Consider the following 144,179-nt stretch of genomic DNA (forward strand, 5'->3'; position numbering starts at 1 on the left):
TCAATACGCCTTTCGGCCTATACCACTACTGCCCAGAATGCTGAAGATAATAAAGCGCAACCGGGCCCAAGTCATTCTTGTGGCTCCGGATTGGGCACACAGTGTTTAGTATCCCGAGCTGTCACACACGGCCATCAATCCTCCGATCAGACTGCCTCCTCGGGAGGATCTTCTGTCGCAGCAACAGGGACCGGTCCTCCACCCGAACCTGTACAGCCTCCACCTCCTTGCGTAGAGATTGAGCGGCGACAGTTGACGGCCTGCGAATTTCCTCCCGAAGTCTGTAACATAATCTTGGCAGCCAGGCGTCCCTCCACCAAAACGGTACATGCCTGCAGATGGAACATATTTGTGGCATGGTGGATCAGCAAAGGCTGTCGATCCCCTCTCTGCTCCTCTTTCTGAGGTTCTTTTGTTCCTCCTTTCCTTTGCCCAGAAGAGCTCTGCTCTGGGCACTCTTAAGACTATCTATTGGCCATCTCAGATTTTTTTTTGCCTTACTTATCAGCCCTCTCTTTTCAAGTCCCCTATTGTAAATAGATTGTTTAAGGGCATTACTCACGTCCTTCCTCCTATTCCTATAGTAATGACCCAGTGGGACTAAAATCTGGTTTTGACTTACCTCATGTGTGCTCCTTTTGAGCCACTACATAATTGTCCTCTCAGACTCTTGACCTTAAAAACTGCTTTTCTGGTTGCTATCACCTCTGCTCGCAGGGCGAGTGAGCTTCAGGCGCTATCTTCTAAACCTCCTTTCCTTGCTGTTCACCTGGCAAAGTTGTCCTTCGAACCCAACCTTCTTTTCTCCCCAAAGTAGTTACCTCTTTCCACATTGGATAAACCATTACTTTGCCCACCTCCCCCCGCATCCTTCAAAGGAGGAAGAGAGACTCCACCGTCTGGATCCAAAACATGTGCTATCTTTCTATCTGGAATCACGTAACTGTTCTGGGTGGATGACCAGCTCTTTGTTGGCTATGTGGGCACCAATAAAGGACAGGCCGTGCAAAACAGACCCTGTCTTGGTGGGTCGTTCTGTGCACCAAAATGTGTTATTCCTTGGCAAAGAAGGAACCTCCAGTAGGGCTACGCGCCCATTCTACCAGGGCAACGGCAGTCACTACTGCATTGGGACGTGGAGTCCCCCTTGGTGACATCTATCAGGTAGCCACTTGGGCATCCCTGCATACATTTAAGCAACTTTACTGCCAGGACATCCAAGTCCGGAGAGTCTGTTTCTTCGGCCATTCAGTTCTCCAGGACTGTCTGGTGTGAACTTGGTTCGCAGACCCACCTCTAGGGTTGGTATTGTTGGGGTATCTATTCTAAGGTAAGGAATCTACATCTAGTAGTCTCTGTCAGATGAACAGGTTACTTAACTTCAGTAATGAAATATCTGTACAAGACCTATATTAGTTAAGATTCCTTACCACCCCACCCATCCTCCCCGTTCTGCGAACTGACTTCTAGGGTAAGGGACTCCCTTTCAGGGCCCTAGTTTTGTGCTCCAGTGGTCAGTGTCATGCATGGCTCTGCGCTTCTGGTGTGCAATGTTGTGTAAAGAACTGACATCAGCGTACGAGGGCGGCGTCTAAGTATATACTGTGACGTCATTCCAGTAATCATGAAGACGAATGTGGAGTCGACCGACACCACCTACCGATGCACAGGGGTATCGCCGAAAAAAATTCTCTGGATCCAGTCTGACGCCTGGGGTAATTCCAAGGTAAGGAATCTATAACTAATATATGTCTATTACAGATATATTTTTACCGAAGGTAAGTAACTTGTTCTTTCAGTTGGTTTTAAGTGTGTGTATGTTGTTTTTGGGGTGACTAACATGCGTTCATGATGTATTCTTTTTATACCTGCTGTGTGGTAGTTGGAATAAGTAGTGGTTGGGATAGGAGGGGGGCTGCTGTACATATTGCAAGTATGTTAAATACATTGAAAGGCAAATGTGTATATAGATTCTCACAGTTCAATGATGAAACTATACTTCAGTGCCAGTGCTTTGGCAGAACTGAGACAAGAGGAACCTTTTATGTGAGCCTGACCTCCACATGCATGTCTCACCTCTGACGAGCTTTGGTCAGATTTGGCTACTAACATTTGTTTCTACAAATAACTCTGAGCTGCTTCTCTTGGTGGTCTTTTGTAAGACCTTCCAACAACAGCGGAATCCGTCCCAGGCCAACCTGCTGTCCTGTCTTCTTGCAGGCGCCTCGCTGTCTTACTATCTTGAAGACAATGTCCTGTATATGGGATGGCTTAATCTTTATAAATGTCTCATTTTAAAAGCAAGTTCTATAACAATAATTTCTCCTTTCCTATAGATTTCTGTGGTAAGGCCTCTATTATCCTATGAACAATGCTCAGGCATTCTTAGCTGTCTTCGGAATCTCTTGGGACATACAGTACATCAATGCGTGCAGCCAATGAGGCAAGTGTGTCCAGCCTCCCCGTAACTCACTGTTACCCATCTATAGTTCTGTATGTTCTTGTTATCATTCTTGGGTAACTCTGCTTAGCTGACTCCCCTTTAAACCCAGGTTTAAACCAATGCTCTGCTTATTCAGCTAAATCCTCTGTTGCTTTTATCGTCTTTGCACAACTGTCCACTGGTATGCAATAACGATATGTATGTAGTAGCCCTCCAAGGGTTGGCTGTGTTTGTTGACAGCCCTCACTACTTCAAATCTTCCCCATTCTGTGTCTTCTGGATGTACGCCTGGTATTGTTGTCCATCATAAAGCCACCCTCTCCGTTGAGCCATAGGCAGTGCTAGCAGCGAGTCTTGTCCTTCCTCAGATCATTGCACCAACACTGTGACTTTCCCTTGTTTGCAGTAAATGCCAGTGAGACGGGTTGGATATCGGCATCGCTGTGGCTGTCGGACTGCATGGTGGACACCTGAGGTCTACGAAGAATGCACCAAAGTGGCAATGACTTTTCCAGGTTACTGTGAGGTTGGTGAGGTTGGAGGCTACAGACCGAAAAATGTACAGTCGATAAAGACTGCAGCAAGGCTGAGATGGCTGCATGGGTTCCCGTCACTGCGAAAATAAGATGAATATTATGGGCCTTTCCTATGTTCGACCCATGCCCGCCCAGCCTTCTAGTTGTATTTTCATGGGGCACATGACATCTATGGGCAGCTCATCTTTGTCGTTTGTAAATGTCTAGGTCTGTCAGGTGGTAATGTTCTGTGGCTGGATGCAGCCATGTAACTGAATAGATGAGTCTGACTGGCACCCCACCAACCCACCCATTTCTTTTTTGTATTCAAAAGTTTTTATTGGTAGTTTCTAAGAAAGAGTAACAAAAACAGAAAATATACAGACGTAGTCTGGAATCATATTGTTCGATGGTGGTTACAGAATAAAGAAAAGAGGAATTAACTGCATGGCGATGATACTGATCCAGAAAACAAATCAGAAACATAAGACAAACATAAAAAAGAGAAATGGATAACTTCAATCGCATACATTGCTTAAGGAGTACCAGCACAAGTACATTGGCAGTGATCTGCAGGGATTTACAATCGTTGACGATAATGGGCTCGCAACTGTTTCACGTAATGAGCGTGTAAGGGCATGATGACCGGGTTAGAGGGATGGAGATTCAAGGAGGTTTATGAGGGCTAAAGTAATTATCCAGAGTGACCCACATTTGTCTGCGAGGGGGGCGCCACAGGGTGTTTTGAAGTGAAATGTCAGCTCCTCTTAGATTGGTGACCCAATTTAACCAACATTTAAAAGAGGCTTTGCATGTATCTTTCCAGTTATTAAGAACTATCTTTATAGCGGCAGTAAGGAGTAAGTCAAGTAGGGCCCTGTCATTGTCTGTGAGCGAACTGGTTCTTATGAAGCCGAATACCAGAAAGGATAGATCTCTGGTGGGGGAGAAATGGAAAACCGTGGATAGAAAGGCGAAGAATTTATCCCAAAAGGGCCTAACACATGCGCATTGGAGTAAGAGGTGTTCAAGGTCTCCGTCCTTTTCATTACAGTTCGAGCACGTAGCATTTTCCCTAATGTTATGAGAGAAAAGACGCGCTGGGGTCCAGAAAGCATTATGGAGGAGCCAGAATCTCATCTGGGAGAGTGTAGCGCTTATCTTGTGTCTTGCAGTCGATTCCCAGGCTTTGGACCAGTCTATTCTCAGAAATTGGTGATGAGGAGTGCGATTCCCAGAATTGTCGGAGATGTTTGTTAAGGTTAGAGCGTTGCGGGTGCAGGAGTTTGTAAAGTCGGGAGACCTGGTAACCCAACTGATTAAGATTAGCTAGATATTTCGGGAGAGAGGAAGTTTTTGAGGATTGTTTTGCTTTGGAGATCGCTGCCTTAATGCTCAAGAAGTTGTAGAATTCTATCGAGTCAAGGTAAAATTTAGATTGGAGATCTTTAAAGGAGATAGGGTAGGATTCACCAAGCATTTGGTGTGAGAAGAAGATGCCTTTTTTAATCCATATCTCATTAAAAAGTGGTTTCCCTTTGTAAAGTAATACGTGGTTACACCATAGTGATTCCCAATTAGAGCGTCTTATACTACTCTTTAGGAGCTTATCAATTTTTAGCAAGGCGATTTTTGTATTTTGGAAGATGGATTTTGAGCAAGCGGCCATATTGGGGTTAGCGGTTAAGATGGTCGCCGGAGCAAGTTTTTAAAGAGGGCCCTCTCCACTGCTAACCACACCGGGGTGTAACCATCAGGAGAAGCTAGCCAGTATGAACCTTGTTTGGCAAGGAACGTTGTCTGGTATAATTTGAAATCAGCTAAATTGACCCCTCCTAGAGAGTTATCGAAGCGGAGTTTTTTTATATTGATCCTTGTCTTTTTCCCTTTCCATTGGAACTTGGAGAGTAACTTGTCTAATTTGTGATGAAATTCCTGGGACCGGGTAAGGGGAAGCATAGCAATGAGGTAATTTACTAGTACTAGGGGTGAAATCATCATTTTGATGATCTCGACCCTACCCCAACAAGTTATGAAGCGGGGGGACCAGCCATCTAATTGTGATTTAATTTTATCTAGTGTGGTGGACTCGTTTCGTTGAAGGGTTTCAAGGAGGCTGCAGCCCAATTCAATACCCAGGTACTTCATGAAACCTGTCTGCCATAAAATACCGGAGCTGCCAAGCATGTCTCTGGTGACAAGGATGTTTAGGGGCTTGACCTCAGATTTGTCACGATTCAGTTTATACCCAGAGTGGGTAGAATATTTTTCTATGGTTGTCATGAGGGCCGCGATGGAGGTCTCTGGGATTTCTGTAGCCACCAGGATGTCATCCGCATATGCAGCCAATTTCACCCGCATGTCCCCGAAGCTCACTCCTGAAATGTCCTTGTTACGCTTTATATCTGTTATGAGTGGTTCGAGGGCCAGGAGAAACAGTGCAGGCGATAGGGGGCATCCCTGCCTGGTGCCTTGTTCTAAGCGAAATGGGTCCGACAGGGTTCCATTGATGGCGATCCTGGCGGATGGAGAAGAGTAAAGGGCCATTACCATGTCAATGTAAGACTTCCCCAGGTTGTTTTAGGAAGGACCAGGACACCCTGTCAAATGCTTTTTCTGCATCCAGGGTGAGGGCCACGGAGGGGATGGGAGTTGTCTTAGCTTTCTGCAGGATATGGCATAGTAGTCTTGTATTATCGTTGGACATGCGGTATTTGAGAAAGCCTACTTGAGAACTACTGATCAGTTTAGGAAGGATGGCATTGAGTCTGTTGGCTAATACCTTCGCATAAATTTTGCAGTACAAGTTTATGAGCAAAATAGTGGGATCGTTTTTTGTTAGCAAGGGGTCTTTGCCCTCCTTCGGGATAACAATTATAGTGGCTTCACTCATCAACTTGGAGACACTGCCTGCGGTAGCAATTGAATTAAATAATTTTAATAGTATGCGGCTAAGAGACTTATCAAAGGCTTTGTAAAAGCTCGCCGAAAAGCCGTCAGGGCCAGGGGCTTTGTTGTTTTTGAGGGATTTAATAGAAATAGACATTTCTTTGTCTGTGAAGGGGACCCTAGGGAAGTGCTGTCTTCTTCAGAGAGTTTGGGGACGTTTAGAGTGTCCAGGTATTTGGTGCATGTCTCCGGCTCCCAAATCATCTTATTTTTATAAAGGTCTTCATAAAAGGCCTGAAAGGAGGCTAGGATTCTGTCTTGTTTGGTGTGGATATTATTGGCAGAGTCTCTGATCGAGGATATGGTGAGTAATTTCTGTCTATGTTTGAGATATGACGCAAGTAGTTTCCCTGCTCTGTTCCCCTCACACAGTTTAAGAGCTTTAAACTTGTTGATCCTTACTCAGGCGCATCTGCTCACAATTGTATTATACTCGTATTTCTTTTTTCCCAGTTGGTCCAGGGAGCTTTTGTCGTTCAGAGTAGTTGAGTGTGCGAGTTCCAGAGACTTGATTTCCTTTTCAAGTGTGCCAAGTTCCATATTTAATTTTGTATTGGTTCTCGCTCTGATACCTATTAAGACACCCCTAATTGTGGCTTTTAGGGCGTCCCAGACAACGGAGGTGTCCGTATCTGGGGAGTCATTTAATGAGATATACTCTCTGATAGCGTTCTCAATTTGGTGTTTGTCGGCAGGGTTTTACAGTATTTCCTCATTAAACCATCAGCGCTTTGGTGGAAGTTTTGAGTGTGAGCCCGCAAGTTTAGTACTAATACAAGAATGGTCAGAGACTAATTTGGGAGCTATGTCCGTTTCTTCTATAAGGTGTGTGTATGGTCCAGATAGTAGAATATAGTCGATTCTGGAGTAAGAATTGTGTTGAGTTGACTAGAAAGTATAGACCCTCCCATCCGGGTGTTGGGGGCGCCAGGAGTCTTTTAGGTTAAATTTGGAGCATAAGCGTAAGTGTGACTCGTGAGAGTGGGACAATTGGTATAATCATTTGGATTGGTGATCTATTAGGGGGTCTATGGGAGGTTGAAGTCGCCGCCTACAATCAAGAGTTCATCTTGTGGTATCTTCTCTATAGAGGATGAGACCGATTCCCAAAAGTCTGGGTCGTCGGAGGTAGGACCGTAAATATTTACCACGTGAATGGGGTCTTCGTCTCTCATCATGTGGGTGATTAGTAACCTACAGTCTGCATCGTGAGTGTGTGAGGTGGCGGCAATGTTTGATTTTTTTTTTTAGACTAGGGTGATCACTCCTCTTTTCTTGTGGACGGCTGAGGAGCAAAAAATGTGTGAGGCCCAATTGAGTCTTATAAAACTTATGTCCTCCTCTGAGAGTTTAGTCTCTTGGAGTAGGATGATGTACCCTTTTTGATTTTGCTAAGTACTCAAAGACCTTACGTCTTTTCACTGGATGGTTGAGTCCCTTGACGTTCAGAGAGACTATGTTGAGACTATGTTGAGATTATCCAGGGATTTGGTCTGAGCCATCTAGAGGGTGTTGATTACTAGGGTAGTGGATGACAATCTAATATCTGCCATTTGGAGGTCGGGGTTTAGAAAGTCCCCCTCTGTAAAGTAATTTGAGCAATGGATGAAACTAGCTACGTGTGAGTTTCCCCCCCTACATGGACAGATATAAGATCTGAGTAGGAGCCTGCATTCCGTGTATGACTTGTGTGATACTCCAAAAGTGGTGCTGTCATTAAGATATAAGGAACAATAAACAAATAAAAAGGAAACAACCAGTATTGCATTTACCCCAACCCCCAAACTCCACTACCCCTCCCCCTCCCACACCCTTACATCCCCCAACCCTCCCCTCCCTCCCTGCCCTCCCCCCAGGAAGAATCGAACACAGGAGTTGAGACGGCAGTACCGTCTAAAGGCAGCACAATGGAAATATATGAAACATTGGTTTTCAGGGGAATTGTGGGTTGAACCCACACAACATTTTATGTGTGGTAGCTATCAAGGAACATGGTAAATACAAAATTAGAAGTAACTTGAGGTAACAAACCCCCTAAAGCGAGTTTGGATAGATTAAACATGGCTAGCGGTGAATATGTGGTGAAGTACAAACTGTCAAAATATAGAGCGCAAAGCGGTGCTCTGACATCAAACCTAGGAAAGCCTAAATGTTTCAAGTAAATTGCCCTTTTGGTGGCATGTATTGGCGTGAAGACTATTTGGCAAACTGCATAATTCTGCTAACAGGAGTTAGTCTAGGAAGCCAATTGGTTAACAAAAGGATAATGAATGCATCAAGCACAGTACCAGTGGTGTACATTAACCCGCAGATTAGGTAATTTCTCAAGTAAAGCAGTACAAGAAAATTGCCCTGGCGGAGGCATGTATTGGTGTAAAGTCTATTTGGCAAACTGTAACGTTCTGTTAACAGGAATTAGATCAAGGAGCCATTTGGCTAACAAGACGACAATGATTGCAACAAGCACAATACCAGTGGTGTGCATTGTCCAGGCAGCTCCGTGGATCGACGAGTCCTGGATGTCCGTTTTCCTTTTGTTGGATGAGCTACTGGACAGGTCCATGCTCTGTGATGGGAGAGCCTTCTAGATGGTGTGCAAGATCATGAGGGCTTGAGAAGAGATGTGGTCTGCCATTTTCGACGATTTTGGAATGTCTTTCGCCTTCAGTTTATCCCTCAGAAGAAGGAATCCCTTCTTCGTGTTGACGGTTTCCCTCGAATAGTCTTGGGTGAATATTATGCGTTGACCTTCCCAGTTGACCTGGTGCTTTTTTCTGGAGAACTGCAAAATGGTGTCAGTATGTTGGTAATGGAGTGGTTTGCAGATCAAGGGTCGAGGACCTTTCTTGCCATGGACATTGAAAGTTGGTATTCTGTGTACTCTGTCTAGTTTCAGGCCATGTTGAAAAGTGATCCCTGTGATCATCGGTATCCAAGCTTTGAGGAAGGCCACACAAGAACCTGTATCCTTCTCTGCGTTCTCTGGAACACCAAATAAACGTATATTTCCTCTCCTATTGTGGTCCTCCAATTCAGCGTTTTGTCGTTTACGGTCATTCATGGTGCTTTGGAGTTGCTTTATTATTTTGGATGACCGGGAGGTCTTGTCCTCCACATCACTTATGCGTTGTTCTGCTTCGTTGATGCTTTTATTCATGGTGCTCATATCCGCCCGGATTGTTGTAAGTTCTAGTTGCATGGTGTCTGTGTTGCTTTTAGTAGATTTAGCTAGGTCATGGACTTCTGCTAGCTTTTTTAAGATCATGTCCATAGTACTGGTCAAGTCTGACCTGGCTTTGATCGGAGATTCTGAGGGGGAGGGTTCTGGATGCACCTTTTTGTTGTTGGTTCTGCTTTCTCTGTCCTCCATTGTCCGGTACGGAGGGGCTGATTACGGGGAAGAACTGATGAGACTGGCGCTATTGGCGAAATGGTTCGCTGGTGACCACTAGACCGTTCTATCGCACCGATTGTGACCACTGGTGTCCACTCTCCTCTGAGACCATTGGAGTCCACACTCCTTTGATGACCACTAGTGACCCCTCTCCGCTGGTGATCACTGGTGTGCACTCTCACGCTCTCGTCTGCCCTCTCTCCATCCCCCTGCTATCCCCCTGCTAACAGCTGCTGCGTCGTTCCTGATTCGCTTCAAAACAGCAGGATTAGAGTAACAGGGCTTAGTATCAGCATTAAATCACAGCTGGGCGGCATCAGACTAGAACAGCATGGTGGCTTTAAGTCGCTGGGAAATCGATATTCTCCCCTTGAGGCGCTACAATGTCGAGGGCTAATGGGGGTAACCCACGTTAAGGCCGGGGTGAGAGCGTCTCATTTAAAAGATAAAGCTAAGGAGGTGAGTGGGTTGGGTACATGCAGACAATCAGCGAGACCTCCTGCAAGACATTAAGGGCGTTTGAGGGAATAATGGCGTTCCTTTAATGGAAGTTGAGGCGTATGGTATATGATGCTGACTGTGGGTCTCATGGGACTCTTGAAGTCGTGGGCTGCATAGCTATTGTCAAGGTTGCGGATATACCCCCGGGTCGGTCCGCACCACCTCCACTTGTGCGCTAGTCATACACCAGGTGCCAAAATTGGAGCAGCGGGTTTCGCAGCCACTACTTTGGAAGGCAGTCAGGCTGTAGGTAGAGGGGTGTATTGTGGGTCTGCAGCCGCCGTCATTGCTGCCATTTTGCGATAGGAGCAGTGGTAGTCAGAGATCTACTGGTCTTTGCACGCTAGCTTAGCATGAAGGCAGATGGGGGGGTTCTAGATAGCAGGGTTAAGTGCAGTGCTTCAACTCAGTATACTGCTTGTATGACCCACATGAGTGCTGGCCTCTATGCAAGCTGTATTACTTTTGAGGCTATTGAAGGTTCGCGCTGTTAGTGAACGTCCGCCATTTTGAGGTCAGGCACCGAGGGGGTGGGGGAGCAGAAACGTGTCTCTCGCTACGGTTGTTGCAGCTGTTGAAACGCTCTCAAATCACCCACCTTCTACCTCGCTGGGGAGGAGCAGTGGAGCGCCGTAGTTCTGATCTCCTCAGGGCCAGCGGAGCCGGGATTAGGTGTCGGGCTAGAGAAGCTTCTCCCGGTGTTGCGCCTCCATCTTAATGTCTTTGGCCCGGGTCCGCGAATCGCTGAATACGGAGCTGCGAATAGTTACCTCTGTGCAAATACTCGGGAATTAGTGGCACTAAAGCGTGGTGCATGTCACAGAGAAAAAGCCTGGTCTTCTCCACTGGATGTGCGGCGATTAGACCCCTAAAAATAAGCCTCGATCGCTCCTCTGACTGCTGAGCGAGGCGATCAGGCAGCCATTGCCGCTGCCGTCCAAGCCACCCCCCCAACCCACCCATTTCGTACAAAGGAAAGAGTAAAGGAGAATATCATGTTTTCTGCTTGTTCCCATGACCTGCCTGCAGGACCAACCCCTTCCAAACCATGAAACAAAATGTGATTCCATAGACCCTGAAGCAATCTCAGGTCTGTTCACCCACAAATTCTAATGTCACTAGTTAGCCCCCGTCTTGTGTCACCAGTGAGCCCCCGTTTTGTGTCACCAGTGAGCCCCCGTCTTGTGTCTCCAGTGAGCCCCCGTCTTGTCTCTCCAGTGAGCTCCCATTTTGTATCTCCAGTGAGGCCCTGCCTCATGCTACCAGTGAGACCCCGCCTCGTGTTACCAGTGAGCCCCCATCTTGTGTATTGAACCTATATCTAAGTAATGGGTGCATGCGCCACCTTACACAGGCTGCTGTAGCAGACCTGTGTTGTCAGTTTGAGTGGTCTCTCAGGGGTGGCACAATACATGCTGCAGCCCCTGGGATACCTCTGGGGTACCTATACCCTGGGTACATAGTATACCATATACTAGGAACTTATAAGGGTACCCCAGAATCCAATCTGGAGTGAACCTAAAGTACTTGCAATCAATTTAGAGGAGAAAGCAGCTAGGCTGGGGTCCTGGATAGCAGGATCCCAGCCAGTCTGAGTCAAAAACAGTGGCACATCAGCAAAAAGTGGTGGTAACTATAAGAAGCAGATCCTACTCTCCTACAGCTCCCGTCTAGTGTCACCAATAAACCCCATCATGTCACCAGTGAGCCCCTGCCTCGTGCCATCAGTGAGTCCTGTCTTGTGTCACCAGTGAGCCCCTGTCTTGTGTCACCTGTGAACCCCTGTATTGCTTCTCCAGTAAGGCCCTGCCTCATGCTACCAGTGAGACCCCGCCTTGTGTCTCCAGTGAGCCCCCATCTTGTGCCACCAGTGAGCCCCTGTCTTGCGTCTCCAGTGAGGCCCTGCCTCATGCTACCAGTGAGACCCCGCCTTGTGTCACCAGTGAGCCTCCATCTTGTGCCACCAGTGAGCTCCTGTCTTGTCACCAGTGAGCCCCTGCCTCATGCCACTAGTTAGCCTCTGTCTTGTGTCTCCAGCGAGCCCCTGTCTTGTGTCTCCAGTGAGCCCCTGTCTTGTGTCTCCAGCGAGCCCCTGTCTTGTGTCTCCAGCGAGCCCCTGTCTTGTGTCTCCAGCGAGCCCCTGTCTTGTGTCTCCAGCGAGCCCCTGTCTTGTGTCTCCAGCGAGCCCCTGTCTTGTGTCTCCAGCGAGCCCCTGTCTTGTGTCTCCAGCGAGCCCCTGTCTTGTGTCTCCAGCGGGCCCCTGTCTTGTGTCTCCAGCGGGCCCCTGTCTTGTGTCTCCAGCGGGCCCCTGTCTTATCTCCAGTGGGCCCCTGTCTTGTGTCACCAATTAAGCCCTGTTTTGTGTCTCCAGTGAACCCCTATCTTGTGTCGCCAGTGAGCCCACCAGTGAGACCCTGTATTGTCACCAGTAAGCCCCTGCCTCGTGGCACCAGTGAGCCCTAGTCTTGTGTCACCAGTGTGCCCCATCTTGTGTCTCCAGTGTGCCTGTCTGCCTTTTGTGCAAGCACCATGAGACTCCTAGGATGTGATTTGTGCACTATACAAATGTCCCTGACTTGACTTGACTTGTTCCATGCGTTTTTTGTGCCCTTCTGCCCTCTGTGCCACTCGTTTTTTGCACGTTTCTGTGCCCCTTTTGCCTTCTGTACCACTCTTTTTCCCCTCGATTTTGTGACCCTTTTTCCTTCTGTTACCTTTGTTGTCCCTCACCGCCCTCGCCGCTGTGTCCCCTGCGTCCCCGCCCCCCTGATGGTCCACTGCCCATACGCTGCCCCTGCCTCCCGCCTCCCAGCTGCTCCTCCCTCCCACCTCCCCATATATGCCGGCCGCTAAGGCAAGCCCGTCTGTGCCCGTCTGTGACCGTCCGTGCCTGGACCTCGCCCAGAGCCAGAACTCCTGGCCTCTGCACCCACCACGACGACCGCCGCCACTACGACGCCAGCACTCTGCACGCTCTCAACTCTGGACGGAGCCACACCTGCTTGGAGGCCGCCCCGAAATGCACACAAGGCCCCTTCACCTGCCGGAAGAAAGACCCCAACCACCTCCGATGCATACTACTGAACACCCGCTCCGGACGCAAGCATGCCGTCGAGCTCTGGGACCTGCTCGACACAACATCCTCGGATGTCACCCAGACGGCTAAAAGATCACCCGCAGAGACCTCACCAATGGAGTCGGAGGAGGAATCGCCATCGTCCACAAGAACAGCATCAGGGTCTCGACTAGCACCGATGACGCACTCAGCACCACCGAACACATGCATTTCCAGATCCACACAGATCCTAACTCCACCCTCAGAGGCACCCTCATCTACCGACCCTCCGGACCCTGCCCCCAGTTCAGCGACTCCATTGCAGATTTGATCAGCACGTACGCCCTGGCCTCCACCGACTACATCCTCCTCAGAGGCCTGAACTTTCACCTTGAGAACGACGACAAAAACTCCACAACCCCGATCGATAACCTCGACAACCTCGGACTGAAGCAACTCGTCACAACGCCCAACCACTCCGCCCGCCACACGCTCGACCCCGTCTTCTCCTCAAGCCGCACGTCTCCATCAGCCACACCACCGAACTCCTCTGGACCGACCACCGCTGCATCCACTTCACCTTCCAGAAGCCCACCACACACCACCGCACCCAACAGATCCCCCGCCGCTGCTGGAGCAAAATCACCGAAGACCAACTACACTCAAACCTCGCTCTCAGCCCACCCACCAAACCCTCCAACACCGATGACGCTGCCCACAGCCTCAGACGCTGGATCGAGGACTGCGCCAAAACCCTCGCCCGCTGCAGAAACCCCCCCAAAGAGACACCAGCAAGAGGGCCAGCTGGTTCACCCCAGAACTCCTAGCCTCCAAGCAAGCCTGCCGGAAACTAGAGAAGAAATGGCACAGTGAACAAACTCCGGACAGCCACACAGCACACAAGGACGCCATCCGCAATCACCACCACCTCATCAGGGCGACCAAGAGGACCTCCTTCAAAGACTGCCTCGACAACAACGCACACAATAGCAAGGAGCTCTTCAACATCGTGAAGGAAATCTCCAACCCCAGCTCCAACACCAACGACATCCCGCCGTCACAAGCCCTGTGTGACTTTGTTGCCACCTTCTTCCACCGTAAGATAGCAGACATCCACAACAGCTTAAACACCCAGACAGCCCCAACAGACAGCAACACAACAGACCCTCCGCACACCATTGACCATGACCCCCTGCTAGCCTCGGCCAGCGTGAACATCGATGACACCATCAAGACCATGTGCACAATCCACTCCGGCTCTCCGTCAGACCCATTCCCGCACCACGTCTTCAACAGAGCAAGCAGCTCCAACGCACCCCACCTGCGCAACGTCATCAATCTCTCCCTCGAGACCGCAACCTTCCCAGAGAATCTGGAAACACGCCTAGATCAACGCCCTACTCAAATCTAAGGCAGACCCAAGAGACCTCAAGAACTTCCGGCCCATTTCTCTGCTCCCCTTCATGGCCAAGGTCATCGAGAAAACCGTCAACAGACAGCTAACCCGATACCTTGAAGAAAACAGAATCCTGGACCCCTCCCAGTCAGGGTTCCGCAGCAACCACAGCACCGAGACTGCCCTCCTCGCCACCACCGATGACGTCAGGACCCTGCTGGACAATGGCGAGACCGCAGCACTCATCCTCCTAGACCTCTCTGCCTCATTCGACACCGTCTGCCACCACACACTACGCGCACTCCTCCACGCTGCAAGGATCCGAGACAAGGCTCTGAATTGGACCACCTCCTTCCTCTCCGGCAGAACCCAGAGTGTCCGCCTCCCCCCCATTCCGTTCCAAAGCCTCTGAGATCATCTGGGCGTACCTCAGGGATCCTCCCTCAGCCCGATGCTGTTCAACATGTACATGGCCCTGCTCGCACATGTTGCCCGACAGCACGACCTCAACATAATCTCCTATGCCAAAGACACTCAGCTGATCCTCTTCCTCACCAAGGACCCCATCACCGCCAAAGCCAACCTCCACGAACGAATGAAGGCCGTCGCCGACTGGATAAAGACCAGCCGTCTGAAGCTGAACTCGGACAAGATGGATGTCCTCATCCTTGGCTCCAACCCTTCAGCCTGGGATGACTCCTGGTGGCCGACAGCACTGGGGATAGCCCCGACACCAACTGACCATGCACGCAACCTGGGAATCCTCATCGACTCAACGCTCTCAATGACCAAGCAAGTCAACGCTGTCTCCTCCTCGGTTTCAACACCCTCTGCATGCTCTACAGGATCTACAGATGGATCCCGACAGATACAAGAAAGACAGTCACCCAGGCCCTCGTCAGCAGCAGACTCGACTACGGAAAACGCCCTCTACGCGGGAGCCCTGACCAAGCTCATCAAATGACTACAACGCATCCAAAACGTCTCGGCACGGCTGATCCTCGACGTACCAGGCCACGGCCACATCACTCCCCACCTGAGAAACCTGCACTGGCTCCCCGTCAACAAGAGGATATCCTTCAAGCTCCTCACCCACGTACACAAAGCACTCCACAAGACCAGCCCAGCCTACCTCAACAGACGTCTCTTCTTCTACATCCTCAACCGCCAGCTCCGCTCTGCCGACCTCTCACTCGCCACTGTCCCGCGCATCCAAAGAACCGCCGGAGGGAGAACCTTCTCCCACCTCGCCGCCAAGACATTGAACACCCTCCCACTGAGCCTACGACAGACCCAAGACCTGCTGACCTTCAGGAGGATACTCAAGACCTGGCTGTTCGATCAGTAGCCTCTCCTCCCCCCAGCACCTTGAGACCCTCTCGGGTATGTAGTGCGCTTTACAAATGATTGGTTGGAGCCTCAGGGGTGGAAATACTCGCAAGAAGGCTGGAGAATGCTGGCCATGATGGGGGCAGGGGAAATCTTGGTTCTCTCACTAATAATACCTTTAGTCAGTGAGTTATTTCCTGCCAAGGAGCCACTGTATAAGGGGCTGGACAAAACTAATGACTGTGCTCCTCTTGCGCCCAAGAGCTCCTGCCACCAGGCTGGACTTCTAGTCCCCGAGACATTTTAAGTCATCGGCAAAGTGGGAATTACTGGGGCCCCCACCTTACAAAGGGACCCAGAACAGTGAACTTTCTCTCTAGCTCACTTCTGTGTATTTCTCGATTCAAACCCTTAATATAAAATTAATTATTGTCCACCATCATGGAATATGAATTAACAAAACAAATTGTTCCGAACAGATGTCCCAAAGTTCTTACCCGAGGTCCCCAAAGCCTTAAGATGACACTGTCCAGGTCTAACGTCCCAATGTCTTGTACAGAGGCGGCTAGAAGACTGTTTTACTTTTTAGGGAAATGTTCAATTTTGTCCAGGTCATTCAGGCAGGACTGGATTCGTAGGTTTAGTGATATCTGAGCAGACCTTAAACAGCATCAACCCCCAGTCCCCCTGAGTGATTGCAATTTCGGTCCATTTTGCTGCATCAGTGAGATCTCCACATCATGAACTCTCTCGTAGGGGTTGGGATAGTTCTCACTAGCGTAACTTCTCAATCATCCCGAAATTGCATGAAATGATGCACAATAGTGTGAGGTGTAATCCAGCATTTAGCATTATTTTCTTGATGCAAAATTCACCCTTGCATTTAAAATGGACCGGAAGCTGCATTTTGCGTTGAGCAAACAGCACTCAATGCTACAGGAGATGGCCCAGCAGCACCCAGAGGCCGCTAGCCAGGACATGGCCAGCATTAGCCAGTGACCACTAGCCAGGACATGTCCAGCAGCACCCAGAGGCCACTAGCCAGGACAAGGCCAGCAGCAGCCTCAGGCTGCTGGCGAGGACATGGGCAACGGGGGAGGGAGTACAGAAGGGGGGTCAACCCGGTAGTCGTAGGGACCTGGGTAATCATGTGCTATACAGAAAGTGGTCCCTGACCAATTGTGAGTTGATTAAAAATAGTAGGAAAAATATTCATTAACAGTTCACTTGGTAGAACACTATTGTTTATTCAAATAGTGCTGATACGTTAAACACTGTATTTTTTCTTTTTTGGACCAACAATTATAATCTGATCACGCTTTTAGGACGAGGCTTAACAATACCCGCCGAGTAAGGGATATCCTTCCTACCACTGTTTAAGTGATGTACAATTGAATTGTCACTTCACCTATCCGCACCACTCCTGAGCACTACACTCCCCCTCCCCCTTCCCTGTATAGTGGGCACTGTTAAAATGTATATTATATGTTTGCATTTATAACTAAAAAAGAAAAAATACAGTGTTTAACGTATCAGCACTATTTGAATAATAATAATAATAAATAATAATAGGGAAGCTTATAAAGTGCCTGGTTACGCGCACCGGCGTGTCCCCGCGCTATGGAATGATGGCTGCAGCAGGATCCAAAAAAGGGGTGACGCACCAACTACTGAACATATAAGTAGGTTTTCAGTTTAGTTGTCAGAAAAGAACAAACGTCCAGAGTCGGTGGACAGTGAGGATGGTGTCTTATTCTGGTGTTGGACAAATGGGCATCACCATTAAGAGTTATGATAATTATCAATACACAAGGGGCGTAATTCCCATGGAAAAGGCAAAAAAGTATTTCAATACTTGATAACAGAGCAAAAGGTACACACTTGTATATTTGTTTAAACCTTTTTAGAGGGATTATTTTAGTTAGTAGAGTAGATGCGGGAAAGTGATAGATTCTTAAAAAGCTGATTCAATTATCTTGGACCAACTACTATGCATCGGATTGCAATACTAAGACAAGTATTAAACAGGTTTTTTCATTAAAAGCATATCACCACATGTGTTTGGTAACAATATACAAATTTTATTACACTTTACAAAATATTAAAATACACTTTAAAAACATTTAGCAATAAACATGATCATCACAATATCTTGCATAAAAAGTCACAGAATCAAAAGGTCGACGCGGTGTTTCGGCTTTTTCTAGTACACCTTCATCAGGACTGATTCTTGTAGATCCAAATGGATTTATTATCCACGTGGATGGAACTGGTTGGTTCCACGGGAAGTCCTTTTTTGAAAATTTGGACCACTGGTGGGTTTGACTTTGCTAGTGGTTATTTGCAAAGGTGCTCTGTCTCATAATCGTGGGTTAATTCAATTTCCACTGTTTAGAGAGCAGCTTATTCTAGAATGAAGTAGGAGACTTGATATCCTCCTTTTATGCCTTAATAGGGCTCTGTTCCTGCCGTGTATTTAGCTGCCAGGAGGAGCCACCGTTTTATATGATTGATCGTCTGGGACTCTTCTCCCGTGGGAGCCGGAGTAATGGTTGCAACAAAACCTCAAAACCTTTTTTCAATTAATTGAGCATGTTTGCCACACACGAAGGATGTTTCGTGATTCTCCTCTTCAATTTGATGATATCAATATAGTTATAGTCGGCCTCCACAGAACACCGTGCGGTGAGAACAGAGACGGGCTGTCAGGAAGGAAGGAGCAGGGAGGCCGACTATAACTATATTGATATCATCAAATTGAAGAGGAGAATCACGAAACATCCTTCGTGTGTGGCAAACATGCTCAACTAATTGAAAAAAGGTTTTGAGGTTTTGTTGCAACCATTACTCCGGCTCCCACGGGAGAAGAGTCCCAGACGATCAATCATATAAAACGTCAAACCCACCAGTGGTCCAAATTTTCAAAAAAGGACTTCCCGTGGAACCAACCAGTTCCATCCACGTGGATAATAAATCCATTTGGATCTACAAGAATCAGTCCTGATGAAGGTGTACTAGAAAAAGCCGAAACGCCGCGTCGACCTTTTGATTCTGTGACTTTTTATGCAAGAAATTGTGATGATCATGTTTATTGCTAAATGTTTTTAAAGTGTATTTTAATATTTTGTAAAGTGTAATAAAATTTGTATATTGTTACCAAACACATGTGGTGATATGCTTTTAATGAGAAAACCTGTTTAATACTTGTCTTAGTATTGCAATCCGATGCATAGTAGTTGGTCCAAGATAATTGAATCAACTTTTTAAGAATCTATCACTTTCCCGCATCTACTCTACTAACTAAAATAATCCCTCTAAAAAGGTTTAAACAAATATACAAGTGTGTACCTTTTGCTCTATTATCAAGTGTTGAAAAACTTTTTTGCCTTTTCCATGGGAATTACGCCCCTTGTGTATTGATAATTATCATAACTCTTAATGGTGATGCCCATTTGTCCAACACCAGAATAAGACACCATCCTCACTGTCCACCGACTCTGGACGTTTGTTCTTTTCTGAGAATTAACTTTCCCCGCCGTCCCTCATGAATTAAGAGTGGGGTCCTCCTATTTGTTTACAGGTTTTCAGTTTAGACCGGAACCTGGTCTCAGAGGGCTCAAGATGCAGTTCAAGCGGTAATTTATTCCAGTTAAGCGCTGCCAGATACCTAAACGATCTTCCCCCCATGCGCACTTTTGCTACCTTGGGAATTTTCTCCAGTCCCGAGCCCGCAGATCATAAGGCACAGGACGGTTCATCGCTCTCTATCAGGCTCTGCAGCGGCTGTCATTCAAAATGCGGTGGCAGGTACAGAGTGCCTTGTACTCCACTCTGCTCCTCACCGGAGCCAGTGAAGAGTATGAAGTGCCATTTTTGAAGGAGCTCTCTTGGGTAGCCTCAGGATCAGGCGTGCCGCGGCATTCTGCAATACCTGAAGGCGACCGATGCTCTTCCCTGGTGCCCCCAGATACAGCAGATTCCCATAGTCTAATCTCGCGGTCACCAATGAATGCACCAGTGCCTTGCGCGCTTCAGTTGGTAGAAGCTCCAGCACTTTCCTCAGATTTTTCAAGACACGAAGCAAACACCGACCAAACGATTGATTTGGGATCCAAAGGTGAGGCCTGCATCGAACCATACTCCCAGGTTCCTGGCTTCTTGGCAAGGCGTCGGTGTCGGCCCTGTCGCAAGGTTTCCGTTCTCACAGAACTGTGCTCAGAGACATAGAACCTGGGTGAGTCAGGGTGACCCAAAACTCACCTATGTTTCAGAAATCCCCTTACCAGGCTAGCTACAGTATCTCATCGGCAGTAAATACTTCCCGATGTCTTAGACAATCCAGAACATGAACTTAGAATACCTCAGGTATCGTGGAACACATGAACACTCTTTCGTTATATTATCATTCCAAACCGAAACTGGGAGGCAATGAGAACACGTGCAAGTTTGAAATGTTTATTTTTTCAATGCAACATTCTCAAACGCAGTATCTTGTATAATATCAACATACATATAATAAAAATAAGAGTCATTAGCATAGTCACTAATCCATAGTAAGCAAACTGTGATAACATATTATGATGCAAAATCTATAGAATTCTGTATCACCTATATTTCGCGCACCCTAATTAGCATATTATATTATATCTAAGAAGGTCTCATCTGGGCTTTAGCTGGGCGAACCCATACCTCAAATTCTCAGTAGTAGGAGATCACATCAACAGCTACCAGCTCTCAGCATGTCCAGCATCAAGTGTATTTTCCAATTCCCTGTAACTGTATCTTGAACTCACGTAAAGCCCAAAGTTGGCACAAACATTATTTGTGTTATGACTAACGTAGTGCGAGGATCAGGCCTACAATAACCTTGTGTTAGAGTGTGCAGCTCTCAGTGTGCAGACAGTTGTACCAAGTGTTCCAGGCACGACTGATACCAGTACAATAATATATTATTCTGAAGTAAATCACATCTTTCGTCTAGGTTAAAAGCTGTAATAACAATTAGGTGTCGTGTGCAAACCGAAGCAGAAAGAAAAGATGGCGTTTAAACTTTTAACAATCACATGCTAACTTAACACAACCTATGGAAACGTAATAACCATATGACACCCCCCCAATGGTCCGAGGACGGTCAAGAGACAAATATATAAGCCAATACTCTATGAGAGGCAAGACTTGAAAGCAGAGTTCAATGATAATGAGCCAAGCTAAATGAATGTAATGTATGTAAAATTTAAAAAATACAAAAACTTATGTATGAATGCCTATAGTGGCCACACAAAATATAAAAAGTCGAACTTGAGGCCTAAATATAATAAAAAGGCCTTGAACATATGAAAAAATCGAATGTTCGTATTGAAATTGGCACCATTCAGAATTACTAAAAAGTCACGTGCCATATAGATGGAAGTATTCAGAGTCATTCCTCATTGAATGAATAGGCAAAATATGTAGCAACAGCTTCCAACATGAAATCACTGTCATCATCCGAAAACAGTTCAGCCATCCAATTAAGCAATAGGAAAGAACATACGTGCTCCTCCAGTACTGAATCCTCTAGCATCATCAGAGGACAACTCAGTGGGTTCTCGAGAACGCTTTGTGCCAGAAAGTCATGCGCTGCTGCGAATACGTCCCACTGACCCATTAGTCCATGCATCGCTGCCACAGCCATAACCCTTTCGCCAGAACAGACCAACTCATGAGCCACTAAGGGGGACATCAGCTGATCAAAGTCGACGTCAGGAGAAGTCGGTAAACAGAGACACAAATCAATGGCCCAGTCGAAATCACAGCTCAGGCAATGAAACACAGGCTGGACACAGGTGAAATAGGAAAATCTGAAAGATAATCCAAAAGCCGTGCTTAAAGTCGCAAGCGGCAGGGATCCATAATAATCAAGCATCCGGTTGCGAAACTGCATCAGTAGGTGCTGTGCGTTTCCTTGCGCAGGATGGGCATCCATGTTTTATGAAATAAAATATCACCAGAACGCCTGCAGCCAAAGCCAGCAAAACAGGAAATCCGCCAAACAGACTAGCGAATATAGAATGAAAGAACGCAGGGATAATACCAAATACTTTTTCAAATGTAGTCACCAGACCACTGCTAACCATTTTAAAAAAACTGAGCGAGGTTGGATGTGGAGGAGGCATTAAAGATTTGATGAACCAGCTCGCAAAAATGAAACGGCAAATCAGTACTTAAAAGAGCTTGTACTTCTGTGCGTGTGTTTGCTATGTGAAGGACATAAGTTTCACGGGCAGAGCTCAGGGCCACCTGTTTTTGAGACAAAAGGGCTCTTATATGGCCTAAACCATTGAATTCAGCTCTCAAGGTTGGTATTCTCGGCCAAATTAAAACTTCTGAATTCCCATGCGTGGGTGGATACAACACATTCTTGCAACAAACGACCCTTTCAGACACTGTAACCACATATCCGATTCCAGCCTCTAACCCACAACAAAACTCGTTATTTAAAAGTAAATAACTACCGTTGGACAACAACGTGAACGTGGGAACTATTGCAGGAACTGGGGTCCCTTTCAAAACACAGGCCAAATTCGGTTTGTCCTGATTACAAGAACCATGCAACTGGATGTGTCTGCAAATAAGTGAGCGGTCAGGGGACTGTGTACATTCTTCACCATTCAGATTCACTTCATTCCCATCCTTAAGGCATCTGTAAGTCTATGGTAAAGACCATGTCTCATGGAGGAAAGCGCTGCCTAATGGTTCATATCGCCCAATGGCAATATATTTCATACAATTTGTAAATTTATACAAAGCAAAAGGTAACGTTATAACACCATGAATAAGCCATGTTGCTGCAGTTACTTCAGCCACCGAAAATGGCAGGGATTCTAATTTTTCAATATGTAACATAGAAAATGTAGCATCTCTCATTGACAACATGCGCTGTTTTTCAGTCAAATTAAACGGGGCAAATAATGATGATATGTTCAAAAAAGTCCATGGCACTCGACCAGACTTAAGAGTCTGTAGTGTCCACGCAAACTGCATCACAGAACGCAATTGATTTTGACCATGATACAACACGGATACTTCATCATGTACTATGTCGACAACAGAAGACACAATATTATTTAAAGTATAAATTCGGGAAGAAAGCGTGTTAATGCTGTTATCAACCACTGCAAGCACTTTTTCCAAATTAGCTTGATCAATAGCCCTTAGGCGTTTAGCAGCCTCAACCTGGTTAACTTTCCAAATTTCATTGTAAATTGCATACAGGAATCGTTTAGATCTACCTTTAGCAGGGCCTTTTATAAAATCGTTTAAATCCACATTATCATGTAATTGAGACAAATGTAGTTTAACTGCAGCTAAAGTAGAATGCTGTAACCAATTTTGACATAGCTTCCCCACAGAATAAGTCTTGACAGAATAGTCACCTTCAAAACGTGGATCGGGCCTGAGGTCTGTGAACCCTTCAGCCAAACCCATAAAATGGCGCTGGCAAGAATCAGCACTTTTTTGCCATACCAGCCAACCCTTGGAATTCAAACTGGAAATATCAAAGGATGAATTGTGTAAAAGAGTTTGCAACCCTTGAATGGAGGAATCAGTGAAATTACCCCAACCCGTATATTCATTTAAATCTGGGATGGTTGGTGTATTTAATTTTTTAGAAGTAGCCAATCCAAAGCATGTTGTCTGGAAAATGGTTGAATTTAAAAACAACATGTGATTCGGGATGAGACATGCACGGTGCAAAGCCTCAGTGCCTTGTACCTGCCACTCTTTGGTACCCCAAACCGATTTAAGGTCAATTGTTCCCTTCCAGAACTCGTAGCCATCTACAGCCAACCTGTCTAAAAAGGACTTCGAATACAGCAATTTTGTATCGGTAAGTCTAACTTTGGAAATGGGCTTTTGTGTCATTTTAAAATAAAACGACTCGGGATTAGATTGATTAAAGTCTGTAAAATAGGTATATTTTGTCAGAAATGTATTTGAACTGCCACTGAATGGAGCAGGGCAATGTTCCCATTGTGTATAATTTACAACAACCCTCCTGGAATTTGTCTTATGTAAAAAATGATTACCATAGTGTTGAAAACAAAACAAATCCCCATAATTAATAGAATCTGTATACAGATCCTCAGCATCGAAGGCAGCATAATACGGCCTGAATATCCCAATCATCAGAACGTACATTTTGTTTAATCACATCTCCCATGTTTACTCAAAGCACATTTGGAACATTAATCACTTCAGTAGGCCCATGTATCTAAAACCTAACCGCATCCCACACAATCCCATCAAGGACAGGCCATGCTGTAATGTTAACTGCCTTTAAGTTTCGTTTCTGTCTGTGCGCAGAATGTGAAGAGGAGAGAGGGTTCAATGTTCCATTAAGGTACCGAATTCCTGTTCTTTCTTTAACATAGTGACCATCAATCAGGCGGAAAAAATAAAACACAAAACCAATTGACATAAAAAGATAGAATGAAAATAGGATCAACCAAATATATGTCCAAGGCGGAATTAAAAAATGTTTTTTGAACAACGTGGCATATCTTGCAATGTTTGTGGGTTTCTTTGATGTTTCCGAAACAGAGTCAAAAGAGAATCTGGACTGGCCTGCCAAACGGGTCTGTAAATCAGGCATCGATAAATCAGCAGGATAAGTGTAATTTAGCTCATCAACGTTAGTATCAGGAATAGTATTTAATAAAGGACTGGATATGGCAGGCATCTCGAGGGACACCTCCTGTTCTGCACCAGATGTAATAGCCAGCACAGTGTGCCTCACCATGGAAGGACAGGATACAGCCGGTGTCATGCTATGAAGAATCGGCCACCCTGTGTGTCTTGACATTGTCAATAGAAATAAATCTGTTTTCCTTACGACCTGGAAGTGGTGGTAAAATGACTGTTCTTGTGCCCTTCACTCCAAGGACTCGAACTGGTGCTCGATATGAGGGACCAAACTCTTTCTTGTTATCGATCTTCTCTCGAACCAGTTCTCCAACTTGGGGTAGCCAGCCAACTACCGGGATCTGCAACGCATCATCCGATGTGGATGGCAAATGTTCCTTTGCAAGACTGTCTCTGGTCTTTTGTAGACTCTGTAAAACATTGCAATGTTCATCTACGTCAAAGGCCCCGGCCTGGGCCTCGTAGTCCGGCCCATCAAGGTCAGGTACATACATCTTGATACCAAAGAGCATTTCGTATGGGGTCCGCCCACCCAGAGACCTTCTAGGGAGATTATTAAGCGCACGCTGCACGCCTATGAGGTGGGCTAGCCAGTTTCTACCAGTACCTATAACTCGGGCTGTCAAAGATTGCTTTAAGTCGCGGTTCATTCGTTCTACTACACTATTACCCTCGGGTCTGTAGGGACTTGAAAATTTGACTTGGACTCCCAACGAAACCATAGCAGCCTTGTATGCCTTAGAGGCGAAAGCCGGACCCTGGTCCGAATGGAAAGTACCACAGGCAAAAATTCCCACAAAGACACGCAAATCCTTAATGACAGTCCGTGAATCAGCGCTTCGATGCGGCCATACCCATACAAAGCGTGTGCATGAATCAACTGCTACTAAGATGTATTTAAACGCAGTATCAGAAGAAAAAGGACCGCAGTGATCCAAATAAACGCAACCAAGCGGTTTATTAGAGATGTACAACTGTGTCTGAGGCGGACGCGCAGCAGTAGAAGGCTTAATCTGCTGGCAAATGTTACATTGAAGAACATATTCACGCGTCTGTTTGTACAGACCCCGCCACCAGAATCTCTGTTGTAGCTGAGTTACAGTGGCCGAGACGCCCGCATGCGCAAACGCCACAGCTTCATGTGCCTCTGTAATCAAAGCAGCTCTGCGATCCGAGTTGGGAACTAAACGCTCGCCAACGTCAGGGATTTTCACATAAGGAACCTTATCGGGACTTAAGTGGTATGTGTATTTAGAAGGGAATCCCGCAGGATATTTACTTCCCTTCTCCGTTGCAGCTACAGCTGCCAAGATGTCATCATCGATATTGCTTTTGGACCTCGTGACTGCTGCAACTAAGTATTTTGATACCGCTGACTTCGCTGCTTCATCAGCAAGCGAGTTGCCAACAGCGTGGACCCCCACGCGCTGATGACCGAGAGTATGAATCACAAACACGAGTGGCAGCTTCTCTTTAAGTTCCGCCACTCGGACCCAGATAGTTTTATGTTTTATTGTGCTACCTTTGGAGTCACGAAAATCATTCTGAATCCAAAATAACAAGTTTTCATTGTAAGACTGGACACAGTAGTAAGAATCGCTTACGATTAAAGTCGTCACACTAGGATCTGCGTACTCCAATGCAAGCATCAGAGCACGAAGCTCTGCCAATTGTGCGGTGCAGTCTCCAAGCGTCTGCGTGTGCACGACACTGGACTTGAACTCATCGTTCACCATGGCACCGACCACAATGGCGCAAGCGGAAACGTAGGCATGTTTAGAGCCATGCGCAACCTGCGCCGAACCATCAGTGTAAATGATGCAATGGAAATCCTCCAACGGCCGCATTGCTAATGGAGCAGGATGAACAAACTCATACTGTAAATACTCCTGGGACCTTAAGGTGGCGTCAAAAATAAACGTGACATCCTGGGACGTCAAGGACGCAGCCCATTGAATCCACCGAGGGTGCAAAGCTTTGGAATTAGGTACACTGGCTTTCGTAACCGCCTCTAAGGCAGGGCACGGGGTAACAACCAACATGCGCTTTCCTTGTGCCAGGGCACGTTCCTTAAGAATTGCCATCTGCACAGCCGTTAAAACTTTCTCCACAGTGGAAAAACGCAATTCAGCCGAAGTGTACAAGTGTGACTTGTAAGCAATAGGTACTGTATCTCCTTCATTAAAAGTCAGGTACGTGAAACCCACCGCCCCAGGGATAATTCTTATCACCAGGTTGTTCTGGTTATCACGAGTCTGTAAGTATTCAGAAGCGAGCAAATCAGCCTGCAAAGACTGCAGAATGGCCGAATGCTCAGGCAGCCAGCATGATTTGGAAAAAGATGGTTGTATCAAAGCATACAAAGGCTTGATACGCTGGGCATATTCCGGAATGTAAGTTCTCCCGAAATTCAGAAAACCCAGAAGAGATTGTAATTTTTTCAGTGTTGTCGGAGAGCACAACTGTGCACATTTCTCCAGGAAATGGGGTGCTAAACCCTTCCCTTCATGGTTAAGCTCGTAACCTAGAAACAACACTGTGTACTCTGCAATGTGCGACTTTGCAAAGTTAAACTTGTAACCTACGTCAGCAAAGTTACAAATTATGCTATTTACTCGACACAGATGCTCCCAAAGATCGTCGTCTGTGAGATAAATGTCATCCACATACGAACAAGCAACTGGGTCGAAGCTCTCCAAAAGAGAGACTATGCGCGCGGAAAAAACTCCTGGACTGTTCTTGTAGCCCATTGGGAGTCGTTTAAACATTTTTTGCACTCCGGCGCACGTAAAACTGGTCCATTGGGAACTTAGACCATCTAATCTATGTGCATAAAAACCATTGGAAATGTCAAGCGTGGTTTTGAACCGTTTACGCTCAAGACTATTCACTAACGCAGAGCCGTGCGTATTTTGCACTGCACAGTTACGGCAATGCGAGTTCAAATGCCTATAATCCAAAACCAAACGATATGATCCGTCCGGTTTGTTCACAGTAAAAAGGGGATTATTCATCGGTGACACACACGTTTCAATTACACCTTGATATTCCAATTGTTCAAGGATGGCCGCGACTGAAGCTTTCGCTTCACGCCGTATGGGATATTGTGGTTGAGGCTGTGGCTGTGACCGTAACGGAATCTCATGGCTCGGTGACAATTTATCCCAGCCACATTGATTGCGGTACACAGCCGGCGCAAGCGCCAGAGCCCACTCCTCTGCAAAATGCAGCGCCTCCACCCTCGGCACCGTGTGCGCGAAGCTGGGTAGGATTACCTCCTCCCCTCGCGGAGCTGCGAGAACAAAAGGTGGGGGCCAGTCAGCCTCCGAAAGCAAAATGTCATACGTAGACGAGAGATTTTCCCAAAATACCCCTTTTACAGTTCGCTGCATGTCACCTTCAATTAACAGGACAATTTCAAAAAGTCTTTCAGGGGGAGCAACATGCGTATCTGCAGTTTCAATCACAACAAAAGTTTCAGTCGCTGTCACCTTCAACAGTGGACGGAGGGCCTCTCTCACTATGGTAATCTCTGCTGCGCTGTCCAGCAAGGTCAGAGCCCACGTCAGATTCCGAAGCCGCGTTCTCACTATCTGGGGCATAACGATGCACGGTCAGGGCAGCGACTTTCTTCGTGGTAAACTGAGGTCTCTTGGGCGTAGTGCCTTCCTGCTGATCTCCACTGGAACGCGGGCGGGGCTGACCACGTCCTTGCTGGCCACCCCGGCCCTTGCCGCCCCCTCCACCACCGGTTGACGGAGCCGATGAGTCCTGAAAGGAACGAGGAGAGCGTTGTTCAGAAGCCTGAAACCTCTCAGGCGACTTAATCATCGCGCGGTCGCGCAAATCATAAACACGATCCGACTGCGCAGGCAATGGAGACGCAGGAGTAGAAACCTATGTTTGTTGTTGTTGTTGCTTACCCTGATTCTGTTTTTTAGGCCAATTCTGTTTCTTGGACTTTTGTTGACCACCAGTTTCCGATGTCTGACTCTGGGGCTGTTTCTTCTCCTTATCAGGAAAAGTCTTAACCCCTTTGGAATTGCGGCCCACCATTGCGTAAGCATGCACAATAATCTTTGCTAACTGTCGGGGTCGATCGGGCTCGGGAACCAACGCTAACGCGTTAGCAACTTGAAAGTTCACTGCATCTCCCTTGACATTCGCAAGGATCACACCGCAAACCACTTCAAAGGAGCCACACAGGCGCATGCCCAATTCAACAGCCGCCTCCGGTCCATGTTCATCCTGAACACGTTTAAGGACCCCACCTAGGTTGGTCACAGACGGGGAGCCATAGCACCTCGAATAGACCGCTGCAAAAGTTTTTCCCCAGGTTTCACAGTCAGCAAGGTCAGGAGCCAGATCCTTCGGTAAACTCAGTGTAAGAATCCGGTGCTTATCACCCGGACTCGTATTAGGAAACACAGCCTCCAGCTGGCCGAATTTCTCAGCAAGCCCGAACGGAAAATCGTCCTTTTCTAAGGGCTTTTTACCCATCACGGAATTAACCATGACCGGGTTGATTTTCAGACCAGCATGTTCTGCTCGAAGCTGTGCGCCTCTAGGGGCCGCTTCCTGAACATTACGTCCAATGTAATGAACAAGCGCTCTAATCACTCCCACCGCGACTTCATGAAGCAGCCGCAGTTCACCCACGTTACATGCGTTACGTCTAGGGTGAGGAGTAAATCCACCCAAAGCAGGCCAACTAGTGCCTGCAATGGACAAAGGACCTAACCTCGGAGCGGTCATAGCGTGCGGTAGGGCGCCACCAAACCAAACTCCATGCTGCCAAGCGTCAATAGGAACCTCCAGTGCTCTGTACGGAGCGTACGCCGCCGGTACAACCGAAGCAGTGTATGTGTGGAACACACCCGAATTAGCGTCCACCGCCGGAAATGTCACCCACGAATAAAACAGTTCGTACGGGTAAGCATGTTCCGCGCTCACCACCAGAACCACAGCCAAGCCATCCAAAGGAACATCATACATCCGCAAATGGTCACGCACCGCAATGCGACTATGCTGCGGGATGTCCACAGGCTGAGCCATGTTAGCACAGGAATGAGAAAAAACAAACTATACTTTGTAGCACAACTGGGTAGTAATTCAAGGAAACCGTTTTAGATAGATTCAAGCTTGAAAATTACCTATTTCAAAAATAGGTAGGTTTTTCCGACACTGCCGTTTTCCGGAAACGGGAATGTAGGCGTTAAGGTTTGAATGATATACTACTCGAGGGGTGTCATGTTATAGGGCCGCCCCACGTGGGGCGCCATGTCGCAAGGTTTCCGTTCTCTCACAGAACTGTGCTCAGAGACCTAGAACCTGGGTGAGTCAGGGTGACCCAAAACTCACCTATGTTTCAGAAATCCCCTTACCAGGCTAGCTACAGTATCTCATCAGCAGTAAATACTTCCCGATGTCTTAGACAATCCAGAACATGAACTTAGAATACCTCAGGTATCGTGGAACACATGAACACTCTTTCGTTATATTATCATTCCAAACCGAAACTGGGAGGCAATGAGAACACGTGCAAGTTTGAAATGTTTATTTTTTCAAAGCAACATTCTCAAACGCAGTATCTTGTATAATATCAACATACATATTATAAAAATCAGAGTCAGTAGCATAGTCACTAATCCATAGTAAGCAAACTGTGATAACATATTATGATGCAAAATCTATAGAATTCTGTATCACCTATATTTCGCGCACCCTAATTAGCATATTATATTATATCTAAGAAGGTCTCATCTGGGCTTTAGCTGGGCGAACCCATAACTTAAATTTTCAGTAGTAGGAGATCACATCAACAGCTACCAGCTCTCAGCATGTCCAGCATCAAGTGTATTTTCTAATTCCCTGTAACTGTATCTTGAACTCACGTAAAGCCCAAAGTTGGCACAAACATTATTTGTGTTATGACTAACGTAGTGCGAGGATCAGGCCTACAATAACCTTGTGTTAGAGTGTGCAGCTCTCAGTGTGCAGACAGTTGTACCAAGTGTTCCAGGCGCGACTGATACCAGTACAATAATATATTATTCTGAAGTAAATCACATCTTTCGTCTAGGTTAAAAGCTGTAATAACAATTAGGTGTCGTGTGCAAACCGAAGCAGAAAGAAAAGATGGTGTTTAAACTTTTAACAAGCACATGCTAACTTAACACAACCTATGGAAACGTAATAACCATATGACAGCCCTAGGCAGGGTGACCACCACGCCGACGACCACGCCGACTGTCCTCCCCCCACTATGAGCACCTCCGTCTTGCCGCCGTTAAGTTTCAGACAATTAGTGGACATCCAGACAGCAAGATCTTGCATGCATGTTCTGAAATTGTCCGCGGCAAGACAGGGCGCGCACGATAGGGAGATGACCAGCTGCGTGTCATCGGCGTAGGACACTATTCGTAAGCCGTGGCTCTCAACAATAGTTGCAACAGGGGCAACATATAGGTTGAATAAAGTTGGGCTCAGGGACGAGCCCTGGGGCACGCCCTGGCCCAGAGTGACCACTCCGGAATAACAGTCCCCTTGCCTGACTTGAAATCCACGATCTGCCAAGAAGGATTGGATCCATCTCAGCGCTGCACCTGATATTCCCCCTTTATTCAGACACTGTAGCAAGGTGGAATGTGCTATAGTGTCGAAGGCAGCGCTGAGATCCAACAGGATCAGTGCCATGGTTTGTCCCTCATCAACACCCTGCCTCAAGGTCTCAGTTGCCATGAGTAGGGCCGACTCGGTTGAGTGGCGGGGCCTAAAACAAAACTGAGTGGCATGGAGTAAATTCGCCTCCTCCACATATTGCATCAGCTGGATATTCACAACCTTCTCAGCCACTTTGGACATATAGGGCAACAGAGATATTGGACGAAGATTCTCTAGTGTCTCAAAACTGATGTTTTATTTTTTTCGGAGGAGGAGCACGACTGCTTGTTTCCAGCCACTAGGCAGCATACTGGTCCTAAAGGAGACATCCCAAATATGCCTTATATAGGGTTCCAGAGCCCCTAGACTATCCCCAAGCCGCCTGGGTGACACGGGGTCGTGAGGAGAAACCGACTTCACCGATCTACATATCCCAATTAGCTCTTCAGGAGAGGGGGTGAGGAAGCGGGTTTAGGCGCACTGGTCCTCTGCTCCCCCCGGTGCTTCGGCGGTCTCTGCCCCCGTGGCGGGTTGACCCGGGAAAGATGAGTAAATCTTTGCAACCTTATCCGAGAAATAATCTGCTATACGGTTGCATGTTTCAACTGAGCAAATCTCCAGTCCTGCCGATGATTTTATGGTCGCGAGGGACTTATAGATGCAGAAAAGCTCTGTAGCAGAGTTCTCTGCCTCCAACATCCTCTCTGCGTCGAAGGCCGTTTTCGCCTTCTTAATCATCCTATGATATATTCGCCTTTTTGCCAGATAAGTCTCCCTAGCCTGACTGTCGAAGGATGCCCTCCACTGCCTTTCCGCCCGTTTGCATTCTGCTTTTGTCAGCCGCAATTCTTCATCAAACCAGGGCGCCTTTCTCTTAGTGCGGCTACCAGCCGTGGTCTGATAGAGCGGAGCAGTGCGGTCTAACGCCTCTGTGAGGCGTTTATTGAAATTGCTATTAGCAGTCTCCACATGGAGTACCGTTTTTTTATGGACCCGGCGGTGCCAGGGAACACACCTGAAAACTCGGAGTCCTTCCTGTTTCGGACTACAGAAACACAGAGTCTTCTAGGTGAAGTCAAAGATCGAATTTATTGGCTGCAGCCAGTAACAGGTATCCTAGAAGTAGAACACGGTGTGTATTCTCTGGAGACTGCTCAAAGTTACAAAGCCAGTCTTCTTCTTTTATATGAAATAAAGAGCTTCAGGCAAACATTCCTTATTTTACAGTTGACCATACACATATTTTCACTACAAAGAAAAAGCAGAGTCATGATGACAAGTACATACTTCAGTTTGTCCAACCCATAATTGATTACCCGGCAAGGCCCAGTATTTTCATCAGATATCGACGGACCCCCAATAAAATCTGGCACCTCCTCCTCGTAAAGCCGGTCATAAAGCAAAAGACAGAGACAGGTGTGTGTAAGATTAGGCATGGTTTGTGTGCGATGAAAGGTTTATGATATGGTGTGCCTTCGATACTAATCTCGCTCGGCCACTGGGGAAGGACCTGGCCGAACAGGTTTGGCTTCGGGCAGTGGAGTCAGCTTGCCCAGGTCACAGAGAAGTTGGCAAAGGTGTACGTGTCCTTCGGACTCGTATTTGGCTCAGTCATTTGGCTATGTGAGGGCAATCACAAAATGGATGCCGTCCACAAAATGGAACCCGAGGGTTCATGACGGTATTGCCGATTTCAAGGTGATCCCAACACTCGATCGTGACGAAAATGCTTGTGGACAATATTCGAACCATTACCGGTCTGCTGATACCAAAATCGTCATGATACGACGATGTTTATAACACGGGTCCAGAATTTTCTGTACCACAGACCCTCCTTTTGCCCTTACATAGGCAATTTACCTATACTCACGCTAATCTGAGTCCAGGTCTATATTCATAAAGTCATTGAGATGTTGCTGTAGCATCATCCTATTACTTAGTTTGTTTCTTGATACAGGTTTCCTTACACACAACGCAGCACAGAGGCCACATATTGCAGGAGCACACTGTATACACAGACAGAACAGGAAAAGAATGGCTAAGATCATTCCAATGACTATCAGAATCTTCCATCCCCAGGCGGATATCAGGTCCCAGAACCACCCCACCAGTGACCAATCTCCTTTATCCGCGTGAATAGAATCAGAAATCTTGTGCAGTTTGGAAATGGCCTGGTATACTGCCGGAGCGTTATCTGGGATAAAAATGCAGCAATTTGATTGGATCACTTTACATACCCCACCTCGGTCTGCAAGTATGACGTCTAGTGCGACCCTGTTTTGAAGAGTCATAAGGCGATCCGACTGGAGCTCGGCAGTCAAATTGCTAAGGGCACCGGCTGTTTCGATGATAGTGGATTCAACCACCCTTGTCAATTGCCTTATGTTCCTGCTGTTCACCATGGGGCCCCAAAACGGCAGAAAACCCCTTACGAAATCTCCAAATTCTTGTCCGGCAGTGTCATCTTTACTCATGACACCTCGAACTATCCTTGTCTTATGGTAATCTGCTGCGGCCGTATAGGTGTCGGCAACAGGAACGAAACAAAACATGTGCCCGAGAAATCAGGGGGCAACCATGTATAAGCTCTATCGTGGCAGATGAAATAGGTGCCCTTAGTTGCCAGGAACGAAGGGGAAGTCTGAGATGCAAAAACATATGTCTCAGTGCAGACACTTCTCCCTAACTGAGCTCTCGGATTTTTACCATTACCTTGCAGGCACAGGTGACCTCGATGGGGCACGATCCAAATCGGGGAGGATCTTTTTGCTCGCTGGGCCTTACTCAGACTAACTCCATATCCTGTTATGTTCCATCTATCATAAGCCTGCAACTCATCTTTGGGAATTGTTCTATATGAATCAAAGTCTCTGCTCATATTTGTTATTCCCACCACCAATGCTTTGTTGCTCGAGTTACTTTTCGTGGAACGTGGGAGATATGGTTCGATGGCGTATATAAACATTATTTGAAATGCCCACAAAGAGCCATTGTAGCTAAATGGTAAGACCAAGTACGGGATACCCTTATCTGTCGTATGTGGCATAAGACCACACACCCAACAATTGGTTGTGTTGACTACTAGCTGGTGTTGGTGCAGGAGCTGAACGAAGGAATTATTGACAAACTCCAACCTTCTAGCAGACTCATGTTCAGGCAGAGGGTGGAAAGAATGCGAGGAGGCGGTAGAAGGAGGTGTAGGTTGCACAGTAGGCACAAACGTTACTTGAAAAGAGAATGTCACATACCCAATTAAGAACATCATTAAGCTCAATAGCAAAAACAAGCATAATATTAAAAAGCGTTTCGTTGTAATTGATTTACATAGTTTCTGTCTGAAAGTCATTGTCCGTGCAGGTCTCTCCAACTCAAGGAAATCCATCCTCTCTGATTGCTGCCCGCGGTGGTAGGTTGATTCTGCTAAAGAATGCTTCCGTCAGTCCAGGGCAACTCCCTTAGACCAACCAGAACCGTTGACCTTATGTCTCAGGCTGCACTCAGAAGACTTTAAGCAACCGCAGCCTTAGCAGCTGAACCTGGATGGCGCTTCAAAAAGAAAAAAATGAGTAGATCCTCAGTGAAGACTAGTTTACCTGCAAAAAAATCACAAAAAACTCTATTTATTTTTATTTGTCCGTGACTCTTGGTCTCAAATTATAACAGTTTCTTTCAGGAAGTTCTTGATTATTGAATAATAGCTCAGGTTCTGTAGTGTTCAAGCGAATTGACGGTGGCACAGCTTCTTGCAACACATTATCACTCTCCAGTTCAGAAGTAGTCCCTTTTACACGTGCGTCGCTGAAGGGTAGAAAGCGTGGCACAATCTCCGTTTTAGAGTCAGGAATCCCCTCCTGGACCCACCGGTCGTATGGCAAGGGCAACGGAACTCGTTTGCAATGATTCCCGTGTACCCAATTCTTTTTGCCGTGGATGCGTACGGCGGAGCGGGTAGCCAGCAACACTTGGAAGGGTCCGGTCCAGCAGAGCTGCTCGTTCTTGGTTCGCTGAAAGTTGCGCACCAGGACCCAGGTGCCAGGTTCAATTGCGTGGCCTGGATCGTCAGAAGCTGGTGGTAAGGAGCTGTGGACCTGTTGTTGTAAGACACGCAATTTAGCCGTCAATTCGTACAGGTAATCAAGCAGTACAGGGTGTTCTACCTCGCTAAACTTGGTGGGCCTTGGCACTCCCCAAATGTTGGCCGGACGGCCGAACACTATCTCATGTGGACTAATTCCCATTCGCGAGTGCACAGTCATTCTTGTTGAGAGGAGTGCCAAGGGCAGAGCGTCAGGCCATTTAAGACCAGAGCTTGCTTGAATCTTGGCCAATTTTAGTTTTAATGTGCCATTATAGCACTCTACTAATCCAGCTGATTGGGGGTGATTTGCAGCGTGGAACTTCTGCTGAATGCCTAGCCCTTCACACACTTTCTTCATCACTCGACCCACAAATTCACTCCCATTATCACTCCATACTATTCTTGTCATTCCGAATCTGGGGAAAAATTCTTTGACGAGGGCTTTAGCTGTGGACAAGGCAGTATTGTCCTTTAAGGGGTATGCCTCTACCCACCTTGAAAAGGCACAAACAACAACGAGTACGTATTTCAAATTGTTGCACCTTTCCATGTGGATGAAATCTAGCTGCAAAACCTCGAACGGATACGTTGGACCCGCAAAATGACCAGCTGGAGTTGGGGTTCCCCTACCAGGATTGTATTTCAGACACACCATACAATTCTTGACCACATTATCTGCACACTTGTGATTTCCAGCATTTTGCCATACCGGAGCCAACAACTTACAGATCCCTTTCACACTGATATGGGCCATACCATGGGCCATTGTCACCACTGCAAGCACATATGCATCGGGTAACAACCATCGCTGATGTTCTGACAATTCGATCCAACAACCATTCGTGTCCAATCTACCCTTGCTTTCTCTCCATTCATTCAACTCTTTTTCTGTAGCTTCAGCTTGAATGAATTTCACACTTTCAATCGTATCTTCACACATTCCTCTATCCGGAACCCATCTTGCCGGACCCGCAACATACATTCGACTCATCACATTCCTTGCAGTTTCTTTCACGACTTCATCCGCAAACGCATTTCCACGGCCAACATCATCTGTAATCTTTTTGTGTGCACTGCATTTCACAATCGCAACTTGTAATGGCAAGGTCAGTGACTCAAGGAGCTCATTCACCAACTGTCCATGCTGGATCTTAGTACCATGCAAAGTCAGGAACCCACGTTCACGCCACAAACGTCCAAAACTATGAGCCACACCAAACGCATACTGACTGTCAGTGTACACATTCACTCGTTTTCCTTTCGCCAACACACATGCTCTCGTGAGTGCAATCAACTCTGCAGCTTGCGCTGAGTTATGTGGGATTCGTGCAGCTTCGACAATCGTGTGCAAAGTCGTGACAGCATATGCTGCAGTCGTATCACCATTCGGCAACTTGAAACACGAACCATCGACCCACAAAGTACCATCACATTCAGTAAGAGGAGTGTCGCTCAAGTCTACTCTCCCTTTTGTTTCTTCTTCTGTCCTAAAGAAACAGTCATTATGTTTTTCAGCTTTCTCTGTCTCAACTGAAATCGGCAACAACGTGGCTGGGTTTAATGCGTTGCATCTTTTGATATGGACATGACTCGCTAACAAGGTGAGCTCATAACCTGACAATCGAGCACTAGTTAAGTGCTGTGTCCTGGTTCTATTTAACAAAGTGTCCACCGCATGTGGAACCATTACGATCAACATATTATTCATCACTAACCCAGCAGACTGTCAAATTGAAACAGCTGCTGCGGCTGTGGCTCTCAGACAACTCGGCAACGCCCTAGCTACCGGATCTAAAGTTTACGAGAAATACGCGCATGGACGTTGCTTGTCCCCAAAAGACTGCGTCAACACTGATAATGCACATCCTTCTTTCTCGTGGACGTACAATGTAAAGGGCTTACTGTAGTTGGGGGTACCCAACACAGGAGCCGAACACAATGCATTGCGCAATTCGGAAAAACTTTTCTGACACTCTTCAGACCACGGAATGGGATTTGGTGTATCTTTACAAGTTAATGCCACCAAAGGTTTGGCCAACAAAGAAAAATTCGGTATCCATTGTCTGCAATATGATGTAATGCCCAAGAAAGCACACACTTCTCTCTGTGTCCTTGGCACACTCAATTTTGCAATTGCCTGAATTCTTTCTGGGGTCAGTTTCCTTCCCTCCTTCGATAAGAGGTGACCTAAGTAGGTCACTTCTTTTCGACAATATTGCAGCTTGGAAAGAGACACCTTGTGATGCAAGTCAGACAAGTGCCGCAACAACGACAACGTGGCTTCCTTACAAATCTTCTCAGTATCTGCAGCGACTAGCAAATCGTCGACGTACTGAATAATGGTAGCTTCGTCACGTAAAACAAGTGCATCAAGCTGTGTTTTTAAAGCCTGACTATATATTGATGGACTTTCACAGTAGCCTTGAGGAGCGCGTTTGAAGCGGAAACTTCGTCCTCCTAAACTGAAGCCAAAAATATCCCTGCTCTCCTTTGCAATCGGGATGCTGAAGAAAGCATTCTTCAAATCGATCACCGAGAACCAAGTCGCTGAAGCTGGAATCATTGTTATTAGGGCAGTAATATCAGGGACGACTGGAAACTGTGGTACAACGATCTTATTCACCTCTCTAAGATCAATCACAAACCTATAAACAGGTGGCTGGGAAGGATCAGTACGCTTCAAAACAGGCAGGACAGGACTATTGCAAACGTTGCCTCTAGTCTCTTCAATCACGTCTTTTCTGATCAGATCATAAATGATCGCTAGCAACGCCTTTTCACCTTCGCTCAAGATCTTGTATTGGGGAATGCGCGGCATTCTAACATTGGCTTTCAATGTCACAACATATGGCTGTATCTCCAAAAGACCTACATCATTAGGACTAGTAGCCCAAAGAATGTCCGGAAGAGAAGACAATTCCGTCGGGAAGTTATCCTTCAACAAATACATTGTAGAAACAACTTTCTTACCCAGTGTAAGTTGTATTCCCGAGGGAGAACAGTACAGAGTCGCATACAATCTTTTCAACAGATCCAATCCCAACAAGTTCTCACTGCAACCTGTTGTAAGAATAAGGGGTGCTTCCAACTCACAAGGTCCAACAGAAAGAGACATAGGACTAGAAATTGGGTTCCTAACCGGGGCGCCACAAAAACCTACTGAAACATTCATTTCGCCAGACAAAGATGCGCCAGGGAGTTTTGAGTGCATAATAGAACTCTTTGTAGCACCAGTATCCAACAGAAAAGGCTCTGACACACCTGATGTAATCACCTCGACATAAGGTTCATTCTGATCTACTGGAACTGAAACAACTCCCTCTCTTTGTCCATGGCTGTCCTAGCAATCATTACCTTCCATATTCTCATGTTCTGCATAGTAGTCGTCAGCATAGTACTGAGTCGTCCTACCAGACGCGTTATTCTGCTGATCAAAACTATTCATTGAATTCTGTGGCGGAAAAGATCGTGCGTTCTGCGGGAACGCACCGCGTCCCCTACCTCTAGGCATTTGTGGAGCACCACGGCCTCTCGCACCAAACCCATTTGTGCACTGTAATAAAACCGGACAACTACTCTTAAAATGACCCTCTTCTTTGCAGTACGCACACTGATTAGGACCATAAGGTAAACGCTGTTGAGAAGACTCGTTTCTTTGCGAGTTCCTCGAATACTGCTGAGGTTGTTGATAATCATGCTGACTATTAGTACGGGGTGGATAAGCTTGCTGTAGAAGAACTTTAGTCTTTAATTCCTTAGTCTTTTTATCTATTTTCTCTAACTCGTCTTTGCGTCTGTTTTCATAGTACTGGGCTGTAGCTAAAATCTGTGCTGACGTTGAAACAGCCCAAGCACTCTCAGAATCCTTCAATTTAGCACACAATTCCGGAAGTAAGTTATGCACAAATTTGTCGACGAACAATCTCTGGCCACCTTCAATAGCCATATCCTGACCATTATGATCTACAAAAGTCTCCTCAAACCGCGTGAAACAGTCGGACACCATTTCATCTTTCTTCTGCTTACACGCAGACAACTTGTCCCAATTAACACGTAATTCGGGCATTAAAGTCTTCATATACGCAATAATCTTACCAGGAAGCTCGGTAATCAAATCATCGGGCTTGGCGCCGCCTATTTGTCCATTATCAGCGTTTCTAAGATTAACCCATGTATCACCCAATTCAAGTCAAGTCAAGTCAAGTCATAACATTTATATAGCGCACTACATACCCAGAGGGTTTCAAGGCGCTTAGGAAGGGGAGGAGGATTATTTGTCAAATATCCACGTTTTAAGCTGCTTTCTGAACGCTAGGTGATTCTGGGTGAGGCGAAGGTAAGCTGGGAGTGAGTTCCATGTTTTGGCAGCCAGGTATGAGAAGGATCTGCCTCCCATGGAGGTCTTGTTGATGCGAGGTACAGTGGCGAAGGCTTGGCTGGAAGAGCGAAGTTGGCGGGAGGGGGTATAAAAGGACAGTCGAGAGTTGAGGCACTCTGGTCCGATGTCGTAGAGTGATTTGTGTGCGTGGGTAAGCAGTCGGAAAGTAATCCTCTTATTGACGGGTAGCCAGTGGAGGTCTTTAAGGTGACCGGAGATGTGTTCGTTGCGTGGGATGTCTAATATGAGCCTGGCTGAGGCGTTTTGGATTCGTTGTAGTTTCTTCTGGAGTTTTGCGGTAGTACCTGCGTAGAGGGTGTTTCCGTAGTCCAGTCGGCTCGTGACCAGAGCGTGGGTGACTGTTTTCCTTGTTTCGGAGGGGATCCAGCGAAATGTTTTTCTGAGCATGCGGAGAATGTTAAAGCAGGAAGAGGATACGGCGCTGACTTGTCTGTTCATTGAGAGTGAAGAATCCAGGATGACGCCTAGGTTCCGTGCGTGGTCTGTCGGGATGGGTGCTTTTCCGAGGGCTTCCGGCCACCAAGAGTCGTCCCATGCAGAGGGGCATTTACCTAAGATGAGGACTTCTGTTTTGTCTGAGTTCAGTTTCAGACGGCTTTGTTTCATCCATTCGGCGACTTCTTTCATTCCCTCGTGTAGGTTAGTTTTGGCGGTGCTGGGGTCCTTGGTGAGAGATAGGATCAGTTGAGTGTCATCCGCGTAAGAGATGATGTTGAGGTTGTGTTGGCGGGCGATGGCCGCGAGGGGGCTCATGTATACGTTGAAGAGGGTGGGACTGAGTGAGGATCCTTGTGGTACGCCGCAGATGATTTCAGAGGCCTCGGACTTGAATGGTGGGAGGCGGACTCTCTGGGTTCTTCCGGTGAGGAACGAGGTGATCCATTCCAGTGCCTTTCCTTGGATTCCGGTGTTTCTGAGGCGTTGTAAAGGGTGCTGTGGCAGACTGTGTCGAAGGCTGCAGAGAGGTCGAGGAGGATGAGGGCGACTGTGTCTCCATTGTCCAGTAAAGTTCGAATGTCGTCTGTTGCTGCGATGAGGGCGGTCTCAGTGCTGTGTTTTGCTCGGAAGCCAGATTGTGAGGGGTCGAGTGATTTGTTGGCTTCGAGGAAGGTGGCGAGCTGGTTGTTGACGGCTTTCTCGATGACTTTGGCCGGGAATGGAAGAAGCGAGATGGGGCGGTAGTTTTTGAGTTCGGTGGGGTCTGCTGTTGGTTTTTTCAGAAGGGCGGTAAGTTCAGCGTGTTTCCAGTCTTCTGGGAAGGTAGCGGAGTTGAAGGAGCAGTTGATGACGTCTCGGAGGTGCGGAGCTATGACGGAGTCTGCTTTGTTGAAGATGTGGTGAGGGCATGGGTCTGTGGGGGATCCAGAGTGGATGGAATTCATCAGGCGGATGGTGTCCTCAGTGGAGATTGGGTTCCAGGCGTTAAGGGTGTTAACGGGGGGAAGATGGTCAGCTGATGGTAGGGTGGGTTGGCTTCCGGGTTGGTTGTCAAAGCTGTTGTGGATGTCAGCAATCTTGTTGTGGAAAAAAGAGGCTAGGGAGTCGCAGAGGGTTTGAGGGGGGTGATGTCGTTGGAGTTGGCCGAGGGGTTGGAAAATTCCTTGACGATGTTGAAAAGTTCCTTGCTGTTGTGGGCGTTGTTGTCAAGTCGATCCTTGAATGCTGTTTTCTTGGCTTTTCGGATCAGTTGGTGGTGAGTACGGATGGCGCTTTTGAAGGCGTCCTTGTTGCTGATGGATGGGTCTTTTTTCCAGGCCTTTTCAAGGGAGCGGCACAGTTTCTTGGACTTCTTGAGGTCGTCGTTGAACCATGAGGCCTTCTTGATGCCAAGTTTGTGTTGACGTTTTTTCAGTGGTGCTAAGATGTCGGCGGTGTTGGATAACCAAAGGGTGAGGTTGGAGGCGGCTTCGTTGGCGTTAGAAGAGAGGGCTGGGGAGGTTTGAAGGAGCGATGTGGAGATCTGTTCTGTGGTGATTTTGTTCCAGTTTCTTTGTAGAGTTGGTTGGAGGTGGGTGGTGGGTTTCGGCTTGTTGTAGGTGAAGTGAACGCAGCTGTGGTCAGTCCAGAGGAGATCCGTAGTGTGGCTGAAGGAGACATGGTTGCTGGAGGTGAAGATGGGGTCGAGAGTGTGACCTGCGATGTGGGTGGGGGAAGTGACCAGTTGTTTAAGGCCGAGGTTGGCGAGGTTGTCTAAGAGGGTGGCGGTGTTGCGGTCGTTGGTCTTTTCAAGGTGGAAGTTGAGGTCTCCCAGAAGGATGTAGTCTTTGGAGGGGAGCGCGTGTGGGGTGATGAAGTCCGTGATGTCTTCACTGAATTTTGCGCGTGGTCCTGGTGGTCTGTAGAGGAGGGTGCCTCTGAGTGTGGTCTTGGGGTCGATGTGGATCTGGAAGTGAAGGTGTTCGGAGTTGGCTGATCTGCATGACGAATCTTACTCCAAATAGGTTGTGGAACAACATTGCCAAACAACATGTCGATATCCGCCAAATTCATAATACATGACCCCACAGTCTGAGTCAACTCTTTATAGTACCCTGCTGGATTTTTGCGTGGATCAGGCAAAGACTGTTTAATGGCTAAAACTTCGGCACGCTTCCAGGGGACATGTACCCAGACACGCAGAAAATGTGCTGGCACAGGTAAAATTCCCGCGTTAACATCAGCCTGAACCGCTTCCTTCCACACCGGAGGGACCTCGCGCATCGGATACTGTCGCGCCTTTTTCCTACTTGGAGCATCACGCTCAGACAGTGATCGAGAAGTTGTCCCTTTACCAGTGGCGTAACGAAAGATGAGGGGGCCCCCCTGCAAACTACATGGAGGGGGCCCCCCTCCCATCCTCCATGCCTGTCTAGAGCTCTCAGGCCAGCGACCCGCCATACTGCAGGGGATGCGGGCGATTGTTACACCACTGTCACCTATGCAGCCGTTAATAGTAACACTGGATGGTGGAGGAGTTAAAGGTTGAGCTTAGTCTGCCCGCTGGCTGTCATAGGTGGTGGTCCATTCATTACAGGGTCCCTGCCATCAGTAGGCCGGGGAAGTTTGCCCAATTTTAGGTGGGTTTCCTGATGCAGACTCCTGTCATGATATACAACATCGGGCCAACTCATCGTTTAGTTTTGACAAAAGTGCATTCACTGCTCCTTCCCGTTTCCGTTTTAAAACATTGGACAAAGCGACAATGCAGTATTTCAAAAGCAGATGTAACTACAAAGAGCACATTTTGATAATACATTTCTATTAGTAGACAATAGCAATCTTAAGAGGCATTGCATAGCTTCATACACACTTTGACCCCAATTCCATCACAGACTCTCTCTCTCTGTCATTCAGTTTCTCTTAGTCAGCCACTCTGTCAGTCAGTCTCTCTCTCTCTCTCGCTCTCTGTCTCTCTCTGTCAGTCAGTCCCTCTCTGTCAGTCAGTCTATCACTCTCTGTCATTCAGTCTCTCTCAGTCAGTCTCTCTCAGTCAGTCAGTCTCTCGCTCTCTCTGTCTGTCAGCCAGTCTCTCTCTGTCAGTCTCTCTCTGCCAGTCTCTCTCAGTCAGTCTCTCTCAGTCAGTCTCTCTCAATCAGTCTCTCTTAGTCAGTCTCTCTCTCTGTCAGTCAGTCTCTCTCTGTCAGTCTCAGTCTCTCTCTCTGTCAGTCAGTCTGTCTCTCTCTCTCAGTCAGTCTCTCTCAATCAGTCTCTCTCAGTCTGTCAGTTTCTCTCTCTTAGTCAGTCTCTCTCTCTGTCAGTCAGTCTCTCTCTCTGTCAGTCAGTCTCTCTCTGTTAGTCAGTCTCTCTTTCTCTGTCAGTCTCTCAGTCTCTTTCTCTCTCTGTCAGTCTTTGTCAGTCAGTCTCCCTCTCTTTCAGTCAATCTCTCTCTGTCAGCCAGTCTCTCTCTCTCCCAGTCAGTCTCTCTCTCTCCCAGTCAGTCAGTCTCTCTGTCAGTCATTCTCTCTTTACCCCAGTCAGTCAGTCTCTCTCTCGCTCTGTCAGTCAGTCTCTGTCAGTCAGACTCTCTCTCTCAGTCAGTCTCTCTCTCAGTCAGTCTCTCTCTCAGTCAGTCTCTCTCTCAGTCAGTCTCTCTCTCAGTCAGTCTCTCTCCAAGTCAGTCTCTCTCTGTCAGTCTCTCTGTCAGTCAGTCTCTCTCACAGTCAATCAGTCTATCTCTCTGTCAGTCAGTCTCTGCCTCTCTCTCTCAGTCTCTCTTTCTCAGTCAGTTTCTCTCTACCTTAGTCAGTCTCTGTCAGTCAGTCAGTCTCACTCTCAATCAGTCTCTCTCTCTCTGCCAGTCAGTCACCCTCTCTCTCTCTCAGTCAGTTTCTCAGTCAGTCAGTCAGTCTCTACTCTCTCTCCATTCTCTCTCAACTCTGTCCACTCTATTGCTACTGTCTCTCTCTCCACGGTCTCTCCTCTGCCTCTCTCTCCACTTTCTCTCTCCACTCTCTCACTATCTCTCTCTCCACTGTCTCCCTCCACTGTCTCCCTCCACTGTCTCCTTCCACTGTCTCCCTCTACTCCCTCTCTCTCCACCCTCTCCCCCTTCTCTCTCTCTACTTTCTCTCCACTCTCTCTCCACTCTCTCCACTTTCTCTCTCCACTCACTCTCTCCACTCACTCTCTCCACTCACTCTCTCCACTCACTCTCTCCACTCACTCTCTCTCCACTCACTCTCTCCACTCAATCTCTCTCCACTCAGTCTCTCTCCACCCACTCTCTCTCTGCTGTCTCCCTCCACTGTCTCTCCCTCCACTGTCTCTCTCCACTGTCTCTCTCTCCACTGTCTCTCTCTCTCCACTGTCTCTCTCTACTCTCCACTCTCTCTCCACACTCTCTCTCTCTCTCTCCACTCTCTCTCTCTCTCTCTCCACTCTCTCTCTCTCCACTCTCTCTCTCTCCATACTCTCTCTCTCTCCACACTCTCTCTCTCTCTCTCCACACTCTCTCTCTCGACTCTCTCTCTCTCTCTCCACTCTCCACTCTATCTCTCTCCTCTCTCTCTCTCTCTCCACTCGCTCTCTCCACTCGCTCTCTCCACTCGCTCTCTCCACTCGCTCTCTCCACTCGCTCCCTCCACTCGCTCCCTCCACTCGCTCTCTCCACTCGCTCTCTCCACTCGCTCTCTCCACTCGCTCTCTCCACTCGCTCCCTCCACTCGCTCCCTCCACTCGCTCTCTCCACTCGCTCTCTCCACTGTCTCTCTCCACTGTCTCTCTCTCCACTCTCTCTCTCTCCACTCTATCTCTCTCTCCACTCTCTCTCTCTCCACTCTATCTTTCTCTCCACTCTCTCTCTCTCCACTCTCTCTCTCCACTCTCTCTCTCCACTCTCTCTCTCTCTCCACTCTCTCTCTCTCCACTCTCTCTCTCCACTCTCTCTTTCTCCACTCTCTCCAGTGTCTCTCCACTCTCTCTGCACTCTCTTTCTCTCCACTGTCTATCTCCACTCTCTCTCCACTGTCTACTCTCTCTCCACTGTCTCTCTCCACTCTCTCTCACTCTCTCTAGCCACTCTCTCTCTCCACTGTTTCTCTCCACTCTCTCTCTCTCCACTCTCTCCCACTCTCCCTCACAAAGTAGTGTGCGTTCCATGGGTGTCCGCAGAAATGTTTCCAGGGGGGGCACATTTTTAACTTCATCACCATCCCCCTTGCACCCTTCTCTCCTCTGCCTTGCACCCTTCTTGCCCTCCCTCTTGCACCTTTCCCCCCTCCCCCTTGTATCCTTCTCCACCTCCCCTTGTACCCTAGTCCACCTCCACCTTGAACCCTTTTCTACCTTGCACCATTCTCCCTCTGCCTTGCACCCTTCTCCCCTCTGCCTTGCACCCTTCTCCCCCTCCACCTTGCACCCTTCTCCCCCTCCGCCTTGCACCCTTCTCTACCTTGCATCCTTTTCCTCTCTGCCTTGCACCCTTCTCCCCCTCCGCCTTGCACCCTTCTCCTCTCTGCCTTGCACCCTTCTCCTCTCTGCCTTGCACCCTTCTCCCCTCTGTCTTGCACCCTTCTCCCCTTTGCCTTGCACCCTTCTCCCCTTTGCCTTGCACCCTTCTCCCCTTTGCCTTGAACCCTTCTCCCCTTTGCCTTGCACCCTTCTCCCCTCTGCCTTGCACCCTTCTCCCCTCTGCCTTGCACCCTTCTCCCCCTCCGCCTTGCACCCTTCTCCTCTCTTCCTTGCACCCTTCTCCTCTCTTCCTTTCACCCTTCTCCCCTCTGCCATGCACCCTTCTCCCCCTCTACCTTGCACCCTTCTCTACCTTGGTCCCTTCTCCTCTCTTCCTTGCACCCTTCTCCTCTCTGCCTTGCACCCTTCTCCCCTCTGCCTTGCACCCTTCTCCCCTCTGCCTTGCACCATTCTCCCCTCCGCCTTGCACCCTTCTCCCCTCCGCCTTGCACCCTTCTCCCCTCCGCCTTGCACCCTTCTCCTCTCCGCCTTGCACCCTTCTCCCCTCCGCCTTGCACCCTCCTTCCCTTTGCCTTGCACCCGTCTCCCCTCTGACTTGCACCCGTCTCCCCCTCCGCCTTGCACCATTCTCTACCTTGCACCCTTCTCCTCTCTTCCTTGCACCCTTCTCCCCTCTGCCTTGCACCCTTCTCCCCTCTTCCTTTCACCCTTCTCCCCTCTGCCATGCACCCTTCTCCCCCTCTACCTTGCACCCTTCTCTACCTTGCACCCTTCTCCTCTCTTCCTTGCACCCTTCTCCTCTCTGCCTTGCACCCTTCTCCCCTCTGCCTTGCACCCTTCTCCCCTCTGCCTTGCACCATTCTCCCCTCTGCCTTGCACCATTCTCCTCTCTGCCTTGCACCCTTCTCCCCTCCGCCTTGCACCCTTCTCCCCTTTGCCTTGCACCCTTCTCCCCTTTGCCTTGCACCCGTCTCCCCTCTGCCTTGCACCCGTCTCCCCCTCCGCCTTGCACCCTTCTCTACCTTGCACCCTTCTCCTCTCTTCCTTGCACCCTTCTCCCCTCTGCCTTGCACCCTTCTCCCCTCCGCCATGCACTCTTCTCCCCCTCCGCCTTGCACCCTTCTCTACCTTGCACCCTTCTCCTCTCTTCCTTGCACCCTTCTCCTCTCTGCCTTGCACCCTTCTCCCCTCTGCCTTGCACCCTTCTCCCCTCTGCCTTGCACCCTTCTCCCCCTCCACCTTGTACCCTTCTCCCCCTCCGCCTTGCACCCTTCTCTACCTTGCACCCTTCTCCTCTGTTCCTTGCACCCTTCTCCTCTCTGCCTTGCACCCTTCGCCCCTCTGCCTTGCACCCTTCTCCCCTCTGCCTTGCACCCTTCTCCCCTCTGCCTTGCACCCTTCTCCCCTCCGCCTTGCACCCTTCTCCCCTCCGCCTTGCACCCTTCTCCCCTCGCCTTGCACCCTTCTCTTCTCTGCCTTGCACCCTTCTCCCCTGCACCCTTCTCCCCCTCCGCCTTGCACCCTTCTCTACCTTGCACCCTTCTCCTCTCTTCCTTGCACCCTTCTCCTCTCTGCCTTGCACCCTTCTCCCCTCTGCCTTGCACCCTTCTCCCCTCTGCCTTGCACCCTTCTCCCCCTCCACCTTGCACCCTTCTCCCCCTCCGCCTTGCACCCTTCTCTACCTTGCACCCTTCTCCTCTGTTCCTTACACCCTTCTCCTCTCTGCCTTGCACCCTTCTCCCCTCTGCCTTGCACCCTTCTCCCCTCTGCCTTGCACCCTTCTCCCCTGCACCCTTCTCCCCCTCCGCATTGCACCCTTCTCTACCTTGCACCCTTCTCCTCTCTTCCTTGCACCCTTCTCCTCTCTGCCTTGCACCCTTCTCCCCTCTGCCTTGCACCCTTCTCCCCTCTGCCTTGCACCCTTCTCCCCCTCCACCTTGCACCCTTCTCCCCCTCCGCCTTGCACCCTTCTCTACCTTGCACCCTTCTCCTCTGTTCCTTGCACCCTTCTCCTCTCTGCCTTGCACCCTTCTCCCCTCTGCCTTGCACCCTTCTCCCCTCTGCCTTGCACCCTTCTCCCCTCTGCCTTGCACCCTTCTCCCCTCCGCCTTGCACCCTTCTCCCCTCCGCCTTGCACCCTTCTCCCCTCCGCCTTGCACCCTTCTCCCCTCCGCCTTGCACCCTTCTCTTCTCTGCCTTGCACCCTTCTCCCCTCTACCCTGCACCCTTCTCCCCCTCCGCCTTGCACCCTTCTCTACGTTGCACCCTTCTCCTCTCTTCCTTGCACCCTTCTCTTCTCTGCCTTGCACCCTTCTCTTCCTTGCACCCTTCTCCCCTCTGCCTTGCACCCTTCTCCCCTCTGCCTTACACCCTTCTCCCCTCCGCCTTGCACCCTTCTCTACCTTGCATCCTTCTCCCCCTCTGCCTTGCACCCTTTTCCCCCTCTGCCTTGCACCCTTCTCGGCCCCCCTCCTCCCCTCCTGCGGATGCCCATGGTGTGTTCTAACAAGAGGGCTTACCTGAGGGCACCATTTTGCTGCCTCGTCCCTTCTCATGTGAGCTTTGCCCTGGAGAATGCTCTCTCTGGGGGCCCCCACTCCCACCCTTGTCAGGGTCCCGAACACTGCTCTGTGCTGTCTCCTGCTCTTGCTCTCTGAGGCGCCCACCCTATCCTTGTCCCTGTCTCTTCTCTTCTCTTGTGGGGTGGGCTTTGCTTATGGAGAGGAGAGCGTTGGGGCTGGGCTCTGAGCTGCCTCAGAGGGGAAGTGGAGAGTGCTGTCTCTGGGGCCCCCACCCCATCCTTGTCCCTGTCTCTTCTCTTCTCTTGTGGGATGGGGCCCCCAGCCCATCCTTGTCCCTGTCTCTTCTCGGGTGGGGCCTGTCCCTGTCTCTTCTCTTGTGGGATGGGGCCCCCACCCCATCCTTGTCCCTGTCTCTTCTCTTCTCTTGTGGGATGGGCCCCCCAGCCCATCCTTGTCCCTGTCTTTTCTCGGGTGGGGCCTGTCCCTGTCTCTTCTCTTGTGGGATGGGGCCCCCACCCCATCCTTGTCCCTGTCTCTTCTCTTCTCTTGTGGGGTGGGGCCCCCGCCCAATCCTTGTCCCTGTCTCTTCTCGGTGGGGGCCTGTCCCTGTCTCTTCTCTTGTGGGATGGGGCCCCCACCCCATCCTTGTCCCTGTCTCTTCTCTTCTCTTGTGGGGTGGGGCCCCCACCCAATCCTTGTCCCTGTCTCTTCTCGGTGGGGGCCTGTCCCTGTCTCTTCTCTTGTGGGATGGGACACCCACCCCATCTTGTCCCTGTCTCTTCTCTTCTCTTGTGGGGTGGGCCGGGCCCCCACCCAATCCTTGTCCTTGTCTCTTCTCTTCTCTTGTGGGGTGGGGCCCCCACCCCCTCCGTGTCCCTGTCTCTTCTCTTGTGGGGTGGGCTTTGCTTATTGAGAGGAGAGAGTGGGGGGCCGGGCTCTGTGCTGCCTCAGAGGAGCAGTGGACTGCTGTCTCTGGGGCCGTCTTTGTCCCGGGCCTGAAGAGAAACTGACTGAAGAGAAACAATGTTGATACTTTGTTTCTCTTTAGTCAGAGGGAGGGGGTGAGGGGAACGGAGCAGGCTGCACCTGCTTCAGACACAGAGGGAGAGAGGCTTGCTTCAGCGCAGGCCTCTCTCACAGCCCTCAGAAGAGCTGAGGGGGCCGGGCCCCCTGGGGGCCCCCTTCATTAACTGTAGAGAGTGAGGCCCCCCCGCACTGCGGGGGCTGCAGGGGCGTTTGTTACGCCCCTGCCCTTTACTTCGATACGACAACAAGGTCTCAATCGCTCTTTCAACGTCAGGACCTACGATAATGCCCTCTGCGAACTCAAACCGTACACGCCACAATTCATGCATGTCGTGTCCCGGATCATTCCCCTCCAAATCTTCACGAAGAAATACACACATTTGATCAAAAACATATCTCTGCTTCGATGCTTCCCATTGATGGAAAACTTCCATGATAGACCGTACATCATATTTCACAGTATCGACAACCCATTTACGCGCTAACCTATTCAGTAATTCTCTCTCTCGATAGTCGGGCAGTTGACTCTGCAACTGTCTTCGTTCCATATTAGGGGTCGTATTAGGCGACCCGAAGAAAGGTGAGAAAATGTTAGTGACAGTGTTGGCCATTCTCTGTCGAACGGACGGAGAAGCTGACGGAAGGACAGGAGGAGAGATAGGGTGATGTAAAGCAGAGGCGGGGCAGTAGCAGAAGGAGTATTAGGATAAACAGTCGGAGCAGTAGGCGAAGTCGTAGGAAACACGGATGGAGTAGGTAGCAAAAGCGGCGGCCCTTGAGGGGGCTGCGCCGGAGGAGTCGGAACCAGCTGAAGAGTAGCTGGTGGTTGTGGTAGAGCCTGTGGTCCAACAATCGGGGGTTGCCCAACCAAAGGTTGCGGAGGTGCTGTAGCACTCTGCGCATAAGGAGGTGGTGAACTCAGTAAATGAGTCATTAAAGGATCTTTATCATGTTTTTCCTTTGATTCTTGTCCTTTGCGTGGCAAAACTGGGTAGCACTTATCTACCGCTAACTTCCTACTTCTAAGTATTTGTTCACTCTCTTGCTCTTCCTCATTATCCCTAAATGCAACAGCAGCTTGTACCATTGACATACCTCTTTTATTTTTCTTTGCTAATTTTATTTCTTTCTGTTTGGCTTCTTTGCGCCATAGGCGAAAAGAGTCAAACATTGCCGGCCGGGCTTTCTTCTTAAAGAGTTTTACCTCGAGATTATCTAAAATCTCTGTGTCAAAACTACCGTACTGAGGCCATTTTAGAACACCCTTGTTTCTGGTGTATCAGATCCATACTTCGTTATATGCGATTGGGCCTATGCCGTGTTTCGCATACAATTCATAAGTCGGAGTTCCAATTGGAGGAACCGGACACGAGTCCTCCAATCGGGAATCCTTACTACAACCAAGACAAAACAACTTTTCAAGTCTGCTAAGACCAGGCATCTTCGCTCTCTAGTCTAGCTTCAAACTTCGAAGGATTATCGAATACGATAGTCTCGTGAATACACGAGTCCTTCGGTTTTGGCGCTTGCAAGTTCCAAACAAAGTGTATCCTCGAAGGGACACCAAACAAAACTAAGGACTGGAAGACGCTCCACTTATACTTAACTGAGGTATCGATGATCGATGACGTCACCAGAAGACTCGTCTAACGTTTCGTTCTACCAAACATCAAGGGTCCAAAACAGGGCGATAGTCAGGGCAGCAGTCCATCGTAGCCGTCGGGACGCGGGGAACCTCGCAGCAAAGACTTTCGAAACCACGTCGACATACAGGGGTCGCTGAAGTGGCTGGCCGTCCTCCAGAATTTTCACACGAAGCTCCTCACGAACCTCTGGCTTGGACCGGTACTGCTGAAATCGCCCCAAAGTGGGCGCCAACTGGAGTACCGGGTTTTTATGGACCCGGCGGTGCCAGAGAACACACCTGAAAACTCTGAGTCCTTCCTGTTTCAGACTACAGAAACACAGAGTCTTCTAGGTGAAGTCAAAGATCGAATTTATTGGCTGCAGCCAGTAACAGCTATCCTAGAAGTTCAACACAGTGTATATTCTCAGGAGACTGCTCAAAGTTGCAAAGCCAGTCTTCTTCTTTTATACGAAATGAAGAGCTTCAGGCAAACATTCCTTATTTTACAAATGACCATACACATATTTTCACTACAAAGAAAAAGCAGAGTCATGATGACAAGTACATACTTCAGTTTGTCCAACCCATAATTGATTACCCGGCAAAGCCCAGTATTTTCATCAGATATCGACGGACCCCCAATAAAATCGGGCACCTCCTCCTGGTAAAGCCGGTCATAAAGCAAAAGACAGAGACAGGTGTGTGTAAGATTAGGCATGGTTTGTGCACGATGAAAGGTTTATGATATGTTGTGCCTTCGATACTAATCTCGCTCGGCCACTGGGGAAGGACCTGGCCGAACAGTTTTGGCTTCGGGCAGTGGAGTCAGCTTGCCCAGGTCACAGAGAAGTCGGCAAAGGTGTACGTGTCCTTCGGACTCGTATTTAGCTCAGTCATTTGGCTATGTGAGGGCAATCACAAAATGGATGCCGTCCACAAAATGGAACCCGAGGGTTCATGACGGAAATGCCGATTTCAGGGCAATCCCAACACTCGATCGTGACGAAAATGCTTGTGGACAATATTCGAACCATTACCGGTCTGCTGATACCAAAATCGTCATGATACGACGATGTTTATAACACGGGTCCAGAATGTTCAGTACCACACACATCCTCCCCACCTGGCTGACCTCCCGCTAACAGTGCCTCGTTGAACCTTTCCCGGGAGAATTTAGCCCATTTCCTGCTCTGATGGTTCATGGGTGCCTGGTTAGGCCCTGTAGTGTCTGAGATGTATATCGCAAACGGCACAAGGAAATGGTCCATTGAGGGAATCGGTACTACCGGAAATACCTCAACCTCACCCCAGTTCGCAAATATAGGGTCCAATAAATGGCCCTGTTGATGGGTGGGGGTCAATACTTTCAATTCCAGCTGCAAGGCCTGGATATCCCTGCGGAACTCCTCAACCCCTTTGTCTGCCGGGCAGTTCAAATGAATGTTGAGGTCCCCCAGCACCATGAACTTATCCCTACGCAAAGCGGCCTCAGTGACGCCCTCCAACAGGCTCTCCGTAAACTTGGTATAGGGCCCAGGTGGTCTGTAAATAAGGTAACCCTTAACCCTGGTGCCCCCATCGATTTTTATGGTTAAAGTGCCTGCCTCGCAGCCCTGGACCGACACTGGCTCCATTTGACATCCCAGGTTCTGTTTAAAAATAATTGCAATCCCCCCTCCTCTCTCAACAGGCCTATCTTGCTTCACCATTGAATAGTTTTCGGGCATTGCCTCAATATTGTCCGAATCAGAGTATGTGTCCAACCATGTTTCTGTGAGGAACAGCAGGTCAAATTGCTTGTCCGTGAACAGATCAAATACATCAAGCCTGTGCTTACGCAATGACCTCATGTTCAGCAGACCACATGACAGATTGGCTCGCTTGCAATTGCCCTCTGAACCAGTTGTAAATCGAAACTGACAGCATCTACACCCTACTTGTTCTCCCACATCTATACTATGTAGGCATGAGTTGGGGATATCTGTGCGGAGGCTGAGAAGTCGATCTCTGTTCCAATAAGTTCTGCCTCCTGGGCCAGGGGTTATCGCCCTAGCCCGCACCCGGCCACGGACGGGCGCAGACGGGCTTGACTTAGGCGCAACTTCGTCGCGCCCGCTGCGCTCGTCCGCTGCGCTGCCGGGAGGGCATCCGCCTTAAGTAGGCCGCAGCCTGTCTGCCTCCCAAACACTGGACCGCTACCCGGCCCCCTCGCGCACCTGAAGTGGCTGTCTCTCACCTCCACGCCCTCCGCACAACAGTGCTAGCCACCTCGTCGGACCGGGCGTGAAGGAAGGGAGACGAGATCAGCCCCCCGTGTGCGTCTACTAAAGATAAGTCTGGGAAGTGCAGGAGAATTCAGGAGCCGCGCTCTAGGTTCACAAGACGAGATGCCTAAGTCTCTGTCTCGTCGTCGGCCCACAAGCTCTGTTAAAAAATTGCACAGTGCAGCTGATTAAAATCAACAGTGAACAGTGCAGAAATAAAAAATTATTCAGCGCGCTGGCGCCACACACAGCAGCAATGGGCCCTGCCACTGCCCTCTCACCACAACGCGGGCGGGACTCCAGAGCCTTAAGTAGCCCGCAGCCTGTCTGCCTCCCAAACACTGGACCGCTACCCGGCCCCTTCGCGCACCGGAAGTGGCTGTCTCTCACCTCCACGCCCTCCGCACAACGGTGCTAGCCACCTCGTCGGACCGGGGCGTGAAGGAAGGGAGACGAGATCAGCCCCCCCTTGTGCGTCCACTAAAGATAAGTCTGGGAAGTGCGGGAGAATTCAGGAGCCGCGCTCTAAGTTCACAAGACGAGATGCCTAAGTCGCTGTCTCGTCGTCGGCCCACAAGCTCCGTTAAAAAATTGCACAGTGCAGCAGATTAAAATCAACAGTGAACAGTGCAGAAATTAAAAATTATTCAGCGCGCTGGCGCCACACACAGCAGCAATGGGCCCTGCCACTGCCCTCTCACCAATAGTGTTCTATCAAGAGAACTGTTAATGAATATTTTTCCTACTATTTTTAATCAACTCACAATTGGTCAGGGACCACTTTCTGTACAGGACACGGGCAACAGCAACCAGAGGCCGCTAGCCAGGATACGGCCAGCAACAGCCAGAGGCCGCTCAGAGGCCGCTAGCCAGGACACGGCCAGCAGTAGCCAGAGGCTGCTAGCCAGGACACGGCCAGCAGTAGCCAGAATCTGCTAGCCAGGACACGGCCAGCAGTAGCCAGAGGCCGCTAGCCAGGACATGGCCAGCAGTTGCCAGAGGCTGCGTGTAGCCAGAGGCCACTAGCCAGGACACAGACAGCAGTAGCCAGAGGCCACTAGCCAGTACATGGCCAGCAGTAGCCAGAGGCCCTTAGCCAGGACACGGCCTGCAGTAGCCAAAGGCTGCTAGCCAGGACATGGCCAGCAGTAGCCAGAGGCTGCTAGCCAGGACACGGCCAGTAGTAGCCAGAGGCCGCTAGCCAGGACATGGCCAGCAGTAGGCAGAGGCCGCTACCCAGGACACTGCACGGCCAGCAGTAGCCAGAGGCTGCTGGCCAGGACACGGCCAGCAGCAGCCAGAGGCCACTAGTCAGGATACGGCCAGCAGCAGCCAGAGGCTGCTAGCCAGAACATGGCCAGAAGCAGCCAGAGGCCTCTAGCCAGGACATGGCCAGCAGCAGCCAGAGGCCGCTCAGAGGCTTCTAGCCAGGACACGGCCAGCAGTAGCCAGAGGCTTCTAGCCAGGACACGGCCAGCAGTAGCCAGAAGCTGCTAGCCAGGACACGGCCAGCAGTAGCCAGAGGCCGCTAACCAGGAAATGTCCAGCAGTAGCCAGAGGCCGCGTGTAGCCAGAGGCCGCTAGCCAGGACACAGCCAGCAGTAGCCAGAGGCCGCTAGCCAGTACATGGCCAGCAGTAGCCAGAGGCCCCTAGCCAGGACACGGCCTGCAGTAGCCAAAGGCTGCTAGCCAGGACACGGCCTGCAGTAGCCAAAGGCTGCTAGCCAGGACATGGCCAGTAGTAGCCAGAGGCTGCTAGCCAGGACACGGCCAGCAGTAGCCAGAGGCCGCTAGCCAGGACATGCTCAGCAGTAGCCAGAGGCCGCTAGCCAGGACACAGCCAGCAGTAGGCAGAGGCCGCTAGCCAGGACACGGCCAGGAGTAGCCAGAGGCCGCTAGCCAGGACACGGCCAGCAGTAGCCAGAGGCCTCAAGCCAGGACACGGCCAGTAGCAGCCAGAGGCCGCTAGGCAGAACACTGCACGGCCAGCAGCAGCCAGAGGCCGCTAGCCAGGACACAGCCAGCAGTAGCCAGAGGCTGCTAGCCAGGACACAGCCAGCAGTAGCCAGAGGCTGCTAGCCAGGACACAGCCAGCATTAGCCAGAGGCCACTAGCCAGGACACGGCCAGCAGCAGCCAGAGGCTGCTAGCCAGGACGTGGCCAGCAGTAGCCAGATGCCGCTAGCCGGGACACGGACAGCAGTAGGCTGAGGCCGCTAGCCAGGACACGGGCAGCAGTAGGCAGAGGCCGCTAGCCAGGACACGGCCAGCAGTAGCCAGAGGCCGCTAGCCAGGACACAGCCAGCAGCAGCCAGAGGCCGCTAGCCAGGACACTGCATAGCCAGCAGCAGCCAGAGGCCGCTAGCCAGGACACAGCAAGCAGTAGCCAGAGGCTGCTAGCCAGGACACAGCCAGCAGTAGCCAGAGGCCTCTAGCCAGGACATGGCCAGCATTAGCCAGAGGCCACTAGCCAGGACACGGCCAGCAGCAGCCAGAGGCTGCTAGCCAGGACACTGCCAGCAGTAGCCAGATGCCGCTAGCCAGGACACGGCCAGCAGCAGCCAGAGGCCGCTGGCCAGGACATGGCCAGCAGCAGCCAGAGGCCGCTGGCCAGGACATGGCCAGCAGCAGCCAGAGGCTGCTGGCCAGGACATAGCCAGCAGCAGCCAGAGGCCACTAGCCAGGACACGACCAGCAGCAGCCAGAGGCCACTAGCTAGGACACGGCCAGCATTAGCCAGAGGCCACTAGCTAGGACACGGCCAGCATTAGCCAGAGGCCACTAGCCAGGACACGGCCAGCAGCAGCCAGAGGCTGCTAGCCAGGACACGGCCAGCAGCAGCCAGAGCACAGCCAAAACCAACAGTTGATGGACAGAATGCAGAACAATGTCATACATTCACCCCAGTACAGAGATCTGGGCCTAAATCCATCGTTTTTTTGCACTCCACACCACCCCAGTTCAGACATGACCATATGCATATCAGCCTTGACCCTGTGCCTCATGGGAACAGTCCAGCCTGAACTGCCAAGCTATGTCTTTCCTGGACCGGAATCAAATATCCTAGGACCGGTTTCTGGCTATCAGCCGTCTTCAGCCAGGATAGCTTGACTCCAGTGGTGTGGAGAGCACGGGACTCACGTCTGAGACATGGCCAGCAGCAGCCAGAGGCCGCTGGCCAGGACACAGCCAGCAGTAGCCAGAGGCCGCTATCCAGGACACGGCCAACAATAGCCAGAGGCCACTCGCCAGGACACGGCCAGCAACAGCCAGAGGCCACTCGCCAGGACACGGCCAGCAGCAGCCAGAGGCCGCTAGCCAGGATACGGCCAGCAGTAGCCAGAGGCCGCTAGCCATGACAAGGCCAGCAGTAGCCAGAGGCTGCTAGCCCCCATACTACGTTGTTCCTCTGCTCCTATGATTGGAAATTTGGAATGACTCGGATTACTCCGGCTGCATTACCAGTTCTCCCAGGCCTGCCCTCCTGCTGTTGAGCCTTGGAGAGCGGATAGAAGCGAGTGCAGAGTTCTCTGAATCGAGGCCCTTCCTAAGCCCACCTTGGCTCTCCCTGCAGGAAGTGAGCCCTGACTCACCTGGACCACACACTGAGGGTAACTCATGCTACATTAAGCGAGCACCTTTAAGTGAGTACATCGAGTCAGGCGTGCGCTCCACATGCACATGCATCGTCCTTTCTAAAGTTGAGCCCTCTGCTCTCAGGGAGAGGGCTGTTAGTTGGAAGCCCTGCTTGCTTTCCACTCTGTTTCACGTTTGTTTCCTGCCTGCTCCATCTTCACAAGCTGTGCTGCTATTGCTTCCTGCTGTGACACTCTATTGTTTCCTGCTGTGCTGCTATTGCTTCCTGCTGTGACACTCTATTGTTTCCTGCTGTGCTGCTTTTGTTTCCTGCTGTGACACTCTAATGTTTCCTGCTGTGAGGCTCTATTGTTTCCTGCTGTGCTGCTATTGTTTCCTGCTGTGATGCCCTATTGGTTCCTGCTGTGACACTCTATTGTTTCCTGCTGTGACACTCTATTGTTTGCTGTGACACTCTATTGTTTCCTGCTGTGACGCTCTAATGTTTTCTGCTGTGATGCTATTGTTTTCTGCTGTGACGCTCTATTGTTTTCTGCTGTGATGCTCTATTGTTCTCTGCTGTGCTGCTATTATTTCCTGCTGTGCTGCTCTATTGTTTGCTGATGTGATGTTCTATTGTTTTCTGCTGTGATGCTACGTTGTTTCCTGCTGTGTTGCTATTGTTTCCTGCTGTGATGCTCTATTGTTTTCTGCTGTGATGCTCTATTGTTTTCCGCTGTGATGCTCTATTGTTTCCTGCTGTGATGCTCTATTGTTTGCTGATGTGATGCTCTATTGTTTCCTGCTGTGATGCTCTATTGTTTCCTGCTGTGATGCTCTATTGTTTGCTGATGTGATGTTCTATTGTTTTCTGCTGTGATGCTACGTTGTTTCCTGCTGTGTTGCTATTGTTTCCTGCTGTGCTGCACTATTCTTTCCTGCTGTGCTGCTATTGTTTCCTGCTGTGATGCTCACTGACGCCTGAATGAGGATTGCATTTAGTCTCCTTTGCGTAGAGTCTCCTAGCAGGGTTCGTTATTCCCTTTGCATGAGTGCACTGACCTTCTGTCTCACTTGCAGGAAAGCTGGGAGGTTTTCCAAACACCGGGACGGATGAGGACAGTCGGCTGGGATGCGGGAAGCTGGACCGGGATGACTTGGCATGGCAAGAACTCTCCCAGGTAGGTTTAAGCTCCTAGGACAAGACTGAGCCCTGGTGGAATGTGTTATTAGAACATGGTGTGATGATGTCCGCCATAGTTAAACATTGATCCAACATGGATAGCCGAGGTTTGTCCAGTAACACGCCATTCTTCTGATAGGTTTTCTATATGACGTTCTTTGTGCGTCAGTGAGATTTACACAAGACTTCCCTAGTCTTACGAACATATCTGAAATACTCCTGGGATTCGAGCCTCTCTTATTGTCCTACCAAAGCAAGCTGGACTGAGATACTTTTCCTCATAGAAGTAATCCAGAGTGAGAGAGTACTCCTCCTAGAAGTAATCCAGACAGATGGGGTACTCCTGCCTAGAAGTAAGCTGTACTGAGAGAGTACTCCTCCTAAATGTAAGCCGGGCTGAGAGAGTACTCCTCCTAAAAGTAATCCAACCTAAGAGAGTACTTCTCCTAGAAGTAATACAGACCAAGAGAGTATTCCACCTAGAAGTAATCCGCACTGAGAGTACACCTCCTAAAAGTAAGCCGGGCTGAGAGTGCTCCTCCTGGAAGTAAGACGAACTGAGAGAGTACTCCTCCTAAAAGTAAGCTGGATTGAGAGAGTACTCCTCCTGGAAGTAAGCTGGACTGAGAGAGTACTCCTCCTAGAAGTAAGACAGCCTGAGAGAGTACTCCTTCTAGAAGTAATCCAGACTAAGAGAGTACTCCTCCGAAGTAATCCAGACTAAGAGAGTACTCCTCCTAGAAGTAATCCGGACTAAGAGAGTACTCCTCCAAGAAGTAATCCGGACTAAAAGAGTACTCCTCCTAGAAGTAAACCAGACTGAGAGAGTACTCCTCCTACAAGTAAGCCGGACTAGGAGAGAGTACTCCTCCTAGAAGTAAGCCAGACTGAGAGAGTACTCCTCCTAGAAGTAAGCCGGACTAAGGGAGTACTCTTCCTAGAAGTAATCCAGACTAAGAGAGTGCTCCTTCTTGCAGTAATCCGGACTGAGAGAGTTCTCCTCCTGGAAGTAAGATAAACTGAGAGAGTACTCCTCCTAGAACTAAGCCAGACTGAGAAAGGACTCCTCTTAGAAGTAAGCCGGACTGAGAGAGCACTCCTCCTAGAAGTAAACTGGACTGAGAGAGTACACCTCCTAGAAGTATGCTGGACTGAGAGAATACTCCTCCTGGAAGTAAGCCGGACTCAGAGAGTACTCCTCCCGGAAGTAAGCCAGACTGAGAGAGTACTAATCCTAGAAGTAATCCAGACTAAGAGAGCACTCCTCCTAGAAATAATCCAGACTAAGAGAGTACCCTTCCTAGAAGTAATCCAGACAAAGAGAGCACTCTTGCCTAGAAGTAATCCAGACTAAGAGAGGACTCCTCCAAGAAGTAATCCGGACTAAAAGAGTACTCCTCCTAGAAGTAAACCAGACTGAGAGAGTACTCCTCCTACAAGTAAGCCGGACTAGGAGAGAGTACTCCTCCTAGAAGTAAGCCAGACTGAGAGAGTACTCCTCCTAGAAGTAAGCCGGACTAAGGGAGTACTCTTCCTAGAAGTAATCCAGACTAAGAGAGTGCTCCTTCTTGCAGTAATCCGGACTGAGAGAGTTCTCCTCCTGGAAGTAAGATAAACTGAGAGAGTACTCCTCCTAGAACTAAGCCAGACTGAGAAAGGACTCCTCTTAGAAGTAAGCCGGACTGAGAGAGCACTCCTCCTAGAAGTAAACTGGACTGAGAGAGTACACCTCCTAGAAGTATGCTGGACTGAGAGAATACTCCTCCTGGAAGTAAGCCGTACTCAGAGAGTACTCCTCCCGGAAGTAAGCCAGACTGAGAGAGTACTAATCCTAGAAGTAATCCAGACTAAGAGAGCACTCCTCCTAGAAATAATCCAGACTAAGAGAGTACCCTTCCTAGAAGTAATCCAGACAAAGAGAGCACTTTTGCCTAGAAGTAATCCAGACTAAGAGAGGACTCCTCCTAGAAGAAATCCAGACTGAGTATTCCTTCTAGAAGTAATGCAGACTAAGAGAGCACTCTTGCCTAGAAGTAATTCTGACTAAGAGAACACTCCTCCTAGAAGTAATCCAGACTTAGAGTACTCCTCCTAGAAGTAATCCAGACTACGAGAGCACTCTTGCCTAGAAGTAATCCAGACTTAGAGAGCACTCCTCCTAGAAGTAATCCAGACTGAGAGTACTCCTCCTAGAAGTATTCCAGACTGAGAGGACACTGTTATATTCTATGTTTCATGTTTTAATGTGTATTCCCCAGTTACATGTAACCTTGCTTAGATGCTCACTCACAGATAACACTGTCTTTATGATGTCACTGCATCTGGTCAAAGGTGGAATGTTATGTTTCAAGACTGTGGGTTAACTGACCAGGAGATTGATGTGACCAGCAGATGATGAGCTGTATAGTGCTTTCTACAATTAAACTCAAATTGAAACATCACCCTGTTTCCTGAGATTACTACACAATTCTCCTAGAAGTAATCCAGACTAAGAGAGCACTTCTCCTAGAAGTAAGCCAGACTGAGAGAGTACTCCTCCTACAAGTAAGCCGGACTAGGAGAGAGTACTCCTCCTAGAAGTAAGCCAGACTGAGAGAGTACTCCTCCCAGAAGTAATCCAGACTAAGAGAGTACTCCTCCTAGAAGTAATCCAGACTAAGAGAGCACTCCTCCTAGAAGTAATCCAGACTAAGAGAGCACTCTTGCCTAGAAGTAATCCAGACTAAGAGAGCACTCTTGCCTAGAAGTAAATCTGACTAAGAGAGCACTCCTCCTAGAAGTAATCCAGACTTAGAGTACTCCTCCTAGAAGTAATCCAGACTAAGAGAGCACTCTTGCCTAGAAGTAATCCAGACTAAGAGAGCACTCTTGCCTAGAAGTAAGCCGGACTAGGAGAGAGTACTCCTCCTAGAGGTAAGCTAGACTGAGAGAGTACTCTTCCTAGAAGTAATCCAGACTAAGAGAGTACTCCTCTTAGAAGTAAGCCAGACTGAGAGAGTACTCCTCCTATAAGTAAGCCGGAGTAGGAGAGAGTACTCCTCCTAGAAGTAAGCCAGACTGAGAGAGTACTCCTCCTAGAAGTAAGCCGGACTAAGAGAGTACTCCTCCTAGAAGTAATCCAGACTAAGAGAGTAGTCCTTCTTGCAGTAATCCGGACTGAGAGAGTTCTCCTCCTGGAAGTAAGATGGACTGATAGAGTACTCCTCCTAGAACTAAGCCAGACTGGGAGAGCACTCCTCCTAGAAGTAAGCCAGACTGAGAGAGCACTCCTCCTAGAAGTAAGCTGGACTGAGAGAGTACTCCTCCTAGAAGTAAGCTGGACTGAGAGAATACTCCTCCTGGAAGTAAGCCGGACTCAGAGAGTACTCCTCCCGGAAGTAAGCCAGACTAAGAGAGTACTCCTCCTAGAAGTAATCCAGACTAAGAGAGCACTCCTCCTAGAAGTAATCCAAACTGAGAGTACTCCTCCTAGAAGTAATCCAGACTAAGAGAGTACTCCTCCTAGAAGTAATCCAGACTAAGAGAGTACTCCTCCTAGTAGTAATCCAGACTGAGAGTACTCTGTTATATTCTATGTTTCATGTTTTAATGTGTATTCCCCAGTTACATGTAACCTTGCTTAGATGCTCACTCACAGATGACACTGTCTTTATGATGTCACTGCAACTGGTCAAAGGTGGAATGTTATGTTTCAAGACTGTGGGTTAACTGACCAGGAGATTGATGTGACCTGCAGATGATGAGCTGTATAGTGCTTTCTACAATTAAACTCAAATTGAAACATCACCCTGTTTCCTGAGATTACTACACAATTCTCCTAGAAGTAATCCAGACTAAGAGAGCACTTCTCCTAGAAGTAAGCCAGACTGAGAGAGCACTCCTCCTAGAAGTAAGCCAGACTGAGAGAGCACTCCTCCTAGAAGTAAGCCAGACTGAGAGAGCACTCCTCCTAGAAGTAAGCCAGACTGAGAGAGTACTCCTCCTACAAGTAAGCCGGACTAGGAGAGAGTACTCCTCCTAGAAGTAAGCCAGACTGAGAGAGTACTCTTCCTAGAAGTAATCCAGACTAAGAGAGTACTCCTCTTAGAAGTAAGCCAGACTGAGAGAGTACTCCTCCTATAAGTAAGCCGGAGTAGGAGAGAGTACTCCTCCTAGAAGTAAGCCAGACTGAGAGAGTACTCCTCCTAGAAGTAAGCCGGACTAAGAGAGTACTCCTCCTAGAAGTAATCCAGACTAAGAGAGTAGTCCTTCTTGCAGTAATCCGGACTGAGAGAGTTCTCCTCCTGGAAGTAAGATGGACTGATAGAGTACTCCTCCTAGAAGTAAGCTGGACTGAGAGAATACTCCTCCTAGAACTAAGCCAGACTGGGAGAGCACTCCTCCTAGAAGTAAGCCAGACTGAGAGAGCACTCCTCCTAGAAGTAAGCTGGACTGAGAGAGTACTCCTCCTAGAAGTAAGCTGGACTGAGAGAATACTCCTCCTGGAAGTAAGCCGGACTCAGAGAGTACTCCTCCCGGAAGTAAGCCAGACTAAGAGAGTACTCCTCCTAGAAGTAATCCAGACTAAGAGAGCACTCTTGCCTAGAAGTAATCCAGACTAAGAGAGCACTCCTCCTAGAAGTAATCCAAACTGAGAGTACTCCTCCTAGAAGTAATCCAGACTAAGAGAGTACTCCTCCTAGTAGTAATCCAGACTGAGAGTACTCTGTTATATTCTATGTTTCATGTTTTAATGTGTATTCCCCAGTTACATGTAACCTTGCTTAGATGCTCACTCACAGATGACACTGTCTTTATGATGTCACTGCATCTGGTCAAAGGTGGAATGTTATGTTTCAAGACTGTGGGTTAACTGACCAGGAGATTGATGTGACCTGCAGATGATGAGATGTATAGTGCTTTCTACAATTAAACTCAAATTGAAACATCACCCTGTTTCCTGAGATTACTACACAATTCTCCTAGAAGTAATCCAGACTAAGAGAGCACTCCTCCTAGAAGTAAGCCAGACTGAGAGAGTACTCCTCCTACAAGTACGCCGGACTAGGAGAGAGTACTCCTCCTAGAAGTAAGCCAGACTGAGAGAGCACTCCTCCTAGAAGTAAGCCAGACTGAGAGAGTACTCCTCCTACAAGTAAGCCGGACTAGGAGAGAGTACTCCTCCTAGAAGTAAGCCAGACTGAGAGAGTACTCTTCCTAGAAGTAATCCAGACTAAGAGAGTACTCCTCTTAGAAGTAAGCCAGACTGAGAGAGTACTCCTCCTACAAGTAAGCCGGACTAGGAGAGAGTACTCCTCCTAGAAGTAAGCCAGACTGAGAGAGTACTCTTCCTAGAAGTAATCCAGACTAAGAGAGTACTCCTCTTAGAAGTAAGCCAGACTGAGAGAGTACTCCTCCTATAAGTAAGCCGGAGTAGGAGAGAGTACTCCTCCTAGAAGTAAGCCAGACTGAGAGAGTACTCCTCCTAGAAGTAAGCCGGACTAAGAGAGTACTCCTCCTAGAAGTAATCCAGACTGAGAGAGCACTCCTCCTAGAAGTAAGCCAGACTGAGAGAGTACTCCTCCTACAAGTAAGCCGGTCTAGGAGAGAGTACTCCTCCTAGAAGTAAGCCAGACTGAGAGAGTACTCTTCCTAGAAGTAATCCAGACTAAGAGAGTACTCCTCTTAGAAGTAAGCCAGACTGAGAGAGCACTCCTCCTAGAAGTAAGCTGGACTGAGAGAGTACTCCTCCTAGAAGTAAGCTGGACTGAGAGAATACTCCTCCTGGAAGTAAGCCGGACTCAGAGAGTACTCCTCCCGGAAGTAAGCCAGACTAAGAGAGTACTCCTCCTAGAAGTAATCCAGACTAAGAGAGCACTCTTGCCTAGAAGTAATCCAGACTAAGAGAGCACTCCTCCTAGAAGTAATCCAAACTGAGAGTACTCCTCCTAGAAGTAATCCAGACTAAGAGAGTACTCCTCCTAGTAGTAATCCAGACTGAGAGTACTCTGTTATATTCTATGTTTCATGTTTTAATGTGTATTCCCCAGTTACATGTAACCTTGCTTAGATGCTCACTCACAGATGACACTGTCTTTATGATGTCACTGCATCTGGTCAAAGGTGGAATGTTATGTTTCAAGACTGTGGGTTAACTGACCAGGAGATTGATGTGACCTGCAGATGATGAGATGTATAGTGCTTTCTACAATTAAACTCAAATTGAAACATCACCCTGTTTCCTGAGATTACTACACAATTCTCCTAGAAGTAATCCAGACTAAGAGAGCACTCCTCCTAGAAGTAAGCCAGACTGAGAGAGTACTCCTCCTACAAGTACGCCGGACTAGGAGAGAGTACTCCTCCTAGAAGTAAGCCAGACTGAGAGAGCACTCCTCCTAGAAGTAAGCCAGACTGAGAGAGTACTCCTCCTACAAGTAAGCCGGACTAGGAGAGAGTACTCCTCCTAGAAGTAAGCCAGACTGAGAGAGTACTCTTCCTAGAAGTAATCCAGACTAAGAGAGTACTCCTCTTAGAAGTAAGCCAGACTGAGAGAGTACTCCTCCTACAAGTAAGCCGGACTAGGAGAGAGTACTCCTCCTAGAAGTAAGCCAGACTGAGAGAGTACTCTTCCTAGAAGTAATCCAGACTAAGAGAGTACTCCTCTTAGAAGTAAGCCAGACTGAGAGAGTACTCCTCCTATAAGTAAGCCGGAGTAGGAGAGAGTACTCCTCCTAGAAGTAAGCCAGACTGAGAGAGTACTCCTCCTAGAAGTAAGCCGGACTAAGAGAGTACTCCTCCTAGAAGTAATCCAGACTGAGAGAGCACTCCTCCTAGAAGTAAGCCAGACTGAGAGAGTACTCCTCCTACAAGTAAGCCGGTCTAGGAGAGAGTACTCCTCCTAGAAGTAAGCCAGACTGAGAGAGTACTCTTCCTAGAAGTAATCCAGACTAAGAGAGTACTCCTCTTAGAAGTAAGCCAGACTGAGAGAGTACTCCTCCTACAAGTAAGCCGGACTAGGAGAGAGTACTCCTCCTAGAAGTAAGCCAGACTGAGAGAGTACTCTTCCTAGAAGTAATCCAGACTAAGAGAGTACTCCTCCTAGAAGTAAGCCAGACTGAGAGAGTACTCTTCCTAGAAGTAATCCAGACTAAGAGAGCACTCCTCCTAGAAGTAAGCCAGACTGAGAGAGTACTCCTCCTAGAAGTAAGCCAGACTGAGAGAGTACTCTTCCTAGAAGTAATCCAGACTAAGAGAGTACTCCTCTTAGAAGTAAGCCAGACTGAGAGAGTACTCCTCCTACAAGTAAGCCGGACTAGGAGAGAGTACTCCTCCTAGAAGTAAGCCAGACTGAGAGAGTACTCTTCCTAGAAGTAATCCAGACTAAGAGAGTACTCCTCTTAGAAGTAAGCCAGACTGAGAGAGTACTCCTCCTATAAGTAAGCCGGAGTAGGAGAGAGTACTCCTCCTAGAAGTAAGCCAGACTGAGAGAGTACTCCTCCTAGAAGTAAGCCGGACTAAGAGAGTACTCCTCCTAGAAGTAATCCAGACTAAGAGAGTAGTCCTTCTTGCAGTAATCCGGACTGAGAGAGCACTCCTCCTAGAAGTAAGCCAGACTGAGAGAGTACTCCTCCTGCAAGTAAGCCAGACTAGGAGAGAGTACTCCTCCTAGAAGTAAGCCAGACTGAGAGAGTACTCCTCCTGGAAGTAAGCCGGACTAAGAGAGTACTCCTCCTGGAAGTAAGCTGGATTGAGAGAGTACTCCTCCTAGTAGTAAACCGGACTGAGAGAGTACCCCTGCCTAGAAGTAAGCCGGCCTGAGAGAGTACTCCTTCTAGAAGTAATCCAGACTGAGAGAGTACTCCTCCTAGAAGTAATCCGTACTAAGAGAGTTCTCCTCCTAGAAGTAAGCCGGACTGAGAGAGAGTACTCCTCCTAGAAGTAAGCCAGACTGAGAGAGTACTCCTCCTAGAAGTAATCCAGACTAAGAGAGTACTCCTCCTAGAAGTAATCCGTACTAAGAGAGTACTCCTCCTAGAAGTAATCCGGACTAAAAGAGTACTCCTCCTAGAAGTAAGCCAGACTGAGAGAGTACTCCTCCTACAAGTAAGCCGGACTAGGAGAGAGTACTCCTCCTAGAAGTAAGCCAGACTGAGAGAGTTCTCCTCCTAGAAGTAAGCCGGACTGAGAGAGAGTACTCCTCCTAGAAGTAAGCCAGACTGAGAGAGTACTCCTCCTAGAAGTAAGCCAGACTGAGAGAGTACTCCTCCTAGAAGTAATCCAGACTTAGAGAGCACTCCTCCTAGAAGTAATCCAGACTGAGAGTACTCCTCCTAGAAGTATTCCAGACTGAGAGGACACTGTTATATTCTATGTTTCATGTTTTAATGTGTATTCCCCAGTTACATGTAACCTTGCCTAGATGCTCACTCACAGATTACACTGTCTTTATGATGTCACTGCATCTGGTCAAAGGTGGAATGTTATGTTTCAAGACTGTGGGTTAACTGACCAGGAGATTGATGTGACCTGCAGATGATGAGCTGTATAGTGCTTTCTACAATTAAACTCAAATTGAAACATCACCCTGTTTCCTGAGATTACTACACAATTCTCTTAGAAGTAATCCAGACTAAGAGAGCACTCCTCCTAGAAGTAAGCCAGACTGAGAGAGCACTCCTCCTAGAAGTAAGCCAGACTGAGAGAGTACTCCTCCTACAAGTAAGCCGGATTAGGAGAGAGTACTCCTCCTAGAAGTAAGCCGGACTAAGAGAGTACTCCTCCTGGAAGTAAGCCAGACTGAGAGAGTACTCCTCCTACAAGTAAGCCGGATTAGGAGAGAGTACTCCTCCTAGAAGTAAGCCGGACTAAGAGAGTACTCCTCCTGGAAGTAAGCTGGACTGAGAGAGTACTCCTCCTAGAAGTAAGCAGGACTGAGAGAGTACCTCTGCCTAGAAGTAAGCCGGCCTGAGAGAGTACTCCTCCTAGAAGTAATCCGGACTCAGAGAGTACTCCTCCCGGAAGTAAGCCAGACTGAGAGAGTACTCCTCCTACAAGTAAGCCGGATTAGGAGAGAGTACTCCTCCTAGAAGTAAGCCGGACTAAGAGAGCACTCCTCCTAGAAGTAAGCCAGACTGAGAGAGCACTCCTCCTAGAAGTAAGCTGGACTGAGAGAGTACTCCTCCTAGAAGTAAGCTGGACTGAGAGAATACTCCTCCTGGAAGTAAGCCGGACTCAGAGAGTACTCCTCCCGGAAGTAAGCCAGACTAAGAGAGTACTCCTCCTAGAAGTAATCCAGACTAAGATAGTACTCCTCCTAGCAGTAATCCAGACTAAGAGAGTACTCCTCCTAGAAGTAATCCAGACTAAGAGAGTACTCCTAGAAGTAATCCAGACTAAGAGAGCAACTAGAAGTAATCCAGACTAAGAGAGCACTCCTCCTAGAAGTAATCCAGACTAAGAGAGCACTCCTCCAAGAAGAACTCCAGACTGAGAGTACTCCTTCTAGAAGTAATCCAGACTAAGAGAGCACTCTTGCCTAGAAGTAATTCTGACTAAGAGAGCACTCCTCCTAGAAGTAATCCAGACTGAGAGTACTCCTCCTAGAAGTAATCCAGACTAAGAGTACTCTGTTATATTCTATGTTTCATGTTTTAATGTGTATTCCCCAGTTACATGTAACCTTGCTTAGATGCTCACTCACAGATGACACTGTCTTTATGATGTCACTGCATCTGGTCAAAGGAGGAATGTTATGTTTCAAGACTGTGGGTTAACTGACCAGGAGATTGATGTGACCTGCAGATGATGAGCTGTGTAGTGCTTTTTACAATTAAACTCAAATTGAAACATCACCCTGTTTCCTGAGATTACTACACAATTCTCCTAGAAGTAATCCAGACTAAGAGAGCACTCCTCCTAGAAGTAATCCAGACTAAGAGAACACTCCTCCTAGAAGTAAGCCAGACTGAGAGAGTACTCCTCCTGCAAGTAAGCCAGACTAGGAGAGAGTACTCCTCCTAGAAGTAAGCCAGACTGAGAGAGTACTCCTCCTGGAAGTAAGCCGGACTAAGAGAGTACTCCTCCTGGAAGTAAGCTGGATTGAGAGAGTACTCCTCCTAGTAGTAAACCGGACTGAGAGAGTACCCCTGCCTAGAAGTAAGCCGGCCTGAGAGAGTACTCCTTCTAGAAGTAATCCAGACTAAGAGAGTACTCCTCCTAGAAGTAATCCGTACTAAGAGAGTACTCCTTCTAGAAGTAATCCGGACTAAAAGAGTACTCCTCCTAGAAGTAAGCCAGACTGAGAGAGTTCTCCTCCTAGAAGTAAGCCGGACTGAGAGAGAGTACTCCTCCTAGAAGTAAGCCAGACTGAGAGAGCACTCCACCTAGAAGTAAGCCAGACTGAGAGAGCACTCCTCCTAGAAGTAAGCCAGACTGAGAGAGTACTCCTCCTACAAGTAAGCCAGACTGAGAGAGCACTCCTCCTAGAAGTAAGCCAGACTGAGAGAGCACTCCTCCTAGAAGTAAGCCAGACTGAGAGAGCACTCCTCCTAGAAGTAAGCCAGACTGAGAGAGTACTCCTCCTACAAGTAAGCCGGATTAGGAGAGAGTACTCCTCCTAGAAGTAAGCCGGACTAAGAGAGTACTCCTCCTGGAAGTAAGCCAGACTGAGAGAGTACTCCTCCTACAAGTAAGCCGGATTAGGAGAGAGTACTCCTCCTAGAAGTAAGCCGGACTAAGAGAGTACTCCTCCTGGAAGTAAGCTGGACTGAGAGAGTACTCCTCCTAGAAGTAAGCAGGACTGAGAGAGTACCTCTGCCTAGAAGTAAGCCGGCCTGAGAGAGTACTCCTCCTAGAAGTAATCCGGACTAAGAGATTACTCCTCCTAGAAGTAATCCAGACTAAAAGAGTACTCCTCCTAGAAGTAAGCCAGACTGAGAGAGTACTCCTCCTAGAAGTAAGCCGAACTAGGAGAGAGTACTCCTCCTAGAAGTAAGCCAGACGGAGAGAGTACTCCTCCTAGAAGTAAGCCAGACTGAGAGAGTACACCTAAGAGTAAGCCCCTTTGGGATTGCTGCCTCCTGTCAGCGGCATCTTTCCGTTCTCTCCACACTGGGCAGCTTGTTTTGTTTTCTCTTTGTCTAGAGCACAGATCCCTTTGTCACTTTGGTAATGAATTGGAAAACGTGCTTTCCCTTAAAGTAACATGTGCCTCTCTTCCACTTGAACTGTATCAGAACCCAAGTGTGAGCCCTCAATTGTTAAACTTGTAAAAAGGTAATAGAATTTACATTGGAAAATATGAAATGAATGTATTAAAGTGTGATTTTATATTGTAGGTCATTTAGTGGCTAAAGCACGTATTAGATGAAATTCCCCTTTCACCTAGCTCTTGGCTCAGTCAGGAGTTACTTGTACAGTTTTAGTCCACTGTCTCTCTGGAGGACATTGTTGTGAGAGCCCATGCTTCCCGGGCCCTATTGTTGCCACTGTGTGCTGTTTGTGCAATTCACGTGTGTACGGCAGAAGTCTTGACAAACCACTAACCACCCAGATACCTCCTCTCCTCAGGATTCCTACTCACACACATCTCTTGCATAAACAGAACCAGAGCAGGAGGACGGGCGCTCTTTTACATCACTATTAATAAGTAGAACAACCTACCCCTCCACATCTGAGCCTCCTCCTCTCTTCTTGAGTTCCACAAGAAGCTGAAGACCTGGCTTCTAGGCACACACACCTGCTCAGCGCCAGGATTCCCTTGTGGACGGAAGTGCGCTTTACAAAAACACATACCTTAGCCAACCATGCAAGCAGTGGGAAGCCGGGATTCCATGACCTTTTGTGTGTGAAGCATCTTCCTATGATCGGGGACCCCAAAAAGGCAGCGGTGTCGAGTGGAGATACATGAGGATCCTCACATCATGTGGTCCATGTTGGCCCTGGGTTTCTCTGGGACACACAAAGGTGGAGGCTTGTGGGACCTTCTCCACAGATTTCGATCACGTGCAGTCCCTACGTTAGGCTGGGTTGGTGGAGGCATATGGGCACGTTTCTCAGGGGGTTGACAAATCCAGAGGCTCATAGACCATCACTCCCAGACCCTCACTAATGGCGGCAGCGACACATTTGACAGTTTTTAGGAGGACTCGATGGAGTGGAGGGCTACTGGTACTCACGCAGTCACATTCACACACAAGCTTTTGGGGCAACACAGTATGATAAGGAAGCTTCATAGGCCTTCCAGACTCTACAGTTTCCCACTCCTGGTGGGAGTGAGCGGCACACTGGAGTCTGCGTCTGTTTGGAGAAAGGCTGGACTCCCCTACCGGGAGTCCATCACCTTCTCTTCTTTGGGCAGCAGCAGCACAGCGTCTTCCTAAGTCCAGAGGTATGTTCCCCACCCCAAGGACAAAACCTGTGACTCTAGATTTTCCAGTTCACACTGAGAACAGGAGGTGGCATATGATGTGGCTAAAGGCACCCCCGATGCCAGGACAAAAGGAAGGTGGACCAATAGTTTTACAAAACGCCCATCCTGGTTCCCACGGGTACAGAGACTGGAAAACTCAACACAGGAGGTGGCAGATTTCAAGCCTGGTCCCAGTGTTTGCTGGGCCTGACCACAGCCTGGACCCAGCATGCACTGCGGACAGGACTAGAGGCAAAACAAGAGCGGGTGTAAAAGTGAAGTAGATAAAAAAAATACTTGTTGTCTGATAAGATCAGTTACTAATCAATGTAATACGACATAGATTTCCTGAAAAATCTCTTCAGCTGAATGGTGATGGGTACAATTCAAACCTAAAACCGCTGAAGTTCCCCAGGTATGTTATTCTACTCCCCTCTAGTTGCAAGAAGTGAACTGGAATACCAGAGGGAGGTGGCCCAAGTCACTGAGGCCTCTGTAAAGGAACGTTTAGTTACCTAGAAGGGTATACCCAAATGTCGTCACTGGGACCAGGGTATGGAGCAGTACATAAGGAGAATGGTCCCAGTATGCAAATTAATGTGCACTAAAGAACTAATAAATTATATACAATTACACACAGAATCGTAGTATTCTTGACGAACAGTGTTGTTTAATCACACTGAACAGTCTGTATTGTATAGCATTTTTTAACACAATTTTTCAAAGCAGTGTCCTAGGAGGGAAGAGTGAGGGTATAGTGAATGAAGTGAGGATAAGAAAGTGGGTAGAACAATGTATGATTCACACAATCAGTTATTTTTCAGAAAGGGGCTTATATTAGAGCCAGGTAAATCACGTTAAATCCAGACATTTAGATAGCCATAGTTGCAGACAAAAGACACGGTGATAAATCGCTGTTGACTGTTGATCAAACTAGCTAGTGTGGTAGATGTCGACGTTTCGACCCCTGGAGAGTAGTAGGTAAGTATATCCCTTACGTTGGGGTATTTCTCAAGACAGGAGTGTGGTACTAGAAATATCAATACATAATCTAAAGGGAATATTCTGCAGACATACATGCTCACACTCATACTTGATGTCCGTGTGTGTATTATCTAGGAGCTACAATTGACATTTACATCTAGAATAATAGATTTGAGCCTAATCTTCATTATAATCCATGTTAAGGGAATGATAGCCATGGTTCATAGCTCTAAAAGGCTTCGATGTTGCGACGCGTGTTCCAACTGTGTGCCTTCTTCAGGAAGGCATCTAGAGAATGTCTGTTTCTGATTACGAAGTTTTGTAGATGTGGAAACATGGAATTGGTTTTCATGTCATCTACTTCTACCTGGCCACGTCTACAGTGTCTACTTGTGACTCCTGAACATGTGGGACCAGCTCACTACAGAATCCTTAATGATGACCTCAATCTTGGGATTCGTTTAGCTCAAGCCAGATTAACAGTTCCTTTTGTCGAAGCCAAGAGCTGCCTTTGTGTCATTCTATAGCAAGTCACGTCGACAGTCTTTCCATTCTGTGATTTTATTGCCAAAGCTCAACAGTAATTTGAGACTTCGACCCCTTTATCGATCACACTGTTTTCTACATCTCTTGAATTCAGTCTGTGTATCCTTTGCGGCTCCCATAGTGAGTGGGCTACATCTACATAACCTCGTAATCAGAGATGGACATTCTCCTGATGGCTTCCTGATGAAGAAACACATAGCAACATCTAACCCTTTCAGTGGTATGTCCCATGTTTACTTTTCATCAAATAAATATTGTTCTATTTTTGTTATAAATACACTTGATCAGTCATGTTGTGTTTTTTGTTTGTTTGGTTGATTTATTCAGTCAATATGGTTGTATTTTGTGCTCATAATTTGTTTGTATATTTACTTGCTTAAGATATTTCTTTAGAATTTTACTGTTACTTCAGCGATAGCCGTAACATTGGTGCACTTACGTTTAACCTGGTTATACTGCAGAGGCAGGTTTAACATTGCTGCACTTCACAGGTGTGTTTGCTGAGTAAGAGATGTCTTGTTGACCTTAAAACCACCCAAAGTGCTCGTGATGCATTCTGGGTCAGAGGATTCATCTCTGATCCTGGGAAGGCAGTGATATGGTGCCTCTGATGTCATCACCTGGCAAACAGAGTTTGTGTGTAGGATTCACCTTTGTCATTGTCAGAGTAATTGAAACATGTAAATGTAAATTGTAAATTGATACTTGTATAGCGCACTACTCACCCGCAAGGGTCTCAAGGCGCTTGTACGAATACCGCTGTGGAACCCATCCTGGCTTTCCCTGTGAGGCGTCCACTCCTGGGCACCCCCAAGGTGGAGGCCAGACATCCTTAGCGTTGTGGGGGCCGTTGTGGAGATTAAGCAAGCTATTGCCCAGAGTTGCAGAGTGGGACTCCATGATTGGAATAGGCACCGAGGCGAGAATTATCAGGTCCGTGGAATTTTTGAGCCCAAGACCCGCCAAGGCGGGGAATTGAACCCTGGTCCCGGGCTAGACCTCTGCATCAGGGTCTGCCACTCTAACCATTGAGCCACACTTCTCCACACATTTCTACCTCTTTTTGGTCATAAAAGGTTGACCAGTATTTCCTATTGGAATCGTGCACGCGCTCTGTTGTGTCACCTATGAACTTTCATTGATGCTCTGCATTTAGACGTCTCGGACTATGTAGCATGGCGGAAACATTTAGGACGTAAATGATACAAGTTCATGCTTATTGCTCATGAATGAAGGGGATATCTCTGAGTGTAACTGTCTTCTGTATCTTAATCTCCAAAGGTCCCTGGATCCCAAGACCTGTGCCTGTGGGAAAACAGCTGAAGATTGGTGGCCAAGCTCTGTGGAGGGAACAGACAACGGTGACCACGAGTGGACCATGGCCATCGGTGGCTTCCATCCTGGACCTGAGACGTACCTCTGCTGGTCTTCTAATAATCTGTGTTTCACAACACTTATTAATGAGTCGCTTTCTGGCCAGAGGTATTGAGCCGATCAAGATTTGGAAGTAGGTGACACCGCAGCCTGATAACATCGAAGGATCCGTTGATAGTGCCGTAGACCATCTGCTGCCAGGCCACGGAGGAGCAGTGCCGATGGTTCATATTGACCTGATGAAATTGTAGGAACGTTGTTCATTGGCTTCCCATCATTTGGTGTAGTGTAGTTCCTATTTTCCCTATAGGCCCTGCGCATTGGAATAACATAAACAGCAGTGTAGACGTAGAAGTGCGGTCTTCCAGGTCTCTACTGACTATGCTAAACTTAATTGGGTTTGTACCAACTAGCTCAGAGGTCACTGGAAACTTTCTTGACTGAATAGGAAGTGATCAGCTTCCCTGGCTCAGACAAGAAGGGATTCAGTTTTCCAACAACCGCATAAACAGGACAACTTTGCTCCTCAGATAATAGTCAATCTCTAGGGTCGAGTGAAACAATGGACAGTTATTTTACTCAGTCAGTTGTGCAGATTACTTTCACCAAGATGCAGAGAATTGAGAGACGGGCGTTTTCAATAAAAGGTATTATTTATTAAACAGTCTTTCTTCTCATGCAAGAGAAATGGATTGCCACAATTGCAATACTAGTTATTAGATAAAGTGCGTACAGTAGAATGAGTATTGCGAAATAATACTGTAAAAGCATTGATATGGTTTCTTAGCCATATAATGGTTAAAATGAATAAAATATATACATACATATATACATCAGGCTAACGTACTCAACTGGTGCTTCTAACTACGCCTACCCCAGTGTGCCTGACCTAAGCCTAACACGTGGAAGGGAGTAAGTAAGTAGCTTAAGTTAAGTTGGTTTTGCCAAGGTTTGCTTCAAGAATTGTCTCTAAGGGTTTAGTCAACACCATACCTCTGGAATAGAATGTTGGAGGTCTTGTATCTCCTCTCAGGACTCGATATCCCAGTCACTCGCAAGAGTAGGCTGGAAACGCCGGAGCTGGATTTTTTCGGCAGGAGAAAAGACAGCGTCTTTCTCAGCGCGTCAAAGAGGAGGAGGAGGGGCAGCGTCCGTGGGCTGCTTGCATCTGCTGGGCTCTGCAAGGGACAGCTGTTCTGCTCCTGTGTTCACCACACCATCGTTCGCGCTTTGCTTAAGGCAACGCTGGTAATATTTATACCTGAAAGGTGCCTTGTTTGACGTAAGTTTTTGGACATAAGACGTCAATAAAGATGTCACTAGGAAGTGATCGTCCTTTCAGTGCTCAATAGAGTTCTATTACTAATCAAAACATAGGAAGCGGGGCTTTCCCAGGTTGCTGAGTTTTATCTTTTTGAAGAACTCGGAGTGTAATCTAGGAATCTAAGATAGTGGCTTCAGCTGTGTCATCCACTGTAATGAGCTGCTGAGGCGAGTTTCAGAATGTGGCTGAAATATGGCTCTGATCATTTATGCCATTATAGGGGTATGAATGGATTATAGCCGTATAGGGGCATAAGGTCACAGTATTGATCGGGGGTCCAAGATTAGAACACGACACCCACTCCACGATTTTATGTCCATCAAATTACTAAAACTAAAGCAATAAGATGCATGTGTAACATTGCCCACCCCAAAATACATATTTGCATTTGAAATAGGTACTGTATGTCTTTAAGCATAGGAATCATTCAAAATGTATAGCATATGTAATCAGTTGAACGATTTTGCGAAAAATAACACATGAAATATCTCTTTATACAGAAAAGAAGGGCGAGATAATTTCATCACATATAAATGCATTTGCTGTAAAATATGCTAGAGGCTGATGTAAAGTTATTTTGTCTCTAGTTTTACTAAAAATAGAAGTTCTGTTCTTTATGAATAGGTCTACTTTAAGCAAAGAATTTGTGCCAGAAAAAGGGGAAAATATTATGAAAAATAGTTCAATCCAAAAAAATATTTTCTTGTGAACGGGGGAATAGAGGTCCAACGCTTTTCAGTAGTTATTGTTGATCAAAACTGAAGGCCGAATTCAGAGTTCATGGGAACGCTGTGTGTCGGAATGTTTTTCAAAAATTATTGTTTCTGTTCAGGGGAGAACATCATATCAGACAGGCTCTCAAAAAATTGGTCTACAAAATCAGGTGACAGTTCGACCAAGTTCGATAATGCTGATACCTGGCAGGTGTGAGAATGATTGCTGTCATCAAAATCTGGATCAGCAATGCTCACAGAAGGTCGTACCTGGGTGATGTTGCTTTTATTTCTCGCTCCACTGTCACCACCTAGTCGTAGTACAGGAGTCTCAACGAATGCCGTCATCAGGATTGGTAGCCGCTGGGGACAACACAATGCGTGAGCCATTACAGGACTTAGCAAAGTATCGATATCCATTGGTACTGCTGATGGAAGTGCAAGACAGGTGTCTAACACACATTCCTCTCCGCATAGCATACATCGAAGCACTGGTAAGATGCAGGTCTGCCATATAGGTCTGAATGAAAGAAACCAGGTCATGTTCAGATCTCTCAGCCTGGCCAATCCAAGGACTCTAGTTATTCCGTCCCGGTAGTGTAGTGCTAGGATCGTTTCTTCCATCCCTGCCGGAGTCATGTCTGCATTTTGGCTTGCCATATCGGAGCAGGAGGGTCAAAAATAAAATTCCTGCTACAAGTCCCAAAATTAGGAGGATGCCGCCAAAGACTGAATGGACAAAATTTGGAATTAAGCCCAAGACTGCTTTGAATGGTGTTAACAGTCCCGTAAAAATGGTCTTAAATATGCCTGGAATACCTACGGCATCTGACATGTTTAGAATTTCGCTAAGCATTTCTGTGAAATGCAGGGGGCAATTTGTTGATAAAAGGTCATGTATCTCCGAAGCCGTCCTTGCAACTTGGAGATCATACGTCTCTTTTGATGACGTGATGGGCACTGTTGTCTGCAAAAGCACAGACTTCATTCTGCTTAAAGTATCAATTCGTATAGAAGAGACATTCAAACGAGGCCATATGGAAGTCTCTGAGTCTCCAGGGCCGTTTGGAAACAATGCTTGCATACAGCAAGTGACCATGGATGTTACGCTTACGAGATAGGCTTTCCCTGGCAAAAGGCCACAACAGCTGTGATCCGTTATTAGAATGTAACTCCCATTTGCGAGTTGTCTAAAGAAAGGCTCTATCTGCGTTGCAGGTGTGACATGTTGGTGGCATGAAAGGTTGTTTATAGTTCCCTCACATGCTCCATGTAAATTAATACCCTGGCACAAAAGTATACCACTTAGTGAATGTTTGCAATTTTCACCACTAAGAAATACATTTTTGTTGCTGTCACTGTTGCCTGTGTGTGTATATGGTAATTTCCATGCTGACTTAATGTATCCTTTACCCAAACGTTCATACTGGCCAGTCGGTATGTATTTAAGACAATTTTTAAATCGGAAAGTTGTTATCGGAATTGTGATAATCCCGTGTATTATCCATTCAATGACAGGACTTTCTGACATTGTCAATGGTAATCTCTCAAGTTTTTCGATGCTCAGGATTGTATAGTCTGCTCCTTTCTGTGCCAAGCGGATTTGTTTATCAGTAAGGTTAAAGATGGAAAACAATGACGTTGTGTTGATTAAACGCCAAGGCACATAGCCTGAACGAAGATTTTGCAGCGTCCAGCCTAACTGTACAATAGAGCGTAATTGTGACTGGCCATGCTGTAACATTAGCAAGTGCTTGTCTATTATATCTATGGCAGATGATACAATACTGTCCAGTGAATATATTCTGGAGGACAGAGTCATTAACCCATTGTCCACAACAGAAAGTGATTTTTCCTTATTAATACGATCAATTTCTCGTATTTTTTCTGCTGTTTCAATTTGCATAATTTTCCATGGCTCGTTGTAAGCCGCATATATACTGGTCGCTATGAAACATTTTTGACGCTGTTTGTGTGGTCCCAGAATGAAATCACGCAAATCAGCACCTTCTTTAAGTAAAGATAAGTGTTGTTTAATTTCTGTCAGAGTGGATGATCCTAGCCATTCGAGGCAGAGTTTCCCTACACTGTATGTTGTTACTATCCCTGGATGTTGTCTCTGGGAGTATCTAGGGTCTGGTCTGGTCATTTTTAACCCCTGTGTTTTGTTCAGGAATCTATCTTGACAGTTATTCGTGTCAGTAGGCCAGATTAACCACTTTTTCCAATCAGGATGTGTTCTGTTTAGATGCAAAATTTTGGATACGTCTACTTCAATATCTGTAGTAGCATTATCAGGTATTGGCTTTGGAATAGACGGTTTGTTAAGTTCTTTAATCTTAGCTAGGCCAAGACAGGTTGTTTGGTGAATTGCGTCATTTAAAAACACCATTTGTTCAGGGATCATGCAGGCTCTGAATAATGCTTCTATGCCTTGTACCTGCCACTCTTTTGTACCCCAGATGGTTTTTGTTTCAATGTTGTTTTTCCAAAAATCAAAACTAAATGTCATCATTTTTTCATAAAATGCTTCTGAATATATCAATTTAGTATTTGTCAGCATTGTTTTCAACCCTGTTTTATCTAACAGTTTATAATAAAACGTTTCTGCATCACTGGTGTTAAATCCTGAGAAGTATTGGAATTTCTCATAGAATGTTTTAGAACTACTTTTAGATGGAGTAGCACAATGTTCCCATTGGTTATACTTTAAAACATTTCTAGGCTGTGCAGATTTATGCAAGTAGTGGTCACCATAATGTGTGAAGCAGTACAGCTCTTCATAATTAGATTAACCTTGTAAATAATCATGTTCTGTGAATCTAGCTGACATTACTAAATCAGACATCATATTATTAATACTTTCAAAATCCCAATCATCAGCAAATGAACTTGGTTTTACAAAGTCACTTAATGAAACCTTGAACTGGTGTGGATATTTCAAGATCTCAACCGGGCCATACACTTCATAGTCAGTTTTGTCCCATACTACCCCGCCGGGTATTGGAATGGCTGTGACATTTACTGTTGACAGTTCTCTTTTCTTCACGTGGGATGATTTGTGTGGTTTCAGGACTAAGTTGATGTTCTGACTTGCTGTGTCCATTGAACTGTATTTTCCCTCAATGAATTTCCCCAAACAAAGTACCATGATGAGCCAAAGCAAGAGGAAGAATACACCTAGTCCGAACCAGAACTCTAACCATGGAGAAACAAGATAAATTTCCTTGAGTTGATGAAAGAGTTCTGTTGCTTTTTCTTTAAAAGTCTTTGTTTCTGGCGTTACTTCAGGGTTGCTTTGATCTTCAGAGAAGTTGTCGAAGTTGATGAAATAGCCAGAGGCAGTTCTGTCAATTGTTGGAATTGTTTTTTCAATTTGTCTTTCGGTAGCACATCCTGATGCCACATCATTGTAGACTGGTGTTTCTTGATGAACTGTTTCAATCTGTGTTTCAAGAGGCACGAGTTCCATGGCATTATTGCATAGTCCCTCTCTGTGCACTGCAGGTTTATCAAATGTGATTAGTCTTTCAGTTTGAACCTCTTGAATTGTTGCAAATTTGGGTATTCTGTTATTTCTTGGTAGTCCACTTGGCCTACTGTTGATTATAGGCCACATGATTGTGGTTTTACCAGGTCGATTGATACAACTCTGTTCTCCTTTTTACCAGCAAGGGGCGGTAGTACTACTGATCTTGTTCCGTTGATTGGTAAGACAGGTACTGCTTTTCTGTAAGAAGGCCCAAATTCCTTCTTCACCGCTATTTTCACTCTGACTAGATCCCCAATTTTTGGAATCCAGACAGGCCTTGCTGGGGCTGGTGGAGCCTCTTCAGTGGTAGTTGGCTGTTGCTTTAACTTTATGTTGCTTAAGGATTTTCTTGTTTCATTCAAGTCCTGTAAAACAGCCAAACGACCTTTGATGTCAAAGTCTTTTTTCTTATCTTTTACCACTGATACCTGACTATCTAAGTCATGAACGTGCATTCTAGTTCCGAACAATAGTTCGTACCGGCTGAAACCTTTTAGAGAATTTCTTGGTAAATTGTTTAGACTAAGCTGGACACTTATTAAATGTTTGACCCACCCATCACCCGAACCTAATACCTTCGCTGTTATAGATTGCTTTATGTCCCGTTTTTTTCTTTCTACCACATTCCCTTCGGGGTGTGACGGACAAGAATACCGCAACCCAACTCCCATGCTGGCCATGGTCTCCTTATAAGCTCGAGAGCTGAAAGCAGGACCCTGGTCAGAATGGAACATGGCAATTGCGTATGTGCCGATAAAGACTCGCAGATCTTTTATAACCGTTCTAGCGTCTGCCGAGCGCTGGGGCCACATCCATATGAATCTCGTACAGGAATCCACTGCGACCATGATATATTTATAGTTGCCGTCCCTTTGTAGGGGACCACAGTGGTCCAGGTAAACACATGCTAGTGGTTTATCTGAGATGAGAAGGGATGTCTGCGCTGGTCGTGTTACTGTTGAAACTTTCATTCTTTGGCATATTTCGCATTCTAATACATACATTTTAGTTTGTATTCTCATGCGAGGCCACCAATATCTCTGTTTTAATAGTGATATTGTTGCGGAAACGCCAGCGTGTGCAGAAGCAAGCCCTTCGTGTGCCGCTTTAATTAGTCCTAACCTGTGTTCCATGTTTGGAATTACCCTATCCCCCACTCCAGGGATTCGAGCAAATGGAACATTATTCGTATCTGTTAAATATAAGTACTTTTCTGGAAAGCCTTTTGGGAGTGTTTGTTTATCATCTTCTTCTGACGCACTGACAGCTTGTAGAATATTGCTGTCTATTTTTGTTTGTGACCGAGTAATCGCAGCTACGGAAACCGTTTGCACAGCTGCCTTCGCTGCTTCATCAGGCAATGAATTCCCTGCAACGTGAACGCCATCTCGTTGATGACTCAGAGTGTGTATTAAGCATGGGCAGAAAATCCGTTTCGCTCGCGGATTTTGCGGATTTTCGGTAAATTCGCAATCCGCGAGATCCGCGAATCTCCCGCAAAATCCGCAAATCTGCGAGCAGCGGATTTTATGGCTTGCTCGCACTGTTCGCGTGAGTTCGCGGCTTGCCAGTACAACTTCGCACCCCGCGAGTAAGTGCTAAATTGCAGAAATACGATCTTAGCAAAACTGAAACTACTTACCAGGTTCAAAAGTTAAGGCTCATCATTAGTAGCCATTTCCTGTAGTGCTTCCTGAGGGGCCCCTCCAGAGTTCAGTTGCCAGTTGCAACTATTATGTGACCCTGCTCTGAACCTCAGAATAGTTACACATATGCCACAAAGGTCCTGAATTACAGCTAAGGGAGACAAGCAGGAGCCAGGCTGGAAGTTAAAATCCATTAATCAGCCCCTAATTCATTATTGTCAGTTGGGGCAGGGCAGGTGTTGTAACTAATTTTGCAACAATGAAAGCACTTAGCAAGTGCAAAAGATCACTAATCAGGAAGCACTAAGGAAGCAGGTGCCAGCTAAAAAAATATTCTGTGACACATTAATCAGCCCCAAATTAATTCAGGTCACTTGAGGCAGGGAAGGTGTTCTTTGCTTTGCCGAAAATAATGTACACTGGACAACCAGAGGGTGCGGTGATGAAACAGAGGGTGGCATGGGTGGGCCAGAGGGTGGCATGAGTAGTCAGAGAGTGGCAGTGATGACAGAGAGTGGCAGTGATGAAGAAGAGTGTCCCAAACAGGCTGGACACGTAGAAACAACAAGTTCGCAAAACTTGCGACCCGACAGGTAAGTTCGCAAATTGCGAAATTGTAAAAACCCTCGCGAACTGGCAGAAACACGCGCGAACACACAAAAAAAAAAAAATTTTTGCGGATTGCGAGTTTGCAAATCCGCAAAATTCGCGAACGCGAGATTCGCAAAATTCGCCCATGCTTAGTGTGTATCACGTCAGTCTTTTGTAGTTCCTTCTGTAATAGAACTACTTGTTCCCAAAGCATTTTATGCTTAATTGTTCCACCTTTTGCATCTTTGAAACCGTTTTCCACCCAATTCTGCAAGTATTCATTATAAGATTGTACGCAATAATATGAATCGCACACTATAAGTGTGGGGAATTCGCGATCGGTATTTTCTAGCGCCATCTTGAATGCTTCCAGTTCAGCTCGCTGTGCTGAACAATCTCCTAGAGATTGTGTTTTAGTGACCATTGGTCTAAATTTGCCTTTGTGCCAACGACCTTTAACAATCGCGCACGCAGCACTGTAATGCTTGTTTACCCCCAACTGCGGGTTGTGCTGATCCGTCTGTATATATGATACTTCCGTATTCTTCTAGAGGCAGGATTTCAATTGGCAGAGGACATTCATATTCATATTGTAAAAATTCCTGTGTTTTTAAATTAGGATCAAATTCATAAACTACGTCTGTTGCAGCAAGAGAATTAACCCATTGTATCCATCTTGGATGCAGAGCTTTAGCATTTGGAATGCTTGCTTTGGTTACCGCTTCTAAAGCAGGTATGGGTGTAACGATTATTATTCGTTTACCTTGTGCTAGGGCCCTTTCTTTTGCTACAGCAGTCTGAACCGCAGTTAGAATTTTTTCCGTCGAACTGAATTTTATTTCAGCTTTTGTGTACAAATGTGATTTGTAAGCTAGTGGTACCGTTTCTCCCTCATTAGAGGTCAGGTACGTGAATCCGGATCTCCCTGGGATGACTCGGATTACAAGGTTGCGTGTGTTATCACGTGTTTCTAATTTTCTTTTTGCTAACATGTCTGTTTGCAGTGATCTCAAAATTTCTGTGTGTTTTTGAGTCCAGTTGATTGGTTTAAAATCAGGTTTAATTAATTCGTAGAGAGGTTTAACCCTCTCCGCATAATTTAGAATGTAAGTTCTTCCGAAATTCAGGAAACCTAGAAACGATTGTAAAATCTTCAGTGTTTTCGGTGCTTGGAGTACAGTGCACTTCTCTAAGAAGTTGTCCGCTAGGCTTTTCCCTTCACTTGATAATTCGTATCCTAAAAATAATACTGTCAGATGGGCAATTCGGGATTTTTTAAAGTTGAATTTGTAACCCTCTGCTGCGAACCCAAGTATTATGGTGTTCACTCTTTTCAAGTGAGTATCCAAGTCGTCGTCTGTGAGATAGATGTCATCGACATAAGATAATGCCTTATATTTGTAGTAACTCTGTTACTCTGGCTGAGAATAGTCCTGGGCTGTTCTTGAATCCCTGTGGGAGCCTACAGAAATTTTCCTGAGACCCCATTACTGAGAAAGATGTCAAGTATCTGCTTTCCGGTGCAATGTTTTGACAAAAGAAACCATTAGATATGTCTAATGTCGTTTTATATTTTTTCCTAACTATGTTATTCATTAGTGCAGCACTATGCAAATTTTGCACTGCAAATGTTTTGCAACATGAGTTAAGGTGTCTGTAGTCCAAGACTAGACGATATGAATTGTCTGGTTTGGAGACAGGAAACAAAGGATTGTTCATTTGAGAGGTGCATGTTTCAATCACCCCCTGGTAGTCAAGTTGATCTAAAATCTCCCTGACCTGTTTTTTAGCTTCTTGCTTAACTGGGTACTGCCTTTGTGCAGTAGGTTGACATTTTAACTGGAATTTGTGAGGAGGAGAGTCCTCATCCCATCCTACATGATTTTTATATAATGCTGGTGCCTGGCAGTGGCATTTCCTTGCATATATATATTTTGTGTGAATCGGAATGTGATTCGAGAAGGCAGGCATAATCATTTCTTCGCCACGAGGGCACTCCCTGACAAACTCTGGGGGCCAGTCTTTCTCAGCTAACAGGATGTCATAGCCTTTTGAGAGGTTATCCCAAAATAGACCCCTTATTTTCCTAGTCTTATCTCCCTCTATACGCAGTGTTATTTCGTATATCTTATGAGGTTTGCTAACTCTGGTATCAGCAGTTTCCACCTGAATGTATTCATTCGTGTCCACTGTCTCCAGATGACTCATCAGGATCTTGCGAGCTATGCTGATTTCTGCTGCACTGTCTAGCATTGTCTGTTCCCACTCCCCGTTTTTCAACTGTGTCCTCAGTATTCTCGGCATGTTCGATTACTCTAATACTGGCTACCTTCTTTCTTTGAAATTGTAACTTTTTACTTTGAGCAGGTTCCTTGTCTTTGGGCTTGGTGTGCTCTCCTGGGTCTGACCGTCCTCTTCTTTCCGATTTCTGCGAAAAAGATCGAGAGGGACGTGTATCAATACTTTGATAGCTATCAGGCTTCTTCAAGTTATGCCTATTTCTAAGGTTATATCTTTTTTCGGAGGGCTCCCTCTGGGGAGACTGGTGTTCTCGAGTCGGAGTTCTTTTCCTTCGTCGAGGAGACCTTCCTCTGGACTGGAAAACTTTTTCCTTGGGAGTGGATTGTTGATTTCCATCCCAGCTCTTTTTAGGAGTGTTTGAATTATTTTTAATAAATAATTTTTCAGGATTTTCGAGTAGTTGGGGTTTTACTGGTTTCCCACCCAAGCTATCTCTACCTAATTCTTCATAGCATTTATCTATGATTCTGGCCAGCTCAATTGGTTGATCTGGTATATCTGTTTCCTTTAACTTCTGGCGGATCGCCACAGATGCTGCTTCTCCTTTTATATTGGCTAGTAATATAGCCGAGACCTACTTGAAGTCTTTCAGTAATTTCATACCAAGAGTTAAAGCAGGTTCTGGACCGTATTCATTCTGAATCTGTTTTAGCACATCTGGTATTACCGCCATTGACGGAACACCATGTGTTTTCGTGTAAATGGAAGCAAAGACTGTACCCCATGTGTCACAGTCCTCCACGTGTGGTGCGACCCCCATTGGAAGGCAGATGGTCAGAATTCTGTGTTTCTCTATAGGGGTAGTATTCGGAAATACTGCCTCTATTTGAGTAATTTTCTGCGCTAACCAGAAAGGAATTTGTTCCCGTTTTATGGGTGTTTTACCAAGACATGATTGTATGTTTAGTGGTGTAATTTTGTTTATGTTCCCCTGATGAGGGGTCAGCTGTGGAACATTAACAGTTGTTTGGACTGTTGCAGTCCGCATTACATATTGGACTAATTGTCTATGTATTTTAATAAGTGTTTTTAGCTGTACTAACAGCTCCTCTTTTGACATTTTTGCAATGTCCGGATGTGGTGTGTAGCTGGCTAGAACCGGCCACGTTGCTCCTGGTCTACCTAGTGGACCGAGCCTGGTTATATGATCATTGTGTTTTAGGGCGCCTTTAAACCAGAGCAGATGCTCTTGGTATTTTAATAGGATTTCAATCTCATCGAAAGGAGCGTACTCTTCCGGTGGATCCCCTATTTTGTAATAGTGGAACTCGTGTGTCGCAGCGTTTGCCGCTGGAAATTTTATCCATGAATTGAATACCTCTGTCTGCCGATATTCGTGTGCCTCTATCACGAAGACGACTGTGCCACCTTGTGTGGTCAGTCCATTTTCTATAAGTTTTGACGTTATAGTTTTTCTTATGTTGACCGGGATGATAATCGCACCCGGTTCAGTAATTTCATCGGGACCCTGCTGAGTCGCATTTACTGCGGCTCCAGTGGTTCCGTTTTCTATATCTGACATTTTTTGTCAGGAAGGTTTTGCAGAACAGATTACAAGGAAACAAAGATTAGGTGCGCAATATTTTGGAACACTGTATCCTTCAACGTTAAATAAACCAGAACTCTACATAGGAATCTCTTCCTATTAAGTTCGGGCGGATTTTAGCCTTTCACCCACTCCAGACGTCTATTGGAGTATTTACGGGCGAAAGGGGTCTGTGTGAAAAATGCACGACTGAGTTACTCTAACGTCTTGCGTTCGTTTATCGCCTTACCAAACGTTTGGGCGCCATGTGGTGTAGTTCTTATTTTCCCTATAGGCCCTGCGCATTGGAATAACTTAAACAGCAGTGTAGACGTAGAAGTGCGGTCTTCCAGGTCTCTACTGACTATGCTAAACTTAATTGGGTTTGTACCAACTAGCTCAGAGGTCACTGGAAACTTTCTTGACTGAATAGGAAGTGATCAGCTTCCCTGGTACAGACAAGAAGGGATTCAGTTTTCCAACAACCGCATAAACATGACAACTTTGCTCCTCAGATAAGAGTCAATCTCTAGGGTCGTGTGAAACAATAGACAGTTATTTTACTCAGTCAGTTGTACAGATTACTTTCACCAAGATGCAGAGAATAGAGAGACGGGCATTTTCAATAAAAGGTATTATTTATTGAACAGTCTTTCTTCTCATGCAAGAGAAATGGATTGCCACAATTGCAATACTAGTTATTAGATAAAGTGCGTACAGTAGAATGAGTATTGCGAAATAATACTGTAAAAGCATTGATATGGTTTCTTAGCCATAATATGGTTAAAATGAATAAAATATATACATACATATATGCATCAGGCTAACGTACTCAACTGGTGCTTCTAACTACGCCTACCCCAGTGTGCCTGACCTAAGCCTAACATGTGGAAGGGAGTAAGTAAGTAGCTTAAGTTAAGTTGGTTTTGCCAAGGTTTGCTTCAAGAATTCTCTCTAAGGGTTTAGTCAACACCATACCTCTGGAATAGAATGTTGGAGGTCTTGTATGTCCTCTCAGGACTCGATATCCCAGTCACTCGCAAGAGTAGGCTGGAAACGCCGGAGCTGGATTTTCTCTGCAGGAGAAAAGACAGCGTCTTTCTCAGCGCATCAAAGAGGAGGAGGAGGGGCAGCATCCGTGGGCTGCTTGCATCTGCTGGGCTCTGCAAGGGACAGATGTTCTGCTCCTGTGTTCACCACACCCATCGCATCTGCTTAAGGCAACGTTGGTATTATTTATACCTGAAAGGTGCCTTGTTTGACGTAAGTTTTTGGACATAAGACGTCAATAAAGATGTCACTAGGATGTGATCGTCCTTTCAGTGCTCATTAGAGTTCTATTACTAATCAAAACATAGGAAGCGGGGCTTTCCCAGGTTGCTGATTTTTTATCTTGTTGAAGAACTCGGAGTGTAATCTAGGAATCTAAGATAGTGGCTTCAGCTGTGTCATCCACTGTAATGAGCAGCCGAGGCGAGTTTCAGAATGTGGCTGAAATATGGCTATGATCGTTTATGCCATTATAGGGGTATGAATGGATTATAGCCGTATAGGGGCATAAGGTCACAGTATTGATCGGGGGTCCTAGATTAGAACACAACATTGGTGTCTTTGGAAGTTTGTCCATTCACCGAGGGATCGGCATGTTTGAGTGGGTGTATGTTGATGACAACCGAGAACCTCTGCATGAGTCTTGCCTTGACCCCGGCTCTGAGCCCTTTTCATTGACCACGGGGCTGACACCAGTTATTGGTTAGAAGCTTTGTTGAGTTCTCTTCTTTACCTCTTGAGCTCCTCAGCCTTGTGTATTATTGTTCTCTAGTACACTATAGTACCTGCCGTAGACAGTCAACAGGCAGAGGTGCCAGACACAATACTACATATTGAGAAGTATAGAATTGGCCTAGCTAGACCACTCGGTTGGTTTGAGCAATATTTAAAATGTACAACTAATCACTAACTCAAAATGTATACGGGTGCCACACATTGTCCAAAATGTAAAGTTGGGTGGCGTCTTGCCCCATTCATACAGATCTGTCTCCATTGACCGTGATGACCGGGGATACAGCCAGACAGGAGCATGTTCATGGGAGAAGCCCCCTGCCTCCTGCAGCGTGGTCCGCGACCTGCCCCCGTAGTCATTGTTGTTTTCTACTGTTTTTAGTGTTTCCCTGTATATTGTTAACTTGCATTTGCTTTCTGTATTGCCTGTTGCGTTGCCCCCTGCGTCCTCCCTCCCCGCTCCCCGCTTCCCGCCACCGCCGCTAAGCCCCGCCCCTTTTGCCTTCTGGACCCTCCCCGCTCCCGCCTCCCAGCTGCTCCGCCCCCCCCGAGCACTTCGCCATATATGGCGACCGTGCGAACGCGCAGCGGTCACGCGCAGCGGGCGCGCCGATTGTGCGCCGAAGGCGCGCCAAAGGTAAGCCCGTCTACGCCCGTCCGCGCCTGGACCGCGCCCAGTGCCAGGACACCTGGCCCACGAAGACCCCGACCGACCCGCCTGACGTACTCCGCCGCCGCCCTCACCGCTCTCAACACCGGCCGACTCCCAGAATGCCATCAAGCCACTCCAAGACGCACCCACGGACCTTTCAGCTGCCACGCCTGCAGGTTCTCTTGCAACCGGACCAGCCCCGCACCAGCACCCGCCAAGTCGAACACCAGCAGCACCCACCTCAAGTGCATCCTGCTCAACACCCGCTCCGTCCACAGACACGCCATCGAACTCTGGAACCTCCTAGACGCCACAGCCCCTGACGTTGCCTTCCTCACGGAGACCTGGATGAACGCTTCATCAGCTCCCGACATCGCCATCGCTATCCCAGAGGGCTACAAGATCGTCCGGAGGGACCGAAACGCCAACCAGATGGGAGGAGGCATCGCCATCATCCACAGGAACACCATCCGTCTCACGACCAGCATCGACAACACCCTGACCAGCGCCGAACACCTGCATTTCCAGATCCACACCAACCCGAACACCACCCTCAGAGGCACCCTGATCTACCGACCCCCTGGACCACGCACGCAATTCAGCGAGGACATCGCCGACTTCGTCAGCCCGCAGGCCCTCCCCTCCGCTGACTACATCCTCCTGGGAGACCTCAATTTCCATCTGGAGAACAACAACGACCACCACACCAGCACCCTGCTCGACAACCTCGCCAACCTGGGACTCAAGCAACTGGTGTCCACCCCCACCCACCTCGCCGGACACACACTCGACGCCGTCTTCTCATCCAGCACAGACATCGACTTCAGCCACGCCACAGAGCTTCAATGTAAATGTAAATGTAAATGTATTTGAGCTTATATAGCGCACAGCTACCCACAAAGGGTTTCCCGGCGCTTGCTTAGGGAACCCGTCCTGGTATTCCCCTGTGAGATAACCCCGGCAGGGTATCCACAAGGTGAAAGCCAGGCATCCCGCCGCGAGGGGCCGTTGTGGAGATTAAGCAAGCTATTGCCCAGAGTCGCAGAGCGTGAACCCGTGAGTCGAGAAGGCACCGGAGCGAGAATTATCGAGTCCGTGGAATTTTTGAGCCCAAGACCCGCCGAGGCGGGGAATTGAACCCTGGTCCAGGGCCGATCTCAGCTTCCGGGTCTGCCGCCTCTAACCCCTGAGCCACACTTCTCCCAATGGACGGACCACAGCTGCATCCACTTCACCTTCAAGAGAACGACGACCCACCAACACCAGCAACAGGCCGCCCGCAGAAGCTGGAACAAGATCACAGCAGACCAACTCGCCACCTCCCTGAGCCAACACCCTCCTGCCAGCTCAGCGAACCCCAGCCAGGCCGCCGACTACCTCACGAAGTGGATCAGCAACTGCGCGGACGAACTCGCCCCACTGAGGACCCCGCCTAGCAGACCCGGCAGCAAGAAGGCCCCTTGGTTCACCGACGAACTCAAGAGCTCCAAGAAGAACTGCCGAGCCCTCGAGAAAGTCTGGAAAAGGGAACCGACAACGAACAACAGGTCCTCCTACAAACTTGCCACCCGGAAACACCACCAGCTGATCCGCGCCGCCAAGAAAACAGCATTCAAGGACCGGCTGGACAACAACGCACACAACTGCAAGGAACTCTTCAACATCGTGAAAGAGCTTTCCAACCCCAGCGCAGGAAACAACGACATCACCCCATCGCAAGACCTCTGCAACTCCCTCGCCTCATACTTCCACAACAAGATCGCGGACATACACAGCAGTTTCAACAACCAACCAACGCACACCACGACCGACCAGCCACCCCCCCCCACCACCACCCTCCACGCCTGGACCCCGATCAGCACCGAAGACACCATCCGCACGATGAACTCCATCCACTCCGGATCACCGACCGACCCCTGCCCTCACCACGTCTTCAACAAAGCCGACGCTGTCATCGCACCCCACCTGCGAGACATCATCAACACCTCCTTCGACACCGCCATCTTCCCTGAAGGCTGGAAACACGCCGAGCTCAGCGCTCTCCTCAAGAAACCAACAGCGGACCCCACCGACCTCAAGAACTACCGCCCCATCTCGCTTCTCCCGTTTCCAGCCAAAGTCATCGAGAAGACCGTCAACAAGCAGATGGCCGCCTTCCTCGAGACGAACGGATCCCTCGACCCTTCACAGTCCGGATTCCGAGCCAAACACAGCACCGAGACCGCCCTCATCGCCGCCACCGATGACATCCGAGCCCTGATGGACAATGGAGAAACAGCGGCCCTCATCCTCCTAGACCTCTCCGCGGCATTCGACACGGTCTGCCACCGCACTCTAGTACGGCGCCTCAGCAACATCGGAATCCAGGACAAGGCGCTGGAATGGATCATCTCCTTCCTCGACGGAAGAACACAGAGAGTCCGCCTACCACCGTACAAGTCAGAGGCCTCCAAAGTCATCTGCGGCGTCCCCCAAGGATCATCACTGAGCCCCACCCTCTTCAACGTCTACATGAGCCCCCTCGCGGCCATCGTACGCAAACACCACCTCAGCATAATCTCCTACGCCGACGACACCCAGCTGATCCTCTCCCTGACCAACGACCCCGACGCCGCCAGAGCCAACCTGCACGAAGGGATGAGAGAGGTAGCCGAGTGGATGACGACCAGCCGCCTGAAACTGAACTCGGACAAGACGGAGGTCCTCATCCTGGGCTCCTCACCCTCCGCCTGGGACGACTCCTGGTGGCCTCCCACCCTGGGCACCGCACCCAAACCGACAGACCACGCACGAAACCTGGGCTTCATCCTGGACTCCTCCCTCGCCATGACCAGGCAAGTCAACAGCGTCTCCTCGGCGTGCTTCAACATCCTACGCATGCTACGGAAGATCTTCTGGTGGATCCCCACAGAGACCAGGAAGACCGTCACCCAGGCCCTCGTCACCAGCCGACTGGACTACGGCAACGCCCTCTACGCCGGGACCACCGTCAAGCTCCAGAAGAGACTCCAGCGGATCCAAAACGCCTCAGCCAGACTAATCCTCGACATCCCACGATCCAGCCACATCTCCGGACACCTGAGAGACCTTCACTGGCTCCCCGTCAACAAGAGAATCACCTTCCGCCTCCTCACCCACGCACACAAAGCCCTACACGACCAAGGCCCGAGCTACCTCAACAGCCGAGTCAACTTCTACGCTCCCAAACGCCACCTCCGATCAGCCAACCACGCCCTCGCCGCCGTCCCCCGCATCCGAAGAGCGACCACAGGAGGAAGGTCCTTCTCCTACCTGGCCGCCAAGACCTGGAACTCCCTCCCGTCCGACCTGCGCCTGACCCAAGACCACCTCTCCTTCAGGAAGAAGCTGAAGACCTGGCTGTTCGAGCAGTAGCGGCACCCCCCCCTCCCCCCAGCGCCTTGAGACCCTACGGGTATGTAGCGCGCTTAATAAGTGTCACTGATTGATTGATTGATTGGGAGAGCACCCAAGGTCCAACATTTAGTGTCCATACCGAGGACTGCGCCTCGATTTGAGCTGGCACCCAAAGAGTGCCTCCCCGGGGTGCCCGACCTTGAAAACTGCATAGTGTGAAGCTGGATTGCAATGTGTTTGATTGATTGGGGACGGGAGAGGGGTGGTAAAGAGTACTGTGGACACACTGTGTACCCACAGGCTCACCGACTAAGATTGTGGTGGGCAGGGAGCCATTGTTGGGGGTTAAACATGATTTTTCATTCAAGTTGTTGGGAAGTTGGGGCAACAGCCGCACCCAGCTTCTCAGTGCTAAAAGGGGAAACCCCTGTCAGCTACAGACTCATCAGAGTCGGGGATATTGTGATAGGTAGGTCTGCCGTAGTAGTCCTAAGTTGAGGGGGAGGGAGTTTATGTCATCTCCCCTCTACATACTGTGAATTCATTGGTGTAGGGGCGGCTCCATTGGACTGTATTTTACCTCGGATCCTCTACATGATTATAAATGGTGGTGAAATCCTCTAGTTTCATCCTGCAAAAATTCAAGACATTCCATAGGAATTATCCTTTTAGGACAAAACGTGGTTTGCCAGTTTCTCACATGACTCTTTTCACGCAACCACGCTCTTCGTCCAAAAATAGTCTTGCAAGATCTCAGCAGGAGACTGGGCAAAAAATGTTTCTTTAGTGGATATTTTCTGCTAAAATTAATACCTAATAACCAAAAAATCAGTGAGTTGCATAAAATTGTGAAACACAAAAGTTACTTTTTTTGTGTGAATTTCACATAATGCAAACTTCAGAAGTTTGTGAATTTTCCCAAACTAACTATGATTACACTACTGAAAATAACTTTGCTGTCAACCTGGGTAAAATGCAGATAGGCAGTTCTGACAGACTGAGCAGTGCTCCGATTGCCATTTGGGTACTGGAAACTAGAAATGATTCAGTAATATCAGTGCCATGGAATGTTAGGCATTGACGCGTTGTCTTGGGGAGCCCTGATAGGCAAACAGCCTTTACAAAGCGGTCTACCACACAGTGCCCTTATCATACAATGCCTTTACCACGCATGTCTTTACAATGCAAGGAAAGTATATTTGAGGTAAGTGTGTGCTTATATGTGTGTATATATATATATTCACACACACACGCATATATATATATGCACACCTTCCGGTCTCTGCCCCAATGCCTCCACCCATCTCTGCAATGTGGGCATAGGAAAACCATGAAAAAGGTCAGCTCCTGTAACAGGATCTGGCTGTGGCTGCTGGGGCCTTCGGGGTCCCTCAGCACCCCCTACTAAAAGTGGAGGTGTTGCAGCAGGACACCCACTTACTAAAAAAATAGGCAGTCTAGTCTCCCACCTGCACACACTGTTCCGGATGGGGCCGCAGTGTCCCTGGGGATCCGCACGCAGCCCCCAACTAATATTAAACATGTCAGTGTCCAGAGGAGGCATCGGGACACCCACAACAATATTTGTTTTGTTAGAATGTGGCAGGAGTTTCTCATTTACTATTCACACCTCCTTGAAGGAGCGCCTCATGAAGCCATGCCAAGGCTATTGACTTTTTAATTTTTTTTAGCGTGGTGATGTCCCTAGGAGGGGTAGGAGCACCACCAATCATTTGTGGGGGGCTGCAGGGAGAGCAGTAGCCCACAGCAACTTTCAAATCGATACATTAGATTTAAAATATGTTAGGTTTTTCGACAAAGATGATAGGTAGGGCGTTTGTAAGGGGTTGGGTGCAGAGCCTGGCCGCAAGACAGTCCATGCGCTCAACTCCACATTGTGCATTGTTGAAGGTCACAGGAAGGTAATGCCCTTACGGGGGTTGGGTGCAGGCCTCGTGCCCAAACCCACCCCGCACAAAGCCAAAGGGAGTGCACGGCCAGGACTTGTCTGCTTGAAGGGGTTGAATCCAGCACCTGGCCGTGTACAGCGCGTGGTAGGCTTTACGTATGGTAATAAAATAATTTAGTTGAAAAAAAATAGTAAAAAAGCAAACCACAAATGTTAAAGTTACATTATAGTTTAGAATTGTAATAGCATTCTACTTTACATTAAAAAAAAAACTTTAGAAGTTTACTGGAAAAAACAAGGATTTAGGCAAAGTTAGAGTTAGGTGAAAATTTCAGCGACAACATAATTTGTTAAACTAAAAAAAAAAAATAACATTCACCAGTTATGGCTATCTGGGGTAACTAACTCACAACCTCTCCAGGAACAGTGAATTACCACACATATTACATCACTGATGGTCCGTTCTGTAACATCATTGAACAATATCACTGTGACATTTGAAATGATGTCATTGATGACACAACTGTGCATGGGGTACACGTTCTAGTTATGAGAGAACTTTATCTGCTGAAATTCAGTATTTTAATAAGTTTAAAACATTATGTTGTCATTGAAAGTTTTATCGAATTATAATGGTTATTTTAACCTTTGTTTTTTTGAGTGAATATATATATATATATTGGGGGTGGGCAGAACTCACAGAATTTGACTCTGCGGAAGTCTGTGGAGTTCCACCAATGGGCAGAAATAGGCAGGTCACGCTGTGATTTGTTGTCCAGGACTCCTGAAAAATCAATGCAAATGGCACCGCATGGTCGTCAGAGAGCGTGGCTATTAGTATTGATTTTGCTGCTGCTCAAGCGGCAGTCTTCGGACCGTGATTGATAGGGGGACATCCAGTAAGATGTTTCTAATGCGGGCAGTCTCGATCAACCATATATTGAGTTAGGGGATGCCGGATCTCACCTGCGCTCACCAGCTTACCATCCTGGAGCCTGCGCGAGAACTTGGAATTTGGCTGGAACTCCACGTTACTCTTGTAATTCTGCGTGCGGAACGGAATATTTTGCCCACCCCTAATATATATAGAAATATATAGCTAGCTTACCTTATCTATACTTTCCTTGCGTGGTAAAGGCATGCATTGTACAGTCATACAACCAGCTTGATGTCAGCAAAAGAGATGGTGGTCCTGGCTGTCATGTGTGGCCATGAAGCACATTTCTGCTTCTTGCCTTTGGTTCTACCCTTGGACACCAGTGCAGATGGAGCACCACTGGAGGTCAAATGTACTATCCTAAATCCACTTGTGCAATATATTGGAAAGAGCAAATTTCCACAACGTTTTGGAGTAGGTGTACATACTCTTGTAACTCCAGTGCTGGAATATTTTGGGTAAAGTTACAAATTCACCAAATCTTTTTAAAAACAGTTGAAATCAGTCATTTAGCCTGAGGGAGCTGCTCTGAGCCTACCGGTCAGCAGGGGTGAATGTGCTGGATGAGATCTATTTGTCGTGAAGAAACCTCTGGATGCAAACCTGCTGCAGGCTTAGCATATGGGGCACGACCAAAACTTCTGAGCTGCATCCAAAGAGGCAAATATTACTGATCCTAGATGGGGCTCTCCGCTGTGTGCCTGGGTAAGGTGTCGGCTTGAGCTGCGGTGAGCACCCCTTTGTTCCCTCCAGATGTTCACCCTGGAGGAGCGGAGCTGCTGCAATAGCCTCATTGCTGATTGTAGATGCTGAAGGTGCTGCCATTGTTGTGGCTAACTAATGCATTTGTTAACTCCAATACATTTGAGTAAAATGGTGAGAACAGGACTCCTCAAGTGTCCTAGGGGCGTGGACATCAATGTTTGCCCATATGCACATTTATTGCAGCGCATGCTCTAGGTTCTAGGCATTGTGTGAAACAGCCATGATTTCTTGGGTTCATCATATTGACTCCTGTACATGGTATTCTAGCCTGGGGCTCTCACTCTTTGGGGCATGTTTGGTGGCTAATATAGAATAACACAAAAATAGAGCTGTATTCCTGAAAAACGTAGGAAGAAGCAACTATACTTTTAATTATATATTTAACTATTATCAACATAGCTTAACTAGTCTCCTCTTTGATTAGTGTTTGACCAGTCGCTCGCTGCCATCGGCAGGTGACGCCAGCGACCCTTAAAGGTGAGCGCGGTGCGGGGCAGGTAGAGGCGGGCAGGTGCATATTCCTCCAGCGCAAGGAATACTATTCAGGGCTCCTTGGGACAGAGCAGCAAGGAGCACATGTATGCAGGTTCTCTCGTTCACAGGGAGGCATAAAGATACCCGCTAGAGGAATCCGCCATGTCTGCAGCCTCTCCATGTCCTCCACATTCACCCTGCACGGCTTCCTGGTCATGCAACATGCTGCACTCAGAACTCTGCACAACGGCGGCCTGAGTCACAATGGAAATTACACTTTTGAGTATCTTTACCTCTTTTGGCTGTTCACAAACTGAGTGGAAGTGACTTCTTGCAGGGAATTACAATTAAACCTCACAGGACTCCTACTCACACGCATCTCTTGCATAAACAGAACCAGAGCAGGAGGACGGGCGCTCTTTATTTTATTTATTTATTTTATTTTTTAAACTTGTAAGGCACGACAGCTACCCAAAAAGGGTTTCCCGGCGCCGAGACACAGCATAAAGCTAGCAGGGGATTTCAGGTTGCTCAAGGTATTATTGTTCGAACAGCCAAGTCTTGATGTTCTTTCTGAACCTGGCATGGTTTTCCTCTTTGCGAATGTAAAGAGGAAGCGCGTTCCAAAGGGATGGTCCTAAGTGGGCAGAGGATCTACCTCCCATTCTTGTAAGTTTGAACCTTGGCACACAGAAGTTGGCAGCCGATTGTGACCGAAGGTTACGCTTGGGAGTGTAGGGATGGGCAAGAGCTAAAGGGTATTTGGGTGCAATGCCTGCTTTGATTCTGAACATATAGTTCAGGGCTTTGAATCTAATTCTGTTTTCTACCCTGAGCCAATGGAGCTCACAACGGTAGCTCGAGACTCTGGAATTTTTAGGGATTCTGCACAGTAGTCTAACAGCTGAGTTTTGGACAAGCTGCAGCCGCCGAACTACAGCTTTGTTGGAACCAAGGTACAGAATGTTTCCGTGGTTAAGCCGCGATGTTATGAGGGCATTGACTACGTTTTTTTGTGTGGAGGTGGGCAGCATCGAAAGGATTTTCCTCAGCCATTTGATGATAGTAAGGCATAGGCCGACAACTTTGCTGGCCTGTTGTTTCATGGAGAGGGAGCTATCCATGATGACTTCCAGATTGCGTACTTGGGTAACTGGGGTGGGGAAATTTCACATTTGGTTAGGCCAGTGGAAGGGGTTCCAAAGATCGCGTTGTTTCCCTAGAAGAAGGATCTCCTTTTTTTCTCCATTTAGCTTTAGTTGATTTCTTGTCATTCTACTAATAAGTAGAACGACCTACCTCTCCAGATCCGAGCCTCCTCCTCTCTTCTTGAATTCCGCAAGAAGCTGAAGACCTGGCTTCTAGGCACACACACCTGCTCAGCGCCAGGATTCCCTTGTGGACGTTGGTGCGCTTTACAAAAATACATACCTTAGCCAACCATGCAAGTAGTGGGAAGCCGGGATTCCATGACCTTTTGCGTGTGCAGCATCTTCCTATGATCGGGAACCCAAAAAAGGCAGCGGTGTCGAGTGGAGAAACATGAGGCTCCTCACATCATGTGGTCCATGTTGGCCCTGGGGTTCTCTGGGACACACAAAGGTGGAGGCTTGTGGGACCTTCTCCACAGATTTCGATCACGTGCAGTCCCTCTGTTAGGCTGGTTTGGTGGAGGCATATGGGCACGTTTCTCAGGGGGTTGACAAATCCAGAGGCTCATAGACCATCACTCCCAGACCCTCACTAATGGTGGCAGCGACACATTTCACAGTTTTTAGGAGGACTCGATGGAGTAGAGGGCTACTGGTACTCACGCAGTCACATTCACACACAAGCTTTTGGGGCAACACAGTATGATAAGGAAGCTTCATAGGCCTTCCAGACTCTACAGTTTCCCACTCCTGGTGGGAGTGAGCGGCACACTGGAGTCTGCGTCTGTTTGGAGAAAGGCTGGACTCCCCTACCGAGCGTAGTCCATCACCTTCTCTTCTTTGGGCAGCAGCAGCACAGCGTCTTCCTAAGTCCAGAGGTATGTTCGCCACCCCAAGGACAAAACCTGTGACTCTAGATTTTCTAGTTCACACTGATCACAGGAGGTGGCATATGATGTGGCTAAAGGCACCCCCGGTGCCAGGACAAAAGCAAGGTGGACCAATACTTTTACAAAACGCCCATCCTGGTTCCCACGGGTACAGAGCCTGGAAAACTCAACACAGGAGGTGGCAGATTTCAAGCCTGGTCCCAGTGTTTGCTGGGCCTGACCACAGCCTGGACCCAGCATGCACTGTGGACAGGACTAGAGGCAAAACAAGAGCGGGTGTAAAAGTGAAGTCGATAAAGAAATACTTGTCTGATGAGATCAGTTACTAATCAATGTAATACGACATAGATTTCCTGAAAAATCTCTTCAGCTGAATGAGGGTGATGGGTACAATTCAAACCTAAAACCGCTGAAGTTCCCCAGGTATGTTATTCTACTCCCCTCTAGTTACAAGAAGTGAACTGGAATACCAGAGGGAGGTGGCCCAAGTCACTGAGGCCTCTGTAAAGGTACGTTTAGTTACCTAGAAGGGTAGACCCAAATGTCGTCACTGGGACCAGGCTATGGAGCAGTACATAAGGAGAATGGTCCCAGTATGCAAATTAATGTGCACTAAAGAACTAATAAATTATATACAATTATACACAGAATCGTCGTATTCTTGACGAACAGTGTTGTTTAATCACACTGAACAGTCTGTATTGTATAGCATTTTTTAACACAATTTTTCAAAGCAGTGTCCTAGGAGGGAAGAGTGAGGGTATAGTGAATGAAGTGAGGATAAGAAAGTGGGTAGAACAATGTATGATTCACACAATCAGTTATTTTTCAGAAAGGGGTTCATATTAGAGCCAGGTAAATCACGTTAAATCCAGACATTTAGATAGCCATAGTTGCAGACAAAAGACACGGTGATGAATCGCTGTTGACTGTTGATCAAACTAGCTAGTGTGGTAGATGTCGACGTTTCGACCCCTGGAGAGTAGTAGGTAAGTATATCCCTTACTTTGGGGTATTTCTCAAGACAGGAGTGTGGTACTAGAAATATCAATACATAATCTAAAGGCAATATTCTGCAGACATACATGCTCACACTCATACTTGATGTCCGTGTGAGTATTATCTAGGAGCTACAATTGACATTTACATCTAGAATAATAGATTTGAGCCTAATCTTCATTATAATCCATGTTAAGGGAATGATGGCCATGGTTCATAGCTCTAAAAGGCTTCGATGTTGCGACGCGTGTTCCAACTGTGTGCCTTCTTCAGGAAGGCATCTAGAGAATGTCTGTTTCTGATTACGAAGTTTTGTAGATGTGGAAACATGGAATTGGTTTTCATGTCATCTACTTCTACCTGGCCACGTCTACAGTGTCTACTTGTGACTCCTGAACATGTGGGACCAGCTCACTACAGAATCCTTAATGATGACCTCAATCTTGGGATTCGTTTAGCTCAAGCCAGATTAACAGTTCCTTTTGTCGAAGCCAAGAGCTGCCTTTGTGTCATTCTATAGCAAGTCACGTCGACAGTCTTTCCATTCTGTGATTTTATTGCCAAAGCTCAACAGTAATTTGAGACTTCGACCCCTTTATCGATCACACTGTTTTCTACATCTCTTGAATTCAGTCTGTGTATCCTTTGCGGCTCCCATAGTGAGTGGGCTACATCTACATAACCTCGTAATCAGAGACGGACATTCTCCTGATGGCTTCCTGATGAAGAAACACATAGCAACATCTAACCCTTTCAGTGGTATGTCCCATGTTTACTTTTCATCAAATAAATATTGTTCTATTTTTGTTATAAATACACTTGATCAGTCATGTTGTGTTTTTTGTTTGTTTGGTTGATTTATTCAGTCAATATGGTTGTATTTTGTGCTCATAATTTGTTTGTATATTTACTTGCTTAAGATATTTCTTTAGAATTTTACTGTTACTTCAGCGATAGCCGTAACATTGGTGCACTTACGTTTAACCTGGTTATACTGCAGAGGCAGGTTTAACATTGCTGCACTTCACAGGTGTGTTTGCTGAGTAAGAGATGTCTTGTTGACCTTAAAACCACCCAAAGTGCTCGTGATGCATTCTGGGTCAGAGGATTCATCTCTGGTCCTGGGAAGGCAGTATGTGATATGGTGCCTCTGATGTCATCACCTGGCAAACAGAGTTTGTGTGTAGGATTCACCTTTGTCATTGTCAGAGTAATTGAAACATGTAAATGTAAATTGTAAATTGATACTTGTATAGTGCACTACTCACCCGCAAGGGTCTCAAGGCGCTTGTACGAATACCGCTGTGGAACCCATCCTGGCTTTCCCTGTGAGGCGTCCACTCCTGGGCACCCCCAAGGTGGAGGCCAGGCATCCTTAGCGTTGTGGGGGCCGTTGTGGAGATTAAGCAAGCTATTGCCCAGAGTTGCAGAGTGGGACTCACTGACTGGAATAGGCACCGAGGGGAGAAATATCAGGTCCGTGGAATTTTTGAGCCCAAGACCCGCCAAGGCGGGGAATTGAACCCTGGTCTGGGCTAGACCTCTGTATCAGGGTCTGCCACTCTAACCATTGAGCCACACTTCTCCACGCACTTCTACCTCTTTTTGGTCATAAAAGGTTGACCAGTATTTCCTAATGGAATCGTGCACGCGCTCTGTTGTGTCACCTATGAACTTTCATTGATGCTCTGCATTTAGACGTCTCGGACTATGTAGCATGGCGGAAACATTTAGGACGTAAATGATACAAGTTCATGCTTATTGCTCATGAATGAAGTGGATATCTCTGAGTGTAACTGTCTTCTGTATCTTAATCTTCAAAGGTCCCTGGATCCCAAGACCTGTGCCTGTGGGAAAACAGCTGAAGATTGGTGGCCAAGCTCTGCGGAGGGAACAGACAACGGTGACCACGAGTGGACCATGGCCATCGGAGGCTTCCATCCTGGACCTGAGACATGCCTCTGCTGGTCTTCTAATAATCTCTGTTCCACAACACTTATTAATGAGTCGCTTTCTGGCCAGAGGTATCGAGCCGATCAAGATTTGGAAGTAGGTGACACCGCAGCCTGATAACATCGAAGGATCCGTTGATAGTGCCGTAGACCATCTGCTGCCAGGCCACGGAGGAGCAGTGCCGATGGTTCATATTGACTTGATGAAATTGTTCATTGGCTTTCTATCATTTGGTGTCTTTGGAAGTTTGTCCATTCACCGAGGGATCGGCATGTCTCAGTGGGTGTATGTTGATGACAACCGAGAACCTCTGCATGAGTCTTGCCTTGACCCCGGCTCTGAGCCCTTTTCTTTGACCACGGGGCTGACACCAGTTATTGGTTAGAAGCTTTGTTGAGTTCTCTTCTTTACCTCTTGAGCTCTTCAGCCTTGTGTATTATTGTTCTCTAGTACACTATAGTATCTGCCGCAGACGGTCAACGGGCAGAGGTGCCAGACACAATACTACATATTGAGAAGTATAGAATTGGCCTAGCTAGACCACTCGGTTGGTTTGAGCCCAAGTGGTTACATTTTCTATACAATATTTAAAATATACAACTAATCACTAACTCAAAATGTATACGGGTGCCACACATTGTCCAAAATGTAAAGTTGGGTGGCGTCTTGCCCCATTCATACAGATCTGTCTCCATTGAACGTGATGACCGGGGATACAGCCAGACGGGAGCATGTTCATGGGAGAGCACCCAAGGTCCAACATTAAGTGTCCATACCGAGGACTGCGTCTCGATTTGAGCTGGCACCCAAAGAGTGCCTCCCCGGGGGTGCCCGACCTTAAAAACTGCACAGCGTGAAGCGAGATTGAAATGTGTTTGATTGATTGGGGACGGGAGAGGGGTGGTAAAGAGTACTGTGGACACACTGTGTACCCACAGGCTCACCGACTAAGATTGTGGTGGGCAGGGAGCCATTGTTGGGGGTTAAACATGATTTTTCATTCAAGTTGTTGGGAGGTTGGGGCAACAGCCGCACCCAGCTTCTCAGTGCTAAAAGGGGAAACCCCTGTCAGCTACAGACTCATCAGAGTCGGGGATATTGTGATAGGAAGGTCTGCCGTAGTAGTCCTAAGTTGAGGGGGAGGGAGTTTATGTCATCTCTCCTCTACATACTGTGAATTCTTTGGTGTAGGGGCGGCTCCATTGGACTGTATTTTACCTCGGATCCTCTACATGATTATAAATGGTGGTGAAATCCTCTAGTTTTATCCTGCAAAAATTCAAGACATTCCATAGGAATTATCTTTTTAGGACAAAACGTGGTTTGCCAGTTTCTCACATGACTCTTTTCACGCAACCACGCTCTTCGTCCAAAAATAGTTCTGCAAGATCTCAGCAGGAGACTGGGCAAAACATTTTCTTCAGTGGATATTATCTGCTAAAATTTATACCTAATAATCAAAAAATCAGTGAGTTGCATAAAATTGTGCAACACAAAAGTTACTTTTTTTGTGTGAATTTCACATAATGCAAACTTCAGAAGTTTGTGAATTTTCCCAAACTAACTATGATTACACTACTGAAAATAACTTTGCTGTCAACCTGGGTAAAATGCAGATAGGCAGTTCTGACAGACTGAGCAGTGCTCCGATTGCCATTTGGGTACTGGAAACTGGAAATGATTCAGTAATATCAGTGCCATGGAATGTTAGGCATTGACGCGTTGTCTTGGGGAGCCCTGATAGGCAAACAGCCTTTACAAAGCGGTCTTAACTACCACACAGTGCCCTTATCATACAATGCCTTTAACACGCATGTCTTTACAATGCAAGGAAAGTATATTTGAGGTAAGTGTGTGCTTATATGTGTGTATATATATATATTCACACACACACGCATATATATATATGCACACCTTCCGGTCTCTGCCCCAATGCCTCCACCCATCTCTGCAATGTGGGCATAGGAAAACCATGAAAAAGGTCAGCTCCTGTAACAGGATCTGGCTGTGGCTGCTGGGGCCTTCGGGGTCCCTCAGCACCCCCTACTAAAAGTGGAGGTGTTGCAGCAGGACACCCACTTACTAAAAAAATAGGCAGTCTAGTCTCCCACCTGCACACACTGTTCCGACTGGGGCCGCAGTGTCCCTGGGGATCCGCACACAGCCCCCAACTATTATTAAACAATTCAGTGTCCAGGGTGGGCACGGGACACCCACAACAATATTTGTTTTGTTAGAATGTGGCAGGAGCTTCTCATTTACTATTCACAGCTCCTTGAAGGAGCGCCCAATGAAGCCATGCCAAGGCTATTGACTTTTTAATTTTTTTTAGCGTGGTGATGTCCCTAGGAGGGGTAGGAGCACCACCAATCATTTGTGGGGGGCTGCAGGGAGAGCAGTAGCCCACAGCAACTTTCAAATCGATACATTAGATTTAAAATATGTTAGGTTTTTCGACAAAGATGATAGGTAGGGCGTTTGTAAGGGGTTGGGTGCAGAGCCTGGCCGCAAGACAGTCCATGCGCTCAACCCCACATTGCGCATTGTTGAAGGTCACAAGAAGGTAATGCCCTTACGGGGGTTGGGTGCAGGCCTCGTGCCCAAACCCACCCCGCACAAAGCCAAAGGGAGTGCACGGCCAGGACTTGTCTGCTTGAAGGGGTTGAATCCAGCACCTGGCCGTGTACAGCGCGTGGTAGGCTTTACGTATGGTAATAAAATAATTTGGTTTAAAAAAAAATAGTAAAAAAGCAAACCACAAATGTTAAAGTTACATTATAGTCTAGAATTGTAATAGCATTCTACTTTACATTAAAAAAAACTTTAGAAGTTTACTGGAAAAAACAAGGATTTAGGCAAAGTTAGAGTTAGGTGAAAATTATAGTGACAACATAATTTGTTAAACTAAAAAAAATAACATTCGCCAGTTATGGCTATCTGGGGTAACTAACTCACAACCTCTCCAGGAACAGTGAATTACCACACATATTACATCACTGATGGTCCGTTCTGTTACATCATTGAACAATATCACTGTGACATTTGAAATGATGTCATTGATGACACAACTGTGCATGGGGTACACGTTCTAGTTATGAGAGAACTTTATCTGGTGAATTTCAGTATTTTAATAAGTTTAAAACATTATGTTGTCATTGAAAGTTTTATCGAATTATAATGGTTATTTTAACCTTTGTTTTTTTGAGTGAATATATATATATATATTGGGGGTGGGCAGAACTCACAGAATTTGACTCTGCGGAAGTCTGTGGAGTTCCACCAATGGGCAGAAATAGGCAGGTCACGCTGTGATTTGTTGTCCAGGACTCCTGAAAAATCAATGCAAATGGCACCGCGTGGTCGTCAGAGAGCGCGGCTATTAGTATTGATTTTGCTGCTGCTCAAGCGGCAGTCTTCGGACCGTGATTGATAGGGGGACATCCAGTAAGATGTTTCTAATGCGGGCAGTCTCGATCAACCATATATTGCGTTAGAGGGATGCCAGACCTCACCTGCGCTCACCAGCTTACCATCCTGGAGCCTGCGTGAGAACTTGGCTGGAACTCCACGTTACTCTTGTAATTCTGCGTGCGGAACGGAATATTTTGCCCACCCCTAATATATATAGAAATATATAGCTAGCTTACCTTATCTATACTTTCCTTGCGTGGTAAAGGCATGCATTGTACAGTCATACAACCAGCTTGATGTCAGCAAAAGAGATGGTGGTCCTGGCTGCCATGTGTGGCCATGAAGCACATTTGTGCTTCTTGCCTTTGGTTCTACCGTTGGACACCAGTGCATATGGAGCACCACTGGAGGTCAAATGTACTATCCTAAATCCACTTGTGCAATATTTTGGAAAGAGCAGATTTCCACAACGTTTTGGAGTAGGTGTACATACTCTTGTAACTCCAGTGCTGGAATGTTTTGGGTAAAGTTACAAATTCACCAAATCTTTTTAAAAACAGTTGAAATCAGTCATTTAGCCTGAGGGCGCTGGTCTAAGCCTACCGGTCAGCAGGGGCGAATGTGCTGGATGAGATCTATTTGTCGTGAAGAAACCTCTGGATGCAAACCTGCTGCAGGCTTAGCATATGGGGCACGACCGAAACTTCTAAGCTGGATCCAAAGAGGCAAATATCACTGATCCTAGATGGGGCTCTCCGCTGTGTGCCTGGGTAAGGTGTCGGCTTGAGCTGCGGTGAGCACCCCTTTGTTCCCTCCAGATGTTCACCCTGGAGGAGCGGAGCTGCTGCAATAGCCTCATTGCTGATTGTAGATGCTGAAGGTGCTGCCATTGTTGTGGCTAACTAATGCATTTGTTAACTCCAATACATTTGAGTAAAATGGTGAGAACAGGACTCCTCAAGTGTCCTAGGGGCGTGGACATCAATGTTTGCCCATATGCACATTTATTGCAGCGCATGCTCTAGGTTCTAGGCATTGTGTGAAACAGCCATGATTTCTTGGGTTCATCATATTGACTCCTGTACATGGTATTCTAGCCTGGGGCTCTCACTCTTTGGGGCATGTTTGGTGGCTAATATAGAATAACACAAAAATAGAGCTGTATTCCTGAAAAACGTAGGAAGAAGCAACTATACTTTTAATTATATATTTAACTATTATCAACATAGCTTAACTAGTCTCCTCTTTGATTAGTGTTTGACCAGTCGCTCGCTGCCATTGCCAGGTGACGCCAGCGACCCTTAAAGGTGAGCGCAGTGCGGGGCAGGCAGAGGTGGGCAGGTGCATATTCCTCCAGTGCATGGAATACTATTCAGGGCTCCTTGGGACAGAGACGCAAGAGGCACATGTATGAAGGTTCCCTCATCCAGAGAGACGCATAAAAATACCCACTAGAGGAATAAGCCATGTTTGCAGCCTCTCCATGTCCTCCACATTCACCCTGCACTGCTTCCTGGTCATGCAACATGCTGCACTCAGAACTCTGCACAACGGCGGCCTGAGTCACAATGGAAATTACACTTTTGAGTATCTTTACCTCTTTTGGCTGTTCACAAACTGAGTGGAAGTGACTTCGAAAAAAACGAGAAAAACCCCCAAAAAACTGGAAAGTCCAGCACCACACACAGCCAACCACTGTTACAGCAACACCCTCTCATCAAAAATTATGAAGGTAGGGATTTACAATTAAACCTCACAGGAAATGCTACATTATTTAAAATAGTTGAACATAACAATTAATACAAATATTTAGAAATTGATTTATAAATGTACTAATAACCTATTTTGAATTAAAAAATGACTAACAAAAAAGTAATAAAAAACAATTGTGCTAATTTTCATTAACATTATAGATTACAGTAATTAGTAATGCTTATTTTTCTTTAGGCAGGACTATTTACTCTCTTATTCTAAAGTATATGGAAACATTTGAAAATGTATTTAACTCAAAATAATTATTACAAACATTATATTAATCTATAATGTAAAATAATGTCATGTTTATTTTACATTTCAAACAACAACAAACAACTACAGCACTATTGAAATACATCTTTAATTCATTAATGGGAATATATAAAAATAAAATGTTTGTCTGCAATATCAATAAAAAAATAAATTCCCACCTAATGAAAATTACCTAATGCATTATTAATGATTAAAGGGATGCATAGATTTACTTAAAATTAATTTAATATTTTAATGCAATTTGTTATATTAGTTTTAAAATTAAAACAGTTTATTGGACTAACATTTTCCTGGAGTTTAAATTAAAAACAAATCCCAGTTAAGTAAAAAAGAAAAAAATAATAATATTTATTAAAATTGATGTACAGAAGTAAAAAAAAATAGGCACATGCTTCAATTCAAATTAGGGTATTAATATATGTTTTCATTAAATAGTAAATATGCAGTTTTAAAATTTTATTTTACAATGAATGATTTATGTATATCTTTGTACTATTTTAATACATTTTATTTAATTTAACATTATATCCTATGACTTTTGTTTTTTATTCTCTACCTCCATTACTTTTCTATGGGATACTGGTGCAGTACCAGTGGCTGGCCATGTGTGGTGCTGGACTTGCTATTGATTTTAATATTATTTTGTTAGTAGTAACTTACACCCTAATATTCCTAATAGCTAAAATATAATTTACCTTGTCAATCAAGCCCTATCAAAATAAAGACTCCAGTTACGGTGGCTCTGTGGGCTGTCTGCCGCCCGTAGGCTGCTTATCCTCCAGGCAAACCGCTCTTGCCCCTGAAGTGTAATCTGTTGCAACCAGGTGTAAGACTTCCAGTTTCCTGGTATGAGGGAACAGTAGTAACCTACAGCTCTGGGTGAGGGTTCTGTATGAGAGTACCCTGGACAGAGACCAAGCTCTGCTATTTATCATCACAAAATCATGAGTCACCTGCAGTGGACTTAATCAATAGAGCGTGGTTGCTACACCCAAGGGTCACCCAGGGTCTCGAGTCACTGTGGGATCATGCTGCGGAATCAAACTGCCTGTTCCTATTGGATGAACATCCAGGTCTTGAGGTCCTTCTTGAACTGCTGGAGCGATGGAGAGGCTCTGAGGTGCGGGGGAGGGAGCTCCAAGTCTTAGCCTCCAGATGGGAAAAGGAGCTGTTTGCCCGGTGGATGTGTTGGGTAGCTGCGAGGGAGAGGGATCCAGGATGGAGTTCAGTGGTGGGTGGGTGGTAATTCACTCGTTTGTTGAGATACCTCGGTCCTTCGTTGTGTAGTGTCTTGTATGCGTGGGTGAGCAGCTTGAACTGGCGTCTCTTCTTGACTGGCAGCCAGTGGAGTGTCCTGAGGTGAGGGGTGATGTGCGTCTGTCTGGGGAGGTTGAGGATGAGTCAGGCTGCTGCGGTCTGGATGGCCTGGAGTTTCCTCAGGATTTGGGCGGTGATTCCTGCATAGAGGGAGTTGCCGTAGTTGAATCTACTAGGGACGAGAGCTTGCGTGGCAGTAAGCCTGGTGTTGTGTGGGAGTCATCTGAAGACGTTCCTGAGTATCGAAGGGTGAGGAAGCAAGCGGAGGAGACAGCACTGACCTGCTTCTTCATGGATAGCTTTCTGTCGAGGAGAACTCACAAGTTGCAGAGGCTCATTGTGAGGATAAAAGCACATTCCAACCAGGAAAATGTCAAACACTGGCAACACTCTACACAATCCCTAGTCATGCCGAATCTTACAATCCATAAATAAATTATAGTAATAAATAAATTACTCTTTGGCTGTTTAACCCTCCGGACCACAAACATATATAATCCTTTTATGATGTATCAGGAATTACCGGGGAGTGAAGGATTGGGGCTTTCCACGTATGCCGCTCTGTAGTTTCACTGTCTTACCATGGCATTTCACCAGTTCTGATGTGGTATCACTTTTTATTTCTCAAATGACTCCTCATGATGGATGCATAGTTCAGCTCTACTTCTGTTTCTTCCCTGATTCTCGTCTCCTTTGGAATCAACTGTGCTGTGAGCAGCAAAAGGATCCACACATTTTAGCATAAAATGCAACCAGGTGATTTAGGCTGGCTACTTATGTTCTGCCTGCTGTTCTTCTCTGTCCTTTTCAAAGCCTGCAACCCTCTGGCCCAAACCCCTTCCCCCCCCGTGTGCCCCAGTGTTGAAAGTTATAGTGGTTGAGAAGTCGTTTCTTCGAAGAAGTGGAGGATGTGTTGATACCGCGTTAAGTAGTTATCATTGAATTGGGGAAGCGACCGTACAAGAGAACAGCTCTTCATTTGGATATAGTGACCGGGATTTTTTAATGCTCATGAATTTTGTTGGAATCTAAAGCTTATTTAATGCGCTCCTGATGAAGGGTCAAGCATGACCCGAAATGCATTGAGCAAAAGAAGAATTACAGATAAAGCTGTATAATTAACTTTTCATGTTTTCACCTTGTGAAAAAGTTTTTTATGTAACAAGAAATTGATGTTTTGTTGAATGTTTCAGACAAAGAAACTTACAAAAGATTGCATTTTGCTGTCGAATTAAACCAATATGAATGCGACAATCTAAAGTTCTAATATTTGTGTTAAAGTGTTTACATTTGGTATAAATACCATTACTATTGTGCGTAGGGGTTGAGTCCTATGGTCTCAAGATAGGTAAGAAAGTTATTCTTGCCCATTGACAAGAGTTATGAAGCTTCCAAAGGGGAATTGGTCTCAGCAAGTCTCTAACCAATCGCTGAGGTCATATTCTCCCTCGCGCCAGCCTCCCCCCCATAGAGGACAGACAAACCCAACCCCACCAATCACGTCAAAACTCTCTATTCCCCTCAGATACTTAACGTTCCTGGTCGCACACAGTCCTCTAGGTGTAAATTTTTGCACACTTTTTAGGAGTCTGCTGCTCTTGTAACAGTTTACTGACAGGGTCCACCCTATTGGTTTTCTCTCTCGCAGTTTGACCAATTGTGCAGTACTTACCTCCACTATTGTTTATCATCGCACAGAGGCATGAGGCGGGGTAGTAGGCAGATAAACAAAGGCCTTAGTACACACTGCTCACCTAAGTTGTCAAAACAATTCATGGTTCTGCTTCCTCTAGCCACTCAACTAGTTTTGAAGCACAACCAAGTCTGTCCTACTCTCAGCCAATCTCTGTTTTTTTTGTGCGATACGATGTAGCACCTACTCCACGTCGCACTTCTGCTGTCCAGAAGAACGCTTAAAACCCACCTTTGAGTCCCCGACACCAGTGCTTAATTTGTTTTAAAAAAGCGCCAGGGCCCTTGTAAGAAACTCTGTACAACTTGCACTCTCCATTGCCCCTGCCGTCGCTGCCAAAGACAGCGCCAACACAACTAGTAAGCATCACATTCCCACAAGTGCGATAATTCTGACTATTCCAGGCCCCCAAGCTATAAGAATGGCTTGGGGGCTCTTATTAACCATTTTTAATTTATACTACATTAATAAACAGCTGTTGTGCTCATCTGTAAATTGGACAGATGGCACCACCATGTGGCAGACTTTCATAAGCTCCAGTGTTGACAATTAAGTGTTGGTGCTCAACACCGGCTCAAATGAAGCATTGCTCCACCCTCTCAACCATTGTCGCAGTTATCAGTCCCACTCAGGCTCCATCTGCTTACACCATCACCCCATTGTTAAGGCTGAATTTCTGAATATCTTATTGATAAATATGTCTTGTAAAGTGAAATTTTTTAACGTGCTCAAATATTTGCCATTATGTTGTGTCTATGTATCTTGTTGCTCTGTACAATACATTGTTTTTCAACTTGATGAATAAAATGCACCTTTAATGTCCTCACTTGTGTACTTGGACACATTCTACAAGAACCTGCTGTGCAGATCACAAGAACTCAGTTGCCCCCGGATCCCCGTGCCCTGGCAGGACCCTCCCTTCCAAATGAGCTCATTTCAGCTCTGCTCTTCTTCAGGAGTGTGCCAACTGACACCCACCATTGTATGTAACACAAGAAATGTTGTCTCGTAGCGGTTGGGAGAGTTCGGCAATTGCATACAACTGTAAAGCATATATCCAATGTGTATGTCTTTTCATTTCAATGTGTGTTTAATACAAAGACCAGTGTTTTATACATACGATGTGGAGTCTTTTTGTGGTGTATGCACTGTGTGGCGAGGGTGATGCTGTGCCAATACGTTTTACACTTTGACCCTGAGGATAAGTCTGACTGCTCTCGGCTAAGCTACCCAAGGGAGTGCTCAAGTTATCGGACACATGTCTGTATTCATTCTATCTAGGACGGTGGATTATGTCCGGCATCGATGCATACCAGCCAGACAGGAACCGTTGAGTCTAACAATGCTTAATTTCTGTTTTTCTATCTACTGATATAGTTTCAAATATTTGTACAGTTTATTTACAGTCATCTTTGGTGTGTTAGAAAAAAACTGACATCCTACAGCTTTTCTTTTCAAACTCTCTGTACTGCAGCACAATTGCCACATAGTTCACTTTACAAAATAAATCGTCTCATTTTGCATTCAGAGAAAGAAAAGTAAACAACAATCTACATTTTGAAAGAATAAGCAGCGGTTTCTCAGAAGGCTTAGCCTGACATCAGATCTCCTTTTAAATGCACAGCAAATGGGACAAGGTAAAAATAAAAATCTAAAAATTCTTTATTGCTCAGTCACCCTTTGAACTGCAGCATGGTTATGTTGGGGTGCTGCAGCGTCCCTGGACCCCTACTTCGTAAACCTATGGTACAAGTTGTTCTCGATGTACAGTAGGAGTTTCCTTAGGATTTAAAACTGGCCAAAGCTCATCCTGGACACTTTTCTTACCTGTGCCTTGTGCAAGTGGTTGGTGTCCAGGTAAGTGCTAGAGTGTGCACAACTGCAGCTGGGGACGGGTGGGTTTACCGGGAGTCAGGCCAGTAGACCTTCAGCCTGAAATGAGATGCATTGGGTATAAGCTGTACCTCAGTTCGGGTTGCATTTACCTTTTAAAGGACCTTTTAAGGCCCAAATGTGATCTGGTTATACTCTACATACTCTAGAAACAAACCCCTAGGTGATGGAGAGTGACCGTGCATAAGTTAGAAAGTGGGGACAGAAGTCGCTCCTGGGGAAAACCACGGTTGAGGATCTTGGATGTCTGTGAAACGCAGATTATTCCTATAGTTGGTCTTTCCTGTTTCCTACAGCAGTAAGCGCTTAGACACCCTCCTTGGAGTTTCTTTTTTGCTCTGTAAATTTTTTCTTTCATTCGTTCCCCTCATCTGCTGATGGTCAGAGAGAAAAGACCTTATCCTTTGAAAACGTTTCCACCCAGCCCTGCCTCAGCTAGGGATGTTATCAGGATTGAATGATCTATGGGGTCAAAGGCCACTTTGAGGTATAGAAGCAGCAGACTCCTGATTCTCCATTGTTAGCAAGATGGTTCTGATCATCAGAAACCGAGCAGATCACCAGTTCTGTGCTGTGCCCTGGCCGGAATCCACAAGATCCTTTTCTTCAACAGTTTGATGGAGAGGTTAAGGATCAGTTTTTCCAGTAATTTCCCAAGGAACGAGTAGTGTCTTGCCTCGTGTGAGCAGTCAACACCGCATGAGCCTGGGTTGTCCTCGTAATGGCTCGTCAGGCTTTGCATGACGCGACTTGAGTGTTCGGACAGTTGTAATGTCAGGTGCAGAATGCTCAAAGCTGTCCATGCTGCTCTGGTCTGTGCGATGATGTCCTACATGTAACTTGAGCACGCTTCCCTGCTCGATGAGTTGAATTATTACTTACAAAGTGTCGCGACAAGCTGGCTCAACATTCCACGCAGGACGTACAGAACGGCTGGAAGGAAATTGGCTGAAAGCTACTGAGGTCTTGTGGTGCAATGGACGGCTGTCTCAAAGAGGTTTCACAACAGCAGTTTTCCAAGCAGTAGGTAAAGTACTTTTACCTGAGGAGTAACAGAAGATGTTCAGCAGCTGCGGAAGAGGAGTTTCATCAGTTGGGCTGGACATGAATCTAGACAGAGCTCTTCTGGAGAAGGCTTGTGATGGTCGAATGCTCGCGACAGTCACTTCGAGGTCATTCATGTCAATTGGATCAAGGAGTTTTTTCTTCCTGGATAATAGCTCATATTGTTCACAATATTTGGCGAGATCACCCCACAGGTTTTGGGAGTGTAGAACAGCTGAGGAGATTGTGATCTACAGGTTGAAATATGTTATTGAAAGGGTTGCAGCTCAGAAATACTGTTGGAAACATACCCGTTCTTGGCATTCATGGATTTTACATTAGTTAGTGGCGGCTGGAGTGCTGTACTCTTATTGACGGTACAAAAGGGAGTGGTGATGGACGGAGCATCGGAATCAATCAAACACTCACACCCAGTCAAAAGATCTGGGTTTAATCCATCACCGTTCTTTAGCCCACTCTGCCACCCCAGTTCAGACATGGCTATATGCAAATCAGTCTGACCCTGTGCCTCATGGGAACAGTCCAGCCCGAACTGCCAAGCCATGTCTTCCCTGGAACGGAAACAAGCTTCCGAGGACCGGTTTCTGGCATTCCAGCCGTCTTCAGCCCGGCTTGCTTGAATCCAGTGGCAAAGTGAGCAAGGGACTCACGTCTGAGCATACCCTGCCACACTTATGGTGGCCAAAAGCGGTACAAAAGATCTGGGTTTAATCCATCACAGTTCTTTAGCACACTCTGCCACCCCAGTTCAGACATGGCTATATGCAAATCAGTCTGACCCTGGGAAGACATGGCTTGGCAGTTCGTGCTGGACTGTTCCCATGAGGCACAGGTTCAGACTGATTTGCATATAGCCATGTCTGAACTGGGATGGCAGAGTGGGATAAAGAACGGTGATGGATTAAACCCAGATCTTTTGACTGGGTGTGAGTGTTTGATTGATTCAGATGCTCCGTCCATCACCACCCCCTTTTGTACCGCTTTTGGCCGCCATAAGTGTGGCAGGGTATGCTCAGACGTGAGTCCCTTGCTCACTTTGCCACTGGATTCAAGCAAGCCGGGCTGGAATGCCAGAAACCGGTCCTCGGAAGCTTGTTTCCGGTCCAGGGAAGACATGGCTTGGCAATTCGGGCTGGACTGTTCCCATGAGGCAGAGGGTCAGACTGATTTGCAGACAGCCATGTCTGAACTGGGGTGGCAGAGTGGGCTAAAGAAAGGTGATGAATTAAACCCAGATCTTTTGACTGGGTGTGAGTGTGTGATTGATTCAGATTTTCTGTCCATCACCACCCCCTTTTGTTCCGCTTTTGGCCGCCATAAGTGTGGCAGGGTATGCTCAGACGTGAGTCCCTTGCTCACTTTGCCACTGGATTCAAGCAAGCCGGGCTGAAGATGGCTGGAATGCCAGAAACCTGTCCTCGGAAGCTTGTTTCCAGTCCAGGGAAGACATGGCTTGGCAGTTCGGGCTGGACTGTTCCCATGAGGCACAGGGTCAGACTGATTTGCATATAGCCATGTCTGAACTGGGGTGGCAGAGTGGGCTAAAGAACGGTGATGAATTAAACCCAGATCTTTTGACTGGGTGTGAGTGTTTGATTGATTCAGATGCTCCGTCCATCACCACCCCCTTTTGTACCGCTTTTGTCCGCCATAAGTGTGGCAGGGTATGCTTAGACGTGAGTCCCTTGCTCACTTTGCCACTGGATTCAAGCAAGCCGGGCTGAAGACGGCTGGAATGCCAAAAACCGGTCCTCGGAAGCTTGTTTCCATTCCAGGGAAGACATGGCTTGCCAGTTCGGGCTGGACTGTTCCCATGAGGCACAGGGTCAGACTGATTTGCATATAGCCATGTCTGAACTGGGGTGGCAGAGTGGGCTAAAGAACGGTGATGGATTAAACCCAGATCTTTTGACTGGGTGTGAGTGTTTGATTGATTCAGATGCTCCGTCCATCACCACCCCCTTTTGTACCGCTTTTGGCCGCCATAATTGTGGCAGGGTATGCTCAGACATGAGTCCCTTGCTCACTTTGCCACTGGATTAAAGCAAGCCGGGCTGAAGACGGCTGGAATGCCAGAAACCGGTCCTCGGAAGCTTGTTTCCGGTCCAGGGAAGACATGGCTTGGCAGTTTGGGCTGGACTGTTCCCATGAGGCACAGGGTCAGACTGATTTGCATATAGCCATGTCTGAACTGGGGTGGCAGAGTGGGCTAAAGATCGGTGATGAATTAAACCCAGATCTTTTGACTGGGTGTGAGTGTTTGATTGATTCAGATGCTCCGTCCATCACCACCCCCTTTTGTACCGCTTTTGTCCGCCATAAGTGTGGCAGGGTATGCTCAGACGTGAGTCCCTTGCTCACTTTGCCACTGGATTCAAGCAAGCCGGGCTGAAGACGGCTGGAATGCCAAAAACCGGTCCTCGGAAGCTTGTTTCCATTCCAGGGAAGACATGGCTTGGCAGTTCGGGCTGGACTGTTCCCATGAGGCACAGGGTCAGACTGATTTGCATATAGCCATGTCTGAACTGGGGTGGCAGAGTGGGCTAAAGAACGGTGATGAATTAAACCCAGATCTTTTGACTGGGTGTGAGTGTTTGATTGATTCAGATGCTCCGTCCATCACCACCCCCTTTTGTACCGCTTTTGGCCGCCATAATTGTGGCAGGGTATGCTCAGACATGAGTCCCTTGCTCACTTTGCCACTGGATTAAAGCAAGCCGGGCTGAAGACGGCTGGAATGCCAGAAACCGGTCCTCGGAAGCTTGTTTCCGTCCAGGGAAGACATGGCTTGGCAGTTCGGGCTGGACTGTTCCCATGAGGCACAGGGTCAGACTGATTTGCATATAGCCATGTCTGAACTGGGTTGGCAGAGTGGGCTAAAGAACGGTGATGGATTAAACCCAGATCTTTTGACTGGGTGTGAGTGTTTGATTGATTCAAATGCTCCGTCCATCACCTCCCCCTTTTGTACCGCTTTTGGCCACCATAAGTGTGGCAGGACGGCTGAAGACGGCTGGAATGCCAGAAACCGGTCCTCGGAAGCTTGTTTCCGGTCCAGGGAAGACATGGCTTGGCAGTTCGGGCTGGACTGTTCCCATGAGGCACAGGGTCAGATTGATTTGCATATATGTATTTATTTATTTATTTTGCAACTTATAACCCGCAGACTAAACCCGAAGGTATCAAGGCGCCTATCAAAATCAATAAACAGAATATACAAAGCACCACTCCGTCCATCACCACCCCCTTTTGTTCTCTTATTGACATCACAGTTTTAACACCAATGTCTCTTTGTTCTGCATACTTCTAGCTTAAGTGATTTTAATCCAACAGAGAACTAAAGGTTTTGTTTTGCTCTGTACTGAGAGCATTGCACGTGGCCTGGACTGATGAGCACTGGCTAGGGGTGGAGAGAAGCAGTACCATGAAGTTGTCTAGTGGGAGGAAGGCTCTGATTGACTGGACATTGTGTCTGAGTTGAATTTGTTTTAAGGCCAGAGCTACTGTGGCAAGGTGGCAATGCCTCAAGTGGGGGGCAGTCTCCTTTTCATGCAGGTGGGCTGCTACCTACTCCCAAGAAGGAAGACCTCCAAAGGTGCCCCATAGTGGTCTGTCGCATGATGGAATGTGCTCTCAGAAGCAAACATGGGGACCAGGTGGAGTCCAGCCGCATGAGCAGGCATATTCGTAAATGGATGTAAGAATTGCTAAATTGTTAAAAAAAAAGTAAGAGCCATACTCTCAAGAGATTCAAACTCTTAATGAAGGTTCCCTTACATTACTAAGTATGTTCATCTGTCTTCATGGTTTTGGGATTCTTGGTTTATTCCTTCTGTTCTGCAAAGCGGAGGAAGAAGAAAGAATGACGGGTTTGGTCCCATATAATGGGTCTTGGGGCTTAATTGGTGCATTAGAGTGTCATGTCTTGTAATTTATACACTAGCCTACCTGTTTTTTTTTTAACTGGGAACATGTTCCCTTTGCTGAAGTATGTAATTTGTAAAACCTTTTTTCTAGGTATGGAGAAGTAAAAAAGATGGTAATAAACTTGGACTCTGTGTCTTTAATTCAGTTTAAATCTCTTGTCACATGGATGTGGAAGATTTGAAACTGTGTAATGACAGAGGGGATTTTTTATTGATCTTGGAAAGGATTGTCTCATCCTAGAATCACAAATTAACTATTTAAAAATTATCTGGTGAATTCTGAGCATAAAAAAAGTGTTTAAGATAGACTTGTTAGAAGATTCTGCCATCATTGGCAATTTCCCTAGCAAAGTGAATGATTAATAACTGCTAAGAACTTGTAGAGGACAAGCCACAAACAATTGAGAAGTATTAGCTGTCCCTTTCCCAGAGCTCACTTCAAGGTGTGCAGGCAGCGGGCTTCAGAATGAGCAAACAGTGGCCCCTGAGCCATTGCATGCCACCGATATCCCTGGATGTGGCACTTTTTAGATCTCACCTGGGTCAGCAAATGCACTGGCAAAACTCATAAATAATACAAAAAATGCTTAATCCCATCACTGCTCGGCCTTCTACCCCCTGTTCTAAACCTTATTTTGGCTATTTGGGGTAGTTTGCATTTAGGCCCCCTGTAACTTTTTATCCACATAACGTATCCAAGCCAAATATCTGTCCTTTTATTCCAACATTCAGAGGGTTTTTTTGGTACCCAGGGTTTGTGAATTTCCAGTGGAGGGGACTGAGAAATTTGCTAAATACAGCTATATTTTATGGGAAAAGTGCTGCAGAAGAAAAGGGGCTATTTTTGCCCTGCAAATGGTATCAACAAAGGGTTTGTAGTGCTAAAATCACCATCTTCCCAGCTTTAAGGAACAGGCACACTTTTGTCAGGATACCAACATTTTCTACACAGTTTTGGCATTTTACTGGAACATAGCCTATTTTTTGTGCTTTCACCCTCCTTCCAGTTAGTGGTAGAAATGGGTGTAAAGCCAATAATGGATACCGGAAAGCTATACATTTCTGAAAAGTTAAAAATTCTGAATTCAGCAAGGGGGCATTTGTGTACATCCTTCATGGTTTTCCTATAGAAAGTAACAGATGAATTGAAAAAATATTGAAACTGAGTTAAAAAAAACAGCAATTTGCATCTGTTTTCACTTGTAACTTCTTCTAGGTAAGGCAGATTTTTTAAATCCTTATGGTTGTGGTGATATATAGGTCTTGTAGGTTCACCATGAGCCTGATGTACCCAGAGCCATTATATCTGATCTATAACTTGCAATGGTTTTTCATTGTGTACCGGCTATACATTTGGTAAAATATAAAGATTGTAAAACAGGCATCAAGAAAACCTGCATATTTCCGAAATGGGAACAACATATGGAGTTTAGAAGCAGCGGTTATTTGCACCTCTCCGAATTTGTGGGTACCCATACAAGCATGTGAATTAGAGGCCATTTTTCACATAGACGTCTTTTTTTGTTTACACTGTCTTACATTTGAAAGGCAGAAATTCATAGAACATCAATAGGTAATAACACTTGTTCTGCGAGTCTGTATTCCCATAAGTCTCCTGATAAAAATGGTACCTCACTTCTGTAGGTAGGCCTACTGCCGGTGACAGGAAACAGCCCAAAACGCATTGTGGACACATCACATTTTTCCACAGAAAACGGACCATTTTTTTGCAATGTGCATAGCTGTGGATTTGCAACCCTGTTGCGCTGGGTTAAAATGGTGGTGAAGAAACTAGTGTGCTTTTGCCCGTAGCAGGAAAGTGAAAAATATATATAACTTATGGTGTTTAACCCTGTATATATTACTAGACCATATGACAGGATGTCTTGCCAAGGACTATTAGGACTGCGCATTACAACCCACTCGGGTTGTGTATTATGTAGTACTGATTCAGCCACAATGACATATAATATCGTTTAGCGCGCAAAACAATTTTCAGATGTAATATCTACATTTGCCTGGGCATAACCATTATAATAGTTTGTTGGTGGGCCATGTAATATCAGATGTGAAAATGTTGTAAGAGGAACTGATTAAGCAGTCTGTATATTTTAACATGTGCGCTAGAAATCATGAATATGCTTGAATAATTATAAATTTTGGTGAGAAACTTCATTGATATTCTTTGACTTTTGGAGTATATTGAAAACTAATCACTTTTATTTGTTTGGGGGAGTCACTGTATAGCTTATTATTTTGATAGATTTACCTCGACAAGATGGCCGACATGCTAGTTTTGGCACATTAGTCCTAGGTTTATGGCACACCTTGGCGTGGGTCTCCCTTCCACTTTTTGCTGCTGTGCCTCTTTTGTTTTGCTGGTGTTAGCTGCTCAGAGCACTGTGCCACTGCCAATCAGTGCCACAGTGCAAGTGCTCCCTGTATAAAATGTATACATTGATTGGATTACATGATTGGCTTATTTGATACTGTTAGACCCCAGTAAAGTGCACCAGGAGTGCCCAGGGCTTGTAAATACAAATGCTGCTAGTTGGCTTGCAGCACTGGTTGTACCACCAACAGAAGCAGCCTGGTAAAAATGTATTTAAGGTCTGCCATTGCAGAACCTGTGTGCAGCCTGGTACTGTCATGCTGACTGGGCAAGTGCACCCACTTGCCAGTCCCTAAACCTTCCCTTAACTTCATATTAGTCACCCCTACGGTAGGCCCAAGGGTCAAGGTGCAATATGAGTATAAGGTAGGACAAGCCCTGATGTGTGTGGCATGTCCTAATAGTGAAAAACAGCCATTTTCGTTTTTCACTATTGTAAGGCTACCTGTTCTCATAGGCCAGAATGGGCTGTTGGAATTGTTACACTCTATGATCCCAACAGACTCAGGGAACACAGTAGAAATCCAAGTTTAGTATGCCTGAACTCAGAATAATAAAATACATCTTTTAGTAACGTTTATTTTAATATCCGGTGTTTGCAAATACGACTTTTAGAAAGTTGGTATTTGCTTGCCTAACCATTTCAGCCCACCTCTGCTCTGATGTGTATCTGCTGTCTGGTTTCTGTGTGTGACAGGGCTGGGGAATTCCAGGAGATAGGCTGGGGCTGCCAGGCGGTGAATAGTTAGATTACAGCCAGATGGGTGGGAGGAGTGCACCTAAGTTCTGAATAGGGCTGTGCTCTGCCACCACAATGCTGGCTCCTCCCCCTGTGGAGTGTCTGAGGTCCTGCCCCGCACCTTGTAAAGAGAGAGGGAAGACTGTCAACAGAGTACTCCTGGACTGTACTTGTCACCACAATGCTGGCTCCACCTCCTGGGGAGTGTCTGATGTCTCTGCCCTGCACTCTGAAAGAAGAAGGCAGCCTCATGTCAACAAAGTGCTCACAAACTGGACTGAACTAGGCAAAGCCCCCCTGGCCTGAAAGAACAAAATAAATGTGGTATAAATATAGGAGCCCTGCTCCCAAGAAATCTGATCCTGATGAAACAAGAAGAACCTCTGTCCCACAAGAAGGAACTGGGAAAGCTGCAAGGAGGAGTACTGTCCCTGACCTGGGGGATTGGCCTGCAGTGGTTGCCTTGATGTGAAAGGAGAGGAAAAGACTGAAGTGACTTTATTCAACTTTTGCATTCTGAAAGATCTCCAAGGGCTTGTGTTTGAGCTTGCCCCCTGATCGGAGTCCCAGGACCAGTGGACTCCAACAACCTGGAGAAAAGCTCCTGAGAGCACTGCCTTCCCCGCTGCACTGAAGGAGAGAACTGTGTGCGCCTCGTGAAAACTCACTGCGCACTCTGAGAACCCTGTCCCCACCTGCCTGGCCCAAGCAACGTGACTTCTGCACCCTTCGAGCTGTAGCTCGCAACGAATGGACCTGCCTGGCACGAGCAACGCGACTTCTGCACCCTTCGAGCCGCAGCTCGCAACAAACTGACCTGCCTGGCCCGAACAACGCTACTCCTGCACCCTTCGAGCCGTAGCTCGCAACGCAAGGACCTGACTCCGCTTTTGGGCTTTGATTCTCTCCTTCGCATCGTCCTGATCGATGGGCCCCCTGCTGCTGTTGTCAACAGGCTGCGGCGCGTAGAGCAGCTGGGTATGTCTCGTACCTATGAAGCGTACTGCCGCCTCGCACCGCGCTCAGACGTCCCCGCTAAAGGTACGGCGCGGACACTGCAACAAAGTGCCCCTGGATCGACAAAGCATCGTCCCCTTTATGTAACGCGACCTTGAGCCCTACGAGCCGTGGCTCGCAACACGGGAGGAGGACACCGCCGCGTGAGCCGCTTGGCCCTGCACCGCATCGTCCGTGATGCATCCCCCCATTCAAGGGACTGTGTACGACTCGCACCTTGTGTGAAGCGCATCGGACAGAAGCGTCCTCTGCGTGCATGAGACTCTGTAGGGTAGTCCATCACCGTACGAGTCGAACTGAGGATATACGACTCGCGCAGCCTGTTTAAGATACGCATTTTTAAGAACTACTTATTGCCAATAGTATTGTGGATATTTTGAATGTTATTTGGATCTTGTGCTAAGCCTATTATATAAAGTTTACTTATTTTTATACAAACCCTGGTGTGGTGTCCATGTGTGGTGTTGTCACTGAGTTACTGTGTGTATTTACAAATGCTTAACACAAAACGCTCTGAGATATGCCTTGTCTGCTCGCGCCACGTAACCTAGAGGGTGAGCAGGGGTTATTTTAAAGAGTTAGTCCCTTGCCCTGACTAGAGGAGAGTGTCCCTGCTTGTCACAAGTCCTTACCTGTGCCAACCAGAGACCCCCAATTCTAACAATGGAGGCAGCGGTGAGGATTTCGAATTTGCATTTGTAAATTATATACAGTAATTGGTGAACACCACGTAGTGAGTTCAGACCAATAACGCAGCCTCATACTTATGATTTTTTTTGTTTTGCCAAGAGATCTCCATTTTGCTGAAAAATCATGCCTGGTACAAACAGCATAGAAAGGGCAGCATCTTTAACCTCTAATGGAATTGAAGTTGACTGGGAAGAAGAGAGATTAGAGAGCTACACCGTAGCCCACCTGAAGGGCTTCTGCAAGAAATTTAAAATTTCCCTTGCTGGATTCAAAGTCAAGTCAGACTACCTAAAGGCGCTGAAGGCCTGGATAAAGTCAAGGACACCTGAGAATGTGGCGGAAATTGAACCAGCAGAAGGCATCCATGATTTTGTCAGAGTCCTGTCGCCAGAGGAGTTGGCAGACCGGAAGGAAACCCGGGCACATGAAATAGAGTTGGCAAAACTTGAAATCAATGGGCAATTGGAGCTAGAAAGCAAAAAGATGGCTCTAGAAGAATTAAGAATTCAGATGGAGCATGAGATGAAAGTGAGGGAGCTGGAGCTGAAAGCTAAAAGTTTTGAACACCCTCCCTCTGGTGGCAGCACAACGCCAGTGCAGGTAGAACCTAGGGTGTACATACCTAAAGAAATGGTAAAAGAGTTTTTTTTTAAATGATGACATAGGGCAGTAGTTCAAGGCCTATGAGGTAGCCATATCTTCCCACCGGGTCCCTGAGAGAGATTGGGGAGCGGGGTTGTGGGGGTGGTTCCTTAGCGAGGGGCAGGACACACTGCTAGATTTGCCTTCTGAAGTTCATAACTCTTACCCCCACATGAAGGATGCTTTGATGGCCAGGTATGGGTTAACTCCTGAATGGTATAGACAGAGGTTCAGGGGTTGTGCAAAGTTTCCTAATAGTACCTATGTGGAGTATGTAACTTTTTTCTGCAGAGCACTGGATGGTTGGGTGAAGGGTAGCAAAGTGAGTGATTTTCAAGGTCTCCTTGATTTGATTGCATGGGAGCACTTGTCTAGTAATTGTTTTCCTGAGCTACGCCAGCACCTGATTTATAGCAAGCCGACTAACCCTAGGAACCTAGCCTGACCTCGTCAGTGCCGGTCGCTCAACCCGCCGCGTGGCCCCTCCCGAGGTCACCCGGTCCCCCTTCCGCCACCGCCTGCTCATTTGCCGCCTTGCTTTCCGCTGTGCCCCTGACTGTGTTTGTATTTCTGCTGTCCTTGTACTTCTGCTGTGCCCCCGTTTTTGCCCGCTGTACCCCTGATCATTGTTGGGACTTCTGCTGTCCTTGTACTTGTACTGTGCCCCCGTTTTTTGTCCGCTGTGTTCAGCCCCCTGGCTAGTGTCTCTGTACTTGTGCCGAGCCCCTGATTGTCCGCTGTTTTTTAGCCCCCTGCCTTTGTTTGTATTCAGCCCTCCAGCGCTTCTGCCGCCGTTCCCCGCTGCTCCAGCCCGCTCCCTGCCGCTGCTCCCCCGCTGCCCCGCCCCCTCTCCATCTGGTCCCTCTTCTCTCCCATTCGCCACCCCGCTCCCACTTCCCAGCTGCTCCTCCCTCCCTCCGCCCCCTCTCCATTCATGGCAGAGTCCGCACATACGCGCAGCGTCCACGCTCCGCGGGCCCGCTGATTGTGTGCCGAAGGCACGCCAAAGGCAAACCGGTCTGCGCCTGTCCGCGCCTGGCCCGCGCCCAGTGCCAGAACCCCAGGCCCCCGCAGATGCCAGCCCACCCGCCGGACTTTTGACACCGCCCCCCTCAACTCACTCAACACCGGCCGGATCATCAGTTGCTACCGAGCCACCCCAAGACGCACCCACGGACCCTTCACCTGCCAATCCTGAAAATTCTCCTGCATCCGGACCTGCACCGCACCCGCCAAGCCGAGCACCAACAGCAACCACCTGAAGTGCATCCTGCTCAACACCCGCTCCGTCCACAGACACGCAGTGGAACTCTGGAACCTGCTCGACACCACATCTCCAGACATCGCCTTCCTCACGGAAATATGGATGAATGCCTCCTCAGTGCCCGACATCGCCATCGACATCCCGTACTGATACAAGATCACCCGGCGGGACCGCGTCAACCAGACAGGAGGAGGCATCGCCATCGTCCACCAGAACACCATCCGCATCACGACCAACTCCGATGACACCCTCACAGCCGCCAAACATCTTCACTTCCAGATACACACCGACCCCAAGACCACACTCAGAGGCACCCTCATCTACAAACCCCCAGGACCACGCACACAATTCAGCGAAGACATCGCAGACTTCATCAGCCCACACGCCCTCTCCTCCGCTGACTACATGCTCCTAGGGGACCTCAACTTCCACCTGGAGAACAACAACGACAGCAACACCACCACCCTAATAATAATAATAATAATAACAATAATAATAATAATAGGGGCATTTATAAAGCGCTGAGTTACGCACACCGGTGTGTCCCCGTGCTAAGGTGAGAGGGGCGGAAGCTGGGAGTTTAGCTGAGGGGCGGGCAGTCTATCTGACATGCTGGACAACCTAGCCAACCTCGGACTCAAGCAACTGGTGAACACCCCCACCCACTATGCCGGACACACGCTTGACCCAGTCTTCTCCTCCAGCAAGTACATCTCCTTCAGCCACCCCACCGGACTCCACTGGACAGACCACAGCTGCTTCCACTTCAGCTTCAGAAGGACCACGACTCACCACCACCCGCAACAGGTTCCCCGCAGTAGCTGGCATAAGATCACCACCGACCAGCTCACCACATCACTGAGCCAGAACCCTCCCGCCAGATCAACGGACCCCAACCAAGCAGTCAACAACCTCACACAGTGGATCACCAACTGCGCTATCAACCTCGCACCTCTGAAAAACCACCCCAGCAGGCCCGGCAGCAAGACAGCCTCCTGGTTCAACGACGATCTCAATAACCCCAAGAAGAACTGCTGTACCCTCGAGAAAGCCTGGCGCAAAGACCCGACGACAGACAACATGACCGCCCTCAAGCACGCCTCCCGCAAACACCACCAGCTGATCCACACCACAAGAAGACCGCATTCAAGGAACGAATAGACAACAACGCACACAACAGCAAGGAACTCTTCAGCATCGTCAAAGAGCTCTCCAACCCCAGCGCCGGAAACAACGACATCACTCCCTCTCAGGACCTCTGCGACTCCCTCGCCTCGTTCTTCCACAGAAAGATCGCCGACATACCCAACAGCTTCGGTGCACAGACCATGCACCAAACCACTGAACCCATGCCCCCCACCACCACTCTCCGTGCCTGGACCCCGGTCAGCACCGAAGACATCATCCACACGATGAACACCATCCACTCCGGATCACCTACCGACCCATGCCCCCACCACGTCTTCAACAAGGCCAACTCCGTCATCGCACCTTAACTCTGGGACATCATCAACTGCTCCTTCAACACCGCCACCTTCCTGGATAGCTGGAAGCATGCCAAACTTAGCGCCCTCCTGAAGAAACCATCTGCAGACCCCACCGACCTCAAGAACTACTGCCCCATCTCGCTCCTCCCTTTTCCTGCCAAAGTCATCGAGAAGACCGTCAACAGACAGCTTGCCACCTTCCTTGAGACGAACAGATCCCTCGACCACTCGCAGTCCAGCTTCCGAGCCAACCACAGCACCTAGACCGCCCTCATCGCAGCCACTGACGACATCCGAGCCCTGCTCGACAACGGGTAAACAGCGGCCCTCATCCTCCTGGACCTCTCCGCAGCGTTCGATACTGTCTGCCACCGCACCCTAGTGCAGTGCCTCAGCAACATCGGACTCCAAGAGAAGGCACTAGAGTGGATCACCTCGTTCCTCGCCGGAAGAACCCAGAGAGTCCGCCTCCCCCGTTCAGATCCGAGGCCACCAAAGTCATCTGCGGTGTAACACAAGGATCATCACTCAGCCCCACCCTCTTCAACATATACATGAGCCCCCTCGCAGCCATCGCACACCAACACAACGTCAACATCATCTCCTACGCCGGTGACACCCAGCTAATCCTCTCCCTCACCAACGACCCAGCCACCGCCAGAACCAACCTACACGAAGGGATGAAAGACGTAGCCGAGTGGATGATGAACAGCCGCCTGAAACTGAACTCAGACAAGATGGAGGTCCTCATCCTTGGATCAACACCCTCAGCCTGGGACGACTCCTGATGGCCCCCTGCCCTGGGCAGCGCACCCAAAGCAACAGACCACGCACGCAACCTGGGCTTCATCCTGGACTCCTCCCTCTCGATGACCAGACAAGTCAACGCCGTCTCATCATCATGTTTCAACATCCTATGCGTGCTCCGAAAGATCTTCCGATGGATCCTCACCGAAACCAGGAAGGCGGTCACCCAGGCACTCGACACCAGCCGACTGGACTATGGAAAAACCCTCTATACCGGAACCACAGCCAAACTACAGAAAAGACTCCAACGCATCCAGAACGCCTCCGCACGACTCATCCTGGACATCCCCCGACACAGCCACATCTCCGGACACCTGAGAGACCTGCACTGGCTCCCCATCAGCAAGAGAATCACATTTTGACTCCTCACCCACGCACACAAGGCCCTCCACGACCTGGGCCCCATGTACCCCCACAACCGCCTGACCTTCTACACTCCCACCCGCCAGCTACGATCGACCAGCCACGCCCTCGCTGCCGTTCCACGCATCCGAAGAGCCACCATGGGAGGAAGATCCTTCTCCTACCTGGCAGCCAAGACTTGGAACTCCCTCCCCATCCACCTCCGTCTGACCTTCAAGAAGCAACTCAAGACCTGGCTGTTCGAGCAGTAGCGGACCCCCCTCCCCCAAGCGCCTTGAGACCCTCCGGGTGAGTAGCGCGCTATACAAATATCTTGATTGATTGATTGATTGATTGAGGAGGCGGACCGCTGGGTCAGCACCAGGGTCCACAAGGGTCAAGTGGGAAACTCTGCCAAGGGCGGGCAGGGTCCCCAGCAGAAGAGTGGGGGGGACAAGGGAAAACAGAGGGAGTTCCAGAAGAAGGCCCCAAAGTTATCCCGAAGGGAACCAAGGGAAAGGTTCTCAGCCTCCCCCAAACCCGAAACCACCCGGGGGTCCGACAGGTAACCCTGTTCAAAGAGGGCCCCTCAAGTGTTACAAGTGTGGTGAGTTGGGTCATTTTGCCAATGATCCAAAGTGTCGCCAGTTTGGTAAACCTGCACCCCCCCCGGCAGATGGCTAGTGTAGCCCTGAGTGTGGAATGGGTTGTCCAAGGGGGAGGGAAGGTCCCGCAGAGATGTCGCTTGTCTCATTAGGAGACTGTGATATGGTCCAAGAAAACCAAATACCCAACAACACTAAGTAATATGGGCAGTGGGTGATCATCAATGGCAAGAAGGTGGGGGCTCTTAGAGATACAGGAGCCAGTGTGACAGCTGTCAAGTGTCACCTGGTTTCTCAAGAGCAGGTTGTTCCACATACATTCTGCCAAGTCGTGAACCCCGAAAGCGGAAGGAATTTCCTGAGAGTTTCTCAGGAACCTAATGCACTGCGCATTCACTCGAATGAGTGTAAACGGTAAGTTTTCAAACAATTCTGCTATATTAATCATATGAGATGAGGTCTAGCAAGACCTTCTACCTTTTGCACGCAATGTAAAGCTTCCTAAAATTGATTACACTTGTGAAAACAGATAATTTAGTTCACTAAGTGCACATGCTGCTGCGTTACCTTTCTGTTTCACATATTCCTGCTCAGCAGACAGCAATTGCACCACCCTGATTACAGTTTCTATAATACACAATGGCAACATTTGATGATATTCTTCATTTAACTGAAAATAAAGCACAGACCAAAGTTTACTCATCTGAAGAAGCGGCAGACATCTATGGCCTCATCAAAGAGGTCAGGAAATTTGACGCAACTTCAGGTTCGGTCCAACAACAAATTAACCAACTTGAGTACTTAATGAGACGGGAGATTAATCAGCGTCTGCATGCCACTACCCTCATACAATATCATCGAGCCAGCCGCATCCCTAGGGGATTACGCCTGGCCATTAAACCCATGCTTTTTAAGATGAACAAAAAATGTATGGAGAAATGGTACGCCATTTTAAATAAGTGTTCCCTCGACCTTATCCTTCTAATAGTTGAGGAACTGTCACAAGTCCTCATAGGATTAGTAACAGAAATTAAAGACTTACAAAGTAATTTGACACAACGTATGGAAACAGAAGCTTGGACCACTACTCTAGAGGAAATTAACAACAGACTGGACGGTTATGCTAAAGACATTCATGAATGCAAGGTACGCAAATTCCGCCGGGACACTACTGATTACAAGTTAGACGAAGTCTACTCATGGGCTGAAGTATACGCTCAGAAACGCACCTGGAACCAACCAGGTAAAACATCCTCAGAAGAAAGTGTAGTATCAGATACAGACACCCGCATGACACGCCCCCCCAGTGCCATCCAACACAGGAACCAACATAGCAACTACTGTAGATAAAAACTTACCTAGCGGCAGCTCCACCACTTCCCAACCGGCTTTTTTGTCCAACAGCCCAGCCTCAAACGAACCACCACAAGGCCCGAACACCAACAAACCAGAAGAGGCCATCGGTTTAGGCAAACCCAGCCGCAAAAAGAAACACTAGTAGTTAATATTTCTTCCAAACAACTTACACCACAACAAACAAAAGTACTAAACAAAGGATGCTCCTTTGTTCCTACCAACCAGGCTAAGAGCTTAGACACGCAAATTGACGTATTCAAATTTACACGAAAGCTAAGGTTAAGGCATTTTTTCTCCACCATTGAGACTAATGAGTCTAGTTCACAAGACATAGAATACCAAGAATTCAGACCAACGAGCACTTTTATCTCACCAACGTCTCATAAGACCATTGACCTGTTTGAGACCTTAGTCAAACAAGACATTTCCAAATTACCACAACACGCAAAGTCTCCTCTGAACCTCAGTCCCGGAGAAAGGTCAGCCCTACGCTCACTCCAGACTAATCCTTCACTACATATCACCAAAGCAGACAAAGGCGGAGCCTTAGTTATAATGGATAAATCCAAGTACGTAAATAAGGTTGAAAACATGATAAAGGACACTACCACGTACCTACCTTTACCTAATGATCCGACCAACGAATTTCAGACAGTTTTAGACACCATCCTCAAGAATGCTCTTGAAATGAAATGGATCAACTCAAAAACCAAAGACTATCTATAAACCAAATTTCCACGTAGACCCAAGCTCTACATGGTACCGAAAATCCATAAATCCCTCACAGACCCCCCCTTGAGACCCATTGTCTCGGGATGCGGTTCAATTCACGACACTTTAGGCCGCTATTTGGATAAATTTCTTCAACCCATAGTTCAATCAGGAATCACATACATACAGGATACCACACATCTCCTTAACATTCTCAGAGAAATTACCATCCCGACAGACAAACAGATTTGGTTGTGTACTATTGATGTCATCGCACTTTACACCTCCAACCCACACTGCGAATGGATGGAAGCTATAGAATGGGCACTCTTGAGAGCAGACACACCACGAGCCAACCAAATTTTCCTCATGGAAATCCTACATTTTTGTCTGTTCCACAGCTATTTTAACTGGCAGGACCGCTACTTTCTCCAGTCCAGTGGAACTTCAATGGGCTTTTCGGGAGCCCCCAGCTACGTGAACATCTTTATGATGAAGTTTGAACTAGAGAATATTCTTTTACAATCTCAATGGAACACTCACCTGCTCGCCTTTAAGCGATACATTGATGACATTCTCATCATTTGGCAAGGTACACTCCAGGATCTTGAACTCAACATAGCACAGCTTAACACAATCAACCCAAGCATTCAATTCACCCATCACATTGACAAACAACAAATTCCATTTCTAGATGTTCTGATTAAGGTAACTGACGGACAGATTGTGACCTCCATTTTTACCAAATCCACAGACAGGAATAACGCTCTAGCTTATCAAAGCTTTCACCCATGGTCATTGAAAAAGCATCTCCCATACTCCCAGTTTCTCCGAATCAAACGAATCAACTCTGATCAAACCACTGGCATGCAGATGATTGATATCTTCAAAGAAAGATTCAAACAACAAGGCTACCCTGAAAATGTTCTTGATCAGGCAGCCAATCGAGCCTCAAAGGCCACTCGAGAGTCACTCTTAGAGAAAAAGACTGTGACAATTTCTTCCCCAAGGGAAGTTTTTGTATCCACATACTCCACTCAATCCAAACAAGTCAACTCCATCATCTTGAATCGATGGCCCTTACTACAATCAGAACTTGATTTCGGGGGTATGTTTAGTGCTCAACCACTTTTTGCTTATAAAAGGGCGAATAATCTAAAAGAAATTTTGAACAGTAAACCTTCCAGTCCAAAAGCCCAACATAAAGGTTTATTCAAATGCATGAATTGCTCCAATTGCAATAATGCAATTACAGGGAAAACCATGTACCACCCTAGATCAGGCAAACCTATCACTTTGGCATACACAGCAACCTGCAATACCAATTTCGTTGTGTACTATATAAAATGTCCTTGCGACCTCTTTTATGTAGGCAAAACTGAGTGGAGTCTGCGCACCAGAATAACAGAACACAAGAGCAAAATACGCACACAGAACTCAAACCCTCCACTTGCTCAACACTGGCTTACCCATAGACACAACATAGTCCAATTAAAATTTGGCATTCTGCAGGTCATTGAACCTAACCCTGAACGTGATCGTGCACAAACACCCTCACAGCGAGAATCAAACTGGATTTGGTATTTGCAAACCTTGACTCCCACAGGGTTAAATGATAAGTTTGAATTAGCATGCTTCATGTAAGAAGTTTCGCCTTGGGCTAATCAATGATTCTTGTATTAGCTTTGCCCTTTTCCATCTCCATTATGCAGATTGTGCACACATTGAGTAGCGGCATAATTCCATTGTGGCTTTTGACATTGTTTACTTACATCATTTTGCTTAATAACATAGTTTGTGTCTAGAATGCAGTGACTGTATTTTCATTAATGTACATCCTGGACCTACCCTGAAGCGCATTGTTTACATCCATATTAATATAGTTATCAACACTGTTTTCATTCCTTTTGGGGCACGTCACTTAGTTTTTCTATACCTTTCGTCTCTAACTCTAAGATGGCGCACACGCATGCAGTCCCCTTTCTATCACCACTTTTTTTAACATAACTGAGCACTTCCGTATACGCTTTTGCTTCACACGCCACTATCTCTTAACAGCTTGTCGAGCAGATGTGAATCCTCAACCGGTAAGCCCCTACCCGCACACCCGTTAGAGCAGGTTAATCCTGTTTCTATGAGATTACAGCCCGCTCATTGCTGTTTGCTTTTTTGCTTTCACAGGGACGTGACTTCGCGATTCGGTTAAACTCCGTTTACACCTACGGTTGAGCAGTAACTTTCACTCCTCTATCACGCACCTTTTGCGTTATTAAACCACCTTTTTAAGATTTCCATTTATTCCACCAGCTCTTTTCCATCAACTCCTTCCTCGACGTATCATCGAACAGAGCCTTTGATTCTCACTATTCCCACCCCACGTTCTCGGCAAGATATGTAAGCCCTTACTTCCAACACTACCCTCACGGGAATTTCTCTCTCTGACTGTGCGCACGAATCTGAGTATGTTTTTTCTGGAGCCTTTTTCACTCAATTCATCGGTCTTTCGGTTTACTCACACTCAGCCACTTATGGTGTCAGGGGTCTTTACTTTTGGTCTTTTCTGATCTATTCTTCAGTCAGGTAGTGTTGATAATCACAAAAGTTCTTGCTCTCTTAGTATGATGTGCTACATATATTTCTGCCAGTAATGTTTATTAATTCATAAATTATCATTTTGTAGATGCCCCAGAAGAAGGGCTCATTGTTAAGCCCGAAATGCATTGGGACGCATAACAAATAAGGTTGCTGAAGTTCTGTAATTTGTGATTATACAACATCTTTACAAGAATACTCATTAAACAAACATCGAGCAACAACTCATCAACGTCATCTGCGAAGTTTATTGAATTGTTATGATTGCATGTTCATTATGTTAAATTGGAATCTCATATGATTAATATAGCAGAATTGTTTGAAAACTTACCGTTTACACTCATTCGAGTGAATGCGCAGTGCATTAGGTTCCTGAGAAACTCTCAGGAAATTCCTTCCGCTTTCAGATTAAAGGTTTAGCAGGACCTTCTACCTTTTTGCATGCAATGTAAAGCGTCCTAAAATTGATTACACTTGTGAAACCAGATTATTTAGTTCACTGAGTGCACACGCTTCTGTGTTACCTTTCTGAGTCGTGAACCCCGACAACACTGAGAGTCCGTGTCCAATGGCTCAGGTTCCCTTTGAGTGTGGGGGGGGGGTCTTTGGTACTCTTCAAGTAGCTGTGAGAACTGCCATGCCTGTAGACTGTTTGTTGGGGAATGACTTGGAGAGCTCACCTTGGGAGAAGGTGGAGAAAAGCACTCACCTGTGGATGGTGGGTCTGCCTGACTGGGCGTGCGTGACCACCCGGTCAATGGCAGCCAGTAGGGATGCTCAAGAGGTCCTGGAGCCTGAGGGAGAGGCCCAGGAATCGGCCTTAGAGAGAAGACGCAGGAGGCGCGGGAAGCCGGCCCCTGTAGTTCCCACGGCCCAGGAGGAAGCAGATCTAGAGGGGATGCCCTGGAACCTACAGGGGAACAGATAGCTGAACTGGGGGACCTTCCTGAGCTGGCCCATTGGCAGCAGGAAAGAGGCCCCTCCAGGGAGGAATTCTGCAGGGTACAGAAAGAATGTCCTTCTTTCGAGGGTCTGCGGCAGCAGTCTGCAGCCCAGGCCAACGGTGATCAGTCTGGATCACATTTCATTTATTGGGAGAATGACCTCCTGTAATCAGAGCCTAAGGTTGCTGAGCCTGGGTCAGCCCTTGTGCTGGTGGTACCCCAGAGTTTCAGAGCCTTCCTACTGGGGCTGGCTCACAATTTGCCATTGGCAGGGCATTTGGGGCAGGACAAGACCTTTGTAAGGCTTGTCACCCACTTTTATTGGCCCCTTATGCACAAGAGCTCAGCTGTTCATTGCACGACTTGCCAGACTTGCCAGGCAAGTGGAAAGAGTGGGAGGAACCAGAAGGCTCCTCTCCAACCCTTCCCTGTGGTCAGTACCCCATTCCAGCGAGTGGGGATTGACATTGTGGGGCCACTGGACCCCATGACAGCCATGGGAAACAGGTTTATCCTGGTAGCCTAAGCCATCCCTCTGAGGACAGTGACGGCCCCCGTGGTGGGACGTGCACTGATGGGAATTTTCTCCAGAGTGCTATTCCCTCTTGAGGTGGTGTCTGACCGGGGTACCAATTCCATATCCAAGTATATAAAATCCCTTTGGCAAGAGTGTGGTGTAACCTACAAGTTCGGTGTGAGAGTAACAACCCAGGCGGTTAATAGGAACTTGTCCACATAAGGGTAAGACACGGCAACACTTCCGTAAACGGGGACGACAGCTTTTATTTAACAATATTAAAAAGAGAAGCAAAATGACAACATAAAAGTTTAAAAAGCATGGAAAATGAATTATACACCAAAAACACAATTTCATTAAAATATACAATAATCACAAGGTAGAAATTATAATGAGTGTCTCGTCGGCGCGCGTTTTGGCGACCAGCGCCTTCTTCAGGACAAAATACTCAAAAACCTAAATATAAAAACATAATTACTAATAAAGAAATACATCTTTGGTTACAGAAAGCACCATAACATGGTCATAAATCAATACAATACATGAATAACTCACAATATAATAATGCAACTAACATATATGCTGTCTCTAACCTACAAGTTCACAACACCTTACCACCCCCAAGGAAATGGGTTGGTTGAGAGATTCACCTGTACCCTGAAACGCATGATTATGGGTCTGGAAGAACCCATGAGGCGTCAGTGGGACGTCCTCTTGGCATGCCTTCTCTTTGCTTACCGCGAGGTACCACAGAAGTCCCTTTGCACTCCTGTATGGCCACCCTGTGAGAGGACCTCTAAGTCTAGTCAAGGAAGGCTGGGAGCAATCTCCCAGGAAACCTCACCAGCATGTAAATAGCTACATGCTGGCCTTCAGGAATCAGGCTAGGTGTTTCAGGCAACTTGCTGAGGCAAATCTGGAAGCCAGCCAGGAAGAGATGAAGTGGTGGTATGACCAGAATACTACTCTGGTAGAGATTCAGCCTGGACAAGTGGACCGGGCCCTTTGAGGTTGTGGAGCGCAAGAGTCCTGTCACCCATTTGGTGGACTTGCGGTTCTCCCAGGAACCCCTTGAGGGTCCTGCATGTCAACCGCCTTAAGCCCAACTTGGAGTGGTCCGAAGTGGGCATGCTCTTGGCAACAGATGATGGAATGGAGGAGGAGACTGAGCCTCTCCCTGACCTCCTGGTAGTCACAGAGCAAGATGGGTCAGTGGATGGAGTTAACCTCTCTCCCACCCTGACCCCTGAGCAACAGGACGACTGCTTCCAGTTGCTGGGACAGTTTCCTGATCTGTTCTCCCTGATTCCTAGTGTCACAGATTGGTGCACCCATGATGTGGGTACAGGAGACAGCTTACCTATGAAGCACACGGCTTACAGAGTAACTGACAGGGTCAGGGCTTGCATCAAAGAGGAAGCCTCAAAGATGCTTGCTCTTGGGGTGATTGAGTCCTCCAGCATCCTTGGCCCAGCCCAGTAGTCTTGGTCCCGAAGGCTGCAGCACCGGGTGACACACCCTAACTCCGGTTCTGTGTGGACTACAGAGGACTCAATTCAGTCACCAAGACTGACGCACACCCCATCCCCAGAGCTGATGAACTCATTGATCGGTTAGGGGCTGCCCGGTACCTCAGCATGTTTGACTTGACGTCTGGGTACTAGCAGATCACCTTGACTCATGGGGCCAAAGAGAGGTCAGCATTCTCCATGCCAGATGGGCATTTCCAGTTCCGGGTTATGCCATTTGGGATGACGAATGCCCCTGCCACCTTTCAGAGGTTGGTCAACCAGGTGTTGGTTGGGATGGATGAGTTCAGTGCCGCCAACCTGAATGACATTGCAGTAATCAGTGTCACATGGGAAAAACATCTGCGCCACTTCTGGGAAGTGTTGATGGCACTGCGCAAAGCAGGCCTCACGATCAAGGCAAGCAAGCGCCAGATCGGGTAGGGTTCTGTGGTGTACTTGGGACACCAAGTTGGGAGCGGCCAGGAGGCGCCCCTTCAGCCCAGTATTGAAACCATCCTGGCTTGGGAACCCCCCAAACCCAGACAGAGGTGAGGGTCTTCCTAGGACTCACCAGGTACTACAGGAGGTTTGTCAAGGGGTATGGCAGCATGGTTGCACCCTTGACAGAGCTGACTTCCAAGAAGCAGCCAAAGAAAGTGATTTGGACTGACACCTGTCAAAAAGCTTTTGAGAACCTGAAAACTGCCATGTGCACGGCGCCCGTGCTCCTGGCACCCAACTTCTCCACAGAGTTCCTTGTGCAGACAGACGCTTCAGAGCATGGTGTAGGTGCGGTACTCTCACAGATGACTGAGGAGGGCTTTGACCAACCTGTAGCCTTCGTCAGTAGGAGGTTACTTCCACGGGAACAGAGGTGGAGTGCAATTGAGCATGAGACTTTTGCTGTGGTCTGGGCACTGAAGAAGCTAAGACCCTACCTGTTTGGGACTCACTTCCGGGGTCAGACAGGCCACAGGCCCCTCATATGGTTGATGCAAATGAGGGGTGATAATCCAATGCTGTTGAGGTGGTCCACTTCCCTACAGGGGATGGATTTCACTGTGGAACATCGCCCTGGCACAGATAACGCAAATGCTGACGGTCTGTACAGATTTTTCTGCCTTAGTGATGAGAACTCCCTGGGGTAGGGTAGTTTTCCCCACATTTCAGCTGAAGGGGACACGTGCTAGACCTGGCACCTTGGCGTGGGTCTCCCTTCCACTTTTTGGTTACTATGCCTCATGTGTTTTGCTGGTGTAGCTTGTCTCCTTTCTGGTGAAGAATTGGCTTGGTAGTTTGGTCTGCCCTGTTCCCATGATGCACTGGGCCAGGGACAGACTAATTTGCATATAGCCAGGTTCTGAGCTGGGATGGTGCAGTGAGCTAAATAACGGTGATGGATCAAGCCCTGATCTTTGCACTGGGTAAGAGTGGTCTGCTTAATTCAGACACTCTGTTCATCACCACCCCCTTTTCTGAATCGTTTTGCTGGTGTTAGCTGCTCAGAGCACTGTGCCACTGCCAATCAGTGCCACAGTGCAAGTGCTCCCTGTGTAAAATGTATACATTGATTGAATTCCATGATTTACTGTCAGACCCCAGTAAAGTGCACCAGGAGTGCCCAGGGCTTGTAAATACAAATGCTGCTGGTGGGCTTGCAGCACTGGTTGTACCACCCACAGAAGCAGCCTGGTAAAATGTGTCTAAGGTCTGCCATTGCAGAACCTGCGTGCAGTCTGGTACTGTCATGCTGACTGGGCAAGTGCACCCACTTGCCAGTCCCTAAACCTTCCCTTAACTTCATATTAGTCACTTCTATGGTAGGCCCAAGGGCAGGGTGCATTGTGAGTATAAGGTAGGACAAGCCCTGATGTGTGTGGCATGTCCTAATAGTGAGTTACAGCCATTTTCGTTTTTCACTATTGTAAGGATACCTGTTCTCATAGGCCAGAATGGGGGCTCTAACTTACCAGACCTTGCTGTACAAGCTCTCGCAGTGAGGGAAACGACCGCGGGGATTCAAATATGCCATTACCATCGCCGTGAGGGAAACGGCAGGAGACTCCAGTTCCCAGGTGCCCCAGGCGCACCAGTGACGATCTAGTCTGCGCCCGGAAGCGCTACAAAGCTGTGGAGCGCTGAGCGCTCTGGGGGGGCTCTAACTTACCGGACCTTGCTTAACAAGCTCTCGCCGTGAGGGAAACGGCCGCGGGCCTTCAAACACGCTATTACCATCACCGTGAGGGAAACGGCAGGAGACTCCAGTTCCCAGGTGCCCCAGGTACCCCAGGCGCACCAGTGACGATCGAGCCTGCGCCCGGAGGCGCTACAAAGCTGCAGAGCGCTGAGCGCTCTGGGGGGCTCTAACTTACCGGACTTTGCTGTACAAGCTCTCGCCGTGAGGGAAACGGCCGCGGGACTTCAAATACGCCATTACCATCGCCGTGAGGCAAACGGCAGGAGACTCCAGTTCCCAGGTGCCCCAGGTGCCCAAGGCGCACCAGTGACGATCTAGCCTGCACCCAGAGATGCTACTAAGCTGCAGAATGCCTCCCGCCACGCAGGACATGCGCGGGCGGCGCCGGGCTAAGCCCAGGCAAAAGGCAGGCTGTCTGAGGCCGTCCGAGACGGATGAGGCTGGGCTGGGCCATACCCTTTGGTTGTTCCAACTCAGGACACCCCCACACCACCGAAGTAAGACTTTCAAGTGACACTTCAGCTTATGTAAAGGGACGATGAACCTTTTGTAGTGGACTTGATTATTATTCCCCCAATTTTAACATTTCGAGGTATTTTTGGTCCTCTTTTTAGCAATTCAATCATATTAGCTTTGTGAACATTTGAAATCAACTTGTGTTTTGTTATCTCCTGCAACTATGTCAAGGCGGAAGGGAAATAAGACCCCCCCTTGAGCAGGCTAGTGCAACGCTTGATAATTATTTGTTAAGAGCAGTAAATGTAATCAATAATGAAATTGATAGAACAGAATGGCGACTCTCATTGGGTTCAGGTAGTTTGCCACCAATGCCCTTAACACCATCACTAGTCCCTCTTGTAGTATGTAGGGAGTCTAGTAATCTAGTTAGTACATCTCCGAAGGTCTCAGCCCAAATACCAACACACCTACCATACTAGCTACCATACTGGCATCAACCCAAAGGTCTCCAGCTCCTAAAACTAGGAGGGACTGTAGAAAAGCTCAAACCAAACAAGGTGGAAATAGTAATAACAAGGGTGCTAAAACACTGCTTAAAAGCAGATCAGGTAGAGAGGAGCAAATGGGTAACCCTAGCACAGTCAAATTAAATGACGATCAGATTGAGCAATTACTTAATATCATTGGTGCTAAAATAGAAAGCCTAATTAAACCCCTGTCCGAAAAGCTAGACTCCCTTTCTAGAGACGCCTCTAGGCTAGGTGATCAATTATCTGCCCATAGTGAACTGGTAAAAAGTTCAAGGGAAGCAGCGGAAGGACACAGGGTTAGTAATGTTGCTCCAGGTATATCTAATACTGAGGTCAAACGTGGTGGGGAGATGGACAAGATAGTAGCAGGCGAGCATTATTCCCAATCTATCGGTGGTAAGCAGAACCCGGCATTTGTAGAACCCAAGAGTGGCCACACATCCATCAAAGTCAAGCGAAGTCACACTATTAATCTACCTCCCGATTGTGCTCCGTATGTGGCTGTCTTAACAAATGTGCCACCCTTGGAACAGAATAAGAACCAGAATCAGCTGGAATCACATTGTATTGTATTGTAATTGCATTTATATAGCGCTTACTACCCCTGACGAGGCGTCAAAGCGCTTTTTCGGCGGGTAGCACGCTACTCCGGGACCCACAGAGAAATTAGTGTTGAATTAGTATAGTGAAACATGCAAGTACACTTTAAGTGGTGGATAGGTTAATCAGTTATTTGGATTTGGAATGATAGCAGAAGGATAGAGTAGGACAAAGGTTAGTATTTATTTATCGCTCGCTTGTTGACGCATGCTATTCAGAAGCCTATAGAGGATTAGTGGTGAATTAATATGGTGAAATATGAGGTAATTTCAGTGGTGGATATTAGTCTGTTACTTGGAGTGAGAGGATAGCGGATGGATAAAAGGGGAAGAAAGATTTGCATTCATATAGCACTTGTTACCCCTGATGGGCGGTGAATCGCTTTTCTGGCGAGTAGCACGCCACTCCGGAACCCATAAAGGGTTAGTGTTGAAAATTAGAATAGTATAAATATGAAGTAATTTGAGTAGTAGATATGTTATTCAGTTATTTGGGCAGTATATTAGTATAGTTGAATATGGAATATGGAATTTGAGAAGTGAAACATGTTAGTCTGTTAATTTGTATTGAAAAAGTATAGTGGAGGGATAAGAGTGAAGGATTTTTTTTTTTTTAAAGTCTTAGCAGTAGGAAGAAGCTTTTGGATGAGTAAAAAGGAGTTTTGGAGGGAAGGAGTCAGAGGGGAGAGTTTGTAAAAAAGAGGTGTCAGATGATGCAAGGAGGGGTAGAGCAGGAGAGAGTCTAGGAAAGGTTATTTTGGCGATCATAGTAGTGGTGTGGGGTTTGGGATAAATGAGAGAGTGGATGTAGAGGATATGTTGATAGATCTATAGGATTAGAGATAGGGTATTGCATTAGAAGGAGTAGTAGAAAGAAATTTGAGAGGAGTCAGAAGGTTGGGGTGGAAGATATATTGAGTGAGGTATAGGCTGAGAAATAGGCTAGTGCATTGCAAATGCTAAAATTAGAAGAAAGAGATAAGCATATAGATCCATAAGTACATTAAAAGTATATAGATACATAAAAAAGTAAGTATATTTAGATTAAATATATTGATAGAGGCACAGGATGAAAGATAGGGTAGTGCGTTGGATATGCTTTTTCAGGAGAAAAGTAACAGACGCACTGATCCACGTACATGGAAGGTACATAGATGTACAATGGCAGTATGTACATGTAGACCAAAAATAATTTTTATTTATTGATGATGATTATTATTATTATTTTTTTCTTCTATTAACAACATAATTGTTTTACATGTTTTATAAAGTAATACACAAAGATAGGTACATATCTATAGTGAAAACAAATGCTTATATACAGAGGGATATGCTGTAAATTTCTATTTCCGTATGGTGCTTATGTGGGGAAGAGCCAGATCTTGAGTAGTTTTCTGAAGACAAGGTGGTTGTCGGTGGATCTTATGTTGGGGGGTAAAGAGTTCCATAATTTGGCTGCTTGAACAGAGAAGGATGTGCCACCCATTGTTTTTTTCTTGTATGGTGGGATTTTGAGGCGAGATGCTCCTTTAGAGCGCAGGTTCCTTTGTTGAATGTGTTTGGTGATTTTATTCCTGATGAAGAGTGGTCCTATTCCATGTATTGCTTTCTGGGTAATACAAAGCAGCTTGAACGTGGATCTTCTGGCAACCGGTAACCAATGCAGGGCTTTCAAGGCAGGGGAGATGTGGTCTTGTGGTTTGATATGCAAGAGTAGTCTGGCAGCCGAGTTCTGAATCCGTTGTAGTCTTTTCATGGTCGCTAAAGGTGATCCGTGGTAGAGGCTATTGGCGTAATCGAGTTTGGATAGAACAAGGGAGATGGTAGCTTGGACCTTGTGTGGAAATCCCAAATGAGGGAAAATTCGTCTCAGCGTTTTTATAGTAGCAAAGCTTGATCTTGCTAGTTTATTTACTTGGACATTCATCGACAGCTTGGAGTCCATGGTCATTCCGAGGTTTCTTACTTCCTTCGATACTTTAGGCAGTGATCCCAGTTCATCAGGCCATGCGGCAAGCGGGTTGTAATTTTTCCAATCGCCACTCGTGAGTATTTCAGTTTTTGAAGCATTCAATTTGAGATGGCTCCAAGTCATCCACTGATCCACGGCTCTGAGACAGCTGAAAATTGGTGATTTTCCAATGTCTTTGGGGCATTCCAGTTGAAGGAGTATTTGCGTGTCATCTGCATAGTTGTAGCACGTGAGGTGAAATTTATTGATCAGTACTGGTAAAGACTTCATGTAGATGTTGAAAAGCATGGGCGAGATGATAGAACCTTGAGGGACCCCTGCTTTTGTGGAGTACGGTTTGGACGAGAAAGGTGGGATGTGTATGACATTAGTTTTGTTTCGAAGGTAGGACACGATCGAGTCTAGAGCAGTTCCCTCTATGCCGGCTTCATAAAGTCTTTGTTTCAGAGTGTCATGGTCAACCGTGTCAAAGGCAGCTGAGAGGTCCAAGAGGAGTAGCGCAGCAACCCCGTTGCGGTCAACTGTATTCTTTAGGTCATCCCAGATGGCAAGGAGGGAAGATTCAGTGCCTCTTCCCGGACGGAATCCTGTTTGGAAATCTGAAAGTATGTCATTTTCTTCAATGAATTGCGACATCTGGGTGAACGCTGCTCTTTCTATCAGTTTGCCCAGGAAAGGTCCATTTGTAATGGGTCTGTAGTTGTCGGGGTTCAGCGGGTCCAAGTTTGTTTTCTTCAGTAAAGGGCGTATGTATGACTTTTTGAGTTCTTCTGGAAATATTCCGGTAGTTAAGGAATCGTTGATGATTCTTCTTACTGGAATGGCAGCAGAGGTTGTTAAAAGAATTGTCTTGAAAGTTTGTGGTGGACAGGGGTCAGAAGGGCTGCCGGCAGGCCTGCTTGCTTTGACCAGGTCCATAAATTTATCGTGTGTGATGTGTTGGAAGGAACGGAGAGGCTTGATTAGAGCATTCTTGGATAGTTGTTTTGTACAAGGGTTGGTGCTGGTGCTTTGTTTCTGTTGTAAGTACGAGTCCAGCGTGTCTGCTTTGTCCTTGTAATGATTTGCTAGTTTGTCTGTGAAATCTTGAGTAACAGGATGAGTTCCTTCTAGGCAATTTGGTTTTCGAAATTCATTGAGTATTTTATAGAATTATTTACTTGCACATTTAGCGTTTTGAATTCTGTCTGAATAGTACTTTTTCTTAGCTTTTTTGATAGCCGACTTATATAATCTGTTAATTTTTTGTAGGTGAAATTTGTCTTGTTTGGCAATTGTTTTGACCCAGGTGCGTTGCAGCTTTATAATTTGTTGTTTTGTGTTTTTTATTTCTATGTTTCTCCAAGGCGCTTTTTTCCTTTTGTTCTGTTGTGTGGTTTTGAGTGGTATCAGGATGTCAAAAGCTTCATGTAGCCACTCATATAGATTCTGAACAGAATTTATGGTTTCCAGATTTATACTGGATGTTAGTTGTGTTTCCAAGTGTTCAAAATTGAGTTTGTTCCACGGCCGATAGGTGGATGGATGTAAGGTAGTTTTAGTTGAGTCGCTTAGTGTTGTTTTATGTTGGAAAGCAAGCAAGTGGTGGTATGACCATGTGACTGGAGTTATCGTTTGAAAGGTAACTAGTTCAGTATTAGCAAAAATGACATCTAGGATATGTCCAGCGATGTGTGTCAGATTGGGGACAATCTGATGTAGGTTCATTGCGTCTAGGCCAGTGATGATTGTTTTTGGATGGGTCATATTGGTTTTATCAAACCAAATGTTAAGGTCACCTAGAACGCATAGGTTGGAGTGTATTGTTATCAGATTTGAAACTGTGTCTAGAAGTGCGTCTGGGAATGTTGCCTTGCTAGGTGGAGGTCTGTAGAGGAGCAGGAAATTACAGGTGGAAGACGGTGTAGGATTGCATCTTGTTAGAAGAGCCTCACAATTCTTTATGGAGATGTTGTCAACTTTAGTGATATGTATTGTTTGCCTGAATACAACAGCTAGACCACCTCCTTTTTTGGCTATACGATTTTGGGTGATTATTTGATAGCCTAGAGGAATGGCTTCATGCAGGACTGGAGCCATATCCTCTCCCAACCATGATTCGGTTATGAATAGTATGTCTGGTTTTGCATCGGTGAGTGGGTCGTAGATGTGATGCTTGTTTTTAGAGAGGGATCGAGCATTTATTAGTAGACAGTGTAGATAGTGGCCTTTGGTGATAGTGGGACTTTGTTTTGAGTAAAGAGTGATCAGTATTGTGTGGGTGTTTAGCAGGTGTGTTTTTAGTGCTGGTATTAGCTGTAGTAGGATAGCAATCATGTAGCTGTTCTGTATCGTGTTCCTCATCCAGCATGCTAAGAAGGCATTTTGATGGGTCTGCATGTGTATGTGTTGGAGATGGTGTTTGAGAATGAGTTGGAGTGCTCTGTTGCTTTTGTGGTGTAACATTGTTGTGCGGTAGACTTGGGGAAGCAAAGTTGTGAGGTGTGGCATGTTGCTTATATTTTTTGTGTATGTTGAAGGCGGAAGGTGTATGAGTCAGGGGAGGTGGTGCAGCATGTGGGTCATGTCGTAATGTTTTAAATTGTCCAATGGATGAGAGGCGGTTAGAAGAGAGGTGCTGTATTGCTGTATCTGTGTTAGGTGTGGTGGAAGAGTGAAAGCTTGGCATTGGAGTTTATTCCTCTGTGTGCTTTGAAAGGTGGGTATATGTATGTATTTTGTGATGGTAAGTATTATGAGGTGTTGCGCTCTGAAGATCTTGTTGTGTCTCTTAAAAATAAAACAGTGTTCTGGCTCAACCTACAATGTGGGTTCCCTATGAATTATTCTAATCAGAACCTCACCACCAGATGGGTTAATTGGATTGGCAATTCTGGAAAGAGTATTGAGGGTGATTGCATTATTGTTAATTTTAAAAACCCTCATCAAGCTGCAACCACCTTGATAAGAGCGGACTCGTTACCATTCTCTGAGAAAGGTATTAGTTTACGCCCACTTTGGCTTTTTCTATAGCCACATTATCCATGAACCCATTGATAGAGATAAGAGAGTTTTTTTGCCCCTAGTAGATGTTCTGATCCATGTCCCGTGTCTGAGGTACCTGTGTTAAACCGATACCAATTTATTTATTTATTTATTTTGGCTATTTATAGAGCGCAGCGAATGCCCGTGGACGTCTAGGCGCCCAAAGCCCTAAGTACTTTAGATGCTAACAATTGACTTAACCCGGATTGTTATATTAGCATAGAGGGGGTGCCCGCTGGCCAGGTTGATAAAGATTGGGAATTATCTGAAGACCATGGGCCTCTACATACAGCTAACCCAAGTATGGTTGCAGATGAAAGGGGTAGACAAGATAACGATCAAAGTGTAGGGGACGTACAACTAGAAGTACCCACACCAGAAATGATCGGCATATGTGGCAAAAATGGGATATCTGTCGTTAGCTGGAATATCGCTGGGTTGAACTCTAAAGGTAATATTTTGGGCTGGATGAATTTAATTAATTATTTGTTTTCAAGAAACATGGTGTACGATCTTGTTAACTATGAGGGTTTTGTTTCATACAATTTATTAGCACAGGGTTCCATGTCAGGAAGAGCCAAAGGTGGCCTTTTAATATTGGTGTCTATTAACCCCTTCCCTGCTCATGCCGATCTCAGCTCGTCATGCAGTACACTGGTTGTGTGCTTATGACGAGCTGAGCTCGTGATGAACAATGGGATTCAAGGGAGTTCAGCATCCGGGATGAATTGCCTTAGCATTCAAGGTGTTAACCAGTCCCTGATTGTAGATAGGTATTTGAGTGTGGGTGCCCATGTACAGATTCTCTGGTTGCTTGAGAAGCACGGTCGTAATGTACTTCTACTTAATTTCTACAATAACTTCTTTGATAATACTCGACAGCAAGTGGTGAAGGATTTGGCCATTGCTATTGAGAACTTGATTGCAGAATCAAATGTTTCTTTTGATTTTTTTTGGGTGGGCGATTTTAATATCCCGATCTGTGAAATGTCTACCCAAAAGGTCTGTGGGCTCAAAACTAACACTGGAATGGACGACCTGCATTTTCGCCATAATATTTATGGCGAATTACTTAACAGATTTATGGGAGACCATGATTTGGAAATTTTACAATACTTAACCACATCAGTTCGGTACGATTTACCGCCCGGTGCTGACCCCTAATGTTAAAGGGTGTGGTCATTAGCATCGAAAGGGTTAAACGATGAAAATGACCAGATTATTCCTACGTTTAAGAGTAGGAAGACCAGTTCTATCATTGACCATGTCATTGTGTCTTCTAATATTGTCCCCTATTGTCTGGCCCCTAGGATTGAAGTCACCTCCTTGAGTGACCATAATTGTATCATCCTAGAAACCACAATTTGGGGAGGCAGGATTGTCCACCCTGGGAGAACAGTGGTGAACATTCAACCACATTGGCCGAATGGTGTAAGACTAAGGTGGAAAGGTGAAAAATCTGAGGAACTATTAAGTTCCATCGTTAAAGGGAGTTTGGGAGAAATTAATTCTATCCTAAACAATGATAACGATCCAGACCGGGTTTTAAACACTTTTAATGGCATTAATACATTTATAGATGCTATATTCACTAGGCCTGGTAAAGTGAAATCCAACCATAGACTAGGTTGGTTTGACCATACCTGTACCACACTCTTGACTGAATTAAAACATGCATTGACGTTAAGGCCTAGGGACCACAAATTGATCATCCAGTTGAGATTAGATTACAAATCTGCCCTAAAGCGTAGAAAGGGAGAGCTGCAACAGCAGGCATGGGAAACTTTAACACAGGCTGCGGAACAGTCCAATTGTGCCCTTTTTTGGGCTACGGTCAACTCTCCCTTCCTTAAGGATGATTCTATCCCTGAGCTTATTTCTAATGTCTCTAGTGAGGCGTGGGTATCCCATTTCCCCACTATATTTAAATCCGATCATTCTTATGAAACTAATCGTAGCTCCTGGCCGATCGTGCCCTTGGATATTACTGTGAAAAACCAAAGGTGATGATGGACGGAGCGTTGACAATACAAACACTCACCCCCAGTCAACTGATCTGGGTTTAATCCATCACCGTTCTGTATCTCATTCCGCCACCCCAGTCAGTTCAGACATGGCCATATGCAAATCAGTCTGACCCTGTGCCTCATGGGAACGGTCCAGCCCGAACTGCCAAGCCATGGTGGTGGACGGAGCATCTGAATCAATCAAACGCTCACACCCCCTTTTGTACCGCTTTTGGCTGCCATAAGTGTGGCGGGTATGCTCAGACGTGAGTCCCTTGCTCACTTTGCCACTGGATTCAAGCAAGCCGGGCTGAAGACGGCTGGAATGCCAGAAACCGGTCCTCGGAAGCTTGTTTCCGGTCCAGGGAAGGCATGGCTTGGCAGTTCGGGCTGGACTGTTCCCATGAGGCACAGTGTCAGACTGATTTGCATACAGCCATGTCTGAACTGGGGTGGCAGAGTGGGCTAAAGAAGGGTGATGGATTAAACCCAGATCTTTTGACTGGGTGTTAGTGTTTGATTGGTTCAGATGCTCCGTCCATTACCGCCCCCTTTTGTAACGCTTGGATATTACTGTAGCGGAGGTAGAACTAGGCATTTGTGCTAGTAAGGGGGGGAACGCTCAGGGGCTGGATGGGGTCCCTCTAGAAGTCTACAAAGCCGTTCCGGCGCTGTAGAGCCCTATATTAACAATTATTTTCAACGCAGCGGTATGCAGCGGGGCCCCCATGACATGGGGTGAGTCTATTATAATCCTGATTTACAGGAAGGGTGGTAGGTCGGATGCTAAAAACTACCGCCCTATCTCTCTGTTAGACTCCTTAGTTAAAATCATGAGTAGAGTACTGCTGGTAAGGTTGGAAGAATGGGCGGAGGCTAATGGGATCTTGGCTAGTACCCAATATGGCTTCCGGAAAGGCCAGGGCTCACTCGATCAATGTATAAATTAAGATCTGTTGATCAGGAAATATACCCAGGCCAAACAGGGTTCCCTTTATCTCTGCTTTGCAGATTTAAGTAGTGCTTTCGATCTGGTGGACCATTCCATCTTATGGTCAACCCTGTTACAGCTTGGGGTCCCGGAGGGAATAATTTTCTTCTTGGCCCGGCTTTACGAAAAATTACAAACTAGTGTG

General features: G+C 47.2%; 1 protein-coding gene across 1 annotated transcript; it reads left to right on the top strand.

Moving 5' to 3' along the window:
* Nucleotides 1-1,585: 1,585 nt before the first annotated feature.
* Nucleotides 1,586-100,068, top strand: LOC147689481 (uncharacterized). The gene is made up of 5 exons (XM_086942251.1): nucleotides 1,586-2,443; nucleotides 2,850-2,969; nucleotides 57,391-57,491; nucleotides 72,696-72,921; nucleotides 99,178-100,068. Exons 3-5 carry the CDS (start codon nucleotides 57,473-57,475, stop codon nucleotides 99,422-99,424), a joined length of 492 nt encoding a protein of 163 aa, XP_086798377.1. The 5' UTR covers nucleotides 1,586-2,443; nucleotides 2,850-2,969; nucleotides 57,391-57,472; the 3' UTR covers nucleotides 99,425-100,068.
* The last annotated feature ends 44,111 nt before the right edge of the window (nucleotides 100,069-144,179 follow it).

Source organism: Lissotriton vulgaris, chromosome 10, assembly GCF_964263255.1.
Source record: "Lissotriton vulgaris chromosome 10, aLisVul1.2, whole genome shotgun sequence".
In the NCBI taxonomy this organism is placed as follows: domain Eukaryota; kingdom Metazoa; phylum Chordata; class Amphibia; order Caudata; family Salamandridae; genus Lissotriton; species Lissotriton vulgaris.

Coding starts and splice junctions, on each gene's coding strand:
- LOC147689481 (XM_086942251.1), top strand. Junction 72,922..99,177: donor GAGCCGATCAAGATTTGGAA/GTAGGTGACACC, acceptor TAATCTTCAAAG/GTCCCTGGATCCCAAGACCT.